The 144,179-nt window shown below is 39.9% G+C and overlaps 1 protein-coding gene across 1 annotated transcript; it reads left to right on the top strand.

The window, feature by feature from the left end:
• Positions 1–88,995: 88,995 nt before the first annotated feature.
• LOC132613529 (uncharacterized) lies at positions 88,996–89,819 on the top strand. The gene is made up of 2 exons (XM_060327577.1): positions 88,996–89,001; positions 89,379–89,819. The coding sequence occupies exons 1-2, from the start codon at positions 88,996–88,998 to the stop codon at positions 89,817–89,819; spliced, it is 447 nt and encodes a 148-aa protein (XP_060183560.1).
• The last annotated feature ends 54,360 nt before the right edge of the window (positions 89,820–144,179 follow it).

Below are 144,179 nucleotides of genomic sequence, written 5' to 3'. Positions count from 1 at the left end.
GTCAGGACAGGGTCAGAGCTCGAGAGCTCCGGGTTCTTAGTTTGGGGCTGATTACAGCCAGAGATGACTGCCAGTTCCACGATGTAGTCGGTGCCGCAAATTACATTTAGGGTCGTGTCGTCAGGAGACTGATGGTTGTTATGTTTGTGGGCAGACTGGACATTTGATGCGAGATTGTCCCTCGCGATATGGTAGTGGTGGGGTTCAGCCCACAGGCTCAGTAGCGAGTTCCTTATCAGCATGCCCCGCAGGGAAGACTTCCCAGATGACAGCAGGACGAGGCAGAGGCCGAGGGGCAGCATCTACTTCATGTGCCACTCAGCCCCGTGTATATGCTTTAGCGGGACGACAGGATCTCGAGTCCTCTCCGGATGTAGCCACAGGTATATTATCTATATTCTCCTATGATGTGTATGCGTTGATAGATCCGGGTTCTACATTTTCTTATATTACTCCATACGTTGCTAGTTGTATCGGGGTAAAACCCGAGTCAATTAAACCCTTTGAGGTACTCACTCCAGTTGGTGATCCTGTGATAGCAAGACAAGTGTACAAAAATTGTGTTATTGTGATGTGCGATCGACAGGCCAAGGCTGACTTGATTGAGTTAGAAATGGTTGATTTCGATGTAATCATGGGTATGGATTGGTTGGCTTCGTGTTATGCAAATGTTGATTGTTGCATAAAAGTGGTTCGATTCCAATTTCCGGGAGAGCCCGTGCTTGAATGGCAGGGTAATACAGCATCTCCGATAGGCAGGTTTATTTCCTACCTCAAGGCAAGGAAGATGATAGCCAGGGGCTATATTTGTCACTTTAGTTCGGGTTCATGATACCGAGGCAAAGCCACCAATTTTCCAGTCAGTTCTGGTGGTGGATGAGTTTCTAGACGTATTTCCAGATGAACTTCCAAGTCTTCCTCCAGAAAGAGAGATTGATTTTTCCATCGATGTGTTGCCGGATACCAAGCCTATTTCTATTCCCCCTTATCGAATGGCTCCGGCAGAATTAAAAGAGCTAAAGGCGCAGCTGAAAGACTTGCTCGAGAAGGGATTCATTAGACCTAGTTCATCGCCGTGGGGAGCACCGGTCTTGTTTGTGAAAAAGAAAGACGGATCTCTACGAATGTGTATCGACTACAGGCAATTGAATGAAGTGACGATAAAGAGAAGATATCCTCTTCCAAGGATTGATGACTTATTCGATCAACTAGAAGATGCCAAGTGGTTTTCTAAAATAGATCTGAGGTCGGGTTACCATCAAGTGAGAGTTAGAGAAGTGGATATTCCCAAAACAACTTTTAGAACGAGATATGGCCACTATGAATTTCGGGTGATGTCGTTTGGGTTGACTAACGCTCCGGCAGTGTTCATGAATTTAATGAAAAATGTGTTAAGGCCACTCTTGGTCTTGTTTCTGATAGTGTTTATTGATGATATTCTGATATATTCTCGCACGAAATCGGAACACGCAGATCATTTGAGGATCGTTCTTGGTATTCTCCGAGCCCGAGAGCTATATGCAAAATTTTCAAAATGCAAGTTTTGGCTGAATTCTGTGACATTTCTGGGCCATGTTATTTCCAATGACGGTATTCGAGTAGACACTCAGAAAATTGAAGCAGTGAAGACTTGGCCAAGGCCTACGACGCCTACAGAAGTTCGTAGTTTTCTGGGTTTAGCAGGCTATTATAGAAGGTTTGTAGAGGAATTTTCATCCGTTTCAGCCCCATTGACGAAGTTAACCCAGAAGTCGGCTAAATTCCAATGGAATGATGCTTGTGAACGTAGTTTCCAAGAGTTGAAAAACAAATTGACCTCAGCTCCAGTGTTAACACTTCCAGAAGGGCCAGATGGCTACGTTATGTATTGTGATGCTTCCGATGTGGGATTAGGATGCGTGTTGATGTAGCATGGTAAAGTTATTGCATATGCTTCGAGACAATTGCGGAAACATGAGAGGAACTATCCGACGCATGATCTTGAATTGGCTCCGGTTATTCATGCCCTGAAAATATGGAGGCATTATTTGTATGGTGTGCATGTTGATATCTATACAGATCACAAGATTCTCCAGTACATTTTCAAGCAAAGGGAGTTGAACCTGCGGCAGAGGCAGTGGTTAGAATTATTAAAAGATTATGATGTTAACATTTTATACCACCCCAGGAAGGTGAATGTAGTAGCCGATGCACTTAGCCGCCGATCAATGGGCAGTTTATGTGAAATCCATCCGGAAAGGAAAGAGATGGTTCAAGAACTTCATCGATTGGCTAATCTTGGAGTGCGTGTAATTGATTCAGGTGATGCAGGTATTAGTATCAAAGATTCCACAATTTCGTCCTTGGATCTGGAGGTGAAGGAACGGCAGTATGAAGATCCTCAGTTATGTCATTATAAAGACGCGTCGGATGGAAAGGAAAAGTCTCTATTTGAAGTTTCTAGTGATGGAATTCTTAGATACCGAGGCAGGTTGTGTGTGCCGAATGTGGCGGAATTGCGCTGACGATTTCTAGAAGAAGCACATTGCTCTCGATATTCTATTCACCCGGGTTCAACCAAAATGTATCATGATCTCAAGATGAAGTATTGGTGGGATGGCATGAAGAGAGACATAGCAGAATTTGTAGCACAATGTCCAAATTGCCAATAAGTAAAAGCGGAACATCAATAGCCAGGAGGCTTATTGCAAGCGATAGAAATACCCACTTGGAAATGGGAAGTGATTAATAAGGATTTCATTGTGGGATTAACTCGTTCCCATGGTAAATATGATTCTATATGGGCGATCGTAGATAGATTGACAAAAGCAACCCATTTTCTTCCAGTTAGAACCACGTACTCAGCAGAAGACTATGCAAGGATGTATCTCAAGGAAATTGTGCGACTCCATGGTATTCCATTGTCCATTTTCACGGATAGGGGAGCACAATTTATAGCTAAGTTCTGGAAGTATTTTCAAGAAGGTTTGGGCACGCAAGTGAAGTTTAGCACGGCATTTCATCCACAAACTGACGGGCAGGCCGATCGTACCATTCAAACCTTAGAACATATGCTACGGGCGTGTGTGTTGGATTTCGGTGGTAGTTGGGATCATCATTTGCCATTAATTTAGTTTGTATATAACAACAGCTACCATTCTAGTATACAAATGGCTCTGTATGAAGAGTTATATGGAAGGAAATGTAGATCTCCAATCGGATGGTTCGAAATAGGAGAAGCACAATTAGTGGGCCTTGAATTGATCTAACAAGCAGTAGAAAAGGACAAGGTGATTCGAGATCGGTTGTTGACATCCCAAAGTCGCCAAAAGTCTTAAGCGGACAATCGCCGATGAGACTTGGAGTTTCAAGTTAACGATTGGGTATTTTTGAAAGTGTCACCAATGAAAGGGATAATGAGATTTGGGAAGAAGGGGAAGCTAAATCCTAGGTACATCGGAAGGTGGGACAGGTAGCATATGAATTGGAATTGCCTTCGGAGCATGAATCAGTCCATCCAGTCTTTCATGTTTCGATGCTCCGCAAGTGTGTTGGAGATCCCACAAAAATTGTCCCGATAGACATTGTGCAGATACCAGAAAGGCTAACTTATGAAGAGGTGCCTATTTCCATCTTGGATAGGCAAGTGCGAAAGCTTTGAAAGAAAGAGGTAGCTTCAATCAAAGTTTTATGGCGGAACAACAATCGGGAAGAAATGACTTGGGAGGCGGAAGAGAAGATGAGATCCAAGTACCCCCATTTGTTCCAAACACCAGAGGAGATTCAAGCTGAGACGTAAATGGTATAAGGTATGTATTCTTTATTTTACTCATTGGGTCGTGTGTGGCCATAGATATGTTGATATTGTAATGTAGCCCCGTGAGGCAATAATATTATGGGTTGTTGTGACAGGTTGGTAGTGCCAAATTACTGGGGAAACTCTGGCAAAAATTTTCTAGAATCGCGAGTGTTTAACATTCGGGGACGAATGTTCCAAAGGGGGGAAGAATGTTACACCTTGGAAATTTCCCCCGCTAGCGTACAGTGATTAGGCAAATGAAGGGTATGACGTATATGGTGTTTTGACGAGGGACAGCGTCCTTTAGACTGGTATTGAGGTGCTAAATAATTGTTAAGAAGGTTCCATAAGTATCGGAGATCAAACGAAATGACGAGAATAAGACGCAGTGAACTGATGGGTTATACGGGACGTATATGGTGTTTTGACGAGGGAAAACGTCCTTTAGACTGGTATTGAGGTGCTAAATAATTGTTAAGAAGGTTCCATAAGAATCGGAGATCAAACGAAATGACGAGAATAAGACTCAGTGAACTGATGGGTTATACGGCCAATTATACGGACCGTATAACATTATACGGACCGTATAACATTATACGGCCGTATAATGGACCGTAAAAGAGTCATAGAATGAGGCAGAATGAGGTAGCTGAAGGGATGATTTTACGGTCAATTATACGGACCGTATAAAATTATACGACCCGTATAATGTACCGTCAAGTTGGCACAGGAAAAGGGTAGTCAGTGGAGCAGTTTTACGGTCGATTATACGGACAGTATATATTTATACGGACCGTATAATGGACCGTATAATGATGTCGGGACAAATTTCAATTTTTAAATAAGGACCCAAGTTGATTTTATTTTATTTCATCTTCTCTCTCCACGACCCATCATCTCTCTAGAACCTTCCAAAACTCTTCCAATACAAGAATCCAAGTGAAAATCAAGATCAACCACACCAAGTTCATGAAAACAAGAGTGTGAAACCCAATTAAAGTTCATCCTCCTCAAAGAAAACCAAAAGAGGTGAGATAGGGTTTTGTTGCTAGAGGAGAAACTCCACTCAAGACTTGTTCAACCATCATCCAAGGTAAGTTTCATGACTATTTTATGTTGTTTAAGGTATTGGAAGGTTAAGATACCCAAATTGTAGAAGAACACAGCAAATGGGTCATTCAAGAGTGAATAGTGTCATGAGTGAGTGATAGTTGAATTGAATCATGACTGTTAGTGTGTTGTGAGTATGAATATGTTAAAAATGACATAAAGACCATGAGATAAGTGTGATACATCGGAAAATCCGATAGCGAACCCAAAACCATAAATGTGGGGGGAAATGAAGAGAAATGGTGGATCATGGCCATTGTATATGAATGATAATTGTGATTTTCTATATTGTGATTGTTATTGTGGGTGATTGGGAGTTGATATGGAATACGGGAAAAGTAGTATAAACAAAGGAAGTCCTGCCCAATTTTCTCTAGAAATAATAAGTGCGTTCTTATAGTTGGTTAACTAACGATCGTACGAATCCTATTTTAGAAGCTAAGGGCGTGACATTGAAGGAGAATAAGCAGACGCTAAATTGCTTAAACGACAAAGGTTTGTGGGGCTTACCTCTTCTTTTAAAAGGAATGAATCCTTCAAGCTTTCCACAAATCCTTCTATAAGATAAAGCTTAAGAGTCCTATATATTAAATCCCCTATGAGCATGATAGTGATGACAAGGATCTAGAGTCTAGAGACTCAAGAAATTGTGGCATCATGTTACTACAATGCTAATGATGCTATTATTGTTAACACTCGCCTTACTTTTTCTTCCCTTCAAGGCGAGGCATGATACTCATAAATGTCCATAATACAATGGGGGTTCACGACCTTACGTCACCCCGACATAGTATGGTTGTATTAAAGCCTAATGAACGCTCTTGATGCTATTGTATGTTGTGATAATAAGATGATAAGTAATGCTAACTTGTAACACTATGGGATACATGTAACACTAAGAAATAGTAACATGATGCTATGACTTGAGATGTATGATAATGACGTGTTATGGTTGATGTTGTGATGAAAAGATTCCACCGTGCCTATATGGCCGGGCATGTCACCGCTAATGCGGGCTGCGTATGATTCCACCGTGCCTATATGGCCGGGCATGTCACCGCTAATGCGGGTTGCGATGTTTACATCGAGCCGAGAGGGCCGGGCATGATCACCACTAGTGGGCGGCATATGAGGGTTACCCGGACGCGGGTAACGATACAAATTATAATGTGATGATGTATATGATGACGTACGTGATCATGTATGGGACGTGATAACAGGTGTAATATGATGGTGTAAAATGTGAAATGTGATAGTAATACGATTTCCTATGACATATGTGCGGGTTATATCTTTCTCCCATGACTCATGATCTTTCTATTATGTTTGTTTATTTCATTCCTGCCTTACATACTTAGTACAATATTCTTACTGACGTCCTTTTTCTATGGACGTTGTGTTCATGCCCACAGGTAGACAGGGAGGAGATCTTGCTTCGGATTCTTAGAGTCTGCTAGCTGATTGGAAGCCCTCCATTGTCCCGGAGGTGCCGATAATGATTCTTTTGTGTACAGTTGTAGGTGTCATCTCTTAGAGGCTCGTAGATACTCGACCTGGGTCGTGTGGTTTCATGTCATGGTCATTATGTATATATAGATATGTGTATTATTTTGCTAGCCTAAGGGCTCTGTCACGACCCAACCCCGTGGGCCGCGACTGGTACCCTAACTGGGTACCCGTACATACCTACCCGACTGACTTTCGAATCATACGGATTTTTTTTTTCAGAAGTTACAGAAGTAGGTCGATACAAATACGACACGCGCGCAAACATACATATATATATATATATATATATACATACCTGAACATACAGACATTTACATATAAGCCGATAAGGCTAACATACCGACGAAACCCGTAACCCACACATCTATCTACAGGCCTCTACAGACATACAGAATCATATGACGGGACAGGGCCCCGCCGTACCCAGAATTTCCATACATACAGAACATACGGAAGAACAAAAGATATATACCAAAAGTATATGCTCCAGATCGAAGGAGCTCTTCAAACAGCAGAGTCAGAAACCTACGCTGGCGGCGTATCACCTGGTGCGTCTGTACCTGCGGGCATGTAGCGCAGCCCCCGAAGAGCGGGGGTCAGTACAAAAAATGTACCGAGTATGTAAAGCAGAAACATAGCAGATATAAACATAGTCCGAACCGGAGTCACATCAATATAACGGACAGACCCATAAATCAGACGGACGGACAGAGTCATGATCCAGACAGACATACAGAGTCGTGGTTCATACAGATAAACAGAATCATGGTTCGGACAGACAGGCGGAATCATAATACGGACAGACGAGCAGAATCAGTATCCATATAGACGTACAGAATCGGAGTCCATACGGGCGTACCGAATAAAAATCCATACGGACATAAAGAATCAGAATCCCTACGGACATACAGAATCAGAATCCATACGGACATACAGACATAGTCGTAATTCAGACGGACAGACAGAAGTATGTCGGACAGAATTATGCATGCAGAGTAGTACAGAGTCATACAGAATCATACAGAGGCATGTGCTTAAATAAATACAGATGGCACACGCATACATTCATACAAATCCTGGCCCTGTCTGGGGGCGCGGTAACAGAACCCGGCCCTCTTAGTATGGGACGCGGTGGACAGACAGAATCAGATCAGATCATATGCCATCCTGGCCGCCATCCCCATACACAGATCATAATATCATACAGACATACAGATCCCGGCCCGCACGCCGAGGGACGCGGTGAACAATGCAGAGAAATATGCACGATAACAGAACCTGGCCCGGGACGCAGTGAAGGAATGCATTGAGACAGACACGAACCGATAAATGAGAAACTACTTACATACAGACTCAACATACAGACTCAATCAAACTGAAGGGTGCCAAACGGCGAGTCAAAATCAGAGTATCCAGATAGTATGCATAGTACGCGCCTATATCCTACTTGGGAAGGCACGACAGATTATTATCAGAATCAGATTCTCAGATGTTCAGAAGTCATTTTGTAAGAATTGCATAAAAATAGTCATATCATAACCAAAATAATAATCCAGATGGTTTCTGAGAAAATCGGACAAAACGGAAGTATTTAAAGTTTTACAGAAGATATCGGGCCTTGCGGGCCCGCCTCGGACCAACTCGAGGCAACATATGTAAATTATCGCTAATAGACCTTATGAGGTCATCCATAATCGTTTGGAAGTGTTCCGACTCCGTTTAGGGAAGTTTTGTACAAAAACTCACTTTAAAGGCAATTTGTAAGAAAATAGCTTCAATTGAATTGAAGGAATTGGAGCGGTTTTCCGTCTCGAATTCTGGGGAACGGAGTCGTACTTAAGGCTCGCGGCCGATCCTATCACATCCAGAACATGCCTAGGAACAAAGGGAAATGCTTCACATACCTCGATAGCGCCTTACGCTCGCTTGGCGTCGAATTCAATTTCGTCCAAAATCTAGAAATGGTCAAGTTTACCATTTGTTAGTTTCAAACTTTTCAATAATTCAACTTAACACAGACTTGCCTACCGAAATTTCGGCAGCATTTCCTCTGTATATAAGACATCCCCGAGACTTAGCTCGGCTCAATTCATCATCACAACAACCCAGAAATAGCATCAATAACAACAATATGCATTAAACATACGATATGGCATCACTAGCCATCCTTTCGACATAACGAAACATTTTGCGTTTCAACCTTACATTTCCAACCCAAACTTATTATTCTCATATTCATTGTCCATCAAAGTCATTACAACATACGTCGGAGGCATATCATACCATTTCCACACAATATACACAAGATATGCAAAACATACCAACTTTCCGTTAAGCCACTACTTGTCCAATTTTTCCTAACTTTCAACATACAAGTTAATTATACATTTCCATCTTCCAAATTCATCAACAATAATCATAATTTACCTCTTGATACTTTCATTTCCATTTTTACTTCAACCATAACAAAGTTGCATAGTTTCCTACAACAACTTAATAACCACTTTTCCATGACAATAAAGATTGTTATCTTTCCATTCACTTCACCATAACACACTTAACACACTAACAAGAGTAAATTCATATTCCACCACCAATACCATACCACACGGCCACATACAATATTCTCCAACTTCCATTAATTCATTCCACTTTCATTTGTAATACAATTTCCACCATACTACAACTAAATTACAACATGAATTCAAATCATCAAAGACATGTAATATAAGCATACTCACGGCCCAAACACAAGCACTTCCAACACACAAAATTTTCATACTTTTCATTCATTTCCACACACCACAACATATATACATATATTTCATGGCATGAAAATGGTAAAATCCTTACCTTTTCTTCAAGTTTTCCACTTGCTACAAAGTTGTCCTCTTGCCAAACTAATTGTACCAAGTTGTAGAGGACTTTGCACTTAGTAATATTCCCACAAGAATTTGATTTTTAAACCAAGGATTAGGCTCCAAAATTTTTCTTTCTTTTCTTTCTGTTCTCCTCTCTTACCCGAACTACCCTCTTTCTTTTTCTTTGTTCTTGCTTTGTGTTTTTCTTGAATGTTCTTTGGATATGGATCATTATATAATATTACTTAATTAACTTATGGACTTGGGCCATTTTTCATGACATGGCCGGTTGGGCTCCCTTATTGGGCCTCATTTTATCATCATTTTTTGAGTCCAAATTGTTGGCTACATATTGTAATCCATAAGGCAAATTTCCAAAATTCCAATTTTGCCCTTGGCCTCCTTTCGTAATTCCACACCATCATATTCATAGCCTACACATTCATACCAAGTAAGGTCCAATTGTGGCCTTATTCATCACAAGTCAATTTATCTTGAATTTTCGAATAAGCAAAAACGTCGGATGTAACAGGCTCGTATGTATAAAAACATTTAGTTTCTAAATAAAAATGGATTTTATTATAAATTAAGCATGAATCGGATAAATAATTGCTAAATAAGCTTAATAAGTGATGGCACGAGCGATGCTCGGTGGTTAGCCCCGGGTACCTGTCACGGCCCCTAGCTGGGTCGTGACAATAAAGAAGACATGAAAGTACATAGAATAAAGAGAATGCAACCTGTATATATGATCTTCCTCTGAGGGCCAATAATATGCATAAGTACTCTCTGTGTGTGTCTATATATATATATATATATATATACGCCTGTCAAGCCTCTATGGGCATAATCATATTGGCTTCTGTGGGCATAATTATCATCATATGACGAGCTGATCAAGTGGTAGTGCGTCTATCGACCGTCACCTTCCCCATACCCCGTATAGATATAATATAAATATATGCGTATATAACGTCTGTGGGGTCATAGAATATATATGTATGTATGTATGTATATATATATATATATATATATATATATATATATATATATATATATAATGCAATGCATGAATATGATAAAAGTGCATCCTGAATCTGTCAGAGTGATGTAAGGTCGTTATACCTCCAATCATCATTATGAAATACCATTTTCATCATCATGCGACCCTTTAAAGCATACTGAATCTAAAGAAGGACGTATTATGAAAAATATTACTGCAACATGAATTAACGTAGAACATCCCTTGCTGCTAAGAATAGAATCATTATAGAGTATCATTATGTTTATGCTTCGTTCATAAGGATCGTTCCAAAAGGAGAGAAGTTAGCCTTAGCGTACCTCAAGTCGTTAGCACAATCCCAAAACAAATCTATCAGACTAGTACTCCGATCTCTAGTCACTATGGCACACCTGACAGCCAACAACATAAGAACAACCTCCTATAAGTCTCTTTAATTTCACATCACTACTTACCCTAAGCTTCTCATCAAAACAGACCCATAAATGCTTTGTATACGACACTTATACACTTTCTTCTCAAAATTATACCAAGTATAACCTCCTCAATAAAATATCAATACCAGCTACTATCCTTTCAAAAGGATTTTAGCTTAAAAACACATTAACAATATAACTCAAGTTACATTACATCTCAACATAAACTCAAGTTCCTATTTGAACCTTCCATCAAACTTCTTTCCTTCCAAACCTAGTATAATCATCACATAAACTCATAAACATGGAATTAAGATGGAATTTGTCATGCCCCGAACCATGACCTGGGCGAACACGGCACTCCGTGCCTTACTACAAGTCACGACCCGTCTAGAGGGCCGCGACGAGCACCCGGTGCTAGCCCACCCGGGCATCCCTTAACTTACACTTATGCTTACATCTATGTTATATCCCGCATTTTTGCACATTCGGAAAATTTGAAATAATTGTGACAAGTTAAAAACAAGACTATATTTTGATCTTGTTTGGTATATAAGTTGTTCATGAGAAATATTGATGCGAAAAATCTCGAGGGATGCTAAGGGAAAAATTGGAATTTTGAAAAAAAATTGTTCCATGAATTACAAATGTTAGCCAACTAGTTGGGCTAAAAAAAAAAAAGAGAAAGAGGACCAAAAACAAAGGGGTGGCCGGCCATGGCATAGAAAGAGAGGCCCAACCCATGAAAATTAAAAACCAAGTGATAAATAAGTTAAGAGGGGCTTATTATTCATCCTTGTTCAAGAACTTTCAAGAAAGAAAAATTGGGAGCACTTCAAAAGGCCATTCGACCAACTTCCATGGAAAACTAAGCCATGGAAATCTTGTTCCAAAAAATTGTTTCTTCATGTATTCCTACTAATTCAAGGGTCCTCTTCAACATGGTATAGTTGCTGAAGCAAGAATCTCCCTCTTTGTTGCAGGTTGATAACTTTAGTCAAGTGAGGAAGTTTGAGGAAAAGGTAAGAATTCATCTCCTTTTATATGTTATGAAGGCTTTGCTTGTGTTGTGGAATGTAGAAAGGAGTAGAATTCATGAAAATATGGAAGTTTGCATGATGAATGTATATATATGCATGTGGCCGAATGGGGTATGAATGTGAGACAATTGGATTGAATTCATGTAGTAGTTTGATTGTTGTTGTGTTGTGAACTCCATGATGAAAAATGCATGGAAACCGTAAATTTAGTATGTTATGTGTATGTGGCCGTATGTATCAAGTTGGTGGGGGAAGATGAATTAAATTTTATTTAATGTGTTAATTGTGATGGTTGTTAATGAAGTTGGAAGATAAAAACGTGTTGTGAATGTTTATGCCGAAGGTTGGAAGTTTTGGGTGAATTATGGTTTCGGTGGAATTTTTGCATATTTGGTAGAATGATATGAAATGCTTTCGGATTTTATTTGAATGACCTTGAATTAGTAAATAAATATGCAAATGTTGATATTGGTTTGAATGTGCGTAGTTGGTTTGGAAGTTTATGTATTAAGTAGAAGAGAAGATTATTTATGTTGGAATGCGTTTAAAATTGATTAGGGATGTTGTTGGTATTGTTGTTGATAATGTGACCGAGTTCCATTCTCGGGTTGTTGTTGTTGAATTGGCCGAGTTAGATTCTCGGTGATGGCGCATTTACAGGGGAAATACTGCCGAAATTTCTGTAGACAAGTGTTACTTTAAGATTCAACTTCTAAAGGCTCTAATTAATGTTTGGTAAATGTGACCATTTGTAGATTTTTGAGAATTTGGAACTTGAATTTGGAGAAGCTTAAGAAGCGGAAAAGGTATGTGAGGCTTCACTTTTCCTTCTTTTGGCATGTCTTAGACCTAATAGGTTTGAAAATGAGCCTCGGGGACGATTCTGTTCTTAGAAACCCGAGTTTGAATTTAACCCTTTTTCATTCAATAGAATTGAATCAAGTTTTTCATGCCTTGTTGAAATAAACGCCCAAGCCTCCACGACTTTCCAAAAGCGAACCGGATTACACCTGTTATATCCGGCATTTTTGCATATTTGGAAAATGCAAAATAATTGTTGATTCATAATGAGTGAGGCCAAATTTGGACTTTGCTTAGTATGAATGTGTTGGCTATGAAATTATTAGTGTGAAAATACGGAGGAAGGCCGAGGGCAAAAATTGGAATTTTGGGAATTAGTTTCGGGAATTACAAATAAGAATTTTTGATGAATTGGGCTCACAAAATAATAAGAGCAATGAGGCCCAAATCCAAGAGGGGTGGCCGGCCATGTGCATATGGCCCAAGGCCATGGATTAATTTTCCATGTGCCAAAAATAATATAAGTCATCCTTATCATGTAGAAGGTTCAAGAAATCAAGATAAGGAGCAAACAAAAATAAGAGAAAAAGAAGAGGAAGGTCACGGCTAGGAGAGAAAAAAAATTTCCAAGCCTCAACCTTGATGCAAGAGGTATAATTTTGTTGAATCCTTAACAAGTGCAAGACCCTCTCCAACTTGGTATAATTATCTTGGCAAGAGGACAACTTTAGTGGGAAGTGGAAGTTGAAGAGGAAAGGTAAGAATTCCATGCCTTTATTATGTTATGGAGGATGTATGTATGTTGTAGTGTGTGGAAATGAATGAAAAGCATGAAAATTTTGTGTGTTAGGGGTGTGTGTATGTTGGCCGTGTGTGTGTGAAGATGTGTAGATAATATGAGTTGAATTTTTATGTGGTAATCTAGTTGTGGTTATGGTGGAATTTGTATTGGAAATGAAAGTTGAATGAATTAGTGGAAGTTGGAAAAATATAGAATATGGCCGTGTGGTACTATGTTAATAAGGGAAGATGAATTAAATTTCTTTAGCATGTTAATTGTGTTATTGTGAAGTGAATGGATGAATAATGGTTCTTGTTGTCATGGAAAATAGTTGTTAAGTTGTTGTAGGAAATTTTGTAACTTGATAGTAGTTTATGTAAATATGGAAATGAAAGTGGTACGGTGCAAATTATGATTGTTATTAATGTAATTGGAAGGTAAGAAGGTATTATGAATGTTTATGTTGAAAAATGGGAAGTTTAGGTGAATTATGGTTTTGGTGGAAAGTTGAATATTTTTGTATATCTTATGAATATTTTGTAGAAATGGTATGGAATGCTCCCAATTTGCATTGTAATGATCGCGATTAATGATGAAAATGAAAATAGTAAGATTGGTTTAGAAGTGTGAAGTCGGAATGAAAGATATTGTGTTATGTCGGAAAGATGACTAGTTATGCCATATTATGTGTTTTGTAGTACTTGTTGTTGTTATTGATATTGTTGTTGGGTTGTTGTGGATTGTTTTGGCTACGTTAGACTTTTGGGGATGTTGAATTTATAAAGGAAATGCTGCCGAAATTTCGGTAGACAAATATGCACCTAAGTTTGGATTCTTGAAAAGCTTGAAATTGACAATTGGTAAACATGACTATTTGTAGATTCTGGGCGAAATTGGAATTGAAGCTAAGCGAGCGTAAGGCGCATCCAAGGTATGTAAAATCCTACCCCTTCATCCTCAGGCATGTTCTAGACGTAATAGGCTCGGCCGCGAGCCTTAGATACGACTCTGTTCTTCGGAATTCGAGATTGAAATCCGCTCCATTTCCTTCAGTAAGATTCAATCAGTTTTCTTATAACTTGCCCTTAAAGTAAACTTTATGTATGCAACTTTCCTAAACGGAGTCGGTATGCTTCTATATGATTATGGACGACTTCATAAGGTCTATTATCTGTAATTTACGTACGCCGCCCCGAGTTGGTCCGAGGTGGGCCCACAAGGCCCGATGCTTTCTGTATAACTTTAATTGCCGTGTTTCCGTCTGATTTTCTCAGACAACGTCTGGACTAATATTCTATCCATTATATGACAAGCGTTATGACCATTTTTATAAATCTGATTCTGGTAATAATCTGTCGTGCCATCCCAAGTGATATATAGGCGCGTATTATGAATACTGTCCGAATACTTTGATTTGACCTGCCGTTTGGCCTATTTCAGTTCCATTGAGTCTGTATGATGATCTTTATGTATGTGGGTTCTCATTAATCTGTTCGTGGATGCCTCAACGCTTTCTCCACTGCGCCCGGGCCAGGTTCTGTTATCGTGCACATTCCACTGCATTGTTCACCGCTTCCCTCGGTGTGCGGGTCGGGATCTGTTACATCTGTATGTGATATTATGATGTGTGTATGGGGATGGCGGCCAGGATGACATATGATCTGATCTGTCTGTCCACCGCGTCCCGTACTAAGAGGGCCGGGTTATGTTACCGCGTCCCTCATGAGAGGGCCGGGATCTGATATATGTATGTATGTATATGCTATCTGCATCCGTATAAGCATATGACTCTGTATGACTCTACATGCATGATTCTGTCTGTCCGATTGGGTTATGATTCTGTCCGGTATACTTCTGTCTGTCCGATTGGGTTATGAATCTGTCCGGTACACTTCTGTCTGTCCGATTGGATTATGGTTCTGTCCGCTACACTTCTGTATCTCAGGCTCTGATTACGACTCTGTCAGTCATACTCTGTACCTCTGATTCAGATTACGACTCTGTCTGTTATACTCGATACTCTTAATCCGTGTTACGATCTGGTCAGCCATACTCTGTACTTCTGATTCAGATTACGACTCTGTCGGTTATACCCTGTACTCACTATATCTATTTATATTTTGTATTTCTGATTCGGATTCGGGTTCGACTCTATCCGCTATATCTCTATACCTGTGGTTCGGATTATGATTATATTTATTTCATTTCCGCTTTACATACTCGGTACATTTTTCGTACTGACCCCCTGTTCTTCGGGGGCTGTGCTACATGCCCGCAGGTACAGACGCACCGCACGATTCGCCACCAGTTTAGGACTCCTGTTTTGCTGTTTGGAGTGCTCCTTTGACCCGGAGCGTGTCCTTTTGGTATATATCTTTTGTTATTTACTCACTCTGTATATATGGTAACTTGGGGTACGGTGGGGCCCTGTCCCGCCATCTGATTCTGTTATGTCTGTTAGAGGCCAGTAGACATGTATGTGGGTTATGGGATGTCACTGTTCAGGTAGGTTTGTACGAGTTTGCGATTTTGTCTGCTATGATAGCCTCAACGACTTATGTGTAAGTCTAAGTATGTTTATGTGTTTGTATATTTCCGTGCGGTGTAATTATATCAGTTTGAATCCGTGTATGTCTAATATGGATTATCTGTTTGGTACGACAACTTTGGTAGGTAAGTACGTACGGGTATCCAGTTAGGATACCAGTCGCGGCCCACGGGGTTGGATCGTGACAACACCAAAACTTTCATAAATGACCCTTGAAAGCTTAATGTATGTAGTTTGTGTACACCACCTCCGTTAACTCGAGGTGGGCCCACTATTCTCGATTCCTCTCCTATTGTCCTAATTGACTTATTTCCGCACGATGATTAAAGGGAACCTTTGGCTATCGTTTCGAGTTTGTTAGGATTCGTATGCATTCTCTGATACAAGCATCTAGAAATTCTGATATGAGTGCATTGATTCAACTATTCTAATATAAATATTCCGGTACAAGTAATTCGATATGAGTACTTCCAATTCTGATATAAGTATCCAGATATGAACATTCTGATGTGAGCATTTTGATATAAGCATTTGGGTATAAGAATGTTGATATGAATATTTTGATATAAGTATTCCGATAAAAGCATTCTGATATGAATATTCTGATATAAGTATTCTGATAACAGTATTACGATAAGAGTATTCTGATCTCGGTATGTAATCTGATATAAGAATTATGATATGGGTAATTTATTATGAATAATTTGCTACGAACAATCTGATAGGAATATCTTCTGTAAACTCTGATGTTTTGGTTGTCAGACGGCAGCACGTACGATTATTCTATTGAATCTTTGGATGTCAGTAAGTGTGTATATGTACTGAGTCTTGATTTGTATGCATATGGTTTCGCACTACCCTGTTCGTGCAAGTCTGGGTATGTCTATTCACTGAGCCCGGGCCAGGACATGTTCTCGTGCGTATTCCACTGCATTGTTCACTGAAACTCACCAGTAGAGGGCCAGGACACATTATATGATGATGGCGCCAAATCCGAATCAGATCCCCTCTACCGAGTCCCTTATTGAAGGGTCGGGACACGTTATCCACCGAGTCCCTCACTGGCGGGCTGGGACACGTTACATGCATACATGACATTGATGTGATATACATGTTTCTACTCACCGAGGGCCGGGACACGTTATGCATATGTAATATACGATGATGATATACATGATTCTATTTACCGCGTCCCTCACGGGAGGGCCGGGGCACGTTATATGTTTATATGATATATGATTCACCGCGTCCCTCACGGGAGGGCCGGGGCACGTTATATGCATATGTGATACATGATTTTGACATGCATGATCTGTGTTTGGAAAGTCAGCGTTTGGACAGTCTGTACGTTCTGTATCCCTTCTGACATATGACGTTATCCGTGATTGGAAAGTAATCAGTTCTGTATCCTGTACTTTCTGACAGATGACATCGGTATACATGATTTGTGTCTGGAAAGTAAGCATTTTGGCATTCTGGATAACGTACTTACTTTCGTACTGCCTGTTCGGTTATTGTTCTGTTTTCCGTATTCCATGCTTTACATACTCAGTACATATTTCGTACTGACCCCTCTTCTCGGGGGCTGCGTTTCATGCCGCGCAGATACTCCCAGATGAGTTGAAGACATTATAGAAGACGTTCCAACGAAGATGGCAAGCTCCATTTGCTCCTGGAGAACTGCCGAGTCAGAGTATATGTGTTAAAGGTTCTGTTAATGTTAGAGACTTTGCAGACAGAGTCGTGGGTACTGGTTGTGAGTCTGTAAGCGGCTTCATCAGCCGATATGTTATTTTGTGTTATGTGATAAATATGATATAATTACAGATTTTGTTTAATTTTGAGAACGCTAAAAGAAAGATTTCAAAAACTTAATATGTATTTTACTTCTATTTGATTTTCGGAGTCCGAAGAAAATATGTGTGTAATAAGAATCTGTGGGTTCGCTCGGCTCCGGATATGGGGTGCGGTGCCCATCACACCCTAGCGGGATTAGGGTGTGACAATCTAGGTGAGCCATACAATCAAACATATACATCTATTCATTCATCATACTAGTCCCCTTGGACGACAATACCTTCAAATCATAATTGGCGTCTATGCCATATCAATGTACATGGGCCGACGAGGCCAAAACAATGGTATAATATAGGCCGACAAGGCCAGACATATCTAACCATATACACGTGATTACGAGCCTCTAAGAAGAGTATAACATATCACATGGGCGGGACAGCACCCCGCTATGCCCATAATTATATACACAAAAGAATAAGTACCCAAAAGCTATGGCTCCGAATGAAATGGAGCTCTACTATGAAATCTTTGAGAAAGCAGCTATGGATCAAGCCTGTCTCCCTGTGCACCTGCGGGCATGACGCAGCGTCCACAAACAAAAGGACGTCGGTATGAAGAATGTACTAAGTATGTAAAGCATGATCAATATCAATATAGAAGCATAAATAGCAACACAGGAAATAGCATAGAATGGGACATCGTCATATGCACTTACTTGCCTTTCTTAGGAACTTTCCATTTCTAATACGTGTTTGTGTATATACATCATTATCCACATTCATAATAGTACTCGTACCATATTTGTGCTCGTATTTGTATACATGCCCCTTATTCATATTCATATACATAGTCATATCGTATTCGTATTCATATCATATACATAATCATATCATATACATAGCAATTACATAGCATACCCGACCACGTACGATTGGTGTTTCATACATACTTGGCCAACCAAGGCTCAAGGTTACTCATACCTAGCCCTACCAAGGATTCAGGGTTACATCTACCTGGCCCTACCATGGCTTCAGGGTTACATCTACCTGGCCCTACCAAGGCGTCAGGGTTGTCCGTACCATCTGCAGAGGTGTGCGTGCGTTTCGTAATCGTATAGATACTTATTTACATATCATACCCGCCCTCATAAGCTCGGGGTTCCATAATAGTCATACATAGGCACATACATATACTAGCTCATAAGCATCACTCCTATTAACATCATTATCATCGTCGTCATCATTATCATCATTCGTCACATTTGTGTTACACCCCATATTTTTATATGTCGAGTTATTCGCGAAGGAATCGACGTGAGTTAAAGACGGAACCCTTCCCGGACACGAAATAGAAACCTTCAAATTTTAATTTCTAAATTAGAACTAATTGTTCATAAATTTTACTTAGTATAAAAATATTATTGGAGATTAGGAACTACTTAATTGTGGTGTTAATTAAAAATTAGTGGCAACAATGAGCCAAGAGGAACATTAACGTGCCAATGCCTAGTGATGACTCAAAGTCATCTAAAATAAGGCTATTAATCTAATATTGGCAATTCAGTATTTTATGAAAGCATGCTAGTGGATGACTCATACTTCCACACTTCATAAAAAATTCGAAATTAGGGAGAGAGATGGGCATTTCTACACTTCCCAAAAAAAAAAAACTGATTTGTGTATTAGTGACAATTGTTAGTGGGAGGCATTATTAAACAAAAATCTAATCTTGAAGGAGGACATTTCTTAGTGGACAATTATGCTGCCCATAAACATCATCTTGGATGACTAAAACAAGTCATTTATCACCATATCATCTTCCACCAACTAGAACTTAGAGAGAGAAGCTCTCAAGCCCTAAAAAGGAGAGAGCCACGGCCAGCTATGGCAACTCCACCACCAAACACGGCCAGCCCTTCTTCCTTTACACCATTAAATCCCTAAAAGTGTTCTACATATTCACCATTATGTTTCAATCGAAGGAGAAACCACAAACATGCCATGGATGCTCTTGTGAGCTCACGACCATGGCTGAACTTGAGCTATTGAATGTTGATCCAAAAACAAAAAAATTCCAAGGCATTTCAACCCTTTGGAAGGTGCATATCAACGTGGGATTGGTCTTAGGGCAGCAAGAACAATTATTATTTCAACTCACAAATTCTAGTCAAGTTGCTAAGGTAAGGGCTGATCACCTTCTACACGTTTTAGTAGGGATGTGAGCTTGTTGTGAATATGTAAATGTGCATTGCATGTATGAAATTATGAATGTTGGTGTTGGAATATTGGTGAAGTCGTAGGGGCTATTTTAGGGGTGATTTGGACGTGTTTTGAATGTATAGATGTGAGTTGCATGTAGGAAATTATGTATGTTGATGTTGGAAAGTTGTTCTAGCCGTAGGGGGCTGTTTTATGCGCAAATGATGAACTAATTTTATTTAGTGTTTTGGCTGTTGTTGTTATGAATTTTATGATGAGAATGAAGGAATTAAATGGTTAAAGTTGAAGTTGAATTGGTTTTGGGGGCTGTTGTAAAGATCATTGCGATATTAGTGTAGTTTCATGGCTATGAATAAGTGATGTTGTTAACGTGTGGTTGCTGTTATATTTTTCTGAAATTAGATGAAAAGAATATATGAAATAATGTGTAAGAATCGTATGTGGTTTGCTAGACTTGTTCGTAAGCGTTTGCAAGAATTCCGAGCATCTTTTGTGTAATCGTTAGGGGCTGTTTTGGACGTTGTTGTTGATCTTGTTGCGCTTGGAAGATTAATGATAATTAAGATTATGCATTGTGTTGTATGTTGGTTGGGCTGTTATACAGTTGTTTACATGAAAACGTTAAGGCTACACACTATTAGGAATAACTTGAAGACGTAGTAGTCGTATGTGGATCGTTATTGAATGTTGTGAATGTGGGCTGTTTGGAATATTGCGTGGGCTGTTTGGAATGTTGTGTGGGCTGTCCGAAACGTTCTCGAATATTGTATTGAGTAGTCTTGGATTAGCACTTGAACGTGTGGTTATTAATCTTGGCTTGGTTGTGATGTGGTTGGCTTGAAAACAAGGGAAACGTCGTCTAATTATCTAGAAAGGAATTACTAACGTTAGAATACATTTTGAATCTCCCCGTAGCTTAACCATAATTCTTGACGTCTTAATATAGGTTGAAACTTTGGGCAGAGTATACGTGTTGTGTTACGAATAAACGCCAAAGGTATGTAAAGCTGTCCCTTCCTTCTTTTGGCATGTCTTAGATATAAGTGACATATGATATGAGCTTTGGGGTAATTCTATTCATAAGTTTCGAGTGTGATTCAAGATTCTTATTCACTTCTTGATGTTATAATTCTTAAGGTAATTGAGCTATTGCCGCTCAAGTCTTTTGTACGTTGGATAATAGTCGATATATATCAGCTTCTATTTGTAGGAACTCTATGATGACTCATGTCTTGACTTCACTACATATTCATACTGTATATCATATATATTGTTATTGTTCCACCTGATCAGCTGGATTATGATATTCTTAAGCCGGAAGCGGCTGCCCGAAGGGGCCATCATTATTAAGCCGGAAGCGGCTGCCCGAAGGGGCCATCATTATTATGCCGCAAGCGGCCGTCCGAAGGGACTATTGTGATACTAGCCGGAAGCGGCTGTCCGAAGGGACCATTTTGTTAACATGTCGGAAGCGGCATGTGTGTGAGATTGCGTTATTTACTTAAAGAATGTGTGTTGGATTGCATCATTTACTTAAAGATTGTTTTGGAGACTTCGTGTATATATTTATGTTTCTTCCAGCGAAGGTTGCAGGTATTGAGTAGATTGTGATTTTTTCTCTCCAAAATCAAATAATGATTATGATTTGTTACCACCTTACATACTCAGTACATTGTCCGTACTGACGTCCTTTTGCCTTGGGACACTGCGTTCATGCCCGCAGCCCCAGATTGTTTGGCAGGTTAAGTGTATAGCTAGGATGCTTGGACGTCAGCTGGGATTGGCAAGTTCCACCTCATTCTGGAGCTGTGCTGAGTCATGTATAGATACGTATGATTACGGGTATGTCAGGGCCCTGTCCTGACTCATAATGTTCAGTTCACTTCTTACAGACTTCTGCAGACAGTGTCTTGTAGTATATTTGTCGAGGTGTCGACAAAGTGATGTCAGTTGAGTCCTTTGTGGATTTTAAAAGAGTATGTATTTTAGATGATTTAGATTGGTCTAAAGTACTTATTGATTGAAAGTTTTCATAATCGTTATAGAGATAATGATATCTATTTGGAAAAATTTTATGTTCTTAAAAGTTTTTGAAATGACAGGTTTTAATAGAGTGAATGTCTAAGGGTTCGCTCGACTCTGATGAGAGTCGGGTGCCCGTCATGCCCTACCATTGCTAGGGTGTTACAATTTGCCTTAATGGGCCTACTCATCATATGAGGAATTTAGTACAATCGTAGCATATCGAGGATCATAAGCATAGTAGCTTTGAAGATAGAAGCATTTGGAGAACATCATAGCCAAGAACCATGCCTTATGAAAGAAGGGTTAGCCTTACATACCTTTCCGTTCAACTATTTACCACTTGCGCTTTCTCCTCCAATGCTAGCGTTTCTACCTTCATTAAAGTCATACTATCGTTAGAATCGACAACTAGCCCACATGGCTAAAGCTAGAGAAAATCGGACAGCATCTCCTCCATAACGTATCTCAACTCCCAAACGTCAATAATAAATTCACGATGCCATAACAATAGCCATTACTCATTCACATTATCCATATTTCTAGACTTACATTCAATTCATCCATAACCATGGCTATAACACACAACTATGTCCATTCAAGTACATTGCTCATCTCATGTTCTCAGCATCATTTATAACACATTTATATCACAATACATTAAGACTCATAACTCAATTCAAACTATTTCTCCAAATGTCACTATTTATCATTCATGACCCATTTTCCTATACTCATCTAATCTCCATGCATTTGACTCTAAAATACCTTAAACAACATATAAATACCATAAATCTTACCCTAGATGTTGTAGGAACGAGCCTTGGTTGATAATACTCCACTTGAGCAAAAACCCTAGTTTATCTCCATGAGATTTCTTGATTTTGAATGATCTTTGATGGTGTCCTTGCACTTGATTCACTTGGTTTATGTTGTTGATCACCTAATATCCTTGAATTATTGTGGAATATATGTAGAGAGATGTTTTAGAGAGAAGGGGTGTGAAGTGGAAGTGAAATGAAATAACCTTGGTCCCTTTATTTAATGAATCACAATTCTGCCCGACCGTATATACGAACCAACATACGGTCCGTATAATTTATACGGGCCGTATATCTGGCCATATATTTGGTCCAGAAACTTTTGGTTCTCTAGGCTGATTACTCGGTCCCAAACATACGGACCGTATAATTTATACGGCCAGTATGTCTGGCCGTATAACCCCCAGTGGTTCCGAAGTCCGTTTCGTCGATTCGTTTGATCTCCAATCCTTATGGAACCTTCTTAACACTTGATCAACACTTCAATACCAATCTAAGGGACGTTATCACACTTCTCCAAGACATCATTAAGTCCTCATTAAGTTGTTACTCATATTTCCTTTCCGGTACACATCGTAAAGCTTGCCTTATCTTAGCTAACTTTCTCGTCTTACATCGGGTGCCTTTGAACTCTCACTTAGGGTCATCAAATGTCGTTTCTTACTCATGGAAATATCGTATACTCGTACTCCTCACTAGTTCATTCACTTGCGTACCAACGAAAGATTTTCCGAGGCGTAACATTCTCCCCCCCTTAAGAACATTCGTCCTCGAATGTTGAAGACTTCGGGAATTTTACAAAAATTTCGCAAGAGTTTCCCCTATAATATGGCACTACCATCCTGCCACAACAACCCATAATATCGATGCCTCACAGGGCCACAACACAATAGCATAAAACTTTGGCCACACACGACCAAAAAGCATAAAAGGAAAACATACATACCTTAAAATCTTGACGTCTCATCTTGGATATCTTCCAAGGGTTGAAATAAATGCGGATATCTGGATCGCATACTCTCTTCCGCTTCTCATGTCATTTCCTCTCTTTTACTGCTTCTCCATAGAACCTTACCCGAGGCCACTTATTTGTTTCTAAGCCTCCGTACTTGCCTATCTATTATGGAAATGGGTACTTCTTCATAAGTCAATTTCTCTGTCACTTGCACATCACTTATTGGCACGAACTTAGTAGGATCTCCTACACATTTCCAAGGCATCGGTTTGCGGGTGAAACGTCGTGCTAAGGCTCACCTGGGTCCCTAGATCCTCTTGGAAAGACTTCCAAATCTGAAATAAACTGAGTCCCTCTATCGGAGATAATAGATACCGGAACACCATGGAGTCTCACTATCTCTTTAAGGTAAAACTTTGCATACTCTTCTGCCACATAGGTCGTTCTGACCGGTAAGAACTGAGCTGACTTTGTGAGTGTATCCACAATCACCCATATAGAGTCATGCTTACGTCGAGAATGGGGTAAGCCTGAAATGAAGTCCATGTCAATCATGTCCCACTTCTAAGTTGGGATTTCTATAGCTTGCAACAATCCACCCGACTTTTGGTGCTCAATTTTCACTTGTTGAAAATTAGGACATTGAGCTACGAATTCCGCTATATCTTTCTTCATTCAATTCCACTAATATATAGACTTAAGGTCATGATACATTTTTGTCGCTTTGGGGTGAACAGAATAATGGGAACAATGAGCTTCCCTCAATATCTGGTGGCGTAAATCTGCCACATCGGGAACACATAATCTGCCTCTACATCGGAGAACTCCGTCCCCTGAAATATCAAATGATGACTCCTCTTTCCGAGGGAGTGTATCTCTGTACTGCATTAGCATGGAATCTTCATAATGTCACTCCTTCACTTCTGCTACTAGCGATGAGACTGCAGAATTCTGAATTGTAGCTCCTCTGCTACCCGCGTCCACTACTCGGACTCCTAGGCTAGCTAACTGCTGGAGCTCACAGGCCATTTCTCTCTTTTCTAATCATACATCACATAGACTCCCCATCGATCTATGGCTTAGAGCATCAGCCACAACATTTTCCTTTCCAGGGTGATATAAGATATCAACGTCGTAATCTTTTAGCAATTCTAACCATCGTTGTTGCCGCAGATTCAACACTTTCTGCTTGAAGATATACTGAAGGCTCTTATGATTTGTATAAATGTCCACATGGAAACCATAAAAATAATGTCTCCATATTTTTAATGCATGAACCACTGTGGCCAATTCCAGATCATGGGTTGGATAATTTTGCTCATGCTTCCGCAATTGCCTTGAGGCATACGCAATCATCTTACCATGTTGCATCAATACACAGCCTAGCCCAACACCTGAAGCATCACAATAAACAAAATATCCTTCCAATCCCTCTGGAAGTGTCAAAACTAAGGCAGAAGTCAATCTACCCTTTAACTCTTGGAAACTACGCTCACAAGCGTCCGTCCATTGGAACTTAGCTGATTTCTGGGTCAACTTTGCGAGAGGTGCAGAAATAGAAGAAAAGCCTTCAACAAACCTCCTGTAATAACCTGCTAAGCCCAGAAAGCTACGAACCTCCATAGGAGTTGTGGGCCTTGGCCAAGTCTTCAAGGCCTCAATCTTTTGACTATCCACTCGAATACCATCGGCTGCAACAGTATGCCCCAGAAATTCCACTGAGTTCAACCAAAACTCGCATTTGGAAATCTATACAAACAACTCTCGAGTTCGAAGAACTCCGAGGACAGTACACAAATGATCCGCATGTTCTGCCTCGGATCTAGAATACACCAAGATATCATCGATAAATACGATCACAAATAAATCCAGGAAAGGCCTGAACACATTATTCATCAAATCCATAAATACTGCCGGTGCATTAGTTAGCCCAAATGACATTACTCGGAACTCAAAATGACCATATCTTGTTCTGAAGGCTATCTTAGGGATATCTTTCTCCCTAACTCTCACTTGGTGATACCCGGACCTCAAATCTATCTTTGAAAACCATTTGGCACCTTCCAATTGATCAAATAAATCATCAATCCTCGGAAGAAGATATTTATTCTTAATCTTCACCTTGTTCAATTGCCGATAATCAATACACATTCTCAAGGAGCCATCTTTCTTTCGGACGAACAGTACGGGTGCTCCCCACAGAGATGAACTAGGCCTAATGAAGCCTTTATCAAGCAAGTCTTTCAATTTCTCCTTCAACTCTTTCAATTCTGCAGGAGCCATTCTATAAGGAGGAATAGATATCGGCTTAGTGCCTGGCAACACATCCATAGCAAAATCAATCTCCCGCTCGGGAGGAAGGCCTGGAAGCTCTTCCGGGAACACATCCAGAAGTTTGTTTACTACGGGAACTGTCCGAAGAGTCAGCGATTCAGCTTCTACATCTTGAACCCGAACTAGATGATAGATGCAACCTTCCATGATCATCTTCCTTGCCTTTAGATAGGAAATAAACCTACCTTTTGGTGACGCCGTATTTCCCTTCCATTCTAAAACTGGTTCTCCCAGAAATTGGAAACGAACAATTTTCATTCTACAATCAACATTGGCATAGCAAGAAGCCAACCAATCCATGCCGATGATAACATTAAAATCCACCATTTCTAGCTCATGAAAATCAATCATGGTACGACGATCACAAATCATAATTACACAATTTATATATACTCGGCTAGCTATTACCGACCCACCCACGGGTGTAGACACCTCAAAAAGTTTAATCGACTCCGGTTCGACTCTAAATTGACCCACAACATACGGAGTAACATATGACAAGGTGGAGCCCGGATCAATCAAAGCATATACATTATGAGAGAATACCGATAATATACCTGTGACCACGTCAAGGGAAGACTCAAGATCTTGGCGTCCAGCCAAAGCATAAACACGGTGTTGAGGACCGCTAGAACTGGGAGCTCTCCCTCTACCTCTACCATGGCCGACTGGCGCATGTGAACCTGGCCCCATAGGGCGTACAGATGCTGAAGATCCGACTATCGACCCTGAAGGCTAGGTCCTAGCTCTACCATGAACTGAGGGGCAATCACGCATGATATGGCCTGGTCGACCACATGAATAGCAAACATCTGAACCCAATCGGCATCGACCCCAATGTAACTTCCCACACTGGGAACATCGTAGTGCGGGTGGCCTTTCCTGACCTGAATCATCTCTGAACTGAGACCCCGAATAACACTGACTCAGCCCGGAACGAGTAGATCTGTCGAATCTCTGGCCTGAAAACCGCGGAGGCGCACTAGTCATCGAATAGCCTGAGTGCCGGGACATCTGCTGTCTGTGCCCACCTCTAAACACACCCATCAGACCTGAAGATCTGGCCCTTTTACCATGACCCCTATCCGGCTCGCGTTCACTTCTCTGCTGCTGTAGGTTTTCTTCTAAGTTCTGAGCATGAGCCTGAATGCGTGCAATATCCATATTGTCCTGAAGGGACACAGTCAAGCGTCTATCCATCAAATGTTGCCCTAGGCCTTTCACAAATCGGTGTACCCGGTCACCCATATCCGCTACCATGGCCGAAGCATACCTAGCCAAGGAATTGAAGCAGAGACTATACTCTAGAGCACTCATGCTACCTTGCCTCAAATTTAGGAACTTATCAGCTCTAGCTCGCCGAACTTCTGGAGGCATATAGTGTCGGAGGAATGCATCAACAAACTCTTGCCATACCGGGGAGGTGCATTGGCTCCCCGTGAAGCCATCCAAAGAGTATACTATTGGATCGAGACATCTCTCAATCGATATGACGCTAACTCCACCGATTCGGTGTCTGAAGCATGTATCAATCGAAGCGTCCTCAACATACCATCAATGAAATCCTGAGGGTCCTCTTCCGGCTTTGACCCTACGAATTCCGGAGGGTTGAAAGTAATGAAGTCGCGGGCCCTTGCACTAACAGCCCTATCACCTTGCCCTGAACCTTGCCTCTGAGTCTGGGCCGCAACCAACTGAGTAAGCAAATTAATGGCCTGTTTCACATCTTGGCTCGAAGCATCCGGTGGAGGAGCCGGAGGTGCTGGAGCTGGGGTTGAGTTTCCCTTGTGCTCCTCTAATATAGGTACTGAACGTGAGGACTGAGATTGAGCCGCACTCTGGGACTCACTTTCCTCTACTACCGGTGGCGATGCTCTTTCAGCCCGCTTTTCTGCCACCGTCTTGCCCTTTTGGGCAGCTATAGCCTTTCTCTTTACAGGCATTTCTGAAATACACAACACATGATTAAGGAACAAGAATTTCTTATATAATAGCTCTATCGCACGATTCTTATGAAGAAAGAAGGTCATTCATTCCTATAATGTCCGCAGCTTCTTATTTATAAGTGTGGCGCGCAACACACCCATAGCAAAGAATCTACTAGACACGGCTTGTAGACACACCCTAGGGCTGAACTGCTCTGATACCACTTTTGTCACGACCCGTCTAGAGGGCCGCGACGAGCACCCGGTGCTAGCCCACCCGGGCACCCCTTAACTTACACTTATGCTTACATCTAGGTGAGCCATACAATCAAACATATACATCTATTCATTCATCATACTAGTCCCCTTGGATGACAATGCCTTTATATCATAATTGGCATCTATGCCACATCAATGTACATGGGCCGACGAGGCCAACAAAATGGTATAAAAAATATAGGCCGGCAAGGTCAGACATATCAAACCATATATACATGACTACGAGCCTCTAAGAAGAGTATAACATATCACATGGGCGGGACATAACCCCACTATGCCCATAATTATATACACAAAAGAATAAGTACCCAAAAGCTATGGCTCCGAATGAAATGGAGCTCTGCTATGAAATCTCTGAGAAAGCAGCTATGGATCAAGCCTGTCTCCCTATGCACCTGCGGGCATGACGCAACGTCCACAAATAAAAGGACGTCAGTACGAAGAATGTACTGAGTATGTAAAGCATGATCAATATCAATATAGAAGCATAAATAGCAACACAGGAAATAACATAGAATGGGACATCGTCATATGCACTTACTTGCCTTTCTTAGGAACTTTCCATTTCTAATACGTGTTTGTGTATATACATCATTATCCGCATTCATAATAGTACTCGTACCATATTTGTGCTCGTATTCGTATACATGCCCCTTATTCATATTCATATGCATAGTCATATCATATTCGTATTCATATCATATACATAATCATATCATATACATAGAAATTACATAGCATACCCGACCACGTAGGATTGGTGTTTCATACATACTTGGCCATCCAAGGCTCAAGGTTACTCATACCTGGCCCTACCAAGGCTTCAGGGTTACATCTACCTGGCCCTACCATGGCTTCAGGGTTACATCTACCTGGCCCTACCAAGGCGTCAGGGTTGTCCGTACCATTTGCAGAGGTGTGCGCGCGTTTCGTAATCATATACTTACTTATTTACATATCATACCCGGCCTCATAAGCTCAGGGTTCCATAATAGTCATACATAGGTACATACATATACTAGCTCATAAGCATCACTCTTATTAACATCATTATCATCATCTTCATCATTATCATCATTCGTCACATTTGCCTTAATGGGCCTACTCGTCATACGAGGAATTTAGTACAATCGTAGCATATCGAGGATCATAGGCATAGTAGCTTTGAAGATAGAAGCATTTGGAGAACATCATAACCTCGTAAAAGATTTAGATGATTGGCCAAGAACCATGCCTTATGAAAGAAGGGTTAGCCTTACATGCCTTTCCGTTTAACTATTTACCACTTGCGCTTTCTCCTCCAATGCTAGAGTTTCTACCTTCATTAAAGTCATACTATCTTTAGAATCGACAACTAGCACACATGGCTAAAGCTAGGGAAAATCGGACAGCATCTCCTCCATAACGTATCTCAACTCCCAAACGTCAACAATAAATTCACGATGCCATAACAATAGCCATTACTCATTCACATTATCCATATTTCTAGACTTACATTCCAATCATCCATAACCATGGCTATAACACACAGCTATGTACATTCACGTACATTGCTCATCTCATGTTCTCACCATCATTTATAACACATTTACATCACAATACATCAAGACTCATAACTCAATTCAAACTATTTCTCCAAATGTCACTATTCATCATTCATGACCCATTTTCCTATACTCATCTAATGTCCAAGCATTTGACTCTAAAATACCTTAAACAACATATAAATACCATAAATCTTACCCTAGATGTTGTAGGAACGAGGCTTGGTTGATAATACTCCACTTGAGCAAAAACCCTAGTTTATCTCCATGAGATTTCTTGACTTTGAATGATCTTTGATGGTTTCCTTGCACTTGATTCACTTGGTTTATGTTGTTGATCACCTAATATCCTTGAATTATTGTGGAATATATGTAGAGATATGTTTTAGAGAGAAGAGGTGTGAAATGGAAGTGAAATGAAATAACCTTGGTCCATTTATTTAATGAATCACAATTCTGCCCGACCGTATATACGGACCAACATACGGTCCGTATAATTTATACGGGCCGTATTTTTGGCCGTATATTTGGTCCAGAAACCTTTTGTTCTCTGGCCTGATTATACGGTCCCAAAAATACGGACCGTATAATTTATACGGCTAGTATGTCTAGCCGTATAACCCCCACTGGTTCCGAAGTCCGTTTCGTCGATTCGTTTGATCTCCAATCCTTATGGAACCTTCTTAACACTTGTTCAACACTTCAATACCAATCTAAGGGATGTTATGACACTTCTCCAAGACATCATTAAGTCCTCATTAAGTCGTTACTCGTATTTCCTTTCCGGTACACATCGTAAGCCTTGCCTTATCTTAGCCAACTTTCTCGTCTTACATCGGGTTCCTTTGAACTCTCACTTAGGGTTATCAAATGTCGTTTCTTACTCATGGAAATATCGTATACTGGTACTCCTCACTAGTTCATTCACTTGTGTACCAATGGAAGATTTTCCGAGGTGTAACACTACATGTAACCAAGAGTACCACATGGCTTGTTGAATCATTACGAGGCATATCATAAATGGAATATAACGTGAATGTGTGATGAGCCTTTATAAAACATAATAAGTCATAATACTTAATAAAATACTTGTTTAGACATAAGTGCAGAAATAACATGAATGATCAAAGGATGGCTATACGACTCTGAATATCTGACATGACATAACTGTTACATCTCTCATTTTCCTATGTTGAGTTTCGCCGAATGCTAATTGTCCTAGCCCTGGGAAGTAGGATAAACTTTTTAGGTCATGGGGATAGATATGTCCATCTTGGGTATATAATGGAGAAAACCCATGTTTAGTAAGCCTCGGGAATGTTTAAGACTCATCGGATCATCGGAGTTAAGTTTCGGTGGAAGTTGGGTAAAATGTCACATTATGGCGCACTTTGCGGGGCAACATGCGAGCAGCAAACACGCTTTTTGGCCATGCAGTTGCACAGGAAAGTGTGTAAGTGAAAATTGATGTTGTGCGCGGTCTGCAACACAACCTGCGGCTCGTAAAGCACGCTTTACGTCTAGCAAAGCTTGCCGCATGTTATGTCGGTCCAGAATTTTCTGGACCACTATATATAGATCAAACTCGACCCAAAAAACATATTTTCACCATTTTTGGTCATAGAAACCTCTAGAATATTCTATCCACTCTTCATCCACAAGAAATCAAAGGAAAGCCAAGATCAACCACCTCAAATCCATGAAAACAAGTGTGTGAAACTTAGTAAAAGTTCATCTACTTCAAGAAAACCCAAGGGAAGTGAAATAGGGTGCTAGAAGAGCATTTCCATTCAAGGCTTTTTCATCCATCATCCAAGGTAGGTTTCATGACCATACCATGTTATTTAAGGTATTGGAAGGCTAAGATACTTGAATTGCAGAAAGACATAGAAATTGGGTCATAAATGAGTGAATAGTGTCATTGTTGAATAGTGGTTGAGATGAATCATGAATGTTGGTATGTTGTGATTGTGAATATTTTATAAATGACATTTAGACGCTGGAATAAGTATTACATATGAAAAAACGCGATAATGAGGTATAACCATAATTGTGGAGAAATTGAAGGGAAATGGTGAATTGTGGTAAATGTCGATAAATGATGATTGTTGTTTGCGATATTGTGAATGTTGATATGAACATTTAGGAGTGGATATAGAATATGGGAAAAGTAGTATAAACAAAGGAAATGCTACCGAATTTTACCTAGAAGTAGTGACACGTTCTTATGGTCGATTAACTAACGCTAATGCCAATCCTCTTGACGGTAGAAACGTGGATATCAAAGGAGAACAAGCAAGCGATAGATTAGCTAAACGTAAAAGGTATGTGAGGCTAGTCCTTTCTTTCTATGGCATGTATCCGATGGTATGATTCCCCTTTCTTTCCATTAATTCTCTATATGTATATGTATCCCGGAAAGTCAAGAGTCTATGATCATGAATAGCTATATGAAATGAGAGATATGTTATGAGTCCAATGATGATAAGTTTGAGTCTAAAGACTCTAGATTTCATGTTATGACGTTCCTATAAGGCTAATGATCTCGTATGTTGTATACACTAAGCTCATCTATTATTCCCTTCGAGGTGAGGCAGAATACCATTCAGTTATGTATGTTGTGTATTGTATACACTCACCTTATGTAGTGTCCCTTAAAGGTAAGGCAGAGTACCATAAAGTCAACGATGTTATGCTTTGTACACATTCACCTTACGTATTACTTCCTTCAAGGTGAGGCAAGATGTTTGTGCATGCTCCATAATGGAATCGGGGGATCACGACCTTACGTCACCCCGATAATGTACAGTTGTCCTTGAGTCTTCATGACTGTATTGTGATGAGCATACTATGATGATTAGATTATGATGAGCATATGATGATGATATTACACCGTACCTATATGGTCGGCAGATATACACACCACTATAGTGGGCAGCTTATACCCCGGACGCGGGAGGCCTGGATGCAGGTTACTTATTATTACACCGTGCCTGCATGGACGGGCAGCTTATGCTTATACATTTATGCATATATGATATGATGACGAGTATGAGTAAAATAACATGATTTAGTTCTTTTATGATTCATAGTCAGTTACAGATTGCTCCTCATTTGATGCCTCTCCATTTCATTGATGTTTCATTGTTGTTTATGTCTCTCATACTCAGTACAATGTTCGTACTGACGTCCGTTTTCTTCAGACGCTGTGTTCATGCCCACAGGTAGACAGGGAGGTGAGCTTGACCCGGAGTCGTAGGAGCCAGTAGCTGATTAGAGAGCAGTCCATCGTTCCGGAGGTGCTTATGATTATTCTTTTTGGTATATTCATGTATATGTATTTTGGGCTTGACGGGGTCTTGTCCCGTCCTTATGTCTAGCACTCCAGTAGAGGTTCGTAGATACGCAGTGAGGGTTATGTGGTCTCACGAGGTTGCCATTATGTAAATATATATATATATATATATTATTTTGATAGCCTAAAAGCTTATGTCTATAAAGGTAATTATGTTTCAAATGAGGGATGATTTTCTTATAAATTGAGCATGAATTTGATACAGGAATGTTTAATGAGTGTGATAAGCGGTAGAACGAGTGGTGCTCGGTGGTTAGCCACGGGTACCCGTCGCGGCCCCTAGCTGGGTCGTGACGAAAGTGGTATCAGAGCAGTTCTGTCCTAGGAAGTACCTACGAGCCGTGTCTAGTAGAGTGTTGTTTATGGTGTGTTGCACGTCACATCAATAAATAGGTGGCTATAGGGCATTTAGGAAAAATGACCATCTTTCTTTTTATGAGATCGTGCAATAGAGCCGTGTATAAGATTTTCAGAATGTCGCCAAAGGGAAAAGCTACCGCCGCCCAGAAGGGTAAGCCTACGACAAAAAGGCGGGTGTAAAGAGAACCTCCGATGAATATAGAAGAGGGCGAGTCACAAAATGAGGCTCCATCTAATACTTCTTCCACCCCGCCTAATGTGGAAGAACAAGGGGGTGCTTCAGCTCTAATTCCTCCATCGGGTGCTTCGGGTCGACAAGTGACCGAGGCCATTCATTTATTGACACAATTGGTTGCCGCACAGGAACAGCAGCAAAATGTGAGTTCAAGTGATCGGGCAGCTAGTACCAGAGCCCGTGATTTTATGAGTCTAAATCCTCCGTTGTTTTTCGGGTCAAAGCCGGATGAAGACCTGTATGGTTTTATTGATGAGATGCTAACAACATTAAGGATTGTCCATGCCTCCGAAACTGAATCCGTAGAGTTAGCATCTTATAGACTCCGCGATGTGGCGGTATTGTGGTATAATAATTGGATAGCATCGAGAAAAGAGAACGCGCCTCCTCCCGTGTGGCAAGAATTCATAGATTCTTTCATTCGTCACTATTTGCCACCCGAGATCCGCCGAGCTAGAGCGGATAGGGTTCTAAATTTGAAGCAAGGGAATATGAGTGCCCGGGAGTATGGCATGCAATTTAATTCTTTGGTTAGATATGCCCCAACTATGGTGGCTGACATGGGAGATCGGGTACATAGATTTGTGAGTAGTTTGGGGCCACATTTTTTCAAATATTGTTTGACGGCTTCGTTGCAAGACGGGATGGATATTTCCCGAATACAAGCTCATGCCCAAAATTTAGAGGGGCAACAACAACCACAAAGGGGTGATCGCGACATTGATAAAAGGCAAAGAAAGCGGGCCAGATCTATGGGGACAGGTAGCGACTATAGAGGGGCATCGAGGCAGATTTATTCTGAACATTCCGGCCAGTTAGTGACTAGTGCACCTCCTCGATTAACGGGTAGGAGATTTGATCGCTCCTTTCGTTCAGGATAGGGTCAGAGTTCGAGGGCTCCAGATTCTCACTTTGGGGGAGATTATAGCCAGAGGAGACCCCCAGTACTGCAGTGCAGCCAGTGCGGTAGACTACATTCTGGATGGTGTCGCCAGGGTTCGGATGCTTGTTATGCCTGTGGCAGGGTTGGGCACATGATGAGAGATTGCCCGTCGATGAGTGGTAGAGTTGGGATTCAGCCCACAGGATCAACAGTCGGTTCTTCTTCAGTGCGCCTAGTAGGGCAGACTTCTCAGATTCCAGCAGGACGAAGTAGAGGCAGAGGGGAAGCATCTACTTCAGGTTCCACTCAGCCCCGTGTATATGCGTTAGCCGGAAGACAAGATCTTGAGTCCTCCCCGGATGTTGTTACAGGTACATTATCCGTTTTTTCCCATGATGTGTATGCATTGATAGATCCGGGTTCTACTTTCTCTTATATTACTCCATATGTTGCTGGTTATATTGGGGTGAAACTTGAGCCAATCAAACCTTTTGAGGTATCTACTCTGGTTGGTGATCCCGTGATAGCAAGACAAGTGTATAAAGAATGTGTAATTGTGATATGTGACCGCCAAACTAAAGTTGATTTAATTGAGCTGGAAATGCAAGATTTCGATGTAATTATGGGTATGGATTGGTTGGCATCGTGTTATGCTAATGTCAATTCCCGAATGAAAGTAGTTCGATTTCAATTTCCGGGAGATCCCATGCTTGAATGGAAGGGTAAAGCAGCATCTCCGAAAGGTAGGTTTATTTCCGACCTTAAGGCAAGAAAGATTATTGCCAAGGGCTATATTTATCATCTAGTCTGAGTTCATGACACCGAGGCAAAGTCGCCAACTTTCCAATCAGTTCCGGTAGTGAATGAATTTCCAGATGTATTCCCAGATGAACTTTTAGGTCTTCCTCCAGAAAGAGAGATTGACTTCGACATTGGTGTTGTGCCGGACACCAAGCCTATTTCTATTCCTCCTTATCGAATGGCTCCGGCAGAATTGAAAGAGCTAAAGGCGCAGTTGAAAGATTTGCTTGAAAAGGGGTTTATTAGACCCAGTTCATCACCGTGGGGAGTACCAGTCTTGTTCGTGAGAAAGAAAGACGGATCTCTACGAATGTGCATCGATTACAGGCAGTTGAACAAAGTGACGATAAATAACAAATATCCTCTCCCAAGGATTGATGACTTATTCAATCAACTACAGGGTGCCAAGTGGTTTTCAAAAATAGACTTGAGGTCGGGTTATCATCAAGTGAGGGTTAGAGAAGAAGATATTCCCAAAACAGCTTTCAGAACGAGATATGGCCACTATGAGTTTCGAGTAATGTCGTTTGGGTTGACTAATGCTCCGGCCGTGTTTATGAATTTGATGAATAATGTATTCAGGCCTCTCTTGGATCTATTTGTGATAGTATTCATTGATGATATTCTGGTATACTCTCGCACAGAATCAGAACATGCAGATCATTTATATATTGTTCTTGGAATTCTTCAAGGCCGACAATTATGTGCAAAACTTTCAAAGTGCGAGTTTTGGCTAAATTCTGTAACATTTCTGGGCCATGTTATTTCAGATGATGGCATTTGAGTCGACACTCAGAAAATTGAAGCTGTGAAGACTTGGCCAAGGCTTACGACGCCTACAGATGTTCGTAGTTTTCTGGGATTGGCATGTTATTATAGAAGATTCGTAGAGGGCTTCTCATATATTTCAGCCCCATTGTCGAAGCTAACCCAGAAGTTGGCTAAATTTCAATGGAATGATGCTTGTGAAGCAGCTTCCTAGAGTTGAAAGACAGATTAACCTCAGCTCCGACCTTAACACTTCCAGAAGGGTCAGATGGCTATGTTGTGTATTGTGACGCTTCCGGTGTTGGATTAGGATGTGTATTGATGCAACATGGTAGAGTTATTGCTTATGCTTCAAGGCAGCTGCGGAAACATGAAACTAACTATCCAACTCATGATCTTGAATTAGCTGCGGTTATTCATGCATTGAAAATGTGGAGACATTACTTGTATGGAGTGCATGTCGATATCTATACAGATCACAAGAGTCTTCAGTATATTTTTAAACAGAAGAAGTTAAATCTGCGGCAGAGGCGGTGGTTAGAATTATTGAAAGATTACGACGTGAATATTTTGTACCACCCCGAAAAAGCGAATGTAGTAGCCGGTGCGCTTAGCCGTCGATCAATGGGCAGCCTATGTGAGATTTCTCTGGAAAAGAAAGAGATAGTTCATGAGCTCCATCAACTAGCTAATCTTGGAGTACCCGTAATTGATTCAGGTAATGCAGGGATTAGTATTGATGATCCCACAGTTTCGTCCTTGGATATGGAAGTGAAAGAACGACAATATGAAGATCCTTAGTTGAGCCATTACAGAGACATATCTTATGAGAAAGAGAAGTCTCCATTTGAAGTTTCCACGGATGGAATTCTTAGATACCGAGGAAGGCTATGTGTGCCGAATGTCACAGAAGTGCGCCGGCGAATTCTAGAAGAGGGCCATTATTCTCGGTATTCTATTCACCCAGGTGCAACCAAGATGTATCACGATCTTAAGCTGATATATTCGTGGGATGGTATGAAGAGAGACATAGTAGAATTTTTAGCCCAATGTCCAAATTGCCAACAAGTAAAGATCGAACATCAAAAGCCAGGGAGATTATTGCAAGCACTGGAAATTCCTACTTTGAAATGGGAGGTGATCAACATAGATTTTATTGTGGCATTACCTTGTTCTCGAGGCAGGTATGATTATATATGGGTAATTGTGGACAGATTAACAAAAGCAGCTCATTTTCTTCTGGTTAGGACTACCTACTCAGCAAAAGACTATGCGAGGTTGTATCTCAAGGAAATCGTGCAACTTCGTGGTATTCCACTATCCATTATCACAGACAGAGGAGCGCAATTTATAGCCAAGTTCTTGAAATCTTTCCAAGAATGTCTAGGTACCCAAGTGAGGCTTAGCGTGGCGTTTCATCCGTAGACTGATGGGCAAGTCGAACGTACTATTCAGACTTTGGAAGATATGCTCCGAGCATGTGTGCTGGATTTCGGTGGTAGTTGGGATTATCATTTACCTGTGATTGAGTTCGCCTACAACAATAGTTACCATTCCAGTATCCAAATGGCTCTGTATGCAGCATTATATGGAAGGAAGTGTAGATCCCCGATTAGATGGTTTGAAACAGGAAAAGTACAGTTGATAGGTCCTGAATTGATTCAGCAAGCGGTAGAAAAATTCAAGGTGATCCGAGACCGATTGTTGACAGCCCAAAGTCGCCAAAAGTCTTATGCGGACAATTGCCGACGAGACTTGGAATTTTAGGTTGGTGATTGGGTGTTTTTGAAAGTATCGCCAATGAAAGGGGTGATGAGATTTGGAAAGAGTGGGAAGTTAAGTCCTAGATACATTGGACCCTATAAAATTATCCGCAAGGTGGGTCATGTAGCCTATGAGTTGGACTTGCCTTCGGAGCTTGAATCAGTCCATCCAGTCTTTCATGTTTCGATGCTCCGCAAGTGTGTTGGGGATCCCACAAAGATAGTCCCGATAGATGATGTGCAAGCGACAGAAAAGTTAACATATGAAGAAGTACCTATTGCCATCTTAGACAGGCAAGTACAAAGACTTCGAAATAAGAAAGTAGCCTCAGTCAAGGTCTTGTGGCAAAACAACAACCGGGAAGAAATGACTTGGGAAGCGGAAGAGAAAATGAAATCCACGTACCCGCATTTATTCCAACCCCCAGGAGAGATTCAAGATGAAACGCCAACAGTATAAGGTATGTACATTTACTTTTCATGCTTTTGGTCGTGTGTGGCCATAGATATGTTGCTATTATGTTTTGGTCCTGTGAGGTAGTGATATTATGGGTTGTTGTGACAGGATGGTAGTGCCATATTACAGGGGAAACTCTGACGAAATATTCGTAGAATTCCGAGTGTTTGACATTCGAGGACGAATGTTCCAAAAGGGGGGAGAATGTTACACCTCTCATTTTCCTATATTGTGTTTCGCCGAATGTTAATTGTCCTAGCCTTGGGAATTAGGATAAATTTTTGAGGTCATGGGGATAGATATGTCCATCTTGGGTATATAATGGAGAAACACCATGTTTAGTAAGACTCAGGAAGGTTTAAGACTCGTCGGATCATCGGAGTTAAGTTTCGGTGGAAATTGGGTAAAATGTCACATTATGGCGCACTTTGGGGCGCAACATGCAAGCAGCAAACACGCTTTGCGGCCACGCAGTTGCGCAACAAAGTGTGACAGTGAAAATTGTTGTTGTGCGCGGTCTGCGACACAACATGCGGCTCGCAAAGCACGCTTTGCGTCTAGCAAAGCTTGCCACATGTTATGTCGGTCCAAAATTTTCTGGACCACTATATATAGATCAAACTCGACCCAAAAAACAAATTTTCACCATTTTTGGTCATATAAACCTCTAGAATATTCTCTCCACTCTTCATCCACAAGAAATCAAAGGAAATCCAAGATCAACCACTTCAAATCCATGAAAACAAGTGTGTGAAACATAGTAAAAGTTCATCTATTTCAAGAAAACCCAAGGGAAGTGAAATAGAGTTTTGGTGCTAGAAGAGCATTTCCATTCAAGGATTGTTCATCCATCATCCAAGGCAAGTTTCATGACCATACCATGTTTTTTAAGGTATTGGAAGGCTAAGACACTTGAATTGTAGAAAGACATAGAAATTGGGTCATAAATGAGTGAATAGTGTCATTGTTGAATAATGGTTGAGATGAATCATGAATGTTGGTATGTTGCGATTGTGAATAAGTTATAAATGAAATTTAGACCATGGAATAAGTATTATATATGATAAAACGCGATAATGAGCTATAACCACAATTGTGGATAAATTGAAGGGAAATGGTGAATTGTGGTAAATGCAGATAAATGATGATTGTTGTTTGCAATATTGTGAATGTTGATATGAACGTTTGGGAGTGGATATAGAATATGGGAAAAGTAGTATCAACAAAGGAAATGCTGCCCAATTTTCCCTAGAAGTAGTGACACGTTCTTATGGTCGATTAACTAACATTAATGCGAATCCTCTTGAAGGTAGAAACGTGGATATCGAAGGAGAACAAGCAAGCGATAGATTAGCTAAACGTAAAAGGTATGTGAGGCTAGTCCTTTCTTTATATGGTATGAATCCGATGGTATGATTCTCCTTTCTTTCCATTAATTCTCTATATGTATATATATCCCGGAAAGTCAAGAGTCTATGATCATGAATAGCTATATGAGATGAGAGATATGTTATGAGTCCAATGATGATAAGCTTGAGTCTAAAGACTCTAGAGTTCATGTTATGACGTTCCTATAAGGCTAATGATGTCGTATGTTGTATACACTCAGCTCATCCATTATTCCCTTCGAGGTGAGGCAGAATACCATTAAGTTAAGTATGTCATGTATTGTATACACTCACCTTATGTAGTGTCCCTTCAAGGTGAGGCAGAGTACCATAAAGTCGATGATGTTATGCTTTGTACACACTCACCTTACGTATTACTTCCTTCAAGGTGAGGCAGGATTTTTGTGTATGCTCCATAATGGAATCGGGGGATCACGACCTTACGTCACCCCGATAAAGTGTTATAGCCCGTATTTTGTACGTTCGGACATCTCGAGATAGTCGTGGCAAGTTAAGGGTAAGACCATTTCAAAAATTATTTTAATGTACAAGTTGTTATGAATATTATTTATAAATATTATTAGTATGGAAATATTGAGAAAGGCTAAGGGTGAAAAGGGAAATTCTCAAAATTGTTCATGGTAATATTGTGGAAAGGCTAGGGGCAATATGGGAATTTCACCAACAATTCAAGAAAATTCATGAATAGTCCAACTTTGCCATGTGGCCGTCCAAGTCAAGGTGGGCTTGGCCCACATGGATAAATTAAATGTATGTATATATATAGGACATGTTAGTCATATTTTTCCACAAAGATTCTAGAACCTTGGAGAGAAGGAATAGGGCCATGTGTCCATAATTCTTACTTGAGGGGCTTAAATATAAATATAGACAAGTGGTGGAAGAAAATATACATATTTGTCTTCTAAATCTAGTAGATTGGAGAAGAAACAAAAAAAAAAAAAAAGAGGGAGCTAAAGGCATTCGGCCATGGCTCCAAAAATGGAAGCCATGGAAGATGATCAAAATAGATTATTTCTTCTAGCAATCTAACTAATTGAAACGTCCTGTTTAACATGGAGTGATTGTTGGAGAAAGTAGAGCACTTGTTGTGCAAGTTGGGAACCTATCCGAGCAAGAAGAGCTAAATGAAAAAGGTATGTATTCAATCTTCTTTCATGTGTTATGGATGATTTGTGCATGTTGTAGTATGCAGAATGGATGAAATTCATGAAATAGATGTATGTTGGGGGTGGCCGAATGGGATTGAATGGTGTAGGAAAGATGAATTGATTTTTATTTAGTAATTTGATTGTTGTTGTTATGGATTTCATAATAAAAATGAAGATTTAATGGCTTGAAATGAAGTTGTAATCGTTTGTGGATTATGGAAGAAGCTAATGTGATATTAGTATGGTTTCTTATGATTATAAGAATGAATGATATTGCTAAAGTATAGATTGTTGATGTAGTTTATGAATTTGGAAGACAGAATGAAATGTGTCGTTATTATTCTTATTGAATTTGGAAGGTTTCGGGTGAAGTAATATGTTGATTGGGTTGTTGGAATGTTATGTGAATTGTTGGAAGTATTCTTGAATCATGTTAGGAAGGTTTCGGATTAATACTTGAATGTGGGATCATTGGTATTGGCTTGATTTCATGTGATTAAATTGAGTATAATGGAATGTCGTCGGATTGTGTAGAAAGTATTGTTAATGCTAGAATGCGTCTTGAATTGATTGTTGATGTTGTTGGCACGATTGTTGGTATTGTTGGTGATAGCTTGGCCGAGTTGCATTCTCGGGTTTTTTGTTGTTAAATTGGCCGAGTCAGATTCTCGGGGATGGTGTATTTACAGGGGAAATGCTGCCAAAATTTCGGTAGAATATGAATGAATTCATTTGAAAGGATAAGACAAGTATATGTCGATGAATCTAATGATTATGTCAATTCTCTTAAATGTAGACTACCAAGTTTGGACGAATAAGCGTAGCTAGTTGGTCGTTGGACAGGTATGTAAGGCTTACCTTTCTTTCTTTTGGCATGATCCCTATGAAACAAGTATATGATATATATGTACGATTTCAAAGAGATTCCTATTCCTAGAGCCACTAGGATGGCTAATATCCTTGATTTCCATAAGCTGTTTCATATGATTTTGATGCGTATCTATGATGTCCGAAGGTCTACTTGATATGTTTCCGAAATGGCATTCGAAAGATAAATTGATGTGACTATAGTTTTGATCTTCTAAGGCTAGCACGTTGATTATTCCGTTGAGTCTTTGGTATATTTTGACATGTACATATGGTTCCAAAAGCTATATTTTATTTGATCCATAATGATGTCCAAAAGGTACTTGTTATGATTGTTGTTACTTGATTTTCCAAGAATGGCTCCTAAAACGCTTTTAAAAGGTTTTGTACTTCAAAAGCTCATAACTTTCGTATACTAATTCCGATTGACCCGAAACTTGTTTCTGAGCCTTCAGATGTCAGTAAGTATACTTGTCTATCGAGTCTTGATTTATATGGATATAGTTTCTCACTACTCTGCTCCTGCACGCCTCAATATGTCTGTTCACCGAGTCCCGGGCCGGGTATGTTATCGTGCGCCCTTCATTGCATTGTTCACCGAGTCCCTTAATGGGCCGGGTACGGTATATGTATATGATGATATAATGATGATGATGATGTGTTATGGTGGCCAGGAGGGCATATGATGATTTGATTCACCGAGTCCCTCACTAAACGGCCAGGTACGGTATGTATATGATATATGATGTTCACATGCATGATTCTATTCACCGAGTCCCTTAATGGGCCGGGTACGGTATGACTTCATTCACCGAAGTTATGACCCTTTTCTGTGATCTCTGCCCTACATGCTCAGTACATTTTCCGTACTGACCCCCTTTCTTCGGGGGCTGCGTTTCATGCCGCGCAGGTACACCCAGATGAGTAGAAGTCATTACAGAAGATGTTCCAGCGAAGTTGGCGAGCTCCATTTGCCTCTGGAGTGTTGTCGGGTCAGATTATTATGCTATGATGTTTTGTTCAAAGTTAGAGACTTTTCAGACAGAGTCGTGGGTATAGGGTGTCGGTTTTGTATGCGGCTCCATCAGCCGATATGTCATCCTGTGTTGTGATATAAATTTTATATGATTATGGATTTTGGTTTGATTTGAGAATAACGGAAAGAATATTCTGAAAGTATTACTATGTATTTCATTCTATTTGATTTAAAAGTCTGAAAAGAGTATGTATGTGATAAGAGTCAGAGGGTTCGCTCGGCCCTAAGTAAGGGTCGGGTGCCCATCACACCCTAGGTAGATTAGGGTGTGACATAAAGTATAGTTGTCCTTGAGTCTTCATGCATGTATTGTGATGAGCAGACTATGATGATTAGATTATGATGAGTATATTATGATGAGCATATCATGATGATATTACACCGTACCTATATGGTTGGCAGATATACACACCACTATAGTGGGCAGCTTATACCTCGGACGCGGGAGGCCCGGACGCAGGTTACTTATTATTACACCGTGCCTACATGGACGGGAAGCTTATGCTTATACATTTATGCATATATGATATGATGACGAGTATGAGTAAGACATCATGATTTAGTTCTTTTATGATTCATAGTCAGTTACAAATTGCTCCTCATTTGATGCCTCTCCATTTCATTGATGTTTCATTGTTGTTTATGCCTCTCATACTCATACAATGTTCGTACTGACGTCCGTTTTCTTTAGACGTTGTGTTCATGCCCACAGGTAGACAGGGAGGTGAGCTTGACCCGGAGTCGTAGAAGCCAGTAGCTTATTAGAGAGCTCTCCATCGTTCCGGAGGTGCTTATGATTATTCTTTTGGGTATATTCATGTATATGTATTTTGGGCATGACGGGGTCTTGTCCCGTCCTTATGTCTAGAACTCCAGTAGAAGCTCGTAGATACGCAGTGAGGGTTATGTGGTCTCACGAGGTTTCCATTATGTAAATATATATATATACATATATTATTTTGATAGCCTAAAAGCTTCTATCTGTAAAGGTAATTATGTTTCAAATGAGGGATGATTTTCTTATAAATTGAGCATGAATTTGATAAAGGAATGTCTAATGAGTATGATAAGAGGTAGAACGAGCGGCTCTCGGTGGTTAGCCCTGGGTACGCGTCGCGACCCCTAGCTGGGTCGTGACAATAACTGACTTGTCTAGTCTATGAAATTTCTATCATGAGTCTGAAAGGGAAAATCATACTTGCTGGGACATGGCCCCCAGCATACCTTTAATACATAACTCCTATAGGATAAATGATTGACTAAACCCAAAAAGAAATGGGGCTTACCAATTGGCTGATACGAGCAAATCCTACTGATCAGATGTATCATCCTGTAAATCCGTACCTGCATCATGAAATGCAGGCCCCCGAGCAATAAAAGGAGACGTCAGCACATTAAATGTATTGGTATGTAAAGCAACTGAATGAAATATACATGACACATGAAATAACATGGTAGGAATGAAACTGAAACTGAAGTCTGGTCATGAACATGAATACATACAGATATAACACGAGTAAAAACAATATAAGTAGGTAGAGCAGCAATATAACCGACAATATGGTTCTGGTACTTGCACCCTACCAGCAGAGCTCCCATACCTTGCCAAGGATATGAGATATAAATATAACATAAAAGGATCCAATCAATATTAAAGAATCGTCCTAAGCATGGGCGGAGCGATCCTTATGCTTCGATGGCTACGTAGTTTCAGGCTGCTTTAAGCCTTCTCGGTAATCTGTGCAACTCCCAAAAAAAAAACATGAACATGGAAAATAGGTGGCAATTGAGCCCATGGTTTTCATAAATCATACCTTGCATGTATATGGATATCACTTCATAGTATTCTTGCATGAAAACGTGTAAAGCATGTAGTGTATTTTCTTGAAAATAAACATAATAAATTATAACTTGCATATAAGAACCCACGGAATGCAAAGTATGGGTTTTCATGGATTATGGACAGATTCTCAATAATCATAATGAAATATCAAGAACTCAATAATGGATTAATCATCATTAATCATAGTTCAATACTTAGTATTGCATGGTACATGGACCTAGGGTTATCATGAGCATGGTTAAAAATCCTAGTTTTCGTAAAACTTCATACTTTATGGAAGAAGTGGCATGGGGAAGAACAACTATGTTCCCACATGTAGATAGTAACCTTATATACTTGATAATGCCCTAAACTCGTAACAAAAATCTGAACTTTGTAGAAGAATTCCAAGATATTAAACCTTGAGCCTTGAGATGGGTTTTCTTGAAAACCCTAAGTTAAGATTGATGAACTCTTATTCATAAATCATGGAGACATGTTACAATTCACTTGGAATGGTTGAAATAGGCTTACCTTATTGTTTTGGATTGTTGGGAGAAGAAAACCTTCGTGCTAGGGCTTGGAGAATGTGAAAAGTCGAAAAAAAATTGAGCATGACGTATTTACACTTAACTGAGTCGACAAATTATACGATCCATTTATACGGTCCGTATAACTTGGCCATATTAGACAATGATTAAAATTCTAGAAACTGGAATTTCCCAAATGAGTTTCACAGACTGAATATATAGTCCGTATAATATTATACAGTTTGTATAACATTATAAGGTTTTAAAAAAAAACATTATAAGGTCCGTATCGAAGTTTTTTGCAAACTTGGCAGAAACTTATAATCTGCACTTGTGTTACACGAACTGGTTATACTGTCCGTATAATAATACACGGTCCGTATAACTGGTCATATAAATGGGATTTTTCTGAACTGGGGTGAATTTATTTCCCACACTTCTCATCTGATCTTCTAAGTCTCAAATCATAAATGTAACCCAGTTTAAAGGTATGAGGTGTTACAATATCTCCCCCTTAGGATCATTCGTCCTCGATGATGGGTCATGGTTAAGAATAGGACTGGACATGGCTTGAATACATGAATGTGAAACAAATCATGACGTGAAACATGTAGATTGAATTAACATGACATGGTTACGTGGAAACATGAATACTGAGACATGGAACATGAGCGCTGGATACCTGAGCGTGAAACATAAGGTATGACATAACGTGGACTATGGAAGGTTACCTTGGGCGTTCTCTAGTTGCGCTTCAAACAAATAAGGGTACTTCGATTTCATGTCTTCTTCGGCTTCCCATGTAGCCTCTTCAACCTTATGACTCCTCTAAAAAAATTTTACTGATGCAACTTCTTTAGTTCTCAACTTGCGAACTTGACGATCAAGAATGGCTACGGGGATCTCCTCATAGATGAGTGTCACGACCCAGCCGGAGGGCCATGACGGGTACCCAACACTGGCCTACCGAGCACCTCTAGTCTAACATTCCAAAACCATTTCTGAGTGGGCCGTATAGACAGCTCATGAATATCATACTTAGTACAACCATCAATAACACTGTTCACAAGTATAAGCCAACGAGACTACCGAAATATTACACAGTAATAAGAACTGAAGAAGCTAGTGAACATCTAACAGCATACATATGTCTACGAGCCTCTAAGTAGAATACATGAATCCATAAGACGAGGAAGGATTTTGCCATGCCCAAGTGTATATGTAGAAAGGAGTAGTACCAAAAGGCTACAGCTCTGGAACAACTTAAGCGCTTCTGAGATGCCACTGATGGAGCTCCTAGGGATCAGGTCCGTCTACTTGTCTACCCGCGGGCATGAACGCAGCGTCCACAAGAAAGGACGTCAGTACGAATAATGTACTGAATATGTAAGGCATGAAAACAACATAACAAGAGACATGGAATATAACATAGTAAAGGATAATTTGTACATCTGACTGCCTCTTAAGGGGAACTTCATGCATGCTTAACTTTCTTTAACAAAAACACATTTCCAATATACATAGTAGTGATGCGGAACGTGTAGCCCGATCCATAAATATATTATATTTCTGCGGAACGTGTAGCCCGATCCATAAATAAATTATATTATTGTGAAACGTGCAGCCCGATCCATGTCCATATATCGCGCGTCCGGGCATCACGCGTCCGGGACGATGTCACAATATACCAACTTATCAGGTGGTTATGCGGATATAACGCCACACCTTTCCCCATATCCCCTATATACATATATATAGATATATCATATCCATATATAATATGCGTAGCATGCATGAGAGACCAAATAAAAGCTACCACTTTATCGGAGTAACGTAAGGTCGGTAACCTCATATTTACATTATGGAACAATCATCATCGTCATATCTCACCCCGAAAGAAAAAGTATCATGAAGTGAGATTAACAACAATGAATAACATCACAGAAGTCATGAAATAAGCTTAATAATCTCATATTAGTATTAAAATCACCAAATTTTGAATTTCTAAAAATACGATCATAATCATCGTCATTACCATCATGAAAACATAATAATCTTTAGCGTCATAAGAAACTTTATGAATCATGAATCGCCAGCTTGTGGGAATAAGGACATCATGGAAAATATGTATGAGTTCACACGGAAGGAGTCATCATTGTCATCATGGTCATCATAGAAAATATCTTGTCATTAACATAATAAAAACCTTGAGAACCAGAAACTTCTAGTTTTTCGGGAACCAAGATGTTGCAGAAGACATGTATGGAGTCATAATATAGGAATCGTACCTTTAGAAAGAAAGGGACTAGCCTTAACATACCTTTTTGTCTCCTACTACTTACGCTTATCCTCCCAAGCTCGCAAATCAACATTTGAGAGAATTCATACTATCGTTAGACTTATCGTCGTATACTTATATTAATCTTTCAAATTAAACTACTTCATATCCTGCTTAAAATCGGAGAGCATCTCCCCTGTTTATACGTCTAGCCAGAAATCATAATCCAACAAGCAATAACAACAACAACAAAAATACGAACATCAACAACAACATTATCAATACCAATATGCTCCATAAAACATCTCTCACGATGTTTTTCAAATTTCTCAACTAACCAACTCGTTATACGATTATTTAATAGCTTTATTTTCGTAAATAAATCTAAATCAATACCACTAATGGAAGATTCATACCTTACTTCCTACAGAACTGCAATATCTTCACTTTCCACCTTGAGTTCAAGCAAAAATTTGCTGCAATACGATTTTATAACTGCAATTATACGATGTCCAAACCCGAATCCGGAGATTAAACTTGATTTTGGCTAAAATTTGATGTTTCGAAGTTGGGGGAAATTTCTAGAATATATGAGATAGTTTGAAGGTGCTTTGATGAAAAATAAAGGGGTAAGCCCCCTTTTATAAAAATCCAGGGTCTTCCTACACCGACCTAAAAATTGCTCAGCGCGTTCGTGCCACCTTGGGGCGTGTATCCGCTGAGTTGTCCCCTGGCTCCTCTGCGCGTTCGCGCCACCCCCAGGTCCAGTCACGTAGAGTTAATCCCTGCTATGGCAGCCTATCTTAAAATTCCCATAACAGTTTATTCCGATGTCGGATCAATGCCCGGTTTGTTGCGTTGGAAACTAGACTTCCCGAACTTCATTTTAGGCTTTTGTTTCACTCCAAAACTCCTAATATACTAAAAGACTTTCTTTCTCCAAGTTAGACCAAAATTATCGTACGAAATCTTAACCAATTTTTCTCCAAAGTTCCGAAAACTTAATCCCCTTGATTTACTCATTCTCCAACACTTGTGTGACCTACTACACGAACTTAAACCCTCATAATTAAAAGGTAAGCACGTATAATCTCGTATATTTTCGATAGTAACTCCCGTGTCCCCAATTAAGCGACTAATACCCAGCGAATCCCAATGTACAAAAGTACGAGGCATAACAATGAGGCTATCCTTAACTATTATAGTATCAGCAGAAACGACCAACGACGGGTCTCATACACACTTCCTCAACATGGATACATGGAATACTGGATGAACAGTAGCCAAGTCTTGGGGTAACTCAAGTTCATAAGTGTTATATCCCGTGTTTTCACACCTTTGGAAAATTGGAAATAATTTGGACTTGTATGAAATAAGGTCATAATTGAATTTATGTAACCCTTGAGTTGTTATGAAAGAATATTAATATGGAAGTGTCGAGGAACGCTAAGGGCAAATTTGGGATTTCGAAAATTAGTTTCGGGAATTATAAAATACGATCCATAAGTTATTGGGCTCAAAAATTGAATTGTAAGTGAGGCCCAAAAAGGGGTGTATGGCCGGCCACATTAGGCCATGATCCAAGCCCAATTTTAGTTGGTCATGTGCTTGGTCATGTGACCAAGCACTTCAACTACATATACCATAGAAGACTTAAGAAATTAGAGATAAGAACAACAAAGAAAATAGAAGGAGAGAAAGAAGACCATTTCGGGTTTGAGGTGCAAAAATAGCCACCATAAATATTGTTCTAAAAATTCAATTCTTGTTGTTTTCCTACTAAGTCAAGGTTCCTTTGCATCTTGGTATAGGTGGTTTGGAGTGGGAAGCATTAGATTCCTCAAAGTGAACACAAGTTCAAGTGAAGAAGACTTGAAGAAAAGGTAAGAATTTCTACCTTTTTATTGTGTTATGAAGTTTTGATTGTGTTGTAGTATATAGAAATGTGTTGATTGTATGGAAAAATGGAAGTTTGCAATGTGGGTTTGGTATATGGCTTGTAGCCGTGTGTATATATATGTTGTATAGCCAAGTTGTGTTGAATTTATGTTATATTCTAGTTGTAATTGTGATGAAATGCATATGGGAATTGAAAGTTGGATGAATTTAGTTGATATGGAAAAATAAGCATATGGCCGTGTGGTATATGTGGCTTGGGAATGAAATGGATCAAGTTTGTTTAGTGTATTGGAGTGTTGTTGTAATGCTTGGCATGGAAATGAAGTTAGAATGATATAAGTTTGTATTGAATTGGAATGTAAACACTTATGTCGTTTTAGTATGATTTTCCGACATTAAGGAAATGAAGTTGTTTGGTTGTGAATTAAGATGATCATTGATGAATTTGGAAGTTGGAAACTTGTTATGAAGTTGTATGCCAAAGATTTGGTGTTTTGCATAAGTTATGATTTTGGCGGAAAGTTGTATATTATGTATATCGAGTGTATATCTTAAGGAAAATGATATGAAATGTCTCTAAATCTATATTGTGATGATCTTGAGTGATAATGGATGTGAAATCATGATGTTAGTTCGAAAGTTTGGGTTGAATTGAAGATTATGTCAACTTGTGAGAAAAATGACTAGTTGAAGGATATTTGTGTTTTTAATGTTTATTGTTGATATTGATGTTGTCGTTTGGGTTGTTGTTGATGAATTATAGCCGAGTTGAATTCTCGGGGTGCTATATGTATAGGGGAAGTGCTGCCGAAATTTCGGTAGCCAAATATGCATTAAGTTGGAACTTTGGTATTCATAGCTTACAATTGGTAAACTTGACCAATTGCAGTTTTTCGACGAAACGGGAAGTGAATTTGGAAAGGCTTAAGGAGCGTGAAAGGTATGTAAAGCAAACCCAATTCTTCCATTGGCATGCCCCTAGTGTGTTAGGGTCGGATCCGGGCCTCGAAGGACCTCTTGGCCCTCGGAATCCGCAAGACAAAATTTCAGTTTTTCCTTTAGTAGAATTGAACCATTTTGATACGCTTTTTCTGAAATTATGCAATTTTGCTCTAAATTATTCAGAAAGCCATAGAATGTCTGTATAACCTTTTTAGGTGATACTATATGCTTAGAGGGCACAATTTGAGCCCGCCGCCTTGTTTGTCCCAAGGCGGGCCCGCTATTTACGGTTTTGCCCCTAATATGCTAAAGCTTCCTTTTTAAGCGATTTTTGAAAGAAATGTTTTAATTACCCTACTAATCACTTAACGAATATTATTTTAAATATTCTGTTAAATATTATAAATTATTTTGACACTCGGAATGACTTCGGGAAAGTTATACTTCTGTAATTTATTATGATATCCGGAATACATTTAATATGATTCTGTCCGACTCCATTTGATTTGTTTGTCTTTGCTACGCTTCATCGAGTCTTTGAAAACACTTATGATATTTTTAAATTGCATTAGTCTCTCACTACTCCATTCGTCGATGTCCCAATGTTTCCCACACTGAGCCTGGGCCAGGATATGTTGTCAAGCGTAATCCCCTGCATTGTTCGCCGTGCCTCAATGTGAGGGGGCAGGTATATGCGTACATGGGTTTGTGGAGTATGCTGTGCCATGTACGTTTGTTCTGATAGGATTTACTATGGCCATCTGATATGACATCTTATGTTATGGGGTTATGCCCCTATTCTGATTCTTCTGTGTTGTGGCACCAGCGTCGGGAGGGTGGCCACGTTCTGTCTGCCGAGTCCCTTGGCAGGGGCCGGATTTGATATGACATATGTTCTGTACACACTCTGCATGTTTTGGAAATATGTATCTGATACTTTGGATTTTCCGTTTACTTTCTGTATGTTCTGCACCAGTTATGATTTTGTTTCTGCAACTCAGGCTTTACATATTCAGTACATATTTCGTACTGACCCCCTTTCTTCGGGGCTGCGTTTTCATGCCGCGCAGGTACCGACGACAGGTTTGCTGATCCGTCTGCTTAGGATCTCATTCTGCTATTCTTGGAGCGCTCTTTTATTCAGAGCCATCCTTTGGTATAGTCTGTCACTTCTATATATGTATATTCTCGTTCATGGGTATGGCGGGGCCCTGTCCCGTCATATGATTCTGTCGGTTTGTTAGAGGTCTGTGGACATGTTGTGGGTCGGGATCTTTCTGTACAGTTGGGTGCTTATGTTGTGTTTGGGCGATCCCATTCGCCGCGGCGGCCGGTCCGCATATATTTAAATGTCGCTTTGTTGGCCCTGTGTGGCCTTTGTTGGTATTTTCTGTGTGCAGGATATATGGGATAGTCCGTAAAACAAAGGAAACTCTGCCGAAATTTTTCTAAAAATTAGCTAAATTTGAAATAAAGCCTTGTCGGCTTCTGCCATATACTAGAATGAGTTTGAGTGCCCAGATCGGGCATTAGTCATGGCCTACAGGGTTGGGTCGTGACAAAAGTGGTATCAGAGCGGTTCGTCCTCGGAATGTCTACAGACCGTGTCTAGTAGATTCTTGTTTATCGGTGTGTTGTGCACCATACCTATAAACATGAGGCTACAGGGAATTTAGGATACTACCCTTCTTTCTGTCTTAGATCGTGCGATAGAGCTGTGTTATCAGGATGATTCCTCCCTAACGAATTGTTACATTTGCAGTTATGCCTCCAAAGAAGGCGACAGCGGCCCAAAAGGCCAAGGCAGCAGCTGTGGGAGAGACTAGTCGGACCCAGAGGGTTGCCAGGGCCCATGCTCATATTGCTCCTGATATTTTGCCCCCGGCAGAGGGCTCTTCCACCCCGCCACACGTAGAAGATATTGGAGCAGCAGCGGCTGCAGGTCGAGGGGCGGCTACACCGCCAGCTCCCGAGACTCCAGTACCTGAGCCTCCAGCTCCACGGCCAGGGACTGAGGATCAGACTATGAGAGAGGCAGTCCAGCTATTGACTAGACTTGTGGCAGGACAGGTTCAGGGGCACGGACTGGGAGGTGACCGGGCTTACAGGCGTGACAGTTCGAGAGCCCGTGAGTTCTTGACTTGTGGCCCTCCAGATTTTTTCAGGACAAAGCCTGAGGAGGATCCCGAGGAGTTCATCAGGAAGATGCGGCGCACCTTACAGTTTATTAATGCTTCCGCGACAGAGTCAGTCACATTGGCTTCTTACCGGTTGTATGATATAGCGGCAAATTGGTACGAGTCATGGGAGTTATCCAGAGGCGACGGCGCTCCCCCAGCAGTTTGGGATGATTTTTCTCAGGCTTTTCTTAGCCACTTTCTGCCTCCAGAGTTACGGCGGGCCAAGGCTGACAGATTCTTATTGCTGAGGCAGAGGGGTCGTAGTGTTCGAGAGTATAGTATGGAGTTCGACTCATTGGCCCGATACGCACCTGCTGTGGTAGCTACTATGGCTGACAGGATGCACAGGTATATTATGGGGCTGGATCGGTATTTTATTGATAGCTGTTTAGTATTGGCTGCTCAGCCCGGTATGGACATTGCCCGTATTCAGGCCCACGCCCAGGGCATGGAGGATCGGGGCAGAGGGGGACACCAGCCTGACAGGGGCCAGGATCGGAGACAGCCCAAGAGGGCCAGGTCATCTGGAGATTTTCGGGGCAGACAGCCCCAACAGCCGCAACAGCCTAGCAGAGTTTCATCTCAGCCGGCGCAGAGCGCACCTCCCCAGCCTACAGGTCGCAGGTTCGATAGCCCAGGGTATTCAGGAGCAGGCCAGAGCTCCAGGGCTTCAGGTTCGCGGACAAATAGGGGTTCTGGTCAGATGAGGCCACCCAGGGTTCAGTGTTCTTTTTGCGGCAGATACCATATGGGAGAGTGCTACAGAGCCACCAGTGCATGTTTTTCTTGTGGCCGTCAGGGCCATTCTGTGAGAGATTGCCCGTATAAGGGTAGTTCGGGTGGTGCAGCGCAGCCTACCGGATCAGCCGTCGGGTCTTCATCTTCATCAGTGGCTATGCGCCCTACGGGGCCAGGTACTTCAGCACCAGCGGGTCGCGGCAGAGGCCGTGGTGGAGCTTCTAGTACTAGCGGTCCTTCGAACCGCATTTATGCTCTGTCCAGCCGCCAGGATCAGGAGGCATCGCCTAATGTCGTTAAAGGTACATTATTGGTTTTCTCTCGGTCTGTGTATGCATTGATTGATCCAGGTTCGACTTTGTCATATATTTCGCCTCTGGTTGCTTGTAAAATTGGTATAACATCTGAACCTATAGAGCCGTTCGAGGTAGCCACACTGATTGGGGACTTTATTGTAGCAAAACAAGTATATAAGAACTGTTCTGTAATTGTATGTGGCCGTGACACTAAGGCAGATCTGGTGGAGTTAGATATGGTCGAGTTCGATGTTATTATGGGAATGGACTGGCTAGCCTCCTGTTATGCTAATGTTGATTGCCAAAATAAGGTAGTTCGTTTCCAGTTTCCTGAGGAGCCAGTTATAGAATGGGTCGGTAATACAACATCGCCGAAAGGTAAGTTTATTTCATACCTTAAGGCAAAGAAAATGATCAGAAAGGGTTATTTTTATCATCTGGTTCGGGTACAAGACTTGACAGCAGAAACGCCGACTCTTCAGTCAGTTCCCGTGGTTAATGAATTTCCAGATGTGTTCCCAGAAGAGCTTCCAGGCCTTCCTCCAGAGCTGGAGATAGATTTTACTATTGATTTGCTTCCAGATACTCAGTCGATATCTATTCCCCCGTACAGAATGGCACCGGCAGAATTGAAAGAACTGAAAGAGCAGTTGAAGGATCTGTTAGAAAAAGGCTTCATTAGACCCAGCACTTCGCCTTGGGGAGCCCCGGTATTATTTGTGCATAAGAAAGACGGGTCGTTGCGTATGTGTATTGATTATCGACAGCTGAATAAGGTAACCATAAAGAATAAATACCCCCTCCCCAGAATTGACGATTTGTTTGGTCAGTTGCAGGGCGCCAAGTATTTTTCGAAGATAGATCTTCGGTCTGGCTATCATCAGGTACGGGTACGGGAGGCCAATATTCCTAAGACAGCATTCCGGACCAGATATGGGCATTATGAATTCAGAGTTATGTCTTTTGGGCTGACTAATGCTCCTGCGGTATTCATGGATCTAATGAACCGGGTATTCAGGCCATTCTTGGATATGTTCGTAATTGTATTTATCGATGACATTCTGGTCTATTCTCGGTCCGAGGCAGAGCACGCAGATCATCTGAGAGCGGTATTAGGGGTACTTCGGCATCAGAAATTATATGCAAAATTTTCTAAATGTGAATTCTGCCTGGCTTCAGTGGCATTCCTGGGCCATATTATTGCAGCTGATGGTGTCCGGGTGGATACACAGAAGATTGATGCCGTGAAAAATTGGCCCAGACCCACGACGCCCACAGAGGTACGTAGTTTCCTGGGGTTAGCAGGCTATTACAGAAGATTTGTGGAAAATTTTGCTTCAATTTCAGCGCCGTTGACAAGGCTAACTCAGAAGGGAGCCAAGTTCCAGTGGACTGATGCTTGTGAACGAAGCTTCCAGTTGTTGAAAGAGAAGCTGACTACAGCCCCAGTTCTGACTCTTCCAGAGGGACCCGATGGATATGTTATTTATTGTGACGCTTCTGGCGTGGGATTAGGCTGTGTATTGATACAGCACGGCAGAGTTATAGCTTATGCTTCTCGGCAATTGAAAAGGCATGAAAAGAATTATCCTACTCACGATCTGGAGCTTGCAGCGGTGATCCATGCCCTGAAGATATGGAGACATTATTTATATGGTGTTCATGTTGATATCTATACAGATCATAAGAGTCTCCAGTATATTTTCAGGCAGAAAGAGCTTAATTTGCGGCAGCGGAGGTGGCTGGCGCTCCTAAAAGACTATGATGTGGATATTCTGTATCATCCGGGAAAGGCTAATGTTGTTGCAGATGCGCTTAGCCAGAAATCTATGGGCAGCTTGGTCGATTTACAGCCAGAAAGGAGAGATAGTACGTGACATTCATCAGTTGGCTAATCTTGGGGTTCGTCTGGCCGATTCTGGAGATACCCAGATTTCTGTTCGAGGGGTTTCTGAGTCATCCATCAGGGATGATATTAAGCGGCATCAGTTCGAGGATCCTGTCTTAGCTCGGTACAGGGACACAACCTATGATAAGGAGAGGACTCCGTTCGAGTTTTCACCAGACGGCACTATGTTATACAGAGGCAGGTTGTGTGTACCTGATATTGCAGGCCTTCGGCAGCAGGTCATGAGCGAGGCACATTATGCTCGCTATTCGGTCCATCCTGGGTCTACGAAGATGTACCATGATTTTCGATGCTTATACTGGTGGGACGGTATGAAGCGGGATATTGCAGAGTTCGTCGCCCAGTGTCCTAATTGTCAGCAGGTCAAGATTGAGCATCAGAAGCCGGGTGGACTGTTGCAGGAAATGGAAATCCCGACTTGGAAGTGGGAGGTTATTAATATGGACTTCATTACAGGTTTGCCTCGCACTCCACGGAAGTATGATTCCATCTGGGTTATTGTTGATAGGCTGACAAAATCAGCCCATTTTCTCCCCGTCAGGACTACTTATTCCGCCGAGGATTATGCCAGGCTTTATATTAAAGAAATAGTGAAGCTTCATGGAGTTCCTATATCTATTATCACTGACAGAGGTGCTCAGTTCACGGCGAACTTCTGGAGATCTTTTCAGGAAGGATTAGGGACTCAGCTGAGCCTGAGCACAGCTTTCCATCCTCAGAGTGACGGACAGGCTGAGCACACTATCCAGACGCTTGAAGATATGTTGCGAGCCTGTGTTATTGATTTCAGAGGTAGCTGGGAGGATCACTTGCCATTGATTGAATTTTCTTATAATAACAGCTACCATTCCAGCATCCAGATGGCTCCGTACGAGGCTTTATATGGTAGGAAATGCATGTCACCTATCGGCTGGTTTGATATTGGCGAGACAGAATTAATCGGCCTAGATATGATCTAGCAGGCCGTTGATAAGGTGAAACTTATTCGGGAACGACTATTGGCAGCCCAGAGTCGACAGAAATCATACGCTGACAAACGACGTCGTCCTTTGGAATTCCAGGTTGGTGATTGGGTATTTCTGAAGGTATCGCCTATGAAAGGCGTAATGCGGTTCGGCAGAAAGGGTAAGCTTAGTCCGCGTTATATTGGGCCTTATCTGATCGTGCGAAAAATCGGAAATGTCGCCTATGAGTTAGACCTGCCACCTGATTTGGAAGCAGTACATCCAGTATTCCATGTGTCTATGCTCCGCAAATGCATTGGTGATCCCTCCAGAATATTCCCTGCGGATGATATTCAGGTGACGGAGCAGTTATCTTATGAGGAGCAGCCCGTAGCTATTTTGGACCGTCAGGTACGGAGGCTCCATAATAAGGATGTAGCCTCTGTTAAGGTACTGTGGCGGAACGAGAATAGGGAGGAAATGACCTGGGAGTCCGAGGAAGAAATGAAGAAGAAATATCCTCATCTGTTCCCTATGCCCACATGTAACCTTGAATCCCTACTTAATTTCATTTCAATGCCAATCGTATGTCATCTGTGTTGTTTGTAACCATGAACTCCCCCAAAGTGTTTTCCAAACCCTATAAGATTAATTTTACATTCGAGGACGAATGTTCTAAAGGGGGGGAGGATGTTATATCCCGTGTTTTCACACCTTTGGAAAATTGGAAATAATTTGGACTTGTATGAAATAAGGTCATAATTGAATTTATGTAACCCTTGAGTTGTTATGAAAGAATATTAATATGGAAGTCTCGAGGACTGCTAAGGGCAAATTTGGGATTTCGAAAATTAGTTTCGGGAATTATAAAATACGATCCATAAGTTATTGGGCTCAAAAATTGAATTGTAAGTGAGGCCCAAAAAGGGGTGTATGGCCGGCCACATTAGGCCATGATCCAAGCCCAATTTTAGTTGGTCATGTGCTTGGTCATGTGACCAAGCACTTCAACTACATATACCATAGAAGACTTAAGAAATTAGAGATAAGAACAACAAAGAAAATAGAAGGAGAGAAAGAAGACCATTTCGGGTTTGAGGTGCAAAAATAGCCACCATAAATATTGTTCTAAAAATTCAATTCTTGTTGTTTTCCTACTAAGTCAAGGTTCCTTTGCATCTTGGTATAGTTGGTTTGGAGTGGGAAGCATTAGATTCCTCAAAGTGAACACAAGTTCAAGTGAAGAAGACTTGAAGAAAAGGTAAGAATTTCTACCTTTTTATTGTGTTATGAAGTTTTGATTGTGTTGTAGTATATAGAAATGTGTTGATTGTATGGAAAAATGGAAGTTTGCAATGTGGGTTTGGTATATGGCTTGTAGCCGTGTGTATATATATGTTGTATAGCCAAGTTGTGTTGAATTTATGTTATATTCTAGTTGTAATTGTGATGAAATGCATATGGGAATTGAAAGTTGGATGAATTTAGTTGATATGGAAAAATAAGCATATGGCCGTGTGGTATATGTGGCTTGGGAATGAAATGGATCAAGTTTGTTTAGTGTATTGGAGTGTTGTTGTAATGCTTGGCATGGAAATGAAGTTAGAATGATATAAGTTTGTATTGAATTGGAATGTAAACACTTATGTCGTTTTAGTATGATTTTCCGACATTAAGGAAATGAAGTTGTTTGGTTGTGAATTAAGATGATCATTGATGAATTTGGAAGTTGGAAACTTGTTATGAAGTTGTATGCCAAAGATTTGGTGTTTTGCATAAGTTATGATTTTGGCGGAAAGTTGTATATTATGTATATCGAGTGTATATCTTAAGGAAAATGATATGAAATGTCTCTAAATCTATATTGTGATGATCTTGAGTGATAATGGATGTGAAATCATGATGTTAGTTCGAAAGTTTGGGTTGAATTGAAGATTATGTCAACTTGTGAGAAAAATGACTAGTTGAAGGATATTTGTGTTTTTAATGTTTATTGTTGATATTGATGTTGTCGTTTGGGTTGTTGTTGATGAATTATAGCCGAGTTGAATTCTCGGGGTGCTATATGTATAGGGGAAGTGCTGCCGAAATTTCGGTAGCCAAATATGCATTAAGTTGGAACTTTGGTATTCATAGCTTACAATTGGTAAACTTGACCAATTGCAGTTTTTCGACGAAACGGGAAGTGAGTTTGGAAAGGCTTAAGGAGCGTGAAAGGTATGTAAAGCAAACCCAATTCTTCCCTTGGCATGCCCCTAGTGTGTTAGGGTCGGATCCGGGCCTCGAAGGACCTCTTGGCCCTCGGAATCCGCAAGACAAAATTTCAGTTTTTCCTTTAGTAGAATTGAACCATTTTGATACGCTTTTTCTGAAATTATGCAATTTTGCTCTAAATTATTCAGAAAGCCATAGAATGTCTGTATAACCTTTTTAGGTGATACTATATGCTTAGAGGGCACAATTTGAGCCCGCCGCCTTGTTTGTCCCAAGGCGGGCCCGCTATTTACGGTTTTGCCCCTAATATGCTAAAGCTTCCTTTTTAAGCGATTTTTGAAAGAAATGTTTTAATTACCCTACTAATCACTTAACGAATATTATTTTAAATATTCTGTTAAATATTATAAATTATTTTGACACTCGGAATGACTTCGGGAAAGTTATACTTCTGTAATTTATTATGATATCCGGAATACATTTAATATGATTCCGTCCGACTCCATTTGATTTGTTTGTCTTTGCTACGCTTCATCGAGTCTTTGAAAACACTTATGATATTTTTAAATTGCATTAGTTTCTCACTACTCCATTCGTGGATGTCCCAATGTTTCCCACACTGAGCCCGGGCCAGGATATGTTGTCAAGCGTAATCCCCTGCATTGTTCGCCGTGCCTCGATGTGAGGGGGCAGGTATATGCGTACATGGGTTTGTGGAGTATGATGTGCCATGTACGTTTGTTCTGATAGGATTTACTATGGCCATCTGATATGACAGCTTATGTTACGGGGTTATGCCCCTATTCTGATTCTTCTGTGTTGTGGCACCAGCGTCGGGAGGGTGGCCACGTTCTGTCTGCCGAGTCCCTTGGCAGGGGCCGGATTTGATATGACATATGTTCTGTACACACTCTGCATGTTTTGGAAATATGTATCTGATACTTTGGATTTTCCGTTTACTTTCTGTATGTTCTGCACCAGTTATGATTTTGTTTCTGCAACTCAGGCTTTACATATTCAGTACATATTTCGTACTGACCCCCTTTCTTCGGGGGCTGCGTTTTCATGCCGCGCAGGTACCGACGACAGGTTTGCTGATCCGTCTGCTTAGGATCTCATTCTGCTATTCTTGGAGCGCTCTTTTATTCAGAGCCATCCTTTGGTATAGTCTGTCACTTCTATATATGTATATTCTCGTTCATGGGTACGGCGGGGCCCTGTCCCGTCATATGATTCTGTCGGTTTGTTAGAGGTCTGTGGACATGTTGTGGGTCGGGATCTTTCTGTACAGTTGGGTGCTTATGTTGTGTTTGGGCGATCCCATTCGCCGCGGCGGCCGGTCCGCATATATTTAAATGTCGCTTTGTTGGCCCTGTGTGGCCTTTGTTGGTATTTTCTGCGTGCAGGATATATGGGATAGTCCGTAAAACAAAGGAAACTCTGCCGAAACTTTTCTAAAAATTAGCTAAATTTGAAATAAAGCCTTGTCGGCTTCTGCCATATACTAGAATGCGTTTGAGTGCCCAGATCGGGGATTAGTCATGGCCTACGGGGTTGGGTCGTGACAATAAGCTACTTCACTGATCTTTCAAAGAGTTTTGGAAGGTCCAATATATCTGGGACTGAGTTTCCCCTTATTGCTAAATCTCATAACACCCTTCATAGGCAAAACCTTAAGGAACACCTAATCATTAGATTGAAATTCTTAGTCCCTTGGCCTCACATCTGTGTAAGACTTCTGGCGACTCTGAACCATTTTCAAATGCTCTTGAATTAACTTGACTTTCTCCATAGCCTGATAGACCAAATCTTGTCATAACAACTCTGCTTCACTAACTTCAAACCAACCAATTAGTGATCCTCACCTTTTCCATACAGAACTTCAAACGGTGCCATCCCAATGCTAGCATGATTGTTGTTATTATAACCAAACTCAATGAGAGGTAAGTGATCATCCCAATTACCTTTGAAATCTTAGACACATTCTCTTAACATGTCCTCAATAATCTGAATAGTACGCTCTGCTTGACCATCTGTCTGCGGACGAAAAGTTGTATTGAGGTTCACCTGAGTACATAATCCTTTCTGAATGGATTTCCAGAAGTTCATTGTGAACTGAGCACCACAATCTGAAATAATAGACACGAGGTCCCATGCAATCTGACAATTTCGTTAACATACAACTTGGCATAGTCTTCTGCTGAATCCGTGGTCTTGACTGGCAAAAGTGTGCCGACTTAGTAAGCCGGTCAATAATCACCAAAATAGAGTCATGACTCCTAGCTGAACGAGGTAATCCTTATAAAAAGTCCATATTGATCATTTTCCATTTTTTCAGATAGGAATGTCAATATTCTGAGACAAGCCACTGGTGTTCGACATTCACTTGCTGACAATTCGGACACTTAGCTACATAATCTGCTACATTCTTCTTCATATTATTCCACCAATAAATCTCTTTAATTCATGATACATCTTAGTGGTACCTGAATGAATGGAATACCTGGAGATGTGAGCCTCTGAAATAATTTTCTCTCTGAGCCCATCTACATCTGGAACACATAATCTGCCTCGGTACCTCAAGGTACCATCATCTCGCCCTTCTTCAAAAGTCGTCATCTTATGCATGTGAATCCCCTCTTTCAACTGCAACAAGTAGGGATCCTTATATTGCTTCTCCTTAACTTCAACGACTAAGGAGGAAAGAGCTCTATTATTAACAACCGCACCGCCATCCTCGGAGTCTAAAAGTCGAACTCCAAGACTGGCTAAACAGTCAAATGCCTTGGTCATAACCCTCTTATCTGAATCAACGTGGGCTAACCTTTCCATGGAACACCGATTAAGAGCATGGGCTACAACATTCGCTTTCCCCGGATGATAAAGAATATTCCCATCATAGTCCTTAAGCAACTTGAGCCATTTCTCTACCTAAGGTTTAACTGCTTTTACTTGAAGATATACTGCAGGCTTTTATGATTTGCGAAAATATCAATATGCACTCCGTATAAATAATGCCGCCATATCATAAGTGCAAAAACCACGGCTGCCAACTCTAAGTCATGAGTCGGATAATTCTTTTAATGAGCCTTGAGTGGACGAGATGCATAAGCTATGAATTTACCATGCTGCATTAAGACACATCTGAGACTAATTCCCAAAGCATAACAATGTACCACGAACCCTTTGGTTCCCTCTGGTAGCGTCAAAACTGGAGCAAAAGTCAATCTCTTCTTCAACTCTTCAAAGCTTCGCCTCGCAAGTATCTGACCATTGAAACTTAACCATTTTCTGGGTCAACTTACTCCACGGAGAAGAGATAGAGCAAAGTCCCTCCACAAATCATCTATAATAACCCGCAAGACCGAAGAAACTCCTTATATCAGAAACTGAAGTGGGTCTGGGCCAATTCTTTACGACATCTATTTTCTGAGAGTCAACCTTCACCCAAATTTACATGGCCTAGGAATGCCACTGACTCAAGTCAAAACTCACTGTTACACCCAGTATCTTCGAAGAAGCATTTATCAAATTTGAAACATAAGTACGTTGAGTTATGGTTAAGTAAAACCACTTTGGAATATAAGCAAGCATTATTAAGTATATTTAATGAGTGAAGGATGTATATAAAGTATATCATATGGTTTTATAAGGAAATGAGTGGAAGAAATGGAGTAGTACAACTTTGGAGAAAGGATGGGTAAAGTTTCGATTGAAAATTTTGGTCCAACTTAAGGGACGAATATCTCTTAGCATATGAAGTGTTTTGAAGTGAAACAAAAGTCTTAAACGAAGTTCGTGGAGTCTAGTTTCCAACGCAACAAACCGCTCTCAATAGGACATTGGAGTAGAGAATTATGGACTCTGCAAGTTCAGCTGACAGAGCAGAAACGCGTGCTACAGTAACTGCTACAGTACCAACCTGCTACAGTACTGCTACATTGACCCCGACCCGAATTTGAATCTTATAAAAGGGGTAAACCCTATTTTTTTCACCAAAAATCAGATTTTAGAGAACAACACATATAGGGGTATTTTGATCATAAAAAATTAAGAGAATTGAGTGAGTTTAGCTAATCAAGGCCCGGATAATGCGTAGTTGTGATCACGGTATTATTTTGCGTTGGACTTGTCTTAGATTCAAGGTGGAATATTGATGATATTATCGTTTTTACAAGAAAAAGGTATGAATCTTTCTCTTTTGGTATTATTTAACGCTTCTTTACTGAGATAAAGCCGTTACATAATGTTGTAGCGAATTTGTGAAGGAAGAAATGGGATAAACACCGTGTGAGTTTTTTTATGGAATACTTTGATGTTACCAATGATGTTATTGATGTTGTTATTATTGTTGTTGCTGTTGTTTTTGTTGGTTGTTGAATTGAGATTTCGGGCTAGGCATATAAACATAGTAGATGCTGCCGAAATTTCGGCAGATTCTAGAAAGATTTATTTGAAGGATTAAGACAAACGTATAAAGGTGAGTCTAACAATAGTATAAATTTTCTTGAATATAGATTTATGAGCCTGGGAGGACAAGCGTTGAGTAGTTAAAGTTAAGGCGACCAAAAAGGCATGTTAAGGGTTATCCCTTTCTTTCAAAGGTATGATTCCTATGTTATGATTCCATAAATGTTTCCATAACCTCTTTGTTTCTAAAAGTTAGAAGTTCATGATTCAAGGGCATGAATCCTTTTCTGATAATCCATAAATCCAAAATGTCTGTATTTTCCAAACCAGAGATTTATGATTCGGTAAGCTCTCGTGACAACAACGATGGACATGTTTTTACAATGATAACGATGATGTCAATAATGAGAATATTTCTATGATGATCATGATGCCGATGATTTGATGTTTAAGAATCCCAAGCTTATGAGTTCAATGTGAATATGAGAATGTTGAGCTACTTCTTGGTTTTCTCCATTTTATTCATTGATGATGACCCTATTTCTAAAGCCTCCAAAGTGTATGAATTGATGCTTTATGAGATTTATGATCTTATTCTATTTTTTCCCTTGACGTTATTCTTCATTCATATTCTCACCTCATAATGCTAGTTCCTTCAAGGTGAGACATGACGATCATGATGTTCCATAATACAATTGGAGGTTACCGACCTTACGTCACTCCGATAGAGTTATAGCTTTTGACTGGACTCTCATGCATGCTTTATATCTATGTATACGTATGATTACACCGTGCCTATACGGCTGGGAAGCATCACTACGGTGGGCGTAGTGGGCGGCTATGGATAAGGATAATAACACCGTGCCTAGACGGCCAGGCAGCACCACTACGGTTGGCGTAGTGGGCGGCTATGGATAATGATAGTAACACCGTGTCTATATGGCACGAGCAGCACCATTAGTGGGCGGCGTGAGATGGTTACCCGGACGCCGGAGGCTGCCACACCCCAATCTCATCTGGGCATGATGGGCACCCAACCCTTACTTAGAGATAAGCAAACCCTCTGGTATTAACCCAATGAAACTGGACATATAATTTTTTTTTGAAATATAATAAAGTACTTTCAATCAAACCATAGTTTGCGAACGATACTCAATTAATCAAAAACCAAGTAAGTCAAACTAACTACATGGTCACTTTACTCAACACATGACATCTCAATATACTAACCACAAGACACTGTCTGCAGAGTCTCTAAAAGTAAACACCATAATCATATGAGTCGGGACAGGGTCCCGACATACCCATACACATATATGATAACCATAATTACTCGGCACTGCTCCAGGAAGAAAATGGATTTGCCAATCCCAGCTGATAGCCAACCACCCTAGCTGAATACTTTTACCTGCAAAACAATCTGGGACTGTGTGGCATGACCACAACGCCCTTAGGCAAAGGGACGTCAGTACGAACAATGTACCGAGTATGTAAGGCATAAGAACATCAAGTACAGATGAATGATGAAAACCAGTTTCAATATTTGAATGCATCTATGGCTAACATCTGAGAATATCTGCGTCTCTTTATGACTAAAACTGACTCTGCGGCGTATGAGAGGCATAGGTTATAATATAACTGATAATGCTGTGGAACGTACAGCCCGATCCATATATAATATAATAGTGCCAAGGAACGTATGACCCGATCCATATATAATTTAATAGTGTCGAGGAACGTACAGCCCGATCCATATATAATATAACAGTGCCGAGGAACATACGGCCCGATCCATATATAATATAATAGTGCCAAGGAACGTACGGCCCGATCCATATATAACATAATAGTGCCGAGGAACGTACGGCCCGATCCATATATAATATAATAGTGCCAAGGAACGTACGACCCGATCCATATATAATATAATATATATAAATGCATTTAAAACTTAGAAAAGGATACTCTGAACTCCTCTGGTGACATAAAAAGAGAGTATGAAAAGTCTCTGGGAGTTATGGACATAAAACATAGGAGGCCAAGGATACAAATATCTCTACACTATCTAAGAATAGAGTCATTGGAACTCGCTTGCTCACTGTGTTCGTTCATATGATAAGGATCATGCCAAAATGAAAGAAAGGGATAGCCTTGACATACCTTTGCCGCTTTCCAGCTAACCACAGTCCATCTTCGGGTCACGCTAATCTATGAACAATATCAATTTACCAACAATCAATCCAATATATATCCTTATAATCAATCCCTTACACTTATCTCTATTTCTAACAGAATTTCGACAGCATTTCCTTTATAAACTGGACAACCCCAAAAAATTCCAATTCTGCTAAATTATCAACAACAATAAGAACCATCTCATATAAGCCTCTTTAAACTCAAAGCATCAACTCCCAAGGATATACACCAAAACAACCCGGTATACGCTTTGTATATGATATCTTTATACACTTTATTCTCCCAAATTCAAGAACAGCAACTTATCAACAACATCAATAACAATATCAACAATTATTTTATATCAATATCCAGCTAATTCTATCCATTTAATCGTACACCAAAACAGCCTCGAAGTCATTTGATATCCAAAATTATAACCAAACTTTCAACGTCATTTTCTCTATTCTAACCCGTCAAATCTATCAATGATCATGGTAAGAACATCATTAACATCTTAGTCATACCTTGTATGAGCAGGCACCACGAAACCAACACCCCCCAAGTTCAATTTTTAGCATAAAAAGACGACGACAACTCGTACTACACTTTATCCTTCACGAGCGTCGCGATTCGGGGCCTCGAACTTGATCGAACCCTTGCTTTATCTCTCTAAACTCCCCCCCCCCCTCTCTCTCTCTCTCTCTCTCTCTCTACCATGTTCTAGACTTTTTGGTATGAAATGAGGATGATAAGGGTTAAAACATCCCTTAAATATTAAGGGAAGTGGGTCTGACCCGACTTGGAATCGGGTTGGGCTGAGCCCACTGCCCTGCTTGACCTTTCTGTCTTAACACATCCATAACTTTTTATACCATGTCGTGTGAAGGCCCATGACTTATGGTTGGAAAACTAATTCAATTATCTACAACTTCAATTTTTGGAGTTTTCCCAAATTCCCAAATAATGATTGGGTTATGGCCTCCCGAATTCGGATCACCCGAAAACGCAACTTAAAAACATCTTTTTGGGGAGCTTCCACTTGGATTTGGCTCAAGGGTACCTCTTGAGTTGTGTTTAACTTCACATATATTTTCCATATAAATTTTCCTATGTCCTTTATAGAAACACCATCATGTGGGCCCCACCTCAACTTACGGTTACGAGGGCTATATCTTTTAACGTATCATTCCAATCATACTGTACGAATTCCAAATATCATACTCATGCTATCATCATACTAATGCAGTAGAATATCATCCTTTATACTTGTAATATTTGCTCCTCCTTGAGCTCACATTAAGCCGTCTACAGCCTTAGTAACGCGAAATTTTATGGGGTGTAACAGAGGCCTTCTCGCGGGCTAATGATTATGCTACATATATGTATATGAGAAAATTTTTCTTTAAATTTAAGCATGCATGATATCTGCCTTAAGAGGCAATCATATGTACATGTTATGTCCTTACCTTATGTTATGCTCTATATTTCTCATTATGTTATTTTTCATGTTCGGTATCTCTAACTATATTATTATTCATGCCTTACATACTCAGTACATTACTCGTACTGACATCCCTTCTTGTGGACGCTACGTTCATATCCGCAGGTTTAGATAGCCAGTCGAGTGAGCCAGAGTAGTAGAACCTCTTTCTAGCTCCAGCCAGCTAGCTCCATTTGGACCGGAGCTCAAGCCCTTTAGTATGCCTTTTGACATGTACATATATGGGTATGGCAGGGCCTTGTCCTGTCCTTTTTGTAGTCTATATTCCACAGAGGCCTTTAGACAGTGTATATATAGTGGGGGTCGTCAGGTGCTTTCAGTTGTCCCTTAATTTTGGTGAACATTATATGCGGTGACCAAGTTGGTCTGCGTTGTAATCCTCTGCTAGTATGCTTACATATACAAATCCATATGCATGTTTCATGGAATTCTGAGATAAGATCTATCGTATAAATGATATCGCGGACGGTACCAGTGAAATATCAGTCAGAGTGGGCCACTAAGTTGTTTAGTACAGAGTGGGAGTGAGTTTAGGGGTGCTCGATCAGTAGTGGTCGGGTGCTCGTCGTGGATCATCGGTTTGGGTCGTGACAAAAGTGGTATCAGAGAAATTCGTCCTAGGGATTGTCTACAGACCGTATCTAGTAGATTCCTGTTTATGGGTGTGAAGCCGACCACACTTATAAACAGGAGGTTGTAGGGAATTTAGGAATCATTGACCTTTCTTTCTATCTTAGATCATGTGATAGAGCCAGAGTCTAGGGAAGATCGCTTTTGATAAAGATGAACAGATCAGCCTCAGACAGTGGGGTGCTAAGAAGACCCCTAGAGTAGATTTAGGACCTCAGGCTCCGGGACCGAGTAAGAGGAGCCTTGGCTATTCCATCGAGACTGATCCCTCTGAGGACCCATTGACGATTCCTCTAGAGTTTCTAACTTCCATAGAGGAGGATCCGTTGGAGGACAGTTACGACATGGACCCATCTGAGGGTTTGTATGGGACACCAGAGGAGGAGATTCTCGACGTCGTACCAGCTACTCCTATGGTAGAACACTATGTCAGGCCAGCTATGCCTGAGAGTGTTACTGATTATTCTAGCCCATTATCTCGACCATCAGTAAACCAGGAGCTGCCCGATTGTCCGTATGCCTTGGACTCAGATGAGAGAGATGACAAAGGCCAGACATGCAGATGGTGGGAAGATAATGATGAAGAGCACACTTCACTTTATAGCCCACCAGATCAGCCTAAGGACCGATCGGCTATAGGTATATAGGTCTTTTATTGGAATTTCCTGTGTGTGTGCATTTACTGTAGGTTATTACTTAATAGCGGCGAGCGGAAATCCAAAATAGAACTAATAACCAAAGTATTTATAAATAACTACGATCAAGGTGTTTTCGCCACCATTGGGAATCTTGAAATTTGGGATGAAAAGTGGTCATACATGCAGATTGAAGGTGATTATTGAGGATTTCAAAGGCCAAATTAGCATTTGCTTAGTCGGAAGAGTAACAGATCCCTTTTAATGGGGAGGGAGATGCATTGAGAATTTATTGGAATCCGTTATAACTTAAACTTGTTCGAGGTCATGCGGTAAAGATCACGCAGCAGGGTGGATACGATCGTACCAGCACTAGCACACCGGATCCCATTAGCACTCCAAGGTTAAGCGTGCTGGGGTGAGAGTAATACTAGGATGGGTGACCCTCTGGGATGTGTACGAAGAGTCCTACAAATTCAGACATAAGAGACAGATGAGAAGCTAGAGTAACCTAAGGGAAATTGGAGTATGCGGAGTGGTTGGAAAACCTAAAATATCACGAAGGATGAGGCGGACTAGACCAGCAAAGAGAAAGAACGTGCATCACAGCTCTAGAATTAGGACAAGTTCGAATTGTATTGGGAAATATTTTGTAAGCGAGGCATTAGTAAATATATATATATATATATATATATATATGTATGCGTATGACATCCCATATATGGCTCCGCCGACCGATATGTGTGTCCCAGCAACCGACGTTGCTATATACTGAAGGCATTAATCGAACTGGATAATGAAGTTCAATTGAAAAAGTGGTACAAATGCTACAAGGTAAGTTGATGTTATTTTCACTACAGGTTAGAGTTGGAAAGTCCTAATGCAATAACATCAGGGAAAGGAAGAAAGCGAGTATACATTAAGTAAAGAGATTATAATGTCTTAGAGAAAAGGAAAAAACGTGTGAGAAATGAGGGTGAGCGAAGCTTCCAAGAGAGACGACGGGCAAGGCAAGGGACTATTTGGATAAAATTCGACGGTAGGCATGCGAAAGGGATAAATTATGGTAGTATGGAACAAAAGATAAATGTGTGGGGTCAGAGAACAGACTTCGATAAGTGGGACTAAAGGATAGTAACCACAAATACGGTGTGAAGTAAGAGAGAGAATGATTAGGCCTTGCAACGATACTAAGAGTTTTCCAACTCTCGAGAGGTATATAAAGGGATAAATGAGTAGTCATACTGACACGGTTGCCTCGGAAACTGTCACACCCCGACCTTACTAGGGTGTGATGGGCACCCGACCCCATATTCGGAGCCGAGCGAACCCGCTGACTCTTATTACATACTTAATCTCTTTAGACTCTTACATCAATAAGATATGAAAACATAGCTAAGCTTTCAGAATTCCCTTTTTTTTGTACTCGATTCAAACAAAATCTTTAATCATATGAAACTTATATCATAACACGAATGACACATCGGCTGGTGAAGCCGCTTTCAAGACTGACACACTACACCCACAACTTTGTCTGCAAAGTCTCTAACATCTGTTATATCCCATATTTTCATACATTGGGACGTTTTAAACTAAACGCGACAAGTTAAACACAAGACTATTTTAAGATATGAAGTAGAGACTTTAACTTCCGGTTTTGTTTCAAGTCACAAGTTACCTACAAATTTCGTTTGGTATAGAAGCATTAATGGAAAATTGGGATTACATTAACCATGGTTAGATAATTAAGTGGGATTGGGAAACAAAAATCAGTCCACTAAACAAGCCAAAGTGGCCGTGTAAGTATAGTGGAATGGTCAAAGAATATTTGGCCCAAATATTGAGTGGGACACTTGTCCAACCCTTGCAACTCATATATAAGGCAAAATTCTTATTCATTATCAACTATCTAACTCATTTCAACATTTACAAAGTGTAGAAAATATAGTGATAGAGAGAGAGGCTCTCAGCTACTAGCTGGCCGAGAACACCCTCCTCCAAGTTGATCCAAAAAAATTAGTTTTCAAGCAATTCAACTCCCTTATAGGTGCATAATAACGTGTAGAATTCATTGGGGTAGCAAAAACAAGTGTTAAAATTCAAGAAGTGAAAGTGAAGGGCTAGCCGATTGAGGTGTTGAGTTACATGGTAAGAATTGATCCCTTCTCATGTGTTTTGTGGTGAATTGAATGTGTATGATGTTGCATGTTGGTATTGGACTGTTTTTCTTGAAGTTGAAGTGGGCCGTGTGTTGTAGACATAAATGGAATCATGCTTAATCTTCTTGTACATGTATTGGGAATGAATTGAATGTGTTGTAGTGTGGATAAATGGATGAAAATCATGAAGTTGTTCTAGTTGTGTTGAAGCCGTGTAGGGGGCTGTTTTAGAGGAATTTATGGACTGTTTTGTGTCATGTTTTGATTGTTGTTGTTATGGACATTGTGGTGTATTGTATTCATTATGAATATGTGAATTGAGGTGTTAAAGAAATGAATCATGTTGAAGGGGGAAAACAATCCAAACCGTGGACTGTTTTAATGTTAGGAGTGAATTAGTGTATGTTGAATGTTTATTATTGTTATGAACGTATAGTGAAAGTGAAGTTTTGATTCAAGTTGAAATTGAAATGGTTTGTGGGCTGTTGTAAGAGTTAATATGATGCTAAAACAGTTCCAATAATCGTATAAGTAATGTTGTAAACGTGTTGTTGTCGTTGTAGTTGAAGTTGGAAAATTGCGAAGCGAAAATGGTAATGTTGTGTGTGCTGTTTGGCCATGGATTAGGGGCCTGCTTTAAATGATGTACGGACTGTCCAAAGTTCCCTAAAGTCATGTTTAAACAAGTTCGGATTGATACATGAAAGAATGACTAACAATATTAGCTTGTAGTACTAGTTAGTTTGAATGCGAACGAAACGTCATCTAAATGTTGGAAAGGGATTGTTAACGTTAAAATACATATTGAATTCCCTTGTAGACTAATTGTAGCTCTTGCTATCTTGATATAGGATAAGTACTATTGGGCAGGAAGTACAAGTTATAATACGACTAAACGCTAAAGGTATGTAAAGCCTCTTCCTTCTTTCTTTTGGCATCTCCTAGACGTAAGTAAGAAATGATATGAACCTTGGGGTAAATTCTACTCTCTAGTTCCAAGCATGACTTATGATTTTATTCATTCCGTAATGTTATGGTAACGAGCCTACTATATGATTGACTAATGAATGATGTATAGAAGTTCCTACTCTTAAAGAATTGCATAATTAGAGGCATACTTGACTATCAAAAGTTACACCATGTCAAATTGATACATGTACATGAAATCTGAAACGTTCCTTGCTATAACTTGTAATGAGATTTAAAAAGAACTGATTATGATTATTATCCTGACACTTTAGAGCTGGTTAGTTACTTATCTATTGAGTCTCAAAAGATGGTTTGCATGTATGTGGTTGCTTATTATTCTGCTCGTGCTTACCGCTATATCCTTCACTGAGTCCCGGGCCAGGACACGTTTTCGTGCGCATATTTACTATATTACTCACCGAGCCCCTCACTAGAGGGCCGGGACACGTTATATATATACGATGATATGATGATATGATGATATGATGACATGATGATATGGAGATGGCGGCCAGGAAGGCATATATTCCTTATTACCGAGTCCCTCACTAGAGGGCCGGGACACGTATATGTTATGTTATGATACTATGATTATAATTACCGAGTCCCTCACTAAAGGGCCGGGACACGTTATATATGTTATATACAGAATGATTATTCAGCCTTGGTTACAAAACTCTATATTGATATTGATATGAGAACGATACAGATGAAATATGTTCAAAGGCAAGTTTTATGAAATTCTTTTTGTTGCATTGGGTCCTACACACCTTGTCTCAGTATGAGTCTATTACTATATTTCATGCTTTACATGCTCTGTACATATTCCGTACTGACCCCCTTTTCTTCGGAGGGTTGCGTTCATGCCCGCAGGTACAGACGCTCGTTTCGGAGATCCGCCAGCCTAGGATATCTATTCAGCTACTTTGGAGTGCTCCTTTGTTCCGGAGCCTAGCTTGTGGTATAACTCCCTTTTGTTGTATATATATATATGTGTTTATTCGGGGTACGGCGGGGCCCTGTCCCGTCATATGATACTGTCATTACTCTTAGAGGTCTGTGGACATATGTGTGGGTCTATATATAGTTGCTGTTTCGTTGTGTGGATATGACTTATGTTTGGGGCGTACCCATTCGTAGTGGCAGCCTTGTCGGCTTGCTTGTATATACATATGTTTGGGATGTTGTGTGTAGTGGCGGCCTTGTAGGACTGCGTAGCTATATATATATTTGTTGTGGGAGCTGTGTATAGTGATAGCCTTACCGGCTTATGTGCGATATAAACTGTGAAAGTTGTAACACCTCAGGAGAGAGGTGTCTTTGATATGCATATATGTGATAGCTTTAAAAATAACGTCTTGCCTTTGTATATGAATAGGACCTCGATATGCTAGTTGTGGATGATTATAGTTAACAGGTGATATGAGTGTCCAACTCGGGCACTAGTCACGGCCTACGGGGTTGGGTCGTGACAAAAGTGGTATCAGAGTGGTTCAATGCTCGGAGTGTCTACAGACCGTGTCGAGTAGAGTCTTGTTTATAGATGTGTTGTGCACCACATTTATAAACAGGAAGCTACAGGACACTTAGGGTGTCCTCTTTCCTTCTGTCTTAGATCGTGCGATAGAGCCTGGACTTAGGAAAGATTGGTTTCTGACGTCTTTCCTGTTGGTAGGTGCAGAATTGCGAGAGATGAAGAGGCCAGCTTCAGATAGCGGGGGTGCTAAGAAGGCCCCTAGGGTAAGTCCGGGACTCCAGGCTCCAGGACCGAGCAGGAGGAGCCTCAGTTATTCTATCGAGACTGGCCCCTCGGAGGACCCAGCGACAATTCCTCCAGAGTTTTGGATATCCAGGGAGGCGGTCCCTGAAGCCATGCCAGTTGCTCCTGTGGCAGGGCACCACGTCAGACCGGCCACCCCGGTAAGTGTTACAGATTATTCCAGCCCCCTGTCCTGATCATCGGTAAACCAGGAGTTGCCCGATTATCTACATTTCCCAGATTCAAACGAAGAAGACGATGAAGGGCAGACGAGTAGATGGCGGGCAGACGATGACGAGGAGCACACTTCACTTTCTAGATCACCGGATCACACTAGAGACTGATCGACTACAGGTATATGAAATCTTATCGAAATTTCCTATGTATGTGCAATTGTTATAGATTGTTACCTAATAGCGGCAAGCGGAAATCAAAAGTATCTGTAACTGTAAGCAGAATATATGTTAGACATAGTATGAATGCTGCAGGTATGTTTGAAACCTGCAGTTAAAGATGGAAAGGAAAAATAAACAGGAAAGAGTAACAGGTACAGTTTGGGTTGGATACACGAGGCAAGCTCGTCATTTTCATCTTGTGACTGATATAGGAAGCCCTATGCGGCTACGATACGATATAATATTTATGTGTGCATGTTGGCCCTGTGAGGCGTTGTTGGTATTTCCTGCGTGCAGGTTTTGGGATAGTAAGAAATACAGAGAAAACTCTGCCAAAATTTTCTGAGAAATAACAAGGAAATGACGTATAAGTTCATAATATTTTTGGAAAGTCGCGCCAACAGTAACGATAAGGTTTGACTAAGTCGCAAGTGCGTCTGACTTTGAGAGATAAAGATTAACCGATGAATTGATGGTAATAGTAATTATGAGGTCGGTATCAGTATGGTAAAAAGAAATGCTAGGATAATTTGGAAGGGTTTGTGATACTAAGGGATGATTTAGAAGGGGCCGACAAAATCTTAATAAAATGTTATATTGAGGTATCGGCAGAACTGATAAGCAGGGGTAAATTACGACGAGTTTATAGTTAAAAGAAGAAATAGGATGATTGAGACAAGAGTGCAAGGGAGGAAGAATTATGACAAACACGAATGTATTGATAAGACAGCTTGTGAGATATTATGGGTAAGATTGACCAAAGGTTAAGTACGCCTACTCCACAGGGTGTAATTAAACCATAGTAAGAGTCGTGAATAAGGCCAAGAAGTGTTACACTATAGGATTGGTTACAGACAAGATATTACGTGAATATAACAAGTGTTGTGATAAGAATGAGTAAAGCCTAGTGAGGAGGCGACTAAAGAATATGACGTGATTTATGTGACTAAGGTATAAAGGCAAATGTGATATGGAAAAGCAGAATATAGGATGAATGAGGAAGATTTATGAAGTTCTATAGGAAAAGCCCAGACTAAAGAGTATGCGGTGCCGGAAATGAAAGCGAGCACATGAAAAGAAGGATGGGTCGCTGCGAATGTGTATTGATATCGATTACAGGCAGCTGAGCAAGGTGACGACAAAGAATAGATATCCCCTTCCCAGAATTGATGACCTGTTTGACCAGTTGCAGGGTGCTAAATGTTTTTCAAAGATAAACTTGCGGTCAGGTTATCACCAGGTGCGGGTAAAGGAAGCAGACATTCTGAAGACTGCATTCAGGACCCGATACGGGCATTACGAGTTTAAAGTGATGTCTTTTGGGCTGACCAATGCTCCAGCAGTGTTTATGGACTTGATAAACAGGGTGTTTAAGCCATTCCTTGACTTGTTCGTGATTGTATTTATTGATGATATTCTGGTCTATTCACGATCGGAAGAAGAGCATGCGGATCACTTGAGGACAGTACATAAGGTCCTCCAGCATCAGAAATTTATATGCTAAGTTCTCTAAATGTGAGTTCTGGTTGACTTCAGTAGCATTTCTGGGGTATATTGTTGGAGCAGACGGTATTCAGGTAGACTCGCAAAAGATTGAGGCAGTCAAGACTTGGCCTAGACCTACGACGCCTACTGAGGTACGTAGCTTTCTGGGGCTAGCAGGATATTACAGGAGATTTGTAGAAAAGTTTGCTTCAATTTCAGCGCCTTTAACAAGGCTAACACAGAAGGCAGCTAAGTTCCAGTGGACGATTCTTGTGAACGAAGCTTCCAATTATTGAAGGACAAGCTGACTACAGCTCCAGTTCTAACTCTTCCTGAGGGGCCAGATGGCTATGTTATTTATTGTGATGCTTCCGGTGTTGGGTTGGGTTGCATGTTGATGCAGCACGGAAGAGTTATAGCCTATGCCTCCCGACAGCTCAGGAAGCACGAAAGAAATTATCCTACACATGACCTGGAGTTGGCGACGTGATACATGATTTGATGATATGGAGACATTATCTATATGGCGTGCATGTTGATATTTATACAGATCATAAAAGTCTCGAGTATATCTTTAAGCAGAAGGAGCTGAATTTGCGGCAAAGGAGGTGGCTAGAGTTGCTAAAAGATTATGATGTCGATATTCTATATCACCCAGGAAAGGCTAACTTTGTGGCAGATGCACTCAGTCGTAAATCTATGGGCAGTATGGCAGGCGTACAGCCAGGAAGGAAAGAAATAGTCCGTGAGATTCATCAGCTAGCTAGTCTTCGAATTCGTTTGGCTGATTCTGATAATGGTAGAATTTTTGTGCGAGGTGTTGCTGAGTCCTCTATTATAGAAGAGGTGAAGAGACATCAGTATGAGGATCCTATTCTTGTACATTACAGAGATACAACATTTCAGAAGGACGAGACCCCATTCAAGATTTCATCTGACGGAGTACTACGATACAGAGGCAGATTATGTGTACCTGAGGTTGCAGGATTAAGGCAACAGGTTAGGGGGGAGGCACACTATGCTCGTTATTCTGTTCATCCAGGGTCAACAAAAATGTATCATGACCTTAGGTGTTTGTATTGGTGGGATGGTATGAAAAAGGACATAGCAGAATTTGTGGCCCAGTGCCCAAATTGCCAATAGGTGAAGATCAAGCACCAGAAGCCTGGGGGACTATTGCAGGAGATGGAGATTCCGACCTGGAAATGGGAGGTAATCAATATGGATTTCGTCACGGGTTTACCTCGCACTCCACGGAAATATGACTCTATCTGGGTCATTGTTGATAGACTGACGAAATCAGCCCACTTTCTTCCAGTCAGGACTACGTATTCAGCTGAAGATTATGCCAGATTGTATCTTAAGGAGATAGTGAGACTTCATGGGGTTCCCACAGCTATTATCTCTGATAGAGGATCCCAGTTTACAGCTAATTTCTGGAGATCCTTCCAGGAGGGATTGGGGACACAGGTGAGTCTCAGCACAGCATTCCACCCTCAGACTGACGGACAGGCCGAGCGTACCATTCAGACGCTACAAGATATGTTACGGACCTGCGTCATTAATTTCGGGGGCAGCTGGGATGATCACTTGCCACTTATCGAGTTTGCTTATAATAACAGCTACCATTCTAGCATTCAGATGGCACCGTACGAAGCTCTGTATAGCAGGACGTGCAGATCACCTATAGGCTGGTTTGACGCGGGCTAAACTAAGCTAATAGGCCCAGATATAGTTCATCAGGCTGTCGATAAGGTGAAGCTTATTCAGGAAATATTACTGGCAGCCCAGAGTCGGCAGAAGTCATATGCAGATAATCGACGTCGACACTTGGAATTTCAGGTTGGCGATTGGGTGTTCTTGAAGGTGTCACCCATGAAGGGTGTTATGAGATTCGGCAAGAAAGGGAAGTTGAGCCCGAGATACATTGGACCTTATCAAGTTATCCGTAAGGTAGGACAAGTTGCCTACGAGTTAGATCTACCAGCGGATTTAGAAGCAGTACATCCGGTCTTCCATGTGTCAATGCTTCGGAAGTATATAGGCGATCCTTCCAGGGTGTTTCCTACAGATGATATCCAGGTAACAGAGGAGCTATCATACGAAGAGCAGCCTATAGCCATACTTGATCGACAAATCAGAAGGTTGCGAACAAAGGATGTGGCGTCGGTTAAGTGTTGTGGCGGAACAATAATAGGGAGGAGATGACTTGGGAGGCTGAAGAGGAGGTGAAAAAGAAATATCCTCACTTGTTTTCCATGCCTACAGGTAATCTAAACCCCCTTACTTGATTGTGTTAATTGGCTGCTCAATCTATATGTTAGCGATAAGGAAAACACTTCCCAAGACTCTTATAGAACCCGACGGGATAAAATCGACATTCGAGGACGAATGTTCTAAAGGGGGGCAGGATGTTATATCCCATATTTTCATACATTGGGACGTTTTAAACTAAACGCGACAAGTTAAAGACAAGACTATTTTAAGATACGAAGTAGAGACTTTAACTTCCGGTTTCGTTTCAAGTCACAAGTTACCTACAAATTTCGTTTGGTGTAGAAGCATTAATGGAAAATTAGGATTAAATTAACCATGGTTAGATTATTAAGTGGGATTGGGAAATAAAAATCAGTCCACTAAACAAGCCAAAGTGGCCGTGTAAGTATAGTGGAATGGTCAAAGAATATTTGACCCAAATATTGAGTGGGACACTTGTCCAACCCTTGCAACTCATATATAAGGAAAAGTTCTGATTCATTATCAACTAACTAGCTCATTTCAACATTTACAAAGTGTATAAAATATAGTGATACAGAGAGAGGCTCTCGGCTACAAGCAGGCCGAGAACACCCTCCTCCAAGTTGATCCAAAAAAATCAGTTTTCAAGCAATTCAACTCCCTTATAGGTGCATAATCACGTGTAGCATTCATTGGGGTAGCAATAACAAGTGTTAAAATTCAAGAAGTGAAAGTGAAGGGCTAGCCGATTGAAGTGTTGAGTTACAAGGTAAGAATTGATCCCTTCTCATGTGTTTTGTGGTGAATTGAATGTTTATGATGTTGCATGTTGGTATTGGACTGTTTTTCTTGAAGTTGAAGTGGGCCGTGTGTTGTAGACTTAAATGGAATCATGCTTAATCTTCTTGTACATGTATTGGGAATGAATTGAATGTGTTGTAGTGTGGATAAATGGATGAAAATCATGAAGTTGTTGTAGTTGTGTTGAAGCCGTGTAGGGGGCTGTTTTAGAGGAATTTATGGACTGTTTTGTGTCATGTTTTGATTGTTGTTGTTATGGACATTGTGGTGTATTGTATGCATTATGAATATGTGAATTGAGGTGTTAAAGAAATGAATCATGTTGAAGGGGGAAAATAGTCCAAACCGTGGACTGTTTTAATGTTAGGAGTGAATTAGTGTATGTTGAATGTTGATTATTGTTATGAACGTATAGTGAAAGTGAAGTTTAATGATTCAAGTTGAAATTGAAATGGTTTGTGGGCTGTTGTAAGAGTTAATATGATGCTAAAACAGTTCCAATAATCGTATATGTAATGTTGTAAACGTGTTGTTGTCGTTGTAGTTGAAGTTGGAAAATTCCGAAGCGAAAATGGTAATGTTGTGTGTGCTGTTTGGCCGTGGATTAGGGGCCTGTTTTAAATGATGTACGGACTGTCCAAAGTTCCCTTAAGTCATGTTTAAACAAGTTCGGATTGATACATGAAAGAATGACTAACAATATTAGCTTGTAGTACTAGTTGGTTTGAATGCGAACGAAACGTCGTCTAAATGTTGGAAAGGGATTGTTAACGTTAAAATACATATTGAATTCCCTCGTAGTCTAATTGTAGCTCTTGATATCTTGATATAGGATAAGTACTATTGGGCAGCAAGTACAAGTTATAATACGACTAGACGCTAAAGGTATGTAAAGCCTCTTCCTTCTTTCTTTTGGCATGTCCTAGACGTAAGTAAGAAACAATATGAACCTTGGGGTAAATTCTACTCTCTAGTTCCAAGCATGACTTATGATTCTATTCATTCCGTAATGTTATGGTCACGAGCCTACTATATGATTGACTAATGAATGATGTATAGAAGTTCCTACTCTTAAAGAATTGCATAATTAGAGGCATACTTGTCTATCAAAAGTTACACCATGTCAAATTGATACATGTACATGAAATCTGAAACGTTCCTTGCTATAACTTGTAATGAGATTTAAAAAGAACTGAATATGATTATTATCCTGACACTTTAGAGCTGGTTAGTTACTTATCTATTGAGTCTCAAAAGATGGTTTGCATGTATGTGGTTGCTTATTATTCTGCTCGTGCTTACCGCTATATCCTTCACTGAGTCACGGGCCAGGACACGTTTTCGTGCGCATATTTACTATATTACTCACCGAGCCCCTCACTAGAGGGCCGGGACACATTATATATATACGATGATATGATGATATGATGATATGATGATATGATGACATGATGATATGGAGATATGGAGATGGCGGCCAGGAGGGCATATATTCCTTATTACCGAGTCCCTCACTAAAGGGCCGGGACACATTATATATGTTATATACAGAATGATTATTCAGCCTTGGTTACAAAACTCTATATTGATATTGAAATGAGAACGACACAGATGAAATATGTTCAAAGGCAAGTTTTATGAAATTCTGTTTGTTGCATTGGGTCCTACACACCATGTCTCAGTATGAGTCTATTACTATATTTCATGCTTTACATGCTCAGTACATATTCCGTACTGACCCCCTTTTTTTCGGGGGGCTGCGTTCATGCCCGCAGGTACAAACGCTCGTTTCGGAGATGCGCCAGCCTAGGATATCTATTCAGCTACTTTGGAGTGCTCCTTTGTTCCGGAGCCTAGCTTGTGGTATAACTCTCTTTTGTTGTATATATATGTGTTTATTCGGGGTACGGCGGGGCCCTGTCCCGTCATATGATATTGTCATTACTCTTAGAGGTCTGTGGACACATGTGTGGGTCTGTATATAGTTGTTGTTTCGTTGTGTGGATATGACTTATGTTTGGGGCGTACCCATTCGTAGTGGCAGTCTTGTCGGCTTGCGTGTATATACATTTGTTTGGGATGTTGTGTGTAGTGGCGGCCTTGTCGGCCTGCGTAGCTATATATATATTTGTTGTGGGAGCTGTGTATAGTGATAGCCTTACCGGCTTATGTGCGATATAAACTGTGAAAGTTGTAACACCTCAGGAGAGAGGTGGCTTTGATATGCATATATGTGACAGCTTTAAAAATAACGTCCTGCCTTTGTATACGAATAGGACCTCGATATGCTAGTTGTGGATGATTATAGTTAACAGGTGATATGAGTGTCCAACTCGGGCACTAATCACGGCCTACGGGGTTGGGTCGTGACAACATCAACCCAGAAATCCTAGCATACCAGCTCTGACTCGGCAACACTCCAGGGCCAAATGGAGCTTGCCAACTCCGCTGGAACCTCTTCTGTAATAGCTTCTACTCATCTGGATGTACCTGCGCGGCATGAAACGCAGCCCCCAAAGAAAAACGGGTCAGTACGAGCAATGTACTGAGTATGCAAGGCATGTATAGTAATACAGTAAGGAATATAAATGTGAATAATAACAGAATGGAAATACAAAATATTTCATGAAGTAAAAGAGTAACCTGTACATCTGAGTGCTGCTTAGGCGGATACCCTGCATGCTTAGTGCTGCGGAACGTGCAGCCCGGTCCATATATACATACATTGCTGCGGAATGTGCAGCCCGATCCATATACATATATTGGTGCGGAACGTGCAGCCCTATCCATTTGAAAACATTTCTTTTTCATATATATAAAAAATAGAACATATCATATTGCCGAGGCGTCGGCTCCGATCCATTTAACCACATATCCCGCGTCCGGGCATCCCGTGTCCAAGACGATATCATACTCCAACTGATCAGGTGGCTGTGCGTCTATAGCACCTGGCCCTTTTCCCATCTTCCCCATATACATATATATACATATCATATAGCAGCATGCAGGAGAGCCCAAGGAAAGTCATGTACCCATCGGAGTGACGTAAGGTCGGTAACCTCCGATTATATTATGGAATAATCGTCATGGCTTTGTCTCACCTTGAAGGAACTAGTATTATAAGGCGAGACTATCAATAAAGAATAGCATGAAGAGAAAACATATAATAAGATCATAAACCTCATAAGGCGTCAATTCATACACTTTGAAGTCTTTAGAAAATGGAGTCATAATTAAGGAATAAAATTAAGGATCAAGAACTAGCTCAATATTCTCATATTCGTATTGGGTCCATACCTTGAGACTTTCAAACATGAAACCATTCTCATCATAGACATATTTTCGTCTTTGACAACATCGTGTTCATTACAAAATTATGTCTGTGGTTGTAGTCATGAAAGCTTACAAATCATGAACCTTTGTTTTGGAAAGGTGTATACATTTTGGAAAACATTTATGGGTTAGCAAAAATAAAATCATGCATTAGAATCATAGACTTCTAACTTTTGAAAACAAGGAAAATATGGGAGCAATTATGAATTCATAACATCGGATTCATGCCTTGAAAGAAAAGGGACGAGCCTTACATACCTGTTCCACGTCCTATTAGCTACGCTTAATCGTCCAAGCTCGCTATCGCTAGTCTACATTCAAGAAGATTGACGCAATCATTAGATTCATCACCATATACTTGTCTTAATCCTTCAAACAAATTCATTTATAATCTATCGAAATTTCGGCAGCATCTCCCCTGTAAATACACCATCCCCGAGAATCTAACTTGGCCAATTCAACAACAAACCCGAGAATGGAACTCGGCCACATTATCAACAACAATACCGACAATTATTCTAACAATACTACAATATTCATAATGATCCAATGCTGCCCGAATCCTCCAACTTCAACAAAAATATTAACCACACATTTCTCTTATTCTAGGTTCACAATCCATATCAACAACCATGCATTAGCAATATTACTCATGCAATGTAAGAATTCAAGCTAATGTCGCATTAACTTCTTCAATATTCCGATAACGATTACAACTTCATTTTAATCCATCAAACCTTCATTTTTCTTCATGAAATTCACAATACAACAACTAAAATATTAAATAGAATCAATTCACCACAACTTGCCAAACCACCCATCATTCGGCCACAACAACTACATGCATATTCTTATGAGTTTTCATCCTTTTCCATACATTTCAACAACAACCAACATACTACATAAAATTAATTCAATCTTTCCACTTAACACAACACACCCACGGCTGACTACACAAACACACGGCCACAACTTCAACATACATGATTTCATGTTTTTCATTCATTTCTCCGTACTACAACATGTACTAACTATCCATAACACATAAGAGAAAGAGATTAAGTCTTACCTTTTCCACTTATCCTTCAACTTTCGGCCAAGGTATTTGTTTTGCAAAAATGAGTAATTTTCTTGCTCCAACAACTCTCCCATGTTAAAGAGGATGCTCCAATTGGTAGAGAAACTAGAAGAATTAATTTTTTTGGTCCCTTTCCTTGAACCTCAATTCGACCAACCATGGCCGAATATGCTTGTCTTTTTTTTTCATGTTTCTCCCACTTTCTAGAATTGTAAAGGATGACTAATGAGTCTTTTATCATCTCTCTCATATATATATATACATTACTCATACTAATAGACCACATGCCCTCTTCTTTCTTTTTCTAGAATTTTCTTCCTTTTTCTTGAATTTTTTTTAAATTAAAAGATGACTAATATCTTGCCTTATAAGCCTTGGTCCATATATATGATCACATGGCCATAAAATAATGGGACCCACATACACACACCCTTACACGGCCAACTTGGCCCTTTCAAGAATTTTCTTGAACATTTGTGAAATTCCCATTTTGCCCCTAACCTTCCGCAATATTACCATGAGCCATTTTGTGAATTTCCCTTTTTACCCTTAACCTTTCTCAATATTTCCATACAATAATATTCATAACCAACTTGTACATTAAAATAATTTTGGAAGATGGTCATTTCCTTAACTTACCACGACTGCCTTAAAATATTCGAATGTATAAAATACGGGATATAACAGAAACGGAGAAGCTTTCCTAAAAGATGATTGAAGAATAAAACGGATTTGCACGTTTAAAGGAATATTTCACGAACTTCAGGGTCGATACTATAAAATAGCAAGTGGAGAAGGGCACTCGGGGAGGAAGGAACTCAAGGAAGGTTTGATAATTAAAGTAGGAAAGGTACAGTAATGGGCCGGTCAAAAGGAGAGGAGAGAAAAACAAGGGAAGAAAAGAAAAATTAAGCAATCACTAAGGACAAGCGAGAGGATAATGAACTAACAAAGTTAACTGGGAGGTAGTACATCAATGACATGGGACGAGGATAAGGAATACCGAGATTCGATTATAAAGGAAATAGAAGGATGTATAGGAAATATTCATGTGTATGGACTAGCCTTGGCGGCAGGAAGGAGAAGAAAGAAGAGAGTATATTTGCAAGGATTTCACGACACGAACAAGAAGTGGTAAAACACTGGAAGAACTACAACGCATAGGTGGGATGCAAATAAGTAGTCAAGGAAAATTTCGGATAAGTGAGATAAGTGAATAAAAGGATTGATAATGGAAGTGGAAGAGTGTAGCATATTAGCTCTCAATGACATATTGTAGACGTAAAGTGAAACTGGAAACTCAAAGTAAGAAGAATTTCAGTGATAATAATTGTGGAGGAAGACGAGGGATAAAAAGGGCAAAGTGTGACCAAACGCTTCGTAGAATGTTTTGATGAATTCCAATGTCCCCATTAACCCACTGATTTGCGAAATGTTCAGTCGTAAAAGGTAGAAGTAGAAGGACCTTAAAAAAAAGGCTGCGAGAATGGATCTATAATGCATAAGCGCTTCGTTTAAATGCAAAGCCCTCGATTAGCATAAAGGAAAATAAGTCAAGCTATACGATGAGAGAATTCCGGTATTTTAAGAGATCAAAAAAGTTGGAGGATCGTTAGGGTTAGCCGAAGACTACTGATACTCGGGAGTTACTAGAGTATGAGAACACCCTTAAAAAGGGGGGAAGAGAAAATCTAGTCCTGAAATGAGGTATGGCATTGTAAAAATTCCAAGGAAAGAAAGATGTTAGCTTAAAGAGGCCAAAATTCGGGACGTAGTGGTATGTCAAGAATGCATTAAGAGGCAGCAGAGATGAATTAAAGATAAGCATACCACAAAGCAGGTATGAAAGGGAATTAAAAATGGATCAAGAGAATATTTCAGGCGGACGTCAGATATGATATTTCTAGACCAGGTAAATTTGTTGCACCTAAATAGGCAGCGATGTATCCTAAAGAGTAATAAAGAGAGTAAGAAAGGTCTACAAGCTAACTACAAAGAGAATGATGAAATGGATGATGAGTACAAAGGACACTTAGGGTTACAACGGAAGAAAATCTTGATATTAAAGGAAAAATATGAGAATGTTAACAAAAGGAGTAACAATAAGTGGTGTGGTGATCTCTAAAGAGACGAAGAACGATGTGGGTGATAGATAGAAAGGCAGTAGCATCACCAAAAATTAGAAAGTATATCACGAGTCACTAACCATACTGAGTATAAGGGTATGTATTATAGAATTATATGAACCACCAGCGTAAGGTTATGCCCCGCAGATGGGAATGGACACACTAGAAAATCCAACAAGGAATGACAACTAACTATGTGATTACTGGAATAAGAAAGTCAAGGGTAAGTATACCATACCGATGTTGCAAAAGAAGCTGTGTTAAAGTGAGAATTGCCTGGACTTTATAATTATAAGTTACACTGCAAGATTTGAGGCAAAGGAATTAAAGGGAGAGTGTTGACAAGAAGTCAAAGATATTGTCAGCTATAGACCAGTTCGAACTATGATTGTTGGTTCATCGCAATATATAATCCCACTACGAGGAATAATAAAGATGGTAATGGAACATTAGGAACCGTTAAGAGATTGTATTGAGGATATGGTTATAAACGATCATGGAAAGGAATTAAGGTGGATGGTTGAAGAATCGTAACTGTTAAGAGTAAGGATTTGTTAGTAGCAAAGTACCACTGAACAAGCAACTGGACGTTAGTATAAGAAAATTTACGATGAATCAGAGAGCTTGGCTGATGAATTACGAGGGGATAATCTAGCACGCATCTAAGCTCAACATGTACGAGTAGGGATAGCAAAGATAGTATCGGATGAGTCAACAAAAGAAAGTGTTGTATTCGAGCAAAGGAGTTATCCGCTAATAAAGAATTGAGGAACGAAAAGGAAGGACGCTCGCAGGACGGCGAGTAGCCGTGGCGTGGCCAGTTAAACCACAGGAATGGAGACAGAATGAGAACGGAATACTAGTTTACTTGTGATTATATATATGAGGATTGAGGGCCGTCCGACTCACAAATGAATTTGATAAAGAGCTAAGAATAACAGGACGAAACAGACCAAATTATAGCATAAATATACGGTAGTCGAACAAAAAGATTAAATGAGGCTATTGAGGATCGGTGCACTACAACATTCGAGGACGAATGTTTTTAAGGGGGGAAAGATGTTACACCCCATATCTTCGAAGAAGCGCTTATCAAATTTGAAACATATGTACGTTGAGTTATGGTTAAGTAAAACCACTTTGGAATATAAGCAAGCATTATTAAGTATATTTAATGAGTGAGGGATGTATATAGGTATACTGGAAGGTTTTATAAGGAAATGAGCGGAGGAAATGTAGTAGTACAACTTTGGAGAAAGGATGGGTAAAGTTTCGTGTGAAAAGTTTTGTCCAACTTGAGGGATGAATATCTCTTAGCATATGAAGTGTTTTGAAGTGAAACATAAGCCTAAAATGAAGTTCGTAGAGTCTAGTTTCCAACGCAATAAACCGCTCGTCAATAAGACATTGGAGTAGAGAATTATGGACGCTGCAAGTTTGGCTGACAGAGCAGAAACGCGTGCTACAGTAACTCCTACAGTAACCGACCTGCTACAGTAAATTGCTACAGTGATCCCGACCCGAATTTGAACTTTATAGGCAAACTTACAGGAATGAATACCTTATTATAGGTTCTTACCATTAGTAACTACCATTTTATTTATTAGATTTCGTAGCTACCTTTTTAGTTAATTACCATATGTATTGCGTGTACTTACGGTATAGTAAATAGACTCAGAAGTTGTATCTTTAAAAACAGATCCCTTAGAAATAGGCATTTAATTTGGTATTAAATGGGAAAATATAATTCATAATAATATCTTTCATAATCTGCTCCATTAATTTAGCTTCCATTTCCATATTCTTCACCATTCTCCTTCTCTCCACCCTTCTTTTTCAAATGCAACGTAAAATTCAAAAATTCAAACCAATCAACTGCAGAGGAAAAATAGCAACACCGCAAATACGATCATTCTAATGGTAAATCGAAAGTTCATGGTTTTTTTTTAATAAAAATACTCAAAATGTATTTCAGATTGCCATTGATTTTTTTAGTTTTTTTACTTCTTATTTGTCAAACTGTCCTAAGTACCTTCGTCTTTGAATTCCTCTTCAGTGACGAGCTTCAAATAAATGTGTTATATGTTCGGAAAAAAAAACTGAATGTAGTATTTTTGTGTTGTATGTTGGTTGGGTATTTGAGCGATGATGAATTGTGTGTTGAAAACATGTACATTCAGTTTTTGTATTTATATAGTTTGTTTCAATTTGTGAATACACAAATCTTGGTTTTTTTGATGTGTTGTTGTTTTTCCTCCCAAATACATAAATACATACGGTATCTCTGTATGTATTTGTGTATTTGAGACAGTGTATCACATATCTCTTATGTTTGTCACGAGTGTTAATGTATTTGGCATACTGTATAGAATGGATTGCTGTATCTATAAATCTGTAGGTATTTATGTATTTGGGAGACTGTTTCATGTATTCATTATCATATGTACTGGTGTATTTGACAGTATGTGCGTATTTGATAAACACAGTTTCTGCTCAAAATATGTTTCAGATATATATATATATATATATATATATATATATATATATATATATATATGTGTGTGTGTGTGTGTGTGTGTGTGTGTGTGTGTATTTATGTATCTGAGATAGTTTTTTCATAAGCTGTTTTATCAAAAATGTTAATGTATTTGAAAATATGTATGTAGTTGATTTTTGCATTAACGTGTATATTATTTTATAATGTATTTCAGGTTGTAATCAATCTCAACTAATTCATTCATTTTGATTACAAGAATGTCCACTGTATCGTCGTTGCTAAGACACTCAGGTAATTGGAACAATGAAAACTGCTATGTGAATTTCAAAATCGATGCAGTGGCTTTCAGAGAATATTCGATATATATAGATTTATTACAAGCAGTTGCAACTCAGCTGAATATAGACATGCAACTGAAAAACATATACATCAAATATATCGTTGAATGTAACGATACGCCAATGGAAATACATAATGATATGAGCATTAGGGTGTATGTGGAATTGAAGAAAGAGAACAAACATATAGCGATGTATCTTTTGTGCATAATGACAACCGATAAAAGCGTTGATAATTGTGTATCTGGTGAAAGTTGTACTGAAGGAGGAGTTTTGCAAATTGGTTACACAAAACAAACAAATGCTGTGGAAACAGTAGGGAGTGGAGACTTAGCTTCTTTAAGTTGTGGCAATGTCGTTGTTGTATTCGAAAACGACACAAATCTGGTTATATCAGATAAGAACCAAAAAGAGGTTGTTGTTGATCAAGTTTACAAAGACAAAGATACACTAAAGGCTGTTATGGCGAATTATGCAATTTCCAACAGGTTCAATTTTTCATGCCGAGAGGTCTAATGCGATAAGGTGTGTTTAAATGTTCTGAACTATTATATTTTAAGTTTAATGTAGTTATCTGATATATTGTCAACTAATGTATTTGTTTTCATGTTTGTATTTGAAGTTGTACACTGGTATGTGTGTCTGAAGAGTGTGATTGGAAATTTAGGGCATCGAGCGTTGGTAAATCAGAAATGTTCAGGGTTAGGGAGTTTCGTGACAAGCATACATGTCTGCTAAAAGATAAGGTGTATTCACAACGCCATACGACAAGTTGGTTTATAGGTGGAATTGTAAAGCAAAAAAGTAGCCAACCATAAGAGGAAATACTCACCTAATGATATAGCGGAGGATGTAAGAAATGATCTTGGAATGGATGTGTCCTATATGGTCGCTTGGCGGGCTAAGGAAAAAATCAATGAAGGATTTAATGGGTGAACCATCGGATTCTTACAAAAAATTACCTGGGTACCTATACATCATGGATAAAATGTATCCAGGTTCACGTATAAGAATGCGAAAATCCGACGAAAACGAGTTTCTGTATCTGTTTATAGCATTGTATGCATTCATCAAAGGGTTTCATTCTTGTAGGCCAATTGTTGTAGTTGACGGGAGCCACCTCAAAATAGCATAAAACGGAACGTTCATTTAGCAAGCACGTTAGACGATGCAGGTAAGTCAAATAAAATTATCAGCTTGATTATACTAAAGAATGAATATGTAGAGCTGATTTTTTTTCAATTGCCGCGGTATGTGCAGGTAATATTCTTCGTTTAGCATATGGTGTGATAGATTGAGAAAATAACAGTTCATGGACGTGGTTCTTTCAGAGATTCAGGGAAGCGTATGGTGTGAGTGAGAGCATGTGTATTATTTCTGATAGGCATGAAAGCATAAACAAAGTTGTTTCTAGAATCTATCCTAATGTGCCGCATTATGCATGCATATGGCATCTTTGGGGTAACGTATGTAAGAAGTATAAGAAGATCCATGATGTGTTGAGTCCCGTGTTTTATGCAATGGCAAAAGCGTACACGCAGGAAGATTTTGATGAGCTTATGGGGAAAGTTGAGAAGGAAGATATTCGGGTGGCAGAGTATTTGGAATTGGCTGGAAGAGAGAAGTGGGCTAGAGTGTATGCAACTGCTAACCGAGGGTGGACAATGACTTCAAACATAGCAGAGTGTATTAATCGTCACCTTGTAGCAGCAAGAGAGCTTCCTATATTTGATTTCCTATAAGAAGTGAGGAAGATGTTTGGAAGATGGAATTATAATAACCGGAAAAATGGTACATACACATTCACAACACTCGGTAAAAAGTTTCAGGAGATGTTGTCAATAAACGAGTATCTATGTTTACGTATGACGGTATGTTCCTTTTCAAATTGCTTAAGTATGTTCGAATGAGAATTAGTTATGTTCGTTATATTTTATATATTTATCATATGGAATCTGTGAGATCTATGTGAAAATGATAACATGTATTTATTAGTTGAATATGTATTTTGATTCTATTGCATTACTGTATTTGTTGTATTTAATTATATGCAGTCTGGATATATATGTCAAATATTTTCACAAATTTTGTGTATGTGACTAGATTGATCAAATACAATTAGTCAGCTATGAAAAATAATTAGCGATATGTTTATGACTATAATGGTTTAATCTTTGCAATCATGAACTTATGTGTATTTGAATGTACCTGATGTATGTTTTTGTTGTATTTGACTGATCTGTTGTAGGTTGAACCATCAACCGAATATTTGTACACATTATATGATGCAGGAAGGCGTTTCATCGTTAACTTGGACAACAAAACTTGTAGTTGTCTGATGTTTCAAATAGACGAAATTCCATGCCCACATGCATGGGCTGTCATTAAGAAGAAAAATCTAATGGCTCATGATTACTGTTCCGAATTGTTCAAACCGCACACCGTAGTGAAGATGTATGATGTCCCCGTGGATCCTCTCCCTGACAAGCGGGAATGGAAGATTCCAACATACAAATCAGAGGATGTGGTTTTGCCATCAAGATACAAGAGACCTCCTGGTAGGCCGAAGAAAAAGCGTGATAAGCCGTTATTTGAATTGCTTCTTGGGAAAAAGAGACATGCTTGCAGTACTTGTGGACAGGCTGGACACAATAGACGATCTTGTAGTAATGCTCCTAGAACGAAGTAGTTGTTTTTTGTTTGTAGAAGTTTAGATTTGTTACACTAGATACACTGTCGGTTTGCATTTTTTTTAATAAAAAACGAAATCTGTTTCACATACTACTTGTGTGATATCTTCATTTGGAATTGTATTGAATAGTTATCTTTAAATTCATTCACAAATGAATATAAAAGGCAGCATCAGTTCTTTAAAAAAATATAGTTACTATATTTTAATATGTACTATTGATTCCAAAATACATCAAATATATATAATTTAAAAAGTGTATCTGACTCTTCCATCTTAATAAGTTGCAGATGTATTTGAAATATGTTGATGTTTATGGGTTTGGTGAATTCAAATACATATAACCCCCTTGTTTCAAGATATAAATACGCGTACGTATTTGAGTGTACCTCACTGTGTCACATCAAAGATATGGCAAGATATACACATTCATATAAATTGCAAAAACAAAATCACTCAATGGTCACTGTATATTAGAATGTAGGCACATTTACACATTCAACAAAAAAATGGTCACCGTGTATTAAAATGTAGTATTGATTCCAACATACATCAAATATATGTAATTTAAAAAGTGTATCTGACTCTGCCATCTTAATAAGTTGCTGATGTATTTGAAATATGTTGATGTTTATGGGTTTGGCGATTTCAAATACATATAACCCCCTTGTTTCAAGATCTAAATACGCGTACGTATTTATAGTGTACCTCACTTTGTCGCATCCAAGATATAGCCAGATATACAAATCCATCTAAATCCCCAAAATAAAATCACACAACTGTGATAAATTAGAATAAGCTTAAATGTTCCAGTTAAAACTTAAGGAAAATGATAATATAGTCTTAAACTAACTAAATCTAAAATATTTTCTATCAAAATAGCCATAGTCTGAAATTACAATTAAATATTCCTACATCAATCCTAAGTAACATCAATTCTGTCAGCTTTGCCATAATCCACTGCTGGCCTAACTGGTTTTGGTGGCTCTTCAATGTCGCTCATAGCATGTTCATCGATCTTCCGTGCAGCATAGTCCCAAAGGAGTGTGACGTACCTATTGCGGAGCATTGTTGCATCGATTTGTGCTGGGATACCTTCACCAGTGCTTAGATATTCAGCGAACGCTGCTACGTACACACCACAATCCCTGGAAAGGTATAAAAGAAGTAGAATTATTAGAATGAACCCCATATATGAAAAATTGCAATACATTAAAATATACGTGCATGCTGGTAGTGTCTTGCTGCGGTAGATTTTCTACATACTCCACTTGAATGTTCTCATTCTGTGTCATGTCCGTATATGCTGGGTGATTCTGCCAATTTATGTCAGTTTGTTTAGTGTAGAATCCACTTATGTGTAGATAATGTGGCAGGAGGGAAACAAGCTTTTTTACATCCTTTCTAACAACCGCATTGTGGCCTGCGCTGGCTCGGTATGAGTTGTACACATAAAGTCGCCTGTCGTGCTGAAAAGAAACACACGACACATTAAAAACTGTGTTGTATTTGGAAAAAAAGGCAACCAGATACATGGAATGTAAATTAAAAAAATATCAATAAACTTGAACCAAATACACTGGATAGTTTTACAAATACATAAAGTACACTCTGAAGGCCAACAATGATTATCCGAAAAGAGCATACATAAATATATGATTCATTAAAACACAGTTGAAACTGAAAATACTTAACTAATAAAATATATATACATAAAATACCAGTCGTTGAATGAGCGTACGACCAAAATCCAATGATTATCCTCTTTGATGTTGACATGTATAAAATTATTGTCAACTTAATGCCACAGGACATTTGCATGCAATCTGTAGCCCTTAACATATTGACATATATCGTCTTCTTCGTTGGATACATTGGGTCCAGTTTCCGGGTTATTGTATGCAAGATATGTTTGATCAACCTTTCGCATGAAGAGGCTATCAATTGTTGTGTATTTGAAAGTGCTCCTTCTGGCATACTTTCCTTTCTTTCGCAAGTCGTAGAAAATCACGTCAATATGCTGAAAATCGAAACACATAAACATTAAAAACATCAAAAACATAAATCTTAAAAAAATGGAATATTGTATTTTATGTATCTATATCTTTATTGAACCTCATCATTCCACAGCTGGCCACTCATTGATAACTGGTAGAACCAGTTTTTGTTCTCTACTGGGCCAGTGATAACTTGCGAATCCACACCATGTATTTATCAAAAAGCTCTGTGTCGACTGGGCCAGTGATAGGATCTTCCGCGAATGGATGCTTCTTCTTAAAAATGCGGACAGTGATGTGTTTTGAACAAGCTGAAAATATTCAAAATACATATGATCAATATAAAATGCTTTGCAATAAAAAAATTAAATGCATTAATACTTTATTATATATACTTTCCTGAAGTAGAGTCGTAATCCTCCATGAAAGGGAAAACTCGGTATTTACTAGGACGCCTATTCCGGGCTACTGATGGATGCAAAACCATTCTTCTTTCGGGAGTTTGGCTTGGAAACAACTCATCAGGCAAAAGAAACTGGGATAAGGGAATCACATTCTCATCAACTTTGGGCGGCGTCTCGAAAATAGGACGATCTTCCTGCAATACAACACTCTTGTCATGAGAGGGACTCGAAGACCAGCCTGTGCGAGAAATATCAGCTAGGACCTCTGCTATGTCAGCGGAGTTTGCTGATACGACTGGCGATTTGACAGATACGGTGTCGTCGGGAAACTGAACTATGTATTGCTATTCAAGAAATGGAAATACATTAAGTACACAATATATATTATGAAACAGTCAGATGTATTTGATCTATGCATACCGTCGATTCTTTTTGTTCTCCAAAATTATCACCACCTTCTTGAAGTTCTTCAGTAGATGCCTTTAATGTTTCCCCACATTCGTTGCGGTGATCCATTCCAATATCAGGCACATCAAACTGTTGCATGCCAACTCCCTTTGAAACAAACTAGCGAAATTAAATAAATAAATAAATAAATAAATAAATAAGGAAAATACATCAATAAAATATAAGTATTTTCAACGTACATTCATGTACATCAAAGCGTAATTCAAGATACCCAATAAACACATGCTGTGTTGTATTTGAAAAAAAAGGCAACCAGATACATGGAATGTAAATTCAAAATATGTCAAATAAACATTAACCAAATACACTGGATAGTTTTACAGATACATAAAATACACTCTGATATTGTTATATCCCACATTTTTTTCAATCGGATAATTCAAGACAATCGCGGGAAAACAACAAGCAAGGCAATATTTTATTTTGTTTGGCACATGAGTTGCTTATGAAAAGTCTAGAAGTGGAAATATGGAGAACGACGAAGGGCAAACTTGGAAGTTGGAAAAATTGCTTCCCTAAATTGCAAGAACTAGCTAAGAATATAAAGTGGGCTTGACATTTTTTTAAGGAGAAAGAGAGGCCCAACCGGCCATGTTGATGGGTTTGGCCCATGATTCATTAATTCATGGTATTAAATAAGATGACTAAGTCATCTTTATCCCATAAGTGTTCTAGAAAATTCAAGAAAATTGAAGAACAAAAGAAGAGGGCAAAGCTTAAGGCCATTCGGCCATAGTGAAAAACCCAAGAAAAAAATTGCAAAATTCTTCCAAAAATCATTTTCCACCAAGTAGAGGGTGCACAACAAAGTGGAGTTGTTGTTGGAGCAAGAAAGGTTCAAAATCATACAAGTTGCCAAGAGTTAGGCAAGTGAGAAGTTGAAGAAGAAAGGTAAATTCTAATCTTGTTTTATGTGTTATATATGGTGTATATGTGTTGTAGTATCCTAAAATACAGGTGGACTTGATCCTTAGGAGCTCTCCCAGCAGTACTCTACCGCGCTCCAGTCGTTCCGGAGCCTTATTTCAATAGTACTATTTTGTGTATATATAATCTCGGGCACGATAGTACTCGGCCTTTTTCTATGTATAAGTGTACTATGTCTAGAGGCTCGTAGGCAGATATGTACAGTCAGTCAAGTATAGTTAGACATATGGTGTTTTGGCATGGTTGTTGTATAAAGTGATAACGAAGTTTATTAGCCTATGTCCAGAATGACGCTGCTAATGTTAATGTTCAAAAAAAAAACATGGCTCTGTTTACACGGCTTGCTAAGAGGTAAGGGTAATATGATAGATAAGGAGTGATCGGTACAAGTATCGGGTACTCGTCACGGCCCCTAGTCGGGTCGTGACAGAAGTGATATCAGAACAGTTCGGTCCTAGGGGTTTGTCTACGAGCCGTGTCCAGTAGAGTCTTATTTATGGGTGTGTAGCGCGCCACGCTTATAAACAGAAGGCTACAGTGCATTTAGGAAATGTGACATTCTTTGCATTCTGAAATCGTGCGATAGAGCTAAGTTGCCAGGCTTCCATATTCCTTTTCCTAAACCTATGTTATGGTTTCAGTAATGCCGCCGAAGAGAAAGGCTACGATGGCCGAGAAAGCCAAGACGGTGGCGACCAGCAGAGTTGAACGGGAGCTAGAAGAAGAAGAATCTCATAATGAGGCTCCCCCTCAGACTTTTCCTGCCCCCCCCCCCCCCCCCCCCCCCCCGGCACCAACAGAGCAGGAAAGAGTTCCAGCTCCAGCCCCCGCACCCCCAGTCCCACCGCCAGCAGCTCCAGGCCAGCAGATGGCAGAGGCCATCCAGTTACTGACCCAGTTAGTTGCCGCACAGGCTCAGCGGCAAGATGTAGACTTGGGAGACAGGGCGGTAAGTGCAAGAGCCCGTGACTTTATTACCCTGAAGCCGCCAGAGTTTTATGGGTCTAAACCAGAGGAAGACCCGCAGAGCTTTATAGATGAGATGCTGAGGACTCTGAGGATTATACATGCTTCAGATATGGAGTCCGTAGAGTTAGTTTCGTACAAGCTGCGGGATGTGGCTGTTCTGTGGTACAGTAGATGGATATCATCGAGGGGACCAAATGCACCCCCTCCGGTTTGGCAGGAGTTCACTGAGGCGTTCCTACGACATTTCCTATCGCCAGAGGTTCGACGGGCTCGAGCCGATATGTTCTTGAACCTGAGACAGGGAAATATGAGTGTCCGAGAATACAGCCTTCGTTTCAACTCGCTAGCCAGGTATGCCCCTGCCCTGATAGCTGATAGGGGAGACCATGTGCACCGGTTTGTAAGTGGGCTAGGGCCACATTTGGTCAAGGAGTGCTTGACGGCTTCACTCCAGGACGGGATGACTATTACCCGCATCCAGGTCCACGCCCAAAATCTGGAAGAACAGTACCAATCACGGAGGGAGGAGCGTTATCCAGATAGGGGTCCTAGAAAAAGGGGCAGATCTTCTGGGGCTAGAAGCAAGTATAGAGGGGGGCATGCACAAGAGCAGTCTAGGTATTCAGGCCAATCAGTGGCCAGTGCACCACCTCGATTTGCGGATAGAAGATTTGACCGCTCCGCCTATTCGGGATCGGATCAGGGTACTAGAGCTTCAGGATCCCAGTACAAAGTTGATTTTAGCGGGACGGGGATTCCCCCACCACGATGTGCTCGGTGTGGCAAGCCACACTCTGGGTAGTGCTACCTAGACACCGGTGGTTGTTTTGCCTATGGTCGAACTGACCATTTTGTACGTGATTGCCCACTAAAGGATGAAGGAGGCCGAACTCAGCCAGCCGGATCAGCAATCGGTTCATCGTCGACCGTGCGCCGTCGTGGACAGACTTCCCAGGCTCCAGCGGGCCGCGGCCGAGGTAGAGGAAGGGCACCTAGTTCAGCCGGTCCTCCGCACCGCCTATATGCACTGACAGGACGACAGGACCCTGAACCTTCCGCAGACGCGGCCACAGGTACTTTTTCAGTATTTTCTATGATAACCGTGTGTTAATCAATTCAGATTTTATTTTACTCTATACTGTCCTCTGTATTACTGAACATATTAAGAGTTTGGAAATTTGGACGAAAAGTGGCCATACGCATAGGTAAAAGGCGGATACTGGAGATTGCGGAGGATAGAACTGTAAATAAAAGAAAAGATGTGTTACGCGGACGTTTCGAAACCTGCTAAGACCCCAACGTGTCCCATATTATGCGACATAAGTAGTACGGGGAAGTGGAGGTAGAAGTACTAACACCGAGACACTGAAATGCATTAAAGTTTCAAGGTTAAGCGTGCTCAGGTGGGAGTAATTCCATGATGGGTGACCCCCTGGGAAATATACTGAAAATTTCATAAATGCGGAAATAAGGGACGAGTGTAAGCGTAGACAGCCCAAAGTAAATTGGGGTGTGGAAAGTGGTTAGAAACCCCATATGAGTCATGTAGGCCGAGACGGACTAAACTAACAGAAAAAGGGAGGTCATGACAACAGAAAGCTTCGGCAACGAAGGAGAAAAGTATAGATGTCACAGGGTGAGACCGGTGCTGAGTCCACACTAGCTAATACAAGAAATCCATGATATGGCGATATACGGGAACGTGTCTAGTGAGGGGGTAGACGCGGCGGGTGCCACGAAAAAAGGATTATAACCGTGAAGATCGCAAAAGGCAACCTAAGCTCCTAAGATGAATATGCGAGGCGACATGAGGCATCTGCAAGGGAGACCTCCCCGAAATAATATACTACGCTATGAGGCAAGTTTAACATTCGAGGACGAATGTTCTAAAGGGGGGGAGGATGTTATATCCCGCATTTTTTGCAATCGGATAATTCAAGACAATCGCGGGAAAACAACAAGCAAGGCAATATTTTATTTTGTTTGGCACATGAGTTGCTTATGAAAAGTCTAGAAGTGGAAATATGGAGAACGACGAAGGGCAAACTTGGAAGTTGGAAAAATTGCTTCCCTAAATTGCAAGAACTAGCTAAGAATATAAAGTGGGCTTGACATTTTTTTAAGGAGAAAGAGAGGCCCAACCGGCCATGTTGATGGGTTTGGCCCATGATTCATTAATTCATGGTATTAAATAAGATGACTAAGTCATCTTTATCCCATAAGTGTTCTAGAAAATTCAAGAAAATTGAAGAACAAAAGAAGAGGGCAAAGCTTAAGGCCATTCGGCCATAGTGAAAAACCCAAGAAAAAAATTACAAAATTCTTCCAAAACTCATTTTCCACCAAGTAGAGGGTGCACAACAAGGTGGAGTTGTTGTTGGAGCAAGAAAGGTTCAAAATCATACAAGTTGCCAAGAGTTAGGCAAGTGAGAAGTTGAAGAAGAAAGGTAAATTCTAATCTTGTTTTATGTGTTATATATGGTGTATATGTGTTGTAGTATCCTAAAAGAGATGAAATTCATGAAAGAGAGAAATATACTGTATGGCCGTGTATATATATATGTGTAGGAGCCATGCTTCAATTATTTAATTAGTGTTTGGTTGTTATTGTTGTGAATGATGTGTGGAAAATGTAAGTTGAATGAATTTGGAGAGATTGTGGTGTGCATGGTTGATGTTAGCCGAGTGTGTGTGCATGACATAGGTGGCCGTGAACATGGCTTATGTAACCATGATTGTGTGTTGAATTGTTGAGGAACAATGAGCAAGTTGTAATTAATATTTGAGTTGTTGTGTTGTTGATCATGGTGGCCGAATATGGTGATGTTGTGTGGGACAATCGGATTGATTTTATGTAGTGTTTTGATTGTTGTTGTTATGCGTTCCATAATGAAAACGAAGTTGTAATCGTTGTGGAAGCGTCGAAGAAGTTAATTTGACGTTAGCGTAAATTCTTATTTTTGCATGAATGATGTTGTGAATGTGTACAATGATAGTGGAGTCCATAAATGTGGAAGAAAGTAATGTATGGATCGCTAGTGTGATTGTTGAATTCATGTTGATAGTTTGGCCGGGTTTGAATTCCTGGATTGTGTTTGACGAGAATTTCACTAAATTGAATGTCGAGGATGGTACATTTACAGAGGAAATGCTGCCGAAATTTCGGTAGCCAAGTATTACCTTAAGATTTCAACTCTAAGTATACTAATGAGAGTTTTGGGTAAAAATGACCAATTTGCAGATTTTGACGAAATTGTGACGTGAATCTAGAATAGCTAAAGGCGCGGAAAGAGGTATGTAAGGCTTCACCCTTCTTTCTATGGCATGTCTTAGATGTACTAAGTCGGTTACGAGCCTCGGGGACAACCCTATTCCCCGGAATCCGCACCTAAAGTTTTCCACTTTTTGTTCAATAGAATTGAACTAGAAAGTGTGCCAATTGTTAGAAAAACCTCCTACACCCTTAGCACTTGTATAAATGGGACCCGATTACCCTAAGAGCCTCACAAGTAACGCTATGACACGTAACATACGTAAATCGTATACGCTACCTCATCCGGCCCGAGGTGGGCCCGTTACTCTCGGATTTTCCTATAGTCGTGGTTGACTTACTTGAAGTAAATCCAAAGGGGACTTTTGATCCCAATCTCGTTACCGAATGATAAGTACTATGACTACTCTAACGAGAATGTTTCTATGAGGATAATGATAATGACAATGTTAGACAAGAGAATGTACCTTTGATAAGTACGACCGAAACGACTCTATGACTAAGATGACTAAGCTAAGTATCTCATGTAAACATGAAAGTGATACACTAATTTTTGAATCGTAATTATATTTCCTAGCTATATCTTTATTTTCTCTGACTCCAAAGCCTATGACGGTCATCTATGATGCCCACGATTTCATTCTACGGTTACTGTAATACTATTCTCCGTTGATAGTCTCGCCTTAAAATACTTGTTCCTTCAAGGTGAGACAAAGCTATCACTAGCATTCCATAACGTAATCGGAGGTCACCGACCTTACGTCACTCCGATGGATACATGATTTTCCTTGGCGCTTGTGTGCTTATATGATATATGTATATAAAACAGGTATATGTGTATGTATATGTATAAAAGATAAGCAAACGTATATGTATATGTGTATGGGGAAAGGGAAAGGGCCATTGTTATATCACCACCTGATTCAGCTGGATTCCATCCTGGACGCGGGATGCCCGGACGCGGGATATGGGAGAGCCGTACGCGGCGTCTATATATTTATATAATGGATGATACATATATATGATGTAATGTGTTGGGACACCGTTGGGGAGGGGGTTGGGAGAGCCGATTGTATTCGGCGTCTGTAAATGTGAGCAAAAGGTACCGTTACTGAAATGTACTGTTTTCTGTACATGAGAATAAGTAATATATAAATGTTAATTCCTATGCTTATGAAAAGAAACGTTTCAAAGATAAAAGGACAAGCCTACAAGACAGCCGGCCTGAAAAGGGGCCTTCCTATGCACAGGTTACTTTCTCGTCTCGTTATATGCCCTGTGACTCCATGATATTATTAATCGTACTCTATGTTACTGCTTGTATTATTTTCTATGCCTCACATACTCGGTACACTATTCGTACTGACGTCCCTTCTTGTGGACGCTGCGTTTCATGCCGCGCAGGTCAGCAGACAGGTGGACTTGATCCTTAGGAGCTCTCCCAGCAGTACTCTACCGCGCTCCAGTCGTTCCGGAGCCTTATTTCAATGGTACTATTTTGTGTATATATAATCTCGGGCACGATAGTACACAGCCTTTTTCTATGTATAAGTGTACTATGTCTAGAGGCTCGTAGGCAGATATATACAGTCAGTCAAGTATAGTTAGACATATGGTGTTTTGGCATGGTTGTTGTATAAAGTGATAACGAAGTTTATTAGCCTATGTCCAGAATGACGCTGCTAATGTTAATGTTCAAAAAACAACATGGCTCTGTTTACACGGCTTGCTAAGAGGTAAGGGTAATATGATATATAAGGAGTGCTCGGTACAAGTATCGGGTACTCGTCACGGCCCCTAGTCGGGTCGTGACAGATATACAACAAAGTAATTTTATGGAAAACAAATACATTCAAAACACACCAAAAACATTTTAAAAAAAATCCAATTATGTCAATCAGAAAATACAAGTACAATTTCAATACATCGAATTCACCAACAAATTACCTTTCTTGACGCTGCATGACCCGTGTCGGTTTGCATTTGTACTCCAGCATCCCGTGGAATGTACTCGTCGGCTGGTTGAACTGGGGCCGCACTGTCAGCACCCTATAAAAATAGTTTTATTGATAACTTTTATTTATCCGTTGTGTTTCAAATTTTCAAATAATTGTACATGTATGGATCTTTAATACCTTTTTCGTAGTTTGATTCACTTTCATATATTCAAAAACCTTGGCAAAGTTTTCGTTGATGGCTTTATGAAGATCCTTGAATTCAGCGCAAACCTAAAATTTCAAACAATATAAACATAAAACTGCATACCTTATTAAACAGTAATATAATACAAACAAAAAAAATATGATAAAGAACAAATAATAAGTCTTACTTTATTCTTAAACTCCTTGAGTTCCTCCCTCAGACCAGAGATATCCCCGGATTTGCTGGTGGATGGGACGTCAACAGGAACAACAGACGGGGGGTTGGGTATTGGAGCTGATTCCTTTTCCACTGCTGAAGCATGCCTAGTTGATGCCAACCCATGACGTCTGGTCAATCGTCCACCACTCGGATAACTACCAACACGTGTAATTGGAGATGTGGTCTTCTTCAATGGCGATGGTATCATTGGCATCTGTCTAGGCTTCTTGTGAGGTGGAGATTGTGATACACCTTTATTTTGAGGCTGCTTGGCCGCAGACACATGTGGTGGTGTCGAACTAAAATCATCATAGTCATCTGCCACCTGTTGTTGACCCGTCGATGCAGAATTATCGGAGAGATATGGACGCAATCCAAGTTCCTCAATCTCACTGATGGTCGGCACAATATTCCTATAAGTAAGACGGTCCTGCAAAAGTATCGTACTTAAATAAGTCAGATACAAAAATACCAAATATTTCAGAATTTTTTTCATGTATTTGAACTTATGTTTATTTTAATATACATAGGTTCAAAATACATATTTGATATACATAGGTTCAAAATACATAATTATGTTCAGATACATGTGGTTATACATTTGTAAAAGACTAGTAATCTGATTTACATAGGTTCAGATACATGTATCTGATTGACATATGTTCAGATACATGTGGATATACACTTATTTTCATGTATTTTGAGCCTATGAATAATTTCATATACATAGGTTCAAATACATAATTATGCTTCAGATACATGTGGATATACATTTGAAAAAAACTCATAATCTGATTGACAGTTTACTATTTTTTATCAAAATAAATAATTATGATTCAAATACATGTTGAAAACTACATTGTCTTAATTTTAACATCCATGTAATTTTGCATTAAAAATAATGAGTGCAAATTGCCTCTGACTCGTCATCATTGAACATGCCAGTCATGAGATATTTAAAGTGTGGAGTCCCTTCTATAGTTTTCCAGTTGAACATTCTGGGAATACGATCTCCATTTTTTACTGCCAAATTTGGGTAAATGTTGGAGCAGCACTCGTATAGCCATGCTTGCATAGCAAACGGAAAACCACAAAGACAATAATACTGTTTTGTCTTATCTATCTTATGGTGAATACTTCTGACCAAATCATCAAACGCTTCCTTTCCCCATGTATAGTCTACGTACCGCCCACTCTCTACCAAGTCAAAATGGATCCTTGGAATGACTACATTATTTTTCTCACCGGATAGGATATATGTATGGATAAAATACAGTAATGCAATCTTCACAGCATCTCCATCTGCATCATCGTCAACACCCCAATTCTGATCCTCAAAGCATTCAAGTAATTCACCCTTTCTCACACTTTTGTTGGAACCCCCAAAATATGTACCCAACAATTTGTTTTTCATAGAGTTAACAACAATTTCTTCCCCAAAACACTTCAACCCAGTCATTAATGCAAAATCGAAAAGCTTGAACATCAATTCGAAACCATTAACATCAATAACAAAGGCAGTGGTGTTACTTTTTTTCAGCTCTCTAACCATAAAACACCTGAACATCTGTGGTTGAACATCACAATGCTGCATGTCGAGGCATTTCCCAAATATAGTCTCGGAAAGAGTTCAAACTGTCTATCCGTAAGCTTGTCCTTCAATTCTTTTTTAACTTTCGGGTTCATGTAAGAAGCATATCGTATTGCATGACTGGGAGGATATTGGACAAAGACTCTATCATCCTGTATAAATACAAGTAGTTAATTAAAAATAAGACACAACAAATATATGTATACGAATATCATTTGAAACTGATGAAGAAAATTAGAGTGAACCATACATAACTAGAACAAATATGTACACAAATGATTAAATAACCATGTGTACATTCAAAAATATATGATTCTCAGTTCATCACCCTTTTCAGATACACAATAAAATTCCAATAATATGTGGTTCTGAATTCATCTATTTTCTAAATACATCACATACATTGAAGATGGTTCCAGGTTCTTCAATTTTCCAAATTCAAATACATGATTCTCAGTTCATCAACCTTATCAAATACTCAGCAAATTTCCAAATATATGATTCCCAGTTCATCAATTTTCCAATTTTCCAATTTTCCAAATACATAACATAAGATACACAGAAAAAAAAAATGATTCTCAGTTCATCAATTTTCCAAATACATAACATACATTCAAAAAATACGAAAAAAAAAACACTCTTCATCAATACATAACATATATCAAATACACTCATCAATACATAACATACATCATTACATATCATACATCAATACATAACATACATCAATATATTCGCAAGTTCAAAAATACCTGCTTCACCGCTGGGTCAAACTCTTCCTCTTCTCCTGCTTCATGTTGTATGACTTTTTTCCTCTTCATCTCTTTTCCGGTATCTATTTTCTTTGTTGATTTTGTGACTACCGCTTCTTTAGGCCTTTGCATGCGGGAAGGATCATGATTATTTTTTGTCCTTCTTTCAGCAATGATTCTCTCAGCCGAACGTGCAACAACATCATGTTGTTGTTGAGAAATCCCCAAATCAAAAGAAGGATAACCAAAATTTTGAAGAGTGGAATGTATACTCGAGTAACCATATTTGATTTTGTTTTGTCTACCATTAATGTATAAGCATTTAACTTCCAATTGCTTGAAACCCTAGCAATTTAATACTTCAATTGACTTGAATTTGGTGGAAAGAAAAAGACTAAAATATGAAAATACACTACTAGAGCAAGAAAAAATCTAAAGAAATATACATTCCCCAAAAATCACGGAAGAATCTTTTGCTAATGTTGATCGTGAACGAGATAATGGAGAAAAAAACGGTGAAAATTAATGAAGAATGAGAGAGAAATCAAGTTGAATAATGATGTATCCGTTAAACTTAGGATATGGGAATATGGTAGCGTCTAATACGGTCAGTTACTGAGTGTATTTAACTGTGTATATTTATCAATTACTGTAATTTACTGATGTAGTTATAGATGGTAAATAAAAAAATTAAATTAGTTAATAAATATAAATAAATAAAAAGGTAGTTATTATCATTAAATATGTCTTATAAGAAGCTATAACCAGTAAAAATTCCAACTTTATAAAAGGGGAAAACCCCTATTTTTTTCACCAAAAATAAGATTTTAGAGCTCAACACATATAGGGGTATTTTGATCATAAAAAGTTACGAGAATTGAGTGATTTTAGCTAATCAAGGCTCGGATAATGCGTAGTTGTGATCACGGTATTATTTTGCGTTGGATTTGGCTTGGATTCAAGGTGGGATCTTGAAGATATTATCGTTTTGACAAAATAAAAAGGTATGAATCTTTCTCTTTTGGTATTATTTAACGCTTATTTACGGAGATAAAGCCATTAAATAATGTTGTAGCGAATTTGTGAAGGGAGAAATGGGATAAACACCGTGTGAGGTGTTTTATGGAATACTTTGATGTTACCAATGATGTTATTTATGTTGGTATTGTTGTTGTTGTTGGTGGTGGTTGTTGAATTGAGATTTCGGGCTTGGCATATAAACAGAGGAGATGCTACCGAAATTTCGCCAGATTCTAGAAAGATTAATTTGAAGGATTAAGACAAGCGTATAAAGGTGAGTCTAACAATAGTATAAATTTTCTTGAATATAGATTTACGAGCCTGGGAGGACAAGCGTTGAGTTGTTAATATTAAGGTGACCAAAAAGGTATGTTAAGGCTCGTCCCTTTCTTTCAAAAGGATGATTCCTATGTTATGATTCCATAAATGTTTCCATAACCTCCTTGTTTATAAAAGTTAGAAGTTCATGATTCAAGGACATGATACCTTTTCTGATAATCCATAAATGATTCCCAAAATGTCTGTATTTTCCAAACTAGAGATTTATGATTCTGTAAGCTCTTATGAAAACAACGATGGACATGTTTTTACAATGATAACGATGATGTCAAAGATGAGAATATTTCTATGATGTTCATGATGAAGACGATTTCATGTTTAAGAATCCCAAGCTTATGAGTTCAACGTGAATATAAGAATGCTGAGCTACTTCTTGATTTTCTCCATTTTATTTATTGATGATGACCCTATTTCTAAAGCCTCCAAAGTGTATGAATTGACGCTTTATAAGATTTTTGATACTATTCTATGTTTTCCCTTGACGTTATTATTCATTGATAGTCTCACCTCATAATGCTAGTTCCTTCAAGGTGAGACATGACGATCATGATGTTCCATAATACCATCGAAGGTTACAGACCTTACGTCACTCCGATAGAGTTATAGATTTTGATTGGACTCTCATGCATTCTTTATATCTATGTATACGTTAGATTACACCATGCCTATACGTCCAAGCAGCACCACTACGGTGGGCGTAGTGGGCGGCTATGTATAAGGATAATAACATTGTTCCTAGATAGTCGGGCAGCACCACTACAGTGGGCGTAGTGGGCGGCTATGGATAATGATAATAACACCGTGCCTAGACGGCTGGTCCGCACCATTATGGTGGGCGTAGTGGGCGGTTATGGATAATGATAGTAACACCGTGTCTATATGGCACGGGCAGCACGACTAGTGGGCGGCGTGAGATGGTTACCCCGGATGCGGGAGGCCCGATCGCGGGCTAATTATTATGCTACATATATGTATATGATAAATGTTTTCTTTAAAGTTAAGCATGTATGGTATCTGCCTTAAGAGGCAATCATATGTACAGGTTATTTCCTTACCTCATGTTATACTCTATATTTCTCATTATGTTATTTTTCATGTTCGGTATCTCTTACTATATTATTATTTATGCCTTACATAGTCAGTACATTACTCGTACTGACATCCCTTCTTATGGACGCTACGTTCATGCCCGCAGGCTCAGATAGCCAGCCGAGTGAGCCAGACCAGTAGAACCTCTTTCCAATTCCAGCCAGCAAGCTCCATTTTGACCGGAGCTCTAGCCCTTTAGTATGCCTTTTGACATGTACATATATGGGTATGACAGGGCCTAGTCCTGTCCAGTTTGTAGTCTGTATTCCATAGAGGTCTGTAGATAGTGTATATATAGTGGGGGTCGTCAGGTGCTTTCAGTTGTCCCTTAATTTTGGTGAACAGTATATACGGTGACCAAGTTGGTCTGCATTGTTATCCTCTGCTAGTATGCTTACATATACATATCCATATGCATGTTTCATGGAATTCTGAGATAAGATCTATCGTATAAATGCTACCGCGAACGGTACTAGTCGAATATCAGTCAAAGTGGGACACCAAGTTCTTTAGTAAAGAGTGGGAGTGAGTTTAGGGGTGCTCGATCAGTAGTGGTTGGGTGCTCGTCGTGGCTCATCAGTTTGGGTCGTGACACTCACACTTTGAGAATTTTGCAAAAAGTTCGCGGTCCTTAATAGTCCACAATACTATTCCGAGATGTTCTGCATGTTCAACCTCACTACGGGAATATACCAAATTATCATCAATGAAGATAATGGCGAATAAATCGAGGTAAGGCTAGAAGACCAAGTTCATAACATCCATGAAAGCAGTTGGCGCATTTGTCAACCCGAAAGACATAACAAGACCATAACGTGTTCTGAAAGCGATTTTCAAAATATCAACTTCCTTGACCTTTAACTGATGGTAACTTGATTTGAGGGCAATCTTAGAATAACACTGGGCACCTTGAAGTTGTTCAAACAAGTAACCGATTCTAGGAAGGGGATACATGATCTTAATGGTGATGTTGTTCAACTGACGATAGTCTATACACATACGCAAGGATCTATCTTCCTTTCGGACAAACAATACTGGTACGCCCTAAGGTAAGACACTTGGTCTAATAAATCCTTTTTCGAAAAGGTCTTTCAAGTGGGATTTTAACTCTCTTAATTCTGCTGGATCCATTCTGTAAGGCGGAATATATATCGGCCTAGTACCGGGAAGTAGATCAACTCCAAAGTCAATCTTCCGGTCAAGAGGAACTCTGGGAAGACTTCTGGAAACTCATTAACAACTGGTACGGACTGGAGAATTGGAGTTTGTATATCTGAATCCCTGACTCAAACTAAGTGATAGACATATCCCTTGGAAATCAGCTTTCTTGCTTTAAGATAGGAGATAAATCTACCCCTGGGTACGACTAAATTACCCTTCCACTCTATGAATGGTTCGTTAGGAAACTCAAATCTCACTATTTTGGTTCTACAATCCACTGTACCATAACATGAAGATAGCCAATCCATACCCATGATTACATCACAGTCCACCATTTTTAGTTCTGCTAAATTAACTATGGTTCTGCGGTGACAAACTAAAAATTGGCAACCCTTATAAATACGTCTATCTATTACTGATACAGTCGGGGTGGATACCTCAAAGGGTTCATGCAACCTTTTTGGTTCAATCCTAAATTTCTTAGAAACGAACGGGGTTACATAATATAAGGTGGAGCCTAGGTCAATAAGGGCATAAACATCGAATGCAAAAAACTGTTAATGTAACTGTAACCATATCTACACGAGCTTCTGTATCCTGACGACCTGTGAATGCATACAGATGGTTTCATCTTCCGCCTGCGTTTGTAGACTTAGCTGCATTTCTCCCCCTCAGGGGGTGATTGTTATGAGGAGCTATTGAATTTGTGGATTGCGCCGCGTTACCCCCGTTACCTTGCCTAGCTGATGGACAATCCCTCTGAATATGGCCCTTCTAGCCACAACCATAGTACGCATCAGTACCCACACGACACTCACCTGGGTGTCTCTTACCATACTTGTTGCAACTCGGAATATCATATGGCTTATGCCCCACACTAGCCAGAGAATAAGAACTTAGTGGTCTGAAGCTTCGCCTCTTATCATTTTGAAACCTTGGGACTGGGGCACTTGCTGTGGATGGAGCAGGTCCCGCTGACCTGCTCTTAACTAATTTCCTATTCCCATTACCGCTGAACTGTCCAGTAGACTTGACCCTCTTATTGTACTCCTTATCTTTCTCTTTTTGCAAGGTTTCCTCTTTCTTTAGCCTTGTCTCATTCCCCTGTACGAAAGCAACCATCTTAGAGATAGTCATCTCCCGTTCTGTGAAGCAATATTGGCCCCATCGTATAAGTGGGAATCCATAAACAAACCTCCTCACTCTTGCCCTTATATCTGGTATTAGAAGTGGAGCATGCTTAGCCAGACTCCAAATAGTAGTCCTGAACTGAACTGCCATTCTACTTATGCTTCAGGAATTGTTCAGCTTTAGCTTCTCTGACTTCTATTAGCATGAAGTGGTCCAGGAATGCGCTAGCAAATTCATCCTATGTAGCATCTGGCGCATCCTCCCCTCGAGATAACTCCCAAGATTTATACCAAGTTTTGGTAATGCCCTGCAGCTGATGAGCTCCAAAAATAGCTGCTTCAATCTCTGTGACAGTCAAAACCCTAAAGATTTTCTATAGGGCATCAATGTAATCCTGAGGCTCCTCGTCTTTCTTTGTCCCCGTGAAGACTGGGGATTCATCCTGAGAAAGTGTTTAGTCTTAGAAGACTCTTCATTATTCCCCGAACTTGACCCAGATTCATTTCGCTGTGCCTGAGCTGCTACTAACTGAGGGAGCATGCTAATAGCGCTTCTAATATCAGTATCACTAGTTCCGGGTGGAGGAACTGGAGTCTCTGTTGGAGTAGTAGTCATTGGTGGCGTAGTCTCTGGCAGAGGTGTCTGACCCGAAGTGGCTAGGATAGCCTCTATTCTTGCAGCATTAGCAGCTGCCCTTCGACTGTTAGAAGTCTTCCTCTTCGCAGGCATGATTCTGAAAATACATACACGCACGAATTAGAAAGGCATCTTGAGAGTACTGCTCTAACTGCACGATCTAGAGTATGAAAGAAGTGAGACAATACTGAATGTCTTGGTGGTCAACTATTTATATGCGTAGGGCCCTCATATATAAAAGTGAACCAACTAGATGCGGTTTCATAGACTCCCTAAGACACATGAACCTAGGGCTCTGATACCAACCTTTGTCGCGCCTCTAACCATGGCCGAGGCGAAACATGGCACTCAGTGCCTTACTACATGTGACCGAGCAAACCACATGGCTTGCAGAATTATTATGAGGCATATCATAAGCGAGATATAACATGAATGCATGATGAGCCTTTATAAAACATAAGATGTCGTAATACTTAATACAATACTTGTTTAGACATGAGTGCGAAAATAACATGAATGAGGCAAGGATGGCTATACGACTCTGAATATGTGACATGACATAATAGACTAGTATAGTCTATGAAACCACTATCGTGAGTCTGAAAGGGAAAATCATACTTGCTGGGACAAGGACCCTAACATACCTTTAATGCATAACTACTATAGGATAAATGACTGAATAAACCCCGAAGGAAATGGGGGCTCACCAATAGGCTGATATGAGCAAATCCTACTGAGCAGATGCGTTGTCCTGTAAATCCATACCTGCATCATGAAATGCAGGCCACCGGGCAATAAAAGGGGCCTGGGCGAAACACGACACTCGGTACCTTACTACATGTGACCGAATGAACCACATGGCTTGCTGAATCATTATGAGGCATATCATAAGTGGAATATAACTTGAATGCATGATGAACCTTTATAAAACACAATAAACCATAATACTTTAGAAAATACTTGTTAAGACATGAGTGCGGAAATAACATGAATGAGCCAATGATGGCTATACTGTCACACCCCGACTTTACTAGGGTATGATGGGCACCCGACCCCATATCTGGAGCCGAGCGAACCCGCTGACTCTTGTTACATATAGAAACTCTTGAATCGGTAAGGAAAGAAATACATAGTAAGCTCTCCAATATGTATATATCTTTTTTTTTTTCATAAGTAAACTCTGACATCATATAAGGCTCGTGACATAAGACATAATAACATATCGGCTGCTGAAGCCGCTTACAGACTGACAACTCAATACCCATTGCTTTGTCTGCAAAGTCTCTAACATAGAACAAAACATCATAGCATATACTTGGACCTGGCAATCCTCCGGGACAAATGGAGTTAGCCATCTCCGCTGGAACATCTTCAGTAAGGTCTTCTAATCATCTAGGAGTACCTGCGCGGCATGAACGCAGCCCCCGAAGAAGAGGGGTCAGTACGAGCAATGTACTGAGTATGTAAAGCATGGATAGTAACATAATAAAGGAATATGCAGAATGAATAATGATAGAATAGACATATGGAGCTTATCCTGGGACAGATGTAACCTGTACATATGATTGCCTTTCTGCAGATGTCATGCATGTTTAGTTTCTTTTTCAGAAAAACAGTGTTTCTTATTTACATATACAGAAAACAGAACATTTCAGAAAACGGTGTCCTTCCTTTACATTCACAGACGCCGAGTACATCGGCTCTCCCACCCCCCTCCCCAACAGTGTCCCAACATATTATATATATATATATATATATATATCACAAATACAGATGTCGTATCCGGCTCTCCCATATCCCGCGTCCGGGCATCCCGCGTCCGGGACGAAATCCAGCTGAATCAGGTGGTGATATAACAGTGGCCCTTCCCCTTTCCCATATACATATACATATACATATTCACATTCATATTCATATGTCATACAATTGGCATGCATGAGAGCCCAAAGAAAGTCATGTGTCCATCGGAGTGACGTAAGGTCGAAACCCTCCGATTATATTATGGAATAATCGGGTCACTTGTCTCACCTTGAAGGAACGATAATTATAAGGCGAGACTATCGACGGAAAATAACTTTAAGAGGAGACACAGAATAAGATCATTGGCATTATAACCGTCAATTCATATGCTTTGAAGTCTTGTAGAAACTAGTACAACACTTTCATATTCACATTGGATTCTTAGCTCAAGACTCTTATTCGTGGAATGATTCTTGTCATACTTATCATAGGCATATTCTCTTTTCTGACGTCATCGTTATCATTATCGTCATAGAAGTATTCTCGTTGGGATAGGTACAGTACTTGTCATTTGGTAATGGAATAAGGATCGAAAGTTTCTTTTGGATTCAGCTTCAACATAAGTCAAGCGGAACATTAAGGTAAATCCGGGAACAGTGGGCCCACCTCGGATCAAATGAGGCGGCGTACCAAATTTACATATATTACATGTCCCGGCGTTACTTGTGAGGTTTTAGGGTAGTTGGGTCCTATTTATGTGAGTTCTAGAGGTTTAGGAAATTCTTCCAACATTTTGCACACTTTTTAATTCAATTCTACTGATTGAAAAAGGAGAAACTTTAGATGCGGATTCTGGAGGGTAGAAGGGTCCCCGAGGTTCTTAACAAACATATTACATCTATGACATGCCATAGAAAGAAGGGTAAAACCTTACATACCTCTTTCTGCTCCTTATGCTACTCCAAATTCAAGTTGCAAATCCGCCAAAATCTACAATTTGGTCATGTTTACCAAACATTGGTTAGTGCATTTAGGAGTTGATTCTTTAAAGCAACACTTTGTCTGCCGAAATTTCGGCAGCATTTCCCCTGTAAATACTCCATCCCACCAAGTTCACTTGGCCAATTCTAATCAACAATAATCCCGGGAATTCAACCCGGCCAAACTATCAACAATACCAACAATTCATAATAACAATATCAATAACCAATCCCAAACGCATTCTAACATTAATAACTCCTTCCTATACAATTCGACGATATTCCACTTTCATTCAAATCAACCGCATACGATCAAACCAACATCAATATTCATACACTCAAGTACTAATCCAAAACATTTAGACAAGATTCAAGGACACTTCGGACAAACCACAAAATGTTCAAATCAGCCCATCCAATACACAAGCCAATCCGAAGTCTTCCAAGTCCAAGAAAACATCAACAATACATTCCTTTTCTTCCAAATTTATCAACTACACTAACAATCCATAATTTAGCAACATTAATCTTACAAATGCAAGAAACCATATTAAGATCACATTAGGTACCAAAACAGCCCACATGATTTCAACCTCACTTTGAACCATTAAGCCTTCATTTTACAACATAGAATCTACAACACAACAACCCAAACATACTAAATAAAATTAATTCATTCCTTGACACACAAAACAGTCCATTTTCGGCCAGCCCTTCAACACACAATTCCCATGATTTTTCATTCGTTCCTTCACACTACAACACATTCAAACACGCTAAATACAATTCATTCTTCATTCCTACACACTACTTACATACACACGGCCAACACTTCCACATGCTTAATTTCATTAATTGCTTTCATTCCCACATACCACAACATGTACAAACCATCCATAAAACACATAAAGAAGATCAAACCTCACATTTTTCCTTCAACTTTTCTAATCGGCTAGACTTGTTCATAACCATAACGAACGATTTTATTGCTCCAACAACCGCTCCATGTTGATGAGGATCTTCCAATTGATATGAGAGCTAGAAGAAACAAATTTTTCATGACCATTTTATGGGGCTGGTTCGGCCAGCCCCTCCTAGCCGTTTTTCTCCTTTTTTTTTTTTTTTGTTGTTGTTGTTGTTCTTGCTTGTCTTAAATTAGAAGACCACTTATATATATATATATGTCTCTAATCATGTGAGGGGCACATGCCCCTCTCTAGAGAATTCTCTCATTTTCTTGAATTTTCTCAAAAATGAATAAAGAAGACTAAGTGTCTTCTTATGTAAGTCTTAGCCCACACACTTATACTTCTATACAATTAGTCCTCATTTAATAAAATATAGTACACACCACCCACTACACGGCCATAATAGCCTTTTCTTGAATTTTCTCAAACTTGTGAAATTCCCATTTTGCCCCTCGACTTTCCTCCATATTACTATTTTGCCCCTAGCCTTCCACATTATTTCCATGAACCATTTTGCGAATTCCTCTTTTTGCCCTTAGCCTCTCACAATATTTCCATACTAATAATAGTCGTAAATAGTATTCACGACAACTCGTATATTAAAATAATTTTTAATAATGGTCTCGCCTTTAACTTTCCTCGACTTTCTTGAATTATCCGAATACACGAAATACAGGATATAACATATACGACTCTGCATATCTGGCACGACATAACTGACTAGTCTAGTCTATGAAACCTCTATCATAAGTCTGAAAGGGAAAATCATACTAGTTGGGACAAGGCCCCAGCATACCATTAATGTGTCACGACCCAAACCCATGGCCTGCGACAAGTGCCCGACCACTGCTGACCAGGCACACCTAACCTCGTACTTTTCATATGCTGAATAACCTGGTGGCCCATTTCTAGCTTATATCTGAATGATAGCATCTACTGTAAAATTTATAAAACAAACTCTACCTCAACAACTTATAAACAGTCCACATGGATATATATATAGACATGCGTGCAAATGACGACACTGCAGTTCGACATGGCCACTACATGTACTGTACATAAAATAAGAGACCACAAAGCTACATGACGCTCCCACTACATGCCACTATCCAAAGATCTCTATGGAATATAAACTGTACAAAAGACAGGACAGGGCCCTGTCATACCCACATATCTATATAGCAAAAAAATGGCATACCAAAAGGCTGTAGCTCCAGACTAATGGAGCGCATTGACTGCGGCTGAGGGGAGATCCTACTGGTTTGGATCATCTGGTTGTCTACCTGATCCTGCGAGCATCAGCGCAACATCCACAAGAAATGACGTTAGTACGAATAGTGTACTGAGTATGTAAGACATAAATAACAATATAACAAGGAGTATGGAACATAACATGAGGTAAAGAGATGACCTGTACATGTGATTACCTCTTAAGGTGGATGTCATGCATGCTAGCTTTAAATTTTTAAATCAACATTATAAATATATACAAGTAAACTGCCCAACAATATAGGTACAGTGTTATGCTGCCCGGCCATTTAGGCACGGTGTTATCATCATTAGCCCGCGTTCAGGGCATAAGCTGCCCACTGCAGTGGTGTGTCTGCCTGGCCAGCTATAGAGTGGCGCGGTGTTATACTGCCCCGCCATGTAGGCATGGTGTTATTAAAAGACATACATAATTATAAAGCATGCATGAGATCCCAAGTGAAAGCTACAATTCTATCGGAGTGACGTAAGGTCGATAACCTCCGATTTATATTATGGAATAATCTTCGTCGCTATATCTCGCCTCGAAGGAACAATTCATGAGGTGAGATCAACAACAATGACCAATTCAAGAAAAGCATGAAATAAACTTGTTAATCTTATAATAGCATTAAAATCATAGCTTTGGAACTTCTAGAACTAGAGTTATCATTATCATTATCTTCATAAATCATACTCATCTTTAGCATCATAAGAAACTCTTGGAATCATGAATATTTAACTTCTGAGGATAAGGACATTATGGAAAACATCTCGTCTTTAGTGTCATAGGAAGCTTTTAAGAATCATGGACTTCTAGCTTTTGGAAGCAAGAAGGTTATGGAAACATATGTGGAATCATATCATAGGAATCATGCCTTTTGAAAGAAAGGGACTAGCCTTAACATATCTTTCGGTCTCCTTGGCGATTCAACGTTATCCTTCCACGCTCGTAAATCTACATATAAACCATTCGTACTACTATTAGGCTTGAAATCATACGCCCATCTCAAATCCTTAATTTATTCTACTTAGAATCTGCCAAAATTCGGGCAGCATCTCCCATGTTTATATGCCTAACCCGAAACCACAATTCAACAACCAACAACAACCATAACAAAAACAGTACCAACATCAACAACATCATTACCAACACCATTATGTTCCATAAAATATCCCACACGACGTTTTCCAACTTTCTCAACTAACCAACTTATTATATGATTGTTTAATAGTTTCACCTCCGTAAAGAAATCGAAACTAATATTAATAAGGAGATATTCATACCTTACACCCTCTAGTATTGCATTATCTTCTCTTCCCTCCTTGAGCTTGAGTGAAGAATTTCCACTATACGATTTTATGATCGCAACTGTACACTGTCTGGACCAGAACCCGGGGATTATACTCAATTTGCATTAAAAATTTTGTTTGTGGATACTGATTGAAGTTTCCAGAAAATTTGGGAAGCTTAGAGGATGTTTGAATGAAAAAATAAGAGGGTAGCCCCTTTTTATAACGCTTAGGCTCAGGTTGCACCGACCTAAAAAGTACTCAGAGCGTTCAAGCTGGGTAGTGGTGAATTCGCGCTGGGTTGTCTGTCACTCCTGCTACTCGTTCGCGCCACCTCCTGGCGCGTTCACGCAGAGCATTTCTGTCACGACCCGACCAGGGGCCATGACGGGTACCCAGGGCTAACCACCGAGCACCACTCATTCTGCTACTTATCATACTCGTTAAGCGTTTATTCATCAAATTCATACTCAAATCAAAGGAAAATCATTTTTCATTTGGAAAGATAATTACCTTTATATACATAAGCCCTTCGGCTATCAAAATAATACACACATACATATTGTCACGACCCGACTAGGGGCCGTGATGGGTACCTGGGGCTAACCACCGAGCACCACTCATTCCCTAACTTATCGTACTCATATCATAAGAAAATCATTTCTCATTTGGAAACATGATTACTTTTCACACACACACACACACACAGATATATATATATATATATATATATATATATATATATATACATATATATATATGCATAAGCCCTTCGGCTATCAAAATAATATAAACATATACATAATAGTAACATCGTGAGACCATATAACCCACACCTGCGTATCTACGAGCCTCTACTAGAGTGCTAGACATAGGGATGGGACAGGACCCCGTCGTGCCCAAAATATACATATGTACACAAAAGAATAATCAAAGGCACCTCCGGAACGATGGAGTGCTCTCAAGTCAGCTAATGGCTCTTACGAGTCTGGATCAAGCTCACCTCCCTATCTACCTGTGGGCGTGAACACAGCGTCCAAAGAAAAAGGATGTTTGTACGAACATTGTACTGAGTATGAGAGGCATAAGTAATAATAATACGTCAATGAGATAAAAGAAGCATCAAATAAAGAGCAACTGTATCTGACTGTCACTTATAAAAGAAATAATACATGCTGGCTTACTTCATAATCATCATCATATCATGTATGCATAAATGTATAAGCTGCCCGTCCATATAGATACGGTGTAATAATCATTAGCCTGCGTCCAGGCCTCCCGCGTCCGGGGTACCATCTCATGCCGCCCACTAGTAGTGTCTGCTCATGCCATCTAGACATGGTGTATACGCTGCCCGCCTTAGCGGTGTCTGCCCGGCTATATAGGCGTGGTGTATTATCATCATCATGTACTCGTCATAATGCATGTATAGAAACTCAAAGATAACTATACTTTATCGAGGTGACATAAGGTCGTGAACCCCCGATTCCATTATGGAGCATTTATAAGATTCTGCCTCACCTTGAAGGAAATAGTATATAAGGTGAGTGTATATAATAAACGACATCATTAACTTTATAGGAACATCATATCATGAACTCTAGAATCTTTAGACTTAAGCTCATTATCATCATTAGTAGGCTCATAATTAAGCTCTTATCTCATATGGCTATTCATGAACGTAGACTCTTAGTTTTCCGGAATGTAGGAGATTCATGGAGAGGAAGGAAAAATCATGCCATAAGACTCATGCCATAGAAATAAAGGACTAGCATCACATACCTTTTCCGTTTAACTAATATATCGCTTGCTTGTTCTTCTTCGATGCCCACGTTTCTACCTTCAAGAGAATTTGCATTAACATTAGCTAATCGATTACTTAAGCGTGCTTACTAAAGCTAAAGAAAATTGGGAAGAATTTCCTTTGTTTATACAACTTTCTCCATATTCTATATCAACTCCCAAACATTGATAACAACATTCACAATATCACAAGCAACAATCATCATCCATCTATATTATCCACATTTCACCATTTCACTCCAATTTCTCCATAATCATGGTCATAGTTCATTATTGCATTTTCTCACACATAATACTTATTCCATGTTCTAAATGTCATCAGCGGACTTATAATCACAACATACCAATATTCATAATTCACCCCAAACTACTATTCAACAATGACACTATTCCACATTCATGACCCATTTTCTATATCTTTCTACAATTCAAGTGTCTTAGACTTCCAATACCTTAAACAACATAGAATGATCATAAAAATCACCTTAGATGATGGGAGAATAAGCCTTGAGTTGAACTTCTCTTCTTGCACCAAAACCGTAGCTCACTTCCCTTGAGTTTTCTTGGTGTAGATGAACTTTTATTAGGTTTCATACACTTGATTTTGTGGGTTTGATGTAGTTGATCATAGACTTCTCTTGGTTGCTTGTGGATGAATAATGGAGAGAGTTCTATAGGATTCATGAAATGTGGAGAAGTAAGATGAAATGAAATATAATGAGAGAGGGTCCTTATATTAACACTTAAAATCTGTCCCGACCGGAACGTACGGACAAACAAACGGTCCGTACATCTTATACGGGCCGTATTTCTAGCCGTATGTGTTACACCTCGGAAACCCCTCAGCGTACAGTGAAGAATCCAACGAAGGGTATGACGTATACGATGTTTTGATAAGTAAGAAATAGCATTTGATTACCCTAATCGAGATTTCAAAGACATTTAAGGTAGGGGAAGAAAGTTGTTAAGCAAAGCAGGTTATATGTTGTGTATCGGGCAAGAATTTCGAGTATCGAATTAATGAGAGTTTAAAGACGTTTTGGAGAAGAGTTATAACTACCCTTAGATTGTCAATGAAGTGCTAAACAAGTTCTAAGAAGGTTCCATAAGGATCGGAGATCAAACGAAGTGACGAAAATAAGATTCAGTGAACTGATGGGTTATACGGTCGATTATACGGTCTGTATAATGTTATACGATCCGTATAATAGACCCCAGAACCATCACAGTGAAGGTCCCTCACTAGTGGGATTATACGGTCACTTATACGGACCATATAAATTTATACGGACCGTATAAATTTATACGGACCGTATAACGGTCACACAGAAGAGAAACTGAAGGGTCCATTTCATGGTCACTTATACGGACCGTATGAGTGTTCGTATAATTGCCCGACGGAATTAGATTTTAAGTTATTAAAACATATAATTGCCTGACGGAATCAGATTTTAAGTTATTAAAACGAGACCCAAGGTCATTTTATTTCATTTCTCTCCTACACAAGTCAAGAACTCTCTAGAATGTTCTCTACTCTTCATCCACAAGAACACAAAGGAAATTTATGATCAACTTCATCAAACCAACAAAAAGCAAGAGTGTGAAGCACATTAAAGTCATCTAAGCCAAGAAATTTCTAGAGAAGTGAACTAGGGTTTTGGTGCAAGAAAAACAATACCACTCAAGGCTTGTTCCTAGAATACCTAAGGTAAGTTTTATGATACTTTCATGATGTTTAAGATATTGAGAAGTTGAAACACTTGGATTGTAGAAGAATATAGAAAGTGGGTCATAAATGTGGGAATAGTGCTATTGTTGAGTAGTAGTTTGGAATGAATCATGAATATGGATATGTTGTGATTGTAAGTAGGTTATGAATGACATTTAGAACATGGAATGAGTATGATATGTGAATGAACGTAATAGTGAATTATGACCATGATTATGGGGAAATTGAAGTGAAATTGTGAAATGTGGATAATGTAGATAAACAATGATTGTTATTTATGATATTATGAATGATGCTACGGATGTTTGGGAGTTGATATGGAATATGGAGGAAGTCATATAAACAAAGGAAATGCTGCCTAATTTTCTCTAGCTTTTGTAAGCACATTCTTATAATCCCTTAGCTAATGTTAATGTGAATTCTTTTGAAGGTAAAGACGTGAACATTAAAGGAGAATGAGCAAGCAATAGAGTAGTTAAACGATAAAGGTATGTGAGGCTAGTCCTTTCATTCTATGCCATGAATCTTATGGTATGAATTTTCTCCTTCTTCAAGAATTTCCTATCTTCAAGAAAACTAAGAGTTCTTGTTCATAAATAGCCATATCAGATAAGAGATACACTACGAGTACGATAATAATGATGATAAGCTTAAGTCTAAAAATCCTAGAGTCCATGTTATGATGCTCTTATAAAGTTAATGATGCTATCTATAATCTATTAATGTTGATCATTATATACACTCACCTTATGCTAATTCCTTTAAGGTGAGGCGGAATGTTTATGAATGCTCCATAATGGAATCGGGGGTCCACGACCTTACGTCACCCCGATAAAATATAGTTGTCCTTGAGTCTTTATGCATGTATTATGATGAGCATATTATGATGATATAACACCGCGCTTATATGGCCGGGCAGTCACCGCTAAGGCGGCCAGCGTATACACCATGGCCAGATGGCATGGGTAGACACCACTAGTGGGCGGCATGAAACGCTACCCCGGACGCTGGAGGCCTGGACGCAAGCTAATGTTATTGATTATCATACCGTACCTATATGGTCGGGTAGCTTATATATATTTACGCATACATGAGATAATGATGATTATGAAAGTAAGCCAACATGCATTATTTCTTTTATGATTCACAATCTGTTACATATTGCTCCTCATTTGATGCCTCCTCATTTCATTGATGTTTCATTATTGTTTATGCCTTACATACTCAGTACAATGTTCGTACTGACGTTTGTTTTCTTTTGACGCTGTGTTCATGCCCACAGGTAGACAGGGAGGCGATCTAGACTCATAGGAGCTATTAGCCGATTTGAAGAGCACTCCATTTTCCGGAGGTGCCATTGATTATTATTTTGGTATATATGTATATATATGTTTGGGCACGACGGGGTCCTGTCCCGTCCATATGTCTAGTACTCTGGTAGAGGCTCGTAGATACGCAGTGTGGGTTAGATGGTCTCACGAGGTTGCCATTATGTATGTATATATATATATATTATTTTGATAGCCTAAGGGCTTATGTCTGTAAAAGTATTTATGTTCTCAAAGAAAAATGATTTCTTTTAAGATTTGAGTACGAATTTGATAAAAGAACGTTTGATGAGTATGATGAGTAGTAGAACGGGTGGTGCACGGTGGTTATCCCAGGTACCCGTCACGACCCCTAGCCGGGTCGTGACAAAAGTAGTATCAGAGAAGTTCAGTCCTAGGAAGTGTCTACGAGCCGTGTCTGGTAGATTCATGTATATGGTATGTTGCGCGCCACGCTAATAAACAGGAGGCTACAGGGCATTTAGGAAAAATGACCATCTTTCTTCTTATGAGATCATGCGATAGAGCCATGCATAAGATTTTATCCTCCCTAATAGTGTGTTGCGATTTAAGAAATGCTTCCAAAGGGAAAGGCTAAAGCCGCCCAGAAGGGCAAGACTACGATGAAAAGGCGGGCAGAAAGAGAGCCGCCAATGAATGTAGATGAGGGTGAATTACATAATTAGGCTCCATCTAATGCTTCTTCTACTCCACCTATTACCGAAGAACAAGAAGGGGCTTCAGCTCCAGCTCCTATGCCTCCAGTTCCTCCACCGGCTACTTCGGGTCAACAAATGACAGAAGCTATTCACTTATTGACACAGTTGGTTGTTGCCCAGGCACATCGGCAGAATGCGGGCCCAAGTGATCGATTAGCTAGTACTAGAGCCCGTGATTGTATGAGTCTGAATCCTTCGGAGTTTTTCGGGTAAAAGCCGGATGAAGACCCGTAAGGTTTCGTTGATGAGATGTTGAGGACATTAAAGATTATTCATGCCTCCGAGACTGAATCTATGGAGGTGGCATCATATAGACTCCGAGATGTGGCGGTATTGTGGTATAATAATTGGATAACATCGAGAAAAGAGAATGCGCCTCCTCCCGTTTGGCAAGAATTCGTAGATGCTTTCATTCGCCATTATTTGCCACCCGAGGTCCGCCGAGCTAGAGCGGATAGATTTCTATATTTGAAGCAAGGAAATATGAGTGCTCGGGAGTATAACCTCAATTTAATTCTTGGGCTATATATGCCCCGACTATGGTGGCCGACATGGGAGATCGGGTACATAGATTTGTGAGTGGATTGCGGCCACATTTGTTCAAAGATTGTTTGACGGCTTCGTTGCAAGATGGGATGGATATTTCCCGCATCCAAGCCCATGCCCAGAATCTAGAAGGACAACAACATCCGCAACGGGGTGATCATGATATTTATAGAAGGCAAAGCAAGAGGGCCAGATCTATGGGCGCAAGTAGTGACTACAGAAGGGGATCAAAGCAGCCACATTCTAGACACTCAGGCCAGTTGGTGACTAGTGCACCTCCTTGATTTGCAGGTAGGATATTTGATCGCTCCTTACGCTCAGGACAGGGTCAGAGTTCGAGGGCCTCAGGTTCACAGTTTGTGGGAGATTATAGCCAGACGAGACCTCCAACACCGCGATGCAGTCAGTGGGGTAGATTACATTCTGGACAGTGTCGCCAGGGTTTAGATGCTTGCTATGCCTGTGGCCAGGTTGGGCATATGATGAGAGATTGCCCGTTGATAAGTGGTAGAGTTGGGATTCAGCCCACAGGATCAGCGGCCGATTCTTCTTCAGTGCGTCCAGTAAGGAAGACTTCTCAGATTCCAGCAAGCCGAGGTAGAGGCCGAGGGGGAGCATCTACTTTAGGTGCCACTCAGTCCCGCATTTATGCTTTAGCCGGACGACAGGATCTTGAGTCCTCCCCAGATGTGGTTACAGGTACATTGTTCGTGTTTTCTCATGATGTGTATGCATTGATAGATCCGGGTTCTACCCTATCTTATATTACTCCATATGTTGCTGGCCGTATTAGGGTGAAACCCGAGCCAATTAAAATTTTTGAGGTATCTACTCCGGTTGGTGATCCCATGATAGCATGACAAGTGTACAAAGATTTTGTAATTGTGATATGTGACCGCCAAACTAATGCTGATTTAGTTGAGCTGGAAATGTTAGATTTGGATGTAATTATGGGTATGGATTGGTTGGCCTCGTGCTATACTAATGTTGATTGCTGATCGAAAGTTGTTCGATTTCAATTTCCGGGAGAGCCCGTGCTTGAATTGAAAGGTAATACGGCAACTCCAAGAGGTAGGTTTATTTCCTACCTTAAGGCAAGAAAGATGATAGCTAAGGGCTATATTTATCACCTAGTCTGAGTTCATGATACCGAAGCAAAGTCGCCAACCTTCCAATCCGTTCCGGTAGTGAACGAATTTCTAGATGTATTTCCAGATGAACTTCCAGGCCCTCCTCCAGAGAGAAATTGTTTTCGCCATTGATATATTGCCGGATACCAAGCCTATTTCTATCCCTCCTTATCGAATGGCTCCTGCAGAATTGAAGGAGTTAAAGGCACTGGTGAAAGATGTTCTTGAAAAGGGGGTTATTAGACCCAGTTCGTCATTGTGGGGAGAACCTGTCTTATTTGTAAGAAAGAAAAACGGTTCCCTATGAATGTGCATCGATTATAGGCAGTTGAATAAGGTGACGATAAAGAACAAATATCCTCTCCCAATGATTGATGATTTGTTTGATCAATTGCAAGGTGCCAAGTGGTTCTCAAAAATAGACTTGAGGTCAGGTTACCATCAAGTGAGAGTTAGAAAAGATGATATTCCCAAAACAGCTTTCAGAACGAGATATGGTCATTATGAATTCCGGGTGATGTCATTCGGGTTAACTAATGCCCCGACAGTGTTTATGTAATTGATGAATAATGTATTCTGGCCTCTCTTGGATATATTTGTAATAGTATTCATTGATGATATTCTGGTGTACTCTCGCACAGAATCAGAACATGCAGATCATTTACATATTGTCCTTGGAATTCTTCGAACTCGGGAATTATATGCAAAATTTCGAAGTGCGAGTTTTGGTTGAACTCCGTGACATTTCTGGGTCATGTTATTTCAGATGATGGCATTCGAGTAGACACTCAGAAAATTGAAGCTGTGAAGAATTGGCCACAGCCTACGACGCCTACAGAAGTTTGTAGTTTTATGGGATTGGCAAGTTATTATAGAAGATTCGTAGAGGGCTTCTCATCTATTTCCGCCCCATTGATGAAGCTAACCAAGAAGTCAGCTAAATTTCAGTGGAATTATGCTTGTGAGCGTAGTTTCCAGGAGTTGAAGGACAGATTAACCTCAGCTCCAGTCTTGATAATCCCAGAAGGGCCAGATGGCTATGTCATGTATTGTGATGCTTCTGGCGTTGGGTTAGGGTGTGTATTGATGCAGCATGGTAGAGTTATTGCTTATGCTTCGAGACAGCTACGGAAACATGAAAAGAACTACCTAACTCATGATCTCGAATTGGCTGCAGTTATTCATGCATTAAAAATATGGAGACATTACCTGTATGGTGTGCATGTTGATATCTATACAAATCACAAGATTCTCCAATACATTTTCAAATAGAAGGAATTGAATCTGCGGCAGAGGTGGTGGTTAGAATTATTGAAAGACTATGATGTGAATATTTTATACCACTCTGGAAAGGCAAATGTAGTAGCTGATACGCTTAGCCGCCGATCTATGGGCAACCTATATGAAGTTCCTTTGGAGAAGAAAGAATTAATTCATGAGCTCCACCAACTAGCTAATCTTGGAGTACGTTTAGTTGATTCAGGTGATACAGGAGTTAGTGTTAATAATCCCAGAGTTTCGTCCTTGGATATGGAAGTGAAAGAGAGGCAATATGAAGATCCTCAGTTGAGCCATTATGGAGACGCATCTCATGAAAAAGAAAAGTCTCCATTTGAAACCTCTATAGATGGAATTCTTAGATATCGAGGCAGGTTATGTGTTCCGAATGTTGCAGAATTGCGTCGTCAAATCCTAGAGGAAGCTCATTATTCTCGATATTCTATTCATCCAGGAACGACAAAGATGTATCATAATCTCATGATCATATATTGGTGGGATGGCATGAAAAGAGACATAGCAGAATTTGTAGCCCAATGTCCAAATTGCCAGCAAGTAAAGATCGAACACCAAAAGCCAGGATGGTTATTGCATGCCATGGAAATTCCTACTTGGAAATGGGAAGTGATTAACATGGACTTCATTACAGGATTACCTCGTTCCCGAGGCATGTATGATTCTATATGGGTGATTGTGGATAGATTGACGAAAGCCGCTCATTTTCTTCTAGTCAGGACCACATACTCAGCAAAAGGTTATGCAAGACTGTATATCAAGGAGATTGTGAGACTCCATGGCATTCCGATATTCATTATCACAGATAGTGGAGCGTAATTTACAGCTAAGCTCTGGAAATCCTTCCAAGAAGGTTTGGGTACTCAAGTAAGGCGTAGCACGGCATTTCATCCACAGACTGATGGGCAAGCCGAACGTACTATCCAGACCTTGGAGGATATGTTGAGAGAATGTGTTCTAGATTTCGGTGGTAGTTGGGATGACCACTTACCCCTTATTGAGTTCGCATATAACAGTAGCTACCATTCCAGTATTCAAATGGCTCCGTATAAAGCTTTATATGGAAGGAAGTGTAGATCTCCGATTGGATGGTTTGAAATTGGAGAAGTACAGCTAATAGGCCCTGAGTTGATTCAACAGGCCGTAGAAAAAGTCAAGGTGATCCGAGATCGATTGTTAACAGCCCAAAGGCGCCAAAACTCTTATGCATACAACCGCCAGCAAGACTTAGAATTTTAAGTCGATGATTGGGTATTTTTGAAGGTGTCACCAATGAAAGGTGTGATGAGATTTTGCAAGAAAGGGAGATTGAGTCCCCGCTACATTGGACCCTATAAGATTATCCGCAAGGTGGGTCAAGTAGCTTGTGAATTGGACTTACCTCCAAAGATTGTGCCAATAGATGACGTTCAAGTGACAGAAAAGCTACTCTTTGAAGAAGTGCCCATTGCCATATTAGACAAGCAAGTACGGAGACTTCGAAACAAGGAAGTGGCCTCAGTTAAGGTCTTATGGCGAAATAACAACCGGGAAGAGATGACTTGGGAGGCGGAAGAGAAGATGAATGTCACACCCTCATCTTGATAGGAATGATGGGCACCCGACTCTCATCAGAGTCGAGCGAACCCTTAAACGTTCGCTTTACCAGAACATGTCATTTCAAAAACTTTTAAAACACGGAACTTTTTCAAATAGAGATCATTGTCTTTATACAGATTATTAAAACTTTCAATCAATTACGTACTTTAAACCAACTGAAATCATCTGAAAATACATACTCTTTTAACATCTACAAATGATTCGCACTTCTCGACGCCCTATCCACAGGACACTGTCTGCAAAGTCTCTAACATATACAAAATACCATGACATAAGTACTTTGACCCGGCAACACTCCGAACTGAGATGGAGCTCGCCAATCCCGTGGGAACACCTTCTAGCAAAGTCTTCTACTCATCTGGGTGTACCTGCGTGGCATGAAACGCAGCTCCCGAAGAAAGGGGGTCAGTACGGAATATGTATTGAATATGTAAAGCATTACTGAATCATAGCACAAGGAAGGTGCAGCAGTAAACAAGCTTAGAAATCAAACTGTAAGTAACCTGAAACAGCATTCTGAACCAAGTCCTGTGGCCTTTACCCAAATTCTAGCATGCACCATATAATTACCGCATACGCAAATTCTAGAATACACAATATAAATTTGGTATCACAATAGTCCCTTCGGAAGGCCGCTTCCGGCATAGTAATGATGATGGCCCCTTCGGGCATGCCGCTTTCGGCATAATAATAATGATAATGGCCCCTTCGGGCATGCCGCTTCCGGCATAATAATAATGATGGTGGCCCCTTCAGCCATGCCGGTTCGGACAAAATAATAATGATGGCCCCTTCGGGCATGCCGGTTCCGACATAATAATAATGATGGCCCCTTCGGGCAGCCGCTTCCGGCTTAATAATAATGATGGCCCCTTCGGGCATGCCGCTTCCGACATAATAATAATGATGACGGCCCCTTCGGGCATGCCGCTTCTGACATAATAATAATGATGACGGCCCCTTCGGGGATGCCACTTCCGGCATAATAATAATGATGACGGCCCCTTTGGGCATGCCACTTCCGGCATAATAATAATGATGGTGTCGACACAACTTAATCCACGAATGTCAATGCAAAGAAATGATGCTATGGGGTGTAAACCTAAATTTTAAATGAAACGAAATAGTAAAATCTCGCACCCCCTTCGGAGTGGTTTTAAAAATCTAAATTTTATGTTTCCTTTAGTATAAAACTGATTTTTCTCGAAATTATTAGTGAATCCATATGCACAACTTAATTGGCATAACATAAACTGAGGCCATATGTTATATAGCACGCTCAGACATAAGCTGAGGCCATAGTACACTCAGAGATAAGCTGAGGCTATAGCACACTCGGACTTAAGCCGAGGCCATATGTTATATAGCACGCTCAGTCGCGTCATGAAATCATCTAAAAAAGAAAAAAACTATTATGGACGTCATGTATGAAATCAAACCCTTTTCATTTGTCTCCTTCGAGGCTCACAAATTTAAATGTAAAATGCATAGGTAAGAGAAAGACCTTATGAATGTCCCCTTCGGGATTTAGACAGCATTATGAAGTCGCACAACTTGAGAATGCCCCTTCGGGATTAAGAGGTCAAAGAACTCAGGATATCCTACATCTAGGAATGGATTCATTATGGATATCGTTACGCTACGTTTCCAAAACAATCCGAGTTAGCATATGAAAGTTAGGAACATTATTCATTATAGAAATTTCTACGAACGTTTTAAAGCAATCTGAGACTGTCTACGAAAGTTAGGGACATTAATACTTATAGAACTCTTTAAAAAAAAAAAGAACTCTTTATGCTTTGCTCGTTATTCAATCATATGATAATTTCGACTATACTAAGCATACTCACATCAAGAAGTGAATAAGAATCATTAACAAGCTCGGAATCAAGAATAGAGTTACCCCAAGATACGTATCATAACATACTTAGCTCTAGGACATGCCAAAAGAAAGAAAGGGTAAGCCTTACATACCTTGCCCGCTTCCTATGCTAACCCGAACTTAAGTCTTTGGCTTCGCAAGATCTACAACAATATTAGTGTATACCAAACATTAGCTATAGATACTTAGAAGTTTAATCTTCAACCAACACTTTACTTGCAGAAATTTCGGCAGCATTTCCCTTGTAAATACAACTATCCCCGAGAATCCAACTCGGCCAAATCATCAACAACAAATCCGAGAATTTAACTCGGCCAAATTATCAACAACAATACCAACAGTTATTCTAACAATATCCACAATCAATTCAAAAAGCATACTAACGATAGCAACTTCTTTCTACAAACTTCGACGATGTTTCATTTACGTTCAATTCATAAGTTCTTACATATTCAAGTACAAATCCGCAACCATTCAAACAATAGTCAAGAATACTTCAAACAATCCGTACAGTATTCAAAACAATTCAACCAATACTCCACTCCACACGAAACCTTCCAAATGCAACAAGAACAATAACAACACATTTCCTTCCTTCAAATTCATGAACTACACCAACAATTCACACACTAGCAACATTATTTCCATAAATACAAGAAATGATATTATAGTCACATTAGCTTCTAAAACCACTCTCCAACACTTACAACTTCAACTAGAATCATCAAACTTTCATTATCAACATAGAATCCACAACAACAACAACCAAAACACTAGATAAAATAATTGATTCATCATTCCTACACAACACACATATACACGGCCACAACATACATCCATATTTTCATGAATTTTACCCATTTCTACATGCTACAACATACACAACCATCCATAATATACAAAAAGAAGATTAATTCTTACCTTTCTCCCTTAACTTCTCACTTGGCTAGGATTATAAACTTGCAACCAAGAGTGGTCTACTTGCTCCAACAGTTATCCCACGTTAAAGAGGACCTTCAAATTAGTAGGAATGCTAGAAGAAAATAATTTTTTTTGGATAAAAATTGAAGGCTCAATTTTTTTTTCCTTTGGCCGAATAGCCTCCTTCTCTTTTCTCTCCAAGTTTCTTGAAATTTCCAAGTATAAAAGATGATAAATGTGATCCATAAGTCATCGTTTGACTTATTTATTTTACCTCCATGTGGGCCTTGGCCCACTTCATTGTGGACGGCCAAATGGCCCATTAATTCAAGCCCACTTTTTTTTGTTTTGTAATTCATGAAAATTTATTTTCCTAATTCCAAATTTTCCCTTAGCCTTCCTCCCTATTTCCATGAGCCCTCTTGCGAATTTCCCTTTTTACCCCTAGCCTTTCTTAATATTTCCACTTCAAAAATTTTCATAAACAACTTGTGTGTTAAACGAGATCAAAATATAGCCTTGCCCTTGACTTCTCATAATTATCTTGAAATATCCGAATGTACAAAATGCGGGATATAACAATGAAGTCCACATATCCGCACTTATTTCAGTCCCCGGAAGAGATCCATGATGAGACATCGAGATTATGAGGTATGTATGTTTCCTTTTTATGCATATGGGTCGTGTGTGGCCAATTTATATTGCTATTGTGTTATGGCCCTGTGAGGCAATGTTATTATGGGTTGTTGTGACAAGATGGTAGTGCCATATTATAGGGGAAACTCTGGCAAATGTTTTATAGAATTCCCGATGACTTAACATTCGAGGATGAATGTTCCAAAAAGGGGGGGGAGAATGTTACACCTCGAAAAATTTCCCCTCAACGTACAGTGAATAGGCCAATGAAGGGTATGATGTATACGATGTTTTGATAAGTAAGAAATAGCATTTGATGACCCGAATCGAGATTTCAAAGAGATTTAAGGTAAGGGAAGAAAGTTGTTAAGGAAAGTAGGTTATCTGCTGTGTGTCGGGCAAGAATTTCGAGTATCGAATTAATGAGAGTTTAAAAACGTTTTGGAGAAGAGTTATAACGACCCTTAGATTGTTAATGAAGTGCTAAAAAAGTGTTAAGAAGGTTTCATAAGGATCGGAGATCAAACGAAGTGACGAAAATAAGATTCCGTGAACTGATGGGTTATACGGTCCATTATATGGTCCGTATAATGTTATACGGTCCGTATAATAGACCGCAGAACCATCACAGTGAAGGTTCCTCACTGGTGGGATTATACGGTCACTTATATGGACCGTATAATGTGCCGTATAATGTTCACAGAGAAGAGAAACTGAAGGGTCCATTTCACGGTCACTTATACGGAACGTATGAGTGTCCATATAATTGCCCGACGGAATCTGATTTTAAGTTATTAAAAGGAGACCCAAGTTCATTTTATTTCATTTCTCTCCTACACAAGTCAAGAACTCTCTAGAATGTTCTCTACTCTTCATCCACAAAAAAACAAAGGAAATTGATGATCAACTTCATCAAACCAACAAAAATCAAGAGTGTGAAGCACATTAAAGTCATCTAAGCCAAGATATTTCAAGAGAAGTGAACTAGGGTTTTGGTGCAAGAAAGACAATACCACTCAAGGCTTGTTCCTACAATATCTAAGGTAAGTTTTATGATATTTTCATGATGTTTAAGATATTGAGAAGTTGAAACTGTTGGATTGTAGAAGAATATAGAAAGTGGGTCATAAATGTGGGAATAGTGCTATTGTTGAGTTGTAGTTTGGAATGAATCATGAATATGGATATGTTGTGATTGTAAGTAGGTTGTGAATGACATTTAGAACATGGAATGAGTATGATATGTGAAAGAACGTAACAGTGAATTATGACCATGATTATGGGGAAATTGAAGTGAAATTTTGAAATGTGGATAATGTAGATAAATGATGATTGTTATTTATGATATTATGAATGATGTTACGGTTGTTTGGGAGTTGATATGCAATATGGAGGAAGTCATATAAACAAAGGAAATGCTGCCCAATTTTCTCTAGCTTTAGTAAGCACGTTTTTATAATCGCTTAGCTAATGTTAATGCGAATCCTTTTGAAGGTAAAGACGTGAACATTAAAGGAGAATGAGCAAGCAATCGAGTAGTTAAACAACAAAGGTATGTGAGGCTAGTCCTTTATTTCTAATGCATGAATCTTATGGTATGAATTTTCTCCTTCTTCAAGATTTTCCTATCTTCAAGAAATCTAAGAGTTCTTGTTCATAAATAGCCATATGAGATAATAGATAAACTACGAGTACGATAACAATGATAATAAGCTTAAGTCTAAAAATCCTAGAGTCCATGATATGATGCTCTTATTAAGTTAATGATGCTATCTATAATCTATTAAGTTGATCATTATATACACTCGCCTTATGCTAATTCCTTCAAGGTGAGGCGGAATGTTTATGAATGCTCCATAATGGAATCGGGGGTCCACGACCTTACGTCACCCCGATAAAATATAGTTGTCCTTGAGTCTTTATGCATGTATTATGATGAGCATATTATGATGATATAACACCGCGCCTATATGGCCGGGTAGTCACCACTAAGGCGGGCAGCGTATACACCATGGCCAGATAGCATGGGCAGACACCACTAATGGGCGGCATGAGATGGTACCCCGGACGCAGGCTAATGTTATTGATTATCACACCGTACCTATATGGTCGGGCAGCTTATATATATTTACGCATACATGAGATGATGATGATTATGAAAGTAAGCCAGCATGCATTATTTCTTTTATGATTCACAGTCAGTTACAGATTGCTCCTCATTTGATGCCTCCTCATTTCATTGATGTTTCATTATTGTTTATGCCTTACATACTCAGTACAATGTTCGTACCGACGTCCGTTTTCTTTGGACGCTGTGTTCATGCCCACAGGCAGACAGGGAGGCGATCTAAACTCGTAAGAGCTATTAGCCAATTTGATGAGCACTCCATTTTCCGGAGGTGCCATTGATTATTCTTTTGGTATATATGTATATATATGTTTGGGCACGACGGGGTCCTGTCCCGTCCATATGTCTAGTAATCTGGTAGAGGCTCGTAGATACGCATTGTGGGTTATATGGTCTCACGAGGTTGCCATTATGTATGTATATATATATTATTTTGATAGCCGAAGGGCATATGTATATAAAAGTATTTATGTTATCAAAGAAAAATGATTTATTTTATGATTTGAGTGTGAATTTGATAAAAGAACGTTTAATGAGTAACATGAGTAGTAGAATGGGTGGTGCTCGGTGGTTAGCCCTGGGTACCCGTCACGGCCCCTTGCCGGGTCGTGACAGTATGTTTGGTCAAGTGAGGACCCTTGTTCTGGGCAAGACATACGGCTGGACATACAATCCGTATGTTTTATACGGCCAGTATATCTGGCTGTATAATGCCAGTTCTCCGAAACTCGTTCTTGTCGACTCGTTTGATCTCCAATCCTTATGGAACCTTCTTGACACTTGATTAACACCTCAATACCAATATAAAGGACATTATCAATCTTCTCCAAGACATTATTACGCCATCATTAACTTGTTGCTCATAATTCTTACCCGACACGCAACATATCCTTTGCTTCCCTTGACAACCTTCTTCCCTTGCGTCAAATGTCTTTGAATCTCGATTAGGATCATCAAATGCTATTTCTTTCTTATCACAACATCGTATACATCGTGCCCTTGGCTAGCCTATTCACTATACGTTAATGGGGAATTTTCCAAGGTGTAACATTTTCCCTCCCTTTTGGACCATTCGTCCTTTAATGTTAAACACTCGGGAATTCTACAAAACTTTCGCCAGAGTTTCCCCTGTAATATGGCACTACCATCCTGTTACAACAACCCATAATAATATTGCCTCACAGGGCCACAACATAATAGCACTATAAATTGGCCACACACGACCAATATGCATAAAAAGAAAGTACACATACCTCATAATCCTTACGTTTCGTCGTGGATCTCTTCTGGGGGTTGAAATAGATGCGGGTATTTGGATTTCATTTTCTCTTCCGCCTCCCAAGTCATTTCTTCTCGGTTATTGTTTCGCCACAACACTTTGACTGAAGCTACTTCCTTATTTCGAAGCCTTCGTACTTGCCTGTCTCACATGGCAATGGGCACTTCTTCGTATGCTAGCTTTTTTGTCACTTTCACATCATCTATTGGAAGAATTTTCGTGGGATCTCCAACACACTTGCGGAGCATTGAAACATAGAAAACTGGATGGACTGACTTGAGCTCTGAAAGCAAGTCCAATTCGTAAGCTACTTGACCCACTTTGCGGATAATCTTATAGGGTCCAATGTTTCGAGCACTTAATTTCCCTTTCTTGCCAAATATCATCACCCCTTTGATTGGCGACACCTTAAAAAATACCCAATCATCAACCTGAAATTCCAAGTCTCCCCGGCGGTTGTCCACGTAAGATTTTTGGTGACTTTGGGCTATCAACAACCGATCTCGGATCACTTTGACATTTTCTACCATTTGCTGAACCAATTCAGGGCCTATTAGCTGTACTTCTTCTGTTTCAAACCATCCAATTGGGGATCTACACTTCCTTCCATATAAAGCTTCATATGGAGCCATTTGGATACTGGAATGGTAGCTATTGTTATATGCGAACTTAATCAGAGGTAAATGATCATCCCAACTACCATCAAAATCTAGAACACATGCTGTTAGCATATCCTCCAAGGTCTGAATAGTACGTTCGACTTGTCCATCAGTCTGCGGATGAAATGTCGTGCTAAGCTTCACTTGAGTACCTAGACCTTCTTGGAAAGATTTCCAGAACTTGGCTGTAAATTGTGCTCCTCTATCTGTGATAATGGATATTGGAATACCATGGAGTCACAAAATTTCTTTAAGATACAACCTCGCATAATCTTCTGTTGAGTACGTGGTTCTGACTGGAAGAAGATGAGCTGCTTTCGACAATCTATCCACAATCACCCATATAGAATCATACTTGCCTCGAGAACGAGGTAACCCCGCAATAAAATCCATGTTGATCACTTCCCACTTCCAAGTAGGGATTTCCATTGCTTGCAATAATCCTCCTGGCTTTTGATGTTCGATTTTCACTTGCTGGCAATTTGGACATTGAGCTACAAATTCTGCTATGTCTCTCTTCATGCAGTCCCACCAATATATCAACTTGAGATCATGATACATCTTTGTTGCACCAGGGTGAATAGAATACCGAGAGTAATGGGCTTCTTTTAGAATTCGACGGCGCAATCCTGCAACATTTGGAACACATAGCCTGCCTCGGTATCTAAGAATTCCATCCGTGGAAATTTCAAATGGAGACTTCGTTTTTTTATGAAATGTGTCTCTGTAATGGCACAAACGAGGATCTTCAAACTGACGCTCTTTCACTTCGATATTCAGGGACGAAACTGTGGGATCATTAATATCGATTCCTGCACTACCTGAATCAATTAAACGTACTCCAAGATTAGCTAGTTGGTGGAGCTCATGAACTAATTCTTTCTTCTACGGAGGAACTTCACATAGGCATCCCATTGATCGGCGGATAAGTGCATCAGCTACTGCATTTGCTTTTCCGGGTGGTATAAAATGCTCACGTCATAATCTTTCAATAACTCTGACCACCGCCTCTGCCGTAGATTTAACTCCTTCTGTTTGAAAATGTACTGAAGACTCTTGTGATCTGTATAGATATCAACATGAACACCATACAAGTAATGCCTCCATATTTTTAATGCATGAATAACTGCAGCCAATTCAAGATCGTGAGTTGGGTAGTTCTTTTTATGTTTCCGCAGCTGTCTTGAAGCATAAGCAATGACTCTATCGTGCTGCATTAACACACATCCTAACCCAACACCGGAAGTATCACAGTATACGACATAGCCATCTGGCCCTTCTGGAAGTGTTAAGACTGGAGCTGAGGTTAATATGTCCTTCAATTCTTGGAAGCCGCATTCACAAGCATCATTCCACTGAAATTTAACTGACTTCTAGGTTAGCTTCGTCAATGGGGCTGAAATAGAGGAAAATCCCTCTACGAACCTTCTATAGTAACCTGCCAATCCCAGAAAACTACGAACTTTTGTAGGCGTCGTAGGCCTTGGCCAAGTCTTCATAGCTCCAATTTTCTGAGTATCAACTCGAATGCCATCATCCGAAATAACATAACCCAGAAATGTTACAAAATTCAGCCAAAATTCGCACTTAGAAAATTTTACATATAATTCTCGGGTTCGAAGAATTCCAAGAACAATACGTAAATGATCTGCATGCTCTGATTCTATGCGAGAGTATACCAGAATATCATTAATGAATACTATCACGAATAAATCCAAGAGTCGCCTGAATACATTATTCATCAAATTCATGAACACTGCCGGAGCGTTAGTCAACCCAAACGACATCACCCGAAATTCATAATGGCCATATCTCATTCTGAAGGCTGTTTTGGGAATATCTTCTTCCCTAACTCTCACTTGATGATAACCTGACCTGAAGTCTATTTTAGAAAACCACTTGGCACCCTGTAGTTGATCAAAAAATCATCAATCCTTGGGAGAGGATATTTGTTCTTTATCGTCATCTTGTTCAACTTCCTATAATAAATGCACATTCGTAGGGAACCATCTTTCTTTCTCACGAACAAGACTGGTGCTCCCCACGGCGATGAACTGGGTCTAATAAACCCCATTTCAAGCAAATCCTTCAACTGTGCCTTTAGCTCTTTCAATTCTGCCGGAGCCATCCGATAAGGAGGAATAGAAATAGGCTTGGTGTCCGGCAACACATCAATGGCGAAATCAATCTCTCTTTGTGGAGAAAGGCCTGGAAGTTCTTCTAGAAATACATCTGGGAATTCATTCACTACCGGAACGGATTGGAAACTTGGCGACTTTGTTTCGGTGTCATGAACTCGGACTAGATGATAAATATAGCCTTTAGCTATAATCTTTCTTGCCTTAAGGTAGGAAATAAACCTACCTTTTGGAGATGTTGTATTACCCTTCCATTCAAGCACGGGCTCTCCCGGAAATCGAAATCAAACTATTTTCATTCGGCAATCAACACTAGCATAAAACGAGGCCAACCAATCCATACCCATAATCACATCAAAATCTAACATTTCTAGCTTAATTAAATCAGCTTTGGTCTGGCAATTGCATATCACAAGTACACAATTTTTATACACTTGTCTAGCTATCACGGGATCACCAACCGGAGTAGATACCTCAAAAGGTTTAATTGGCTCAAGTTTCACCCCAACACAACCAACAACATACGGCGTAATAAAAGACAAGGTAGAACCCGAATCTATCAATGCATACACATCAAGGGAAAATATGGATAATGTACCTGTAACCACATCCAGGGAGGACTTAAGATCCTGTCGTCCGGCTAAAGCATAAACACGGGGCTGAGTGGCCCCTGAAGTAGATGCTCCCCCTCTGCCTCTACCTCAACCTGCTGACATCTGGGTAGTCTGCCTTACCTGGCGCACTGAAGATGAGCCAGCCACTGATCCTGTGGGCTGAACCTCAACTCTATCACTCATTGACGGGCAATCTCGTATCATGTGCCCAACCTGGCCGCAGGCATAGCAAGAATCTGAACTTTGGCGACACCGTCTGGAATGTAATATACCGCACTGGCTGCATCGCGGTACAGGGGGTCTCCTCTGGCTATAATCTCCCCCAAACTGAGAAACTGAGGCCCTCGAACTCTGACCCTATCCTGAACGAAAGGAGCGATCAAATCTCCTACCTGCAAACCGTGGAGCTGCACTAGTCAACGACTGGCCCGAGTGTCTAAAATGTGTCTACCTTGATCCCCCTTTATAATCACTTCCTACCCCTATAGATCTGGCCCTCTTACATTGCCTTCTATCGGTATCACAATCACCCATTTATGGAGGTTGTTATCCTTCTAAATTTTGGGCATGGGCTTGTATTCGGGAAATATCCATCCCATCTTGCAATGAAGCCGTCAAACAATCCATAAATAAATGTGTCCCTAAGCCACTCACAAACCTATGTACCCTATCTCCCATATCGGCCACCATAGTCGGGCATATCTAGCCAATGCATTAAAGTGAAGGCTATATTCCCGGGCACTCATATTTCCTTGCTTAGACTTAAGAACCTATCCGCTCTAGCTTGGCGGACCTCAGGTGCCAATTAGTGGCAGATGAAAGCATCTACAAATTCTTGCCACACGGGAGGAGGCGCATTTTCTTTTCTTAATGCTAGCCAATTATTGTACCACAATACCGCCACATCTCAGAGTCTATAAGATGCCAACTCCACAGATTCAGTTTTGGAGGCATGAATAATCCTCAATGTCCTCAGCATCTCATCAATAAAACCTTGCAGGTCTTCATCCGACTTTGACCCGAAAAACTCCGGAGGATTCAAACTCATAAAATCACGGGCTCTGGTACTAGCTGGCCGATCACTCGAACTCACATTCTGCCGCTGTGCCTGGGCGGCAACTAACTGTGTCAATAAATGAATGGCTTCGGTCACTTGTTGACCCGAAGCAACCGGTGGAGGAACTGGAGCTGAAGCTCTTTCTTGTTCTGCTACATTGGGTGGGGTGAAGGAAGTATTAGATAGAGCCTCATTATGTGACTCGCCCTCTTCTACATTCATTGGCGGCTCCCTTTCTACTCGCTTTTTCATCGTAGTCTTGCCCTTTTCGGTGGCTGTAGCTTTTCCCTTTGGCGGCATTTCTGAAATCATAGCAAACTATTAAGGAGGAGAAAATCTTATAATACAACCCTATCGCACGATCTCTTAAGATGAAAGATGGTTATTTTTCCTAAATTCCCTATAGCCTCTTATTTATTAGTGTGGCGCGCAACACACCATAAACAAGACTCTACTAGACACGGCTCGTAGAAACTTCCTATGACTGAAGTGCTCTGATACCACTTTGTTACGACCCGACTAGGGGCCGTGACGGATACCCGGGGCTAACCACAGAGCACCACTCATTCCCTTACTTATCGTACTCATATCATAAGACAATCATTTCTCATTTGGAAACATGATTATACATATATATATATACATACATATATATACATATATATATATATATATATATATATATATACGTCGTGAGACCATATAACCCACACCTGCATATCTACGAGCCTCTACAAGAGTGCTAGACGTAGGGACGGGACAGGATCCCGTCATGCCCAAAATATACATATGTACACAAAAGAATAATCAAAGGCACCTCCGGAATGATGGAGTGCTCTCAAGTCGGCTAATGGCTCCTACGAGTCTGGATCAAGCTCACCTCCTGTCTACCTGTGGGCATGAACACAACATCCAAAGAAAAAGGATGTTAGTAGGAAAATTGTACTGAGTATGAGAGGCATAAGTAATAATAATACGTCAACGAGATAAAAGAAGCATCAAATAAGGAGCAACTGTATATGACTGTCACTTATAACAGAAATAATACATGCTGGCTTACTTCGTAATCATCATCATATCATGTATGTATAAATGTATAAGCTGCCCGTCCCGCGTCAGGGGTGACATCTCATGCCGCCCACTATTGGTGTCTGCTCATGCCATCTAGACATGGTGTATATGCTGCCCGCCTTAGCGGTGTCTGCCCAGCTATATAGGCGTGGTGTATTATCATCATCATGTACTCGTCATAATGCATGTATAGAAACTCAAAGACAACTATACTTTATCGAGGTGACATAAGGTCGTGAACCCCCGATTCCATTATGGAGCATTTATAAGTATTCTACCTCACCTTGAAGGAAATAGTATATAAGGTAAGTGTATACAATAAACGACATCATTAACTTTATAGGAACATAATATCATGAACTCTAGAATCTTTAGACTTAAGCTCATTATCATCATTGTTGGGCTCATAATGTATCTCTTATCTCATATGGCTATTCATGAATGTAGACTCTTAGTTTTCCGGAATGTAGGAGATTCATGGAGAGGAAGGAAAAATCATGCCATATAAATAAAGGACTAGCCTCACATACCTTTTTCATTTAACTAATCTATCGCTTGCTTGTTCTTCTTCGATGCCCACGTTTCTACCCTCAAGAGAATTTGGATTAACATTAGCTAATCGATTACTTAAGCATGCTTACTAAAGCTAAAGAAAATTGGGTAGAATTTCCTTTGTTTATACAACTTTCCCCATATTCTATATCAACTCCCAAACATTGATAACAACATTCACAATATCACAAGCCACAATCATCATCCATCTTTATTATCCACATTTCACCATTTCACTCCAATTTCTCCATAATCATGGTCATAGTTCATTATTGCATTTTCTCACACATAATACTAATTCCATGTTCTAAATGTCATTTATAGCGGACTTATAATCACAGCATACCAATATTCATAATTCACCCCAAACTACTATTCAACAATGACACTATTCCATATTCATGCCCCATTTTCTATATCTTTCTACAATTCAAGTATACCTTAAACAGCGCAGAATGATCATAAAACTCACCTAAGATGATGGGAGAATAATCCTTGAGTGGAACTTCTCTTCTTGCACCAAAACCGTAGCTCACTTCCCTTGGGTTTTCTTGCTGTAGATGAACTTTTATTAGGTTTCATACACTTGATTTTGTGGGTTTGATGTAGTTGATCATAGATTTCTCTTTGTTGCTTGTGGATGAATAATGGAGAGAGTTATATAGGTTTCTTGAAGTGTGGAGAAGTAAGATGAAATGAAATAAAATGAGAGAGGGTCCTTATATTAACACTAAAAATCTGTCCCGACCGGAACATACGGACCAACATATGGTCCGTACATTTTATACGGGCCGTATTTCTGGCCGTATGTTTGGTCCAGTGAGGACCCTTATTCTGGGCAAGACATACGGCTGGACATATGGTCTGTATGTTTTATACGGCCAGTATGTCTGGCCGTATAATGCCCAGTTCTCCGAAACTCGTTCTCGTCGACTCGTTTGATCTCCAATCCTTATGGAACCTTCTTGACACTTGATTAACACATCAATACCAATCTAATGGACATTATCACTCTTCTCCAAGACATCATTACGCCATCATTAACTTGTTGCTCATAATTCTTACCCAACACGCAACATATCCTTTGCTTCCCTTGACAACCTTCTTCCCTTGCGTCAAATGTCTTTGAATCTCGATTAGGATCATCAAATGCTATTTATTTCTTATCACAACATCGTATACGTCGTGCCCTTCGCTAGCCTATTCACTATACTTTAATGGGGAATTTTCCAAGGTGTAACACATATATACATATATATGGTTATCAAAATCGTGAGACCATACTACCCACACATATGTATCTACGAGCCTCGATTAGAGTACTAGACATATGGACGGGACAGGACCCCGTCGTGCCCCAAAACATACAGGTACATAAAATAGTAAATCGATGGCACCTCCGGAATAATGGAGTGCTTTCAAAAGTCTGCTTATTGGCTTCTATAAATCTGGATCGCCTCCCTGTCTACCAATGGGCATGAACACAGCGTCCAAAGAAAACGGACGTCAGTACGAATATTGTACTGAGTATGTAAGGCATGAATGAAATGAACATAATAGAGAAGTCACAAGACATAAGATGTAGATATGACCTGCGTAACTGTTAAAGGAGGATACCTTTCATGCCTATGTCATATATAATCACAGTACATGTATCATCCTAGCATATACATATCGTATCTGCTCACACAAATTAAACGTTATCCGTATTCGGCTACGTAGTGGCTCGAAAATATCACATACATATCTTTCGGGATTTTCATACATATATCATATATAATGATAGTAGTATCGTGCCCAACTATGTAGGGTCGGTGCCTTACGTGCCCAGCTATAATAAAGCTTGGTGTTATACGTGCTTGGCCCTACCAAGGCTCAGTGTTGTCCGTGCCTGGTCCTACCAAGGCTCAGTGATATCCGTGCCTGGCCCTACCAAGGCTGAGTGTCCTCAGTACCCAACTGTAGTGGTGCGCGCGCATCATCATATATATATATATATATACATTTTCTACCCGACCATATAAGCTCGAGGATTCATAATAGCCATACATAGGCATATATATACATAAAAGCCCATAAATATCTTTAGCGTCCTCACTATTATCATCGTCATCATTATCAGCATCACATTAACATCGTCATTATTATCATCACATATATCTCATAAACTTATCATAACTTTTCATAGAGCATGCATTTGATTTAAAGACAATCTATGAGAATCGTATCATTTTCGTAGCATGAACTTCGTAAAGATATCACATGATAGACTTTATAATCTCTAACTTAGGCTCATCATTACCATCATCGTGTCTATGGAATATCTCATACCTTAATCTCTTATGGAACCCCCTATGAACATGGACTCGTAACTTTTCGGAACATTAGTCATAGGACATGCATTAGGGCTTATAGACAATCTATAACAATGTCGGGGTGGCATAAGGTTGAGAAACCCCGATTCCATTATGGAGTAATCATATTCATCATATCTCACCTTGAAGGAACTAACATTTTAAGGTGAGTGTACACCACGAACAACATCAAAGGATTGGAAGTAGGATCTTTAACTTCGTAGACATCATGTCTTACTTTAGAATCTCTAGACTTAAACTTACCATCATCATTTTCATATTCCTGACATATTTCTCATCTTTATCTCCTAAGAAGCTCTTTATTGATATTGTCTCATAGTTCCCGGAATGCAAGAAAGTCATGGAGAAGTAGGGAAAATAACATCATAGGAATCATATAAGGATCATTAGCTTCGTAAGAATATCGTATCATAAGCTTTAGGATTTCTAGACTTAGATTCATCGGTATTGCCATGCTCGTAAAGTATCTTTTTTCTTTGTCTCGTATGAAGCTCTTTGTCACGACCCAACCCCGTAGGCCATGACTGGTGCCCGGCCTGGACACCCGTATACATACCTATCAGATATAGTCAAATTGAAACTACGAACAATATGGAACTTTACAAAAGAACTCTGAAAGTTCATAGCGTCATCATATATGTATATTCAGATAAACTGTCTCCTGAGGAGTCATAGCTGATCAAATCATAAAATGATACGCAAGCCGACAAGGCAGCCACTACACATCAATATCATATCATATGCAAGCCGGCAAGGCTGCCACTATAGACGGAACTCATATCATAGCACATCATATAGACACAGCTGAACAAAACTTATACACAACCCACGCATGTCTACAGACCTCTAAGAGTATCAACAGTGAAATATGACGGGACAGGGCCCCATCGTACCCTTGGACCAACATATATATATATATATATCAGAAGGTCTATACCAAAATCTAGGCTCCGGAACAACGGAGCTCTCCAAGACAGTTGAAACAGAATCTTAAGCTGGGGGATCACCAAATCGAACGTCTGTACCTGCGGGCATGAAATGCAGCCCCCCGAGGAACGGGGGTCAGTACGGAATATGTACTGAGTATATAAAGCATGAAATACAATAAAAAGGATCATAACTGAAATAGAGAGTACAGGAGACAAGGATAACATTCAGAATACCAAAACACTTTCCTTTTGAAACATAAATCATGCATGTCAATATCATATATCATACCCGACCCATTATGGGACTCGGTGAATAAAGTCATCATATGCCATCCTGGCTGCCAAAACATATCATCATATCATCATATATATATATATATATATATATATATATATATATATATATATATATATACCGTACCCGGCCCTCTAGTGAGGGACTCGGTGAAAAATGCAGTGAAACTGTGGACGATAACATACCCGGCCCGGAACTCGGTGAAAGACATATTGAGGCATGCATGAGCAGAGTAGTGAGCAACCATATGCAATTTAAAACATTATGAAGACTCAAACAGAATAAGAAGAAGGGATTTACACCTGAGTATCAATAGCGACAATCATATCAAATATCCCTCGAACGTCATCATAAACAATATCAAAAGAGCCGTAGGAACCATAGACATATGTCAATATAGAATGAAACAGCTTATAGAAGTCAAGGACATCAGTTATCGTAGAGTTTCTAGGAATAGGAACTTATATATATATATCGACTATTATCCAATGTGTAGGAAACTGAAGAGGGAAGCTCAATCACTTAAGAGTTATAACATGAAGAAGTGAATAAGAATCATGAATCACATTCAAGACTTATGAATAGGATTACCCCAAAGCTCATATCATTCATCACTTAAATCTAAGACATGCCAAAAGAAAGAAGGGACAACTTTACATACCTGCTAACGACTATTCGCAAACCCGTTTGCTTCGTCGCTCTTTTAGCCTATTTAATATAAAAGTAACGTTATCGTTAGTAACTACACTTTCTAGTTCGTCAATCCGTAGCCCATCGCTTATAGAACTTATTCTTTAACTTATACATCCTCGTTTAGGGTTTTTCATTAGTTACGGACTTAACGGAAATCGGGCAGCACTTCCCCTATATATTCGCCTAACCTGAATTTCCAATTATTCTCCTGTTAACACAGAAATACCAACAACAGAGATATACATATAAAATTCTCACAATTCAGCCCATAACAATTCTAACAACCCAACAACTTTTCTGAATCCATTTCAATCCAAAATTTCCTATAACATCGATTTCATGCATTTTCTTAATTCCAATTTCGTCCAATCCAATTTTAATAACTCCATTACAACACTATTAACACGATTACACCATAAAACAAGAAAATCTTACCTTAATTTTCTCGGAGGAATTTCTACTCTTAATTGCTCCAATTTCGCAATTTCTTCTTCCTCGATTCAATATCCAATGTTGCTATAACCTCCTTGAACTTGCAAACCACCTTAGAATTAATCTAACAAGAACAAAAAAAAATTGATGGGGCTGCCATGGCCGAACTAGGCAGCCATGGCTAGATACTTTTTTATTCACAAAAGTGAAATTTACAAATGAAATGAATGGCAAGATTAGTCATAATTTTGACTATATATACCTTGTCCATTTGTTGGACACGTACCCCCTCCCCATAGTGAATCACCAACTGATTTGTTTTATCATTCTTTTTTTTTAATTTTCGGGTGGGGCCCACTTTCAATAATTAATTTTAACTAATCATTAATTCTTATCTAATAATCTAATCACAATTAATTAGTCCCTAATCTCCAATAATATTTTTACACTAAATAAAATTTATAAACAATTTATGTTCTACTTAAAATTGAAAATTAAAGATTTCGATTTCGTGTCCGAAAATGTTTCCGCCTCCAACTTGAGTCGATTTGCTTGCGAATAATTCGACGTATAAATATATGGGGTATAACACTCTTTATACTCGTAGATTCATAATTCCCGATATGTAGGAAAATCATGGAAAGGTAGGGGTATTCATACCATAAGAGTCATGCCTTGGAAAGAAAGGAGTAGCCTTACATACCTCTCTCATTTAACAATTCCATCACTTGATTGTTCTCCTTCAATGCTCACGTTTCTACCTTCAAGAGAATTCGAATTCACATTAGCTAATCGATTACATGAACGTGCTTACTAAAGCTAGAGAAAATTGGGCAGCATTTCCTTTGTTTATACAACTTTCCCCATATTGTATATCAACTCCCAAACATTTATAATAATGTTCACAATATCATAACTAACAATCTTCATTCATCTACGTTACCCTCATTTCACAATTCCACTTCAATTCATCCATAATCATGGTCATAGTATACAAGTACGTTTTCTTGCATATAATACCTATCCCGTGTGCTCAATATCATTTATAACATACTTTTAATCATAACATATCAATTTTCACAACTCATTCCAAACTACTACTCAAAATCTCATTATTCTCATGTTTATGACCCATTTCCTATATCCTTCTACAATCCAAGTGTTTCAACATTCAAATACCTTAAACAACGTGGAAATACCATAAATCTAACCTTAGATGGTGTAGGAATGAACCTTGAGTTGAAACTCCTTGTCACGACCCAGCTAGGGGCCGCGACGGGTACCCGAGGCTAACCACTGAGCACCGCTCGCTCCGTCGCTCATTTTACTCATTTAATGCCCTTTTTATCATCTTTATACTCATAGCGGAGGAAAATCATATTTCGTATGAAAACATAAAATACTTTCGTGTCCATGTGCCCTTAGGCTATCAAAATAATATAGATATGTATACAGTAGTGATCTCGTGAGACCATATAACCCGCACTGCGTATCTACGAGCCTCTACCGGAGTGCTGAACATCGGGACGGGACAAGACCCCGTCGTGCCAAAAAGAAATACATATACATGGCGATATATACTCAAAAGAATAATCATAAGCACCTCCGGGACAATGGAGGGCTTCCACTAAGCTGACAACTACTACGGATCTGGATTGAGCTCTCCTCCCTGTCTACCTGTGGGCATGAACACAGCGTCCAAAGAAAACGAACGTCAGTACGAATATTGTACTAAGTATGAGAGGCGTAAACAATGAAGTAAGACAGTGATATAAGGAGGATACTCATATGGAACATCAAAATCTAACTGCCAAGTATAAGAAAAAGAAATCATGCTGTCTTACTCATGCTCATCATCATATCATATCATATATGCATCATTTATAAACTGCCCGTCCATATCGGATCGGTGTGATAATCACAACATGAGCCTGCGTCCAGGCCTCCCGCGTCCGGGGTAATATCTCATGCCGCCCACTAGTGGTGTCTGCCCATGCCATTTGGCCATGGTGTATCATATAGCTGCCCGCCTTGGCGGTGACTGCTCGGCCATTTAGGCGCGGTGTAATAGTAGTATCATCATATGCTCATCACAATATGCTTAGCTTATCATCATACATACATAAGGCCCAAGATCAACCATGCTCTATCGGGGTGACGTAAGGTCGTGATCCCCCGATTGCATTATGGAACAATCATTGACATCC

The sequence above is a fragment of the Lycium barbarum genome, chromosome 1 (assembly GCF_019175385.1).
Source record: "Lycium barbarum isolate Lr01 chromosome 1, ASM1917538v2, whole genome shotgun sequence".
Classification (NCBI taxonomy): domain Eukaryota; kingdom Viridiplantae; phylum Streptophyta; class Magnoliopsida; order Solanales; family Solanaceae; genus Lycium; species Lycium barbarum.
The sequence above is the reverse complement of the archived record's forward strand: the minus strand, read 5'-3'. Positions and strand labels throughout refer to the sequence as shown.